The sequence below is a fragment of the Ambystoma mexicanum genome, chromosome 9 (assembly GCF_040938575.1).
Source record: "Ambystoma mexicanum isolate Mex_15411 chromosome 9, UKY_AmexF1_1, whole genome shotgun sequence".
Lineage (NCBI taxonomy): Eukaryota > Metazoa > Chordata > Amphibia > Caudata > Ambystomatidae > Ambystoma > Ambystoma mexicanum.
Window position 1 is genome coordinate 1,382,261,164 of NC_090931.1, and position 144,179 is coordinate 1,382,405,342.

Below are 144,179 nucleotides of genomic sequence, written 5' to 3' on the forward strand. Positions count from 1 at the left end.
TGTTTAAAATCAGGTCTCTGGGACTTGGAAAGCAGAGCCGACCACTGGAACGAAAGAACCGAAGACAAGCTGTACGAAGAGGACTGCTGCAACTCCTGGACGACCAGTGAAGCCCTGCTGCAGGTCCGAATTGCCTGATACTCCATCAACAGAGAAGCCCTTCAAGGTTAAAGTCTTCCCTTGAGTTTGGTGGGAACAACCAACGCGCAAGCCACCTGGACACCGTCCCCATCTGGTCGAATTTTCATCAGAGTGATGCTGAAAACCGGATAGCCCGAGAGAAAGAAACCAGCTTGGGGACTTTAAGGCACTCACAGCTTAAACCGACGTCTTGCTAAAGCTTTTGGCCTCATCCCTGGGCAGTGCAGGAACCTCCCGACATCCTCCTTATTGTTCCCATGACTGAAGCTCAGGAACAGCGAGACCTGCTCAAACTGCCAGGAACAACTGCCTCAGCTACAGCTCTTCTTCATTAACAAGGTACTGTGCAAATGCGGTCCGGAAATTTTTTTGGTCATCGAGAAAGTGCGTGAAACTTTCCTCCACTATGAAGGCTTGTCCTTCCCTGAACATTCGTCAAACTTTTCACCTAGCCAAATTCTTCTAATCTCTGTGGCAAAGACTTAACCGTTATCTACCAGAACTGTGATATCCTATACAAAAGACTCTGAACCATTGACTTTGGCCCAGGCCAATTGAGAAGAATTGCTGGTTGCATTTAACTGAAACCCTTTGCCCTGCCTATGAACGTATTTGGGCTGTCTATTCTAATAACCTTGTCCTTTTACTCCTTTAATAAGTATCTAAAGTGCCATTTTGCTCCCACTTCTTTGCAGCTAAACTTGTTTGTTTACTTACCGATTGTATTTTTGTGGTTTATTAGTGTGTGATATTGAGCTTCTTATGCTAGTGTAATGTTTTCTAACTGACTGAGTAAATAAATGTTCATTCTTTTACCAAGAAACCTTGAGTACGTGTATATTTGAATCACTGTATCTGGGGGTCCTTTGTGTAACTTATTCTACTGCTCACTTAAACTCTTGAGATAAATCTGGCTGCTCAGCCATCGCTATCACTTTACTGTGTAGTACAGGCTTGTACCAAAGATGAAATTGTGTTACACTTATAGTCCTAATTGTCTGTAGTCTTCCTGAAGGGTACTGCAGGTGATTCTGCCTAACATGCATCTTATTTGGTTGATTATGGGCACAGTGTTTAGCAGCATGGTCAGTGTCCAGACACCCCATTGAGGGCACCCCCATGGCCCTGTGAGCAGACTGCTTGCATATGCATGTACACCCCCCAAACACTCTCCCATGGCCCAGAGAGCAGACTCACCCAGCAGCCAGCCACGTTGTACAGCATCTCCTTCCATATAGCAGGGTAGCAAGGTGTTCCGCGACTACCAACTCCACATGGGTGCAGTCAAGGGCACCAATGACATTGGGCATGCCTGTCAGTGCACGGAATGCTATTTTGGTGTCATTTGCCTCCTGTGGTGTCCATGGTAGGGATTTGTAGGCCCTTGCATGCTTTAGGAGTGCATCCAGCACTTGGTTTAGTACAACGTAGAAACATGGTTGCGAGATGCCATGCAGCTGGCCCACTGTGTGCTGGTAGGTACCTGTGGCCAGGAAGTGGAGCACAGATACCACCTTCAGCAGAGGGGGGATGGCTGTGTGGATGTTGATCAGGCTGACCAAGTCTTCATGTATTAGTTCCACTATGGTGGTGAAGGTGTCCCTGTCCAGGCGGTACAGAGTGTGGATCTGTGCTGGGGTTAAGTTGAATGGATTGGCCCTTATATGAGGGATTGGTGGCTGCCTGCGGGGAACCATTGCCTGCACTGGTGGGATTTTCTGGGCCAGTCTCGCCCTCCTTCTCCTCCTGCATCTCCTCTGTGTTGCCTGTTGTACTGCCTGCTCAAGGAGTAGCAGTGCAGGCATGTCCTCCAGGTCCAGTATGGTGAGTGCAAGTGGTATCATTTTGGTATTGGAAGGGGTGTGGTGCGTGGGTGTGCTCCTTTTTTGAAGGGCCAGGCTCTATTGCCTACACCTGTACTGATTGTGTGCACCTGTGGCAGTTGGGAACTGAGCAGTTTCCTATTAACGGGTGATCCGCGATGCCGGTATTGCCGGCATCATGGTGGCCCTTCTTACAGGCATCTGGATGCAGGTATGTGCATGACCGTGCGACTCGTAATGTCCTCCTTGCGGCATGCCGGTATTACGGGCACGGCACACACGCGCACACACGCATTCTGCTACTGTGGTGCACAGCCACAGCGGGTCCCTGTCGATGCCGGTAGGACCGGCATTGCAGGTGGTGATGGGCCGGTCCAATAGCGATGCTGGTAATGCCTTACCGGTATCGTTATTACCGGACCACCAACCGTGCAATGAGGCCCAATGTTTAGTTTGAGATGAAGTCCTACATTCACTTAAATGTGTGCTTTACATTTCATGAGTTGGTAAAGATCCATCTGTTTTGATCATTGCAATGCATTAGTTTCTGTTCATTGTTAAGGGCATGTTTTACTGCCAAAGCGTGTCCGGCAAGTAACATTTACCTTGCCATAATAATAGTTCCTTATTAACACCAGGCAGCGAAAGCATGACTTATCTGATTCTGTGGTATGTTGATCTATCCAGTGATTGTCCACAGTGTGCATCTAAACTATGTATCAAATACCTTTGAAATGTTCAAGAATCGGTCAGCACTTCGGTGAAGAAGAGCCAGCCATTGAGCGGGACATATGCTAAGGTTTCGCAGTTCCTTTGAGTCACACTATCGGATTCCTGTGCACAGGGAGTGGAAAGTTCCTCACTTCATTACATGTAATTGTGACTCACTCATGGAGAAGAGACACCCACACAAACATTTCAGGGCTCTCCTTCTCCAAAGAGGAGCTCCTTCTAAAAAGATTTACAGCCCTTTACAGAGTACGGCCACACCCTCAGGCATGCTTCCACATATGAAGGTACCTATGTGTAGTAGAACTCCTGAAACAGGGTCAGAATGTATTTGAGGCAATACCTTTGTGATCCAGGGATAACTTTAACCTCATTCCTTTGCCCGCCCCATCCCATCAATGCACATGATGTGCCGCTCGGACACTGCAAGAAGTTTTTTTACATTTTTTAGTTATGAGTGTTTTTTCTTTCCTTTGCACGGTGGTCCTGGTCATCAGAATGTTAGTTTCCTTTCCCTTCCTGGCTGAGCAGTGACATGATGATATTCCGATTGGTTAGCTGGTTGATCATGGTGATACATTTTTCTCTGCAAAGAGAAGCGCTACCTGTTTATGGTTATGTAATTTAGGAGGACGTCTATCTGACTGACAAGCAAGAGAACCAATCAGAGATATGCATTCTTCAGAAGTTGATAGTTAAGGCTGACCAGAGCTCTCGTCAGAAGAATTGTGGGAAAATGATGACGGGAGCCCAATGAAAACAGAGGTTCTTCTAAGATGTGCATGATGTATGTCACAGGACTCAGGGAATTCCCTTTCAATACTTCTGGGGCTACCTCACCTTAACTGTCCACTGAGCCCCTTAACATACAACTAAAGTCCCCTGATAAACTGCAACTGCTTGGTAGACTGAAAATATGTCAGCCTTTAAAGAAGAAGAAATCCTTAGGGTTAACTTGATAGAGCCTGTGGCGAGCTCTGGCATAGACTAATTGATGTTACTTCATAAGTTGGGGGGCATTTGCCTAGAAGCTCATTTACCTACATGGTTCACGGACCCTGAGTTTCTTGCTGGTACAGGGTGAGGGTTTTCTTGAGTGTCTAGGGTTTTCTTGAGTGTCTTGCTGGTACAGGGTGAGGGTTTTCTTGAGTGTCTTGCTGGTACATGGTGAGGATTTTCATCCTGATGTTACAGTCTCTTTTCCATTGTATCCATTGTGTCAGAGCAGATCTCTATGCATTGCTTTAATGTCTGAGCTCCAATTAATTCAGGGTGGGAATCTATTGGCTTTTCTATGTTTCCCTGCTCCTATCTATGGTGGTGTTGGGCTCACGCTGTTCCTCTAGCGCTGCTCTTGATGGTAATTGTGATGGCATTCTAGAGTGCCATACAACTGTTCTTTGTGGTGGTACTGTTGGGTGTCCTGACCCACGTTTGGACTATTATGCTGCAACATTTGGTGCTGTGGGCTTAGGAAATCCAAGAGGGCGGAAAAGCCCACATTTGCGCCAGAATCCTAGAGAACCATGCAGATTTGCGCACAGCAAAGTGGTCCCCTGACCTGCCACCCACCAGTGCAAGCATGATGGGCCAGGAGTGCCATGAGTGGAAATTGTGCCAAAGGAAAAACAGCAGTGCCTGTTAGCTTAAAAGCGCTTTAAAATCACCTTTGTTTCCCTGAATGCAAGCTCAAAATGCCTATTTTAAACATCACAAGATATCCAAAAATCTCAATGAACACCAGCAGACATTTGGCAGAATGTATTCTTGTGTGCACAAAATCTGGAAAGATGAAGAGCCCAAAACATGTTTATAACAAAACTGGCTGAGTTGTGGATGTCAGGAGCTTAAGTTAAATGGACAGAAAGCCACTAAAATCGAAATGTTTAAAATAAATGAGTGACCTACGTTTGAGTGTAACATAGGTTGCAACTGTTAAATGTCATAGTTTTGAACTTAGAATCAGCATTCTAGCTGCATGTGCAAAAAATTGTCAGTTTCGATTTGAATGTAGAAAACTGGGAACTAAAGTAACATTTATTTTATTTTATTTTTTTTATTTGATTTAGTTGTTAGTACAACTTTACAAATTTTCATTTTTACAGATGAACAAATAAAATCAACATCTACTTACAACATATAAAAATAACTATATAAAATTACAAATAAGTATTTTTTCCCTATTTTCTGGTACACAAGGTGCAACTTTTAGGAAATTCTTTTTGCACAAGGAAATGCTATGTCAAGCAATTGTATAGCAGCAATGCTGATCGATATTTTTCTTGCACTGAAAATTTCACACCATATTTCATTATAGGATCGACTAACATGTTGCCATGTCATTTCTTTCATCAGTTTGAGTCGATGTGGAACAAAGGCATTACATTGGATAACAATATGAGCAAGCATTTCTGTTTGAGATTTATCATTACAAAACCGACAATGGCTCTGCTTCTTTGTGACCACACCACGTCTTACCAAAATTTCATTGACTGGCCATAGATTAAAACGCAAACGCAAAATTTTTGATCTTAAATATATAGCTGGACATTTAATGAGATATTCAGCCATACTACCAAATTCCTTGTGACCAAAGAGAGGTCTATTAAAATATTTTAGTCTTCGGCACTTTTCTTGAGTGGTTGACCAATCGGTCTGGTACATTTTAGTCTTAGCTCGATTCGGATTTGTAATCAAAAGATCAATTGATATGTGTGCGTCAACAAGGGCATTCATTACATGTGTTCTCCATCTTTGTGGAAATGAGTGAGTGGAGAAAAAAAGGTAATTTGCCAAGATGGCAAGGCTATCTCGCTTACTTATCCCCATAAGACATTTTCTTAGAAGGCTGCACATTTTCCATGTAACTTGAGCATGAATGGACAACAGGCCAAGTTCAAATCTCAGTAACATGTTAGGTGTGCACTTGGGCAGTCCAAGTACACGTTTCCAAAATTGTGCTTCAATGCCATTCCAGAATTTATAGGTTCGTGGGAGCAGAGATTCCAAACCATATATGAGAACAGGTATTACCTTTTGCTGGTATAATTTCATGATCGGAATGCAAGTAAATTTGCCAAATCTTGCATGAATTATTCTGGCCTGTGAAATTAATCCTGTTAATTTGATTTGAATTGTTGTCTCAAATGCATTTTCTGAGGCGAAGTAGTTGAAATATACTCCTAGATATTTATATTCGTTCACGATCTGCAATTTTTTATTACATATCGACCATGTATATTTGGTCCATAGAGGCGACTTTGGTTTCCCAAGAATAATAATTTGCGTCTTGTGTTCATTCACTGTGAGATTATTTTTTGCTACATAAAGATCGAGGACATTTAATAAATGTTGGAGCCCACTGGGAGTTTGGGAAATGAGGACTAGATCGTCAGCATAAAGAAGCCAAGCAACAGCTTGATTTCCCAACTTTGGGGGATCAGAGTGTGCCACCGCAAGGTCATCCGCCAAGTCAAGCAAAAATAGATTGAAAAGAGTAGAGGCGAGTATGCATCCTTGCTTGAGTCCTCTCTCAGTTGGGATAGATTTAGATAACAGGCCCTCTAGATTAAGTTTCACCTGGACAGAAGTGTTAGAATGTAGCAAACTCACAATTTTTAACAGTCTCCCTGGGCAACCATAATACGCCAGTTTCCTCAAAAGACTCACTCGGTCAACGGAATCAAATGCCATGCGAAAGTCCACAAATGCAACATATAAGGGTTGCTTTCGCATGGCATAGGATTGTTTAATTGCATTAAGAATGGTCAGATTAATGGCTGTTCCGAGTCCTGCTACAAACCCCGATTGAAACGGGTATCTTCGCTTATACTGGAGAGACCAATTGTTCAGGTCACGTAATATTAGCCTGCAGAAGATTTTTCCTGGTACATCCAATAAGGCGATAGGTCAATAGCTCAAAGGATTTTGCCTATCTCCTTTTTTATAGATAGGGACAATGATAGAATGTGTCCAGGAACTTGGAATTTTTTGAAGGTATATGATTAATTGAAAAAGTGAGTACAGAATTGGTGCCCACATATCGATATGTTTCTTTAAGACCGCGTTCGAGAGTCCATCAGGACCCGGAGCCCGCGACATGCTTGTTTTATTAATATAATGAAAAATGTCATCTTGATCAAATTTTAAAGTAAAGGGTGACACTATCATGTCCGAGGGCTCACTTAAGGTTGGAGCAACATATATGGATGAAAAATGGTTGCACCAATCGTTTTCCGACACTCCATTTATATGAGATGATACTTGCGATACGTTGGTAACTGAGTTTAGGAATTGCCAAATTTGTGCTGTATTTTTGTTCTTAATTTGGTCTAACATAGCTTCGCCTTCTTTTTGTTGTTTTGTTATTTTGTATTCTTTTATCCAATTTCTATATGCAGTTTGATGGCTCTTAATGTGTGAATCTTTAAAAGTGGAGATAATTTGAGAGCTTGTCGCTTTTGTGTTTTAAACAGAGCTTTCCTAGTGCGAATTGCAGTATCATATGGTTGAGCAGACTTTAGTTTGATGTTTTGTTTTGTAGCATATAATTGCATAAGATCAAAAGGGCCCAATCTATATGATTCTACTGACATTTGAGAGATTTCTGCATCAGATCTTATATGGTCACGATAGCATGTTAAGGACTCGTGAGACCATTTTAATTGGTTTAGAGAATTATTAGTTTCATATTGGCCCATAAGAGATTGACTTTCTACAATCGGTACTGGGGACAGCATGATCTTAAATGTTAATGGACAGTGGTCACTATATTGCGATGACTTGATGGCAAAATCAGTAGTGTGCGCGAATAGATTTCTGGAAACAAAAATAAAATCAATAGTTGCTGACTGTTTTTGGCTATGCCATGTCGGTAATGGAGGAGAGTCCGCTGCACTTGTGCCATTCAGCATAATTAAATTCCATGACTTCATGAATTTGTTCCATAATCTTATACGCTCAAGATCTTTTGAGGTTTCTTTGTTGAGAAGATGCAAATTCAAGTCACCCACAATAACAAAATGTACAATTTCTCGCACAAGCATAACATTTTCCAGGACAGCTGTTATATCTTTCAAAAATTTGGCAGTTGTAATGCCCATTGGATTCCAATAAACATTAATACAAGCAATTTTAAGAGAACTGACCGAAATATAGGAGCATTGGATGAACGGATTGCTAAAAGGCAATGGAGAGAGATGGATATTTGCTAGAGAATTTGATGCAATAAGCAGACCTGACATAGGTCTACCTCTCAAAGCACGCAATGCTGGTTCAAGTAATATATCGTAATTGTTCCAAGTTGGTGCAATGGACAGCCAAGTCTCTTGTAGAAAAACCAAATCATAATCGCCCAGTATGCTTTCAGCGTTATTAATAAAATGAGAGAAACCTCGAGTGTTCCAACTTAGCACCGACAAACCAACCTGCTCCCTATTTCGATCTAGTTATACTCTAGTAATGACATTTTGGTTCTTGTACATAGGTGTATTAGTTTCATTTCTATGTTAAGGGATGTATGATTGGAATCTATGGGTAGATTTCAAGCAAGATTTGATGGGTCTTTCCTCTTTGTTATTACGTGAGAGTGCAAATCCTAAATCAAACAGTTCGTCCCGGGCAGCCCAAATGATGTTATGAATAATTAGAGACCGACACCATATAAGGACTGTTGTCAGATCCTCACTGCGGGGGAATTCAATCTGATCAATATCATTAGAGTCAATCTCCCGCAAGGATTTCACATCCGAGAAAAGTCTAAGAATACTTTGTCGATTCATGTTGTATGATGTAGTTAAATCTTCTTGTGCTGTTAAGAGCAAGGAGTGTCTGTTTTCTACTTTTGTTTGCTGTCTTCTACCAGACTTCGTTGATTTATCAGAAGTAGGCTTTGGGTCTGCCACTGCTTGGTTATCAAATTGATGTAGGTTTGGTTGTTTTTTGAGTCTTTCATCTTTCGGATAGTTTTGCATTTGAGCTTTGGAATTTAGCATCCATAGGCGTGCGATAGACTCTTTAATTTCATTTAGATCTGATTGTGACATGTTATTATTAGCAAACCCCTCCCGTGTTGTTTTCTCATCGGCATATGACAATGAGTCAGCAAACAATACTCGTTTTACTGATGGCTTTATTGATTCACTAGGCATCGTTAATGATACAAGATCCGGAGAATTAAGAGTTGAACATTTTGCTGGACCATTAGTTATGATCGGAAAAACTGGAGGGTCAAATTTACGTGTCTCCAGATATAAATCAATTTCCTCCCTTAGTGCTTTTCTTGATGATGCAACTACTTCTGTCGCTTTTGTAATTGGGACACTCACTGCATTTGTTTTTTCAACAGTGGTTCTCAAAGGCACACAAGCGTGTTTATTTTGAATTCTAAAAGATAAGCTTTCAGCCACTGCGTTAAGATCAATGCCAGAACTGATGAGTGGGACAGAGATTAGTGCACTATGATCTTTGTTTTTGATTGAGGTTTGTTGTCCCTCAGCCAATGTGATCAATCATTCAATGGAGGATGATCCATAATCATTCCCGCTGACTGAGTGCTAGTGATGTTTTTTAGCTTCTTAGATTTTGCTAGAACAACATATTTTTTAGTTATGAGGCTCTCTGCTGTTGTTGATCTAGAATTCGCCCTTGTGATATTATTGACAAATTGTTTAATAGATGGAGAGGCTGTTACTTTTACAGTTTTCATATGTTTTTTTTACAGCCATTTGCTTAGAGCTCTTCTTTTTTGAGACATTCTCACTCACTTTGTCAAAAACAGAGTAGGTCATTTTATGTTTTTAAGCACATTCCAGTTTTTTATTATTTTCTTTTTGTGCTGAAGAACGTTCAATGGAGGGCAATATGACAAGTTCTTGAGGTGCCATTTTTTCTACTATGATACCTGGCACAAAGGGAACCGCTGTCTTGGAAATGTGTGGGACACTGGATTTATGTGATTCAAGACAGATTTGAGAGTCCATAATGATTTCTACGATTTGACAATCTGGGTCTTCTATGGTTTGAGTGCTTATACAGGTCCCAGTCACACTTTCTTTTAATGTACAACTCGGCTTCTGGGCCAGAGACTCGGCTATTTTTTGTTGTAAATGGGTGACATTATTTATTTTTGCATTAATGTCATCATGTAAAAAAGACATCTCTGATAACAGTTTGGTTTGATTATTTTCAAGAGTTTTAACATTAGCAGTGAGGCACTTTAAGGTGCTATCCACTGATTCAAAGAGCTTCACAAGAGCCACTAATTCTATGTTCATGACTTCCAAAGTCAGATTTTCAGATTTGGGATTACTAGAAGATCTTTCAAGACTCCTAACGATATTACTCGATTTTCGTGGAGTTGGTGGTATAAATGATACCTCCAAAGTCGATATGTCACAATCAGGACGATGGAACATATCTGGAGATTGTGATAATTTAGAGCCCTCTGCTCTAGCCGAGCAATCCGAGTTGTTATTCTCTAGAGCATTTGTTAATTCACTTGGTTTTTCAAAAGTTGCAGCAGCTCGAGGTTGCACAACACCAGACGAAGCATTTTTCAAAAGCATACTGTCTGACATAGAGGCAGGCGTTTTAGAGGTTTCCAGTGTCTCTTTTAAGTTTAAGTTGTCATCTGATGTGAGCACCAGCTCACCCCCACTGCCTATTTCAGAGTTAGTTGGCACAATATTAATAATATCATTAACATGAGCAGCAGTTACCATCTGATTAGTAAGGAGAGCTGGGGTAGTCGTTCCACACTGCGCCCCAAAGCCATATTTCCGAATGTCAACATTATCCATCGGTAGTCTTTTCATTTTTTCCTTTGATTTGCATTTGATTCGAGCAAAGTGTTGTACAGGCGTAGAACAGATATTTCCTGCAGGACTTGATGGAAGTCTTTCGACCGCCGACGCGATCAGCAAAGGCTGGATTTCTGACATTATTTGTAGCCCTGTGTTCGTGGGCATATCAGTTGTAAGATGATAGATTTTGTTTCTTTTGGTGGTCATGTTTTAAAAATAACGCTACAAGCCACAAGTTTTGTGGCCAAAACAGACTGTGTAATAAAATGCTCTACCGTTTGAGAATAGATTTAAAGGAAAGGAAAAAGGCCCCGTGGTGCCCTGGACGCCGCGGCGAAGCGGCAAAGCGGGGACTCCACGGGGACTCGCTCGGGTGCGCGCTCGTGGTGCGCGCGGCTCGAGGCTTATATAGGCCCGCCTCCAACAGGGACCAGCACAAAGACTAGATAAATATAAACAAGCTATAATTAATATAGTTCACCTTGTATATAAGGTAAAGAAAGTTTTCTTGGGAGTTGGTTTCACCTGCTGGCCGTTGTAGTCCACAGATGTTTTGTAGATCCAATATTAGGAGCAGAGCAGAGCAGACTGCAGCAGAGTGTAGCGGCAAAGCGGGGACTCCAAATGGGACTCGCTCGGGTGCGCGCGCGCGGTGCGCGCGGCTCGAGGCTTATATCGGCCTGCCTCCAACAGGGACCAGCACAAAGCCTGCTGGGCGTTGTAGTCCACAGAAGTTTTGTAGATCCAATATTAGGAGCAGAGCAGACTGCAGCAGAGTGTAGCGGCAAAGCGGGGACTCCACGGGGACTATTCTTTCTGATGCTGCCTGAATCAGGACGTGTGTGGCGTTTCCTAAAGGGAGGCCTTATAGTCCTTTCATTATCTATCAGACACTTAAAGTCCTAAGTAACATTTAGCTGAAGCCTGGCTTGAAGAGAGTGAATTCTGCCCTGCAACTACCCCCGACAGGAGTGAAACCTGCTCAGCCACTCTTCCCAGGCCTGGCTGCATTCTGCTGCCCCTGCCAAAAGGAGATGACACCTCTCTGATTGGATTAGGGAAGGAGCACCTGGGGACTACAGGAAACTAAACAAAGCACTGTCCCTGGCTCAGGCAAATGTTATAATGGGGGGGTCGTAAAATGGCTTCCTCTTGGGAGAAACTGGGAGGGGCAATGCCTGTGAGAGCAAGCTGAGCTTGGGGGAAGTGGATAAACCAGAAATTCCACCATGTGCTTTGGAAAACCACACCCCTTTGGGGCCAGAGAATGATTTTAAAAAGATGGATAATTCACAGTGCGGACTTGTAAAAATTATATAAATAACATCATCATTCTTGTGATTTTTCTGTGCACATTTTAAGAGGTGTTAGGACCCTGTGGTATGTTCTTGGGGATAGTAGTGGGAAAAAAGGTTGTTACTCCAAATGTATGCAGTTTAAAAATCTGACACTTTATCATCTGAAACCCATATCCCTGGTGCACATTTGTGTAAAATCTGGAAAGGTTTAGAGGTCGTTATCTGGATGAAAAGGGGAGAATTCTGTCATAAGTGGACACAACATCGTACAAAGACAGGGATCGGATGGTTTGGTGCTACAGAAAATATGTTAACTGGACTTATAATATTAGAAAAATGGTACATAGATAAATAAGTATTTGGATCAGAAATAGATTTGTGTGCAATTTGACAAGGAGAGGCTCCTCTGACCATAAACCTACCTCATCACTCTGACTCACAACACAGTTCCCCCAATCAAGGAAGAGAGGAGGAACTGGCCAATGATAAGTTGAGAGGGTTGGCCATGCAGAATGAGCCGACCCACCCACTTTCAAAACACATAAAAGGAACCCTGGAACCCATACAGGGAGTTTCACTTTCCACTTTCTTGCGGGACGCTTTGCCGGGAGACTCCAGACTTCAAATCCATCAATCTCCAGAGACCAGAGATCCAGAGAGACCAGAGATCCAGAGAGACGAGAAGTGTGCAGTGCTGAGAGCAGACCCAGAGACCGGATTGCTAAGAAGAACCGCTAGCAGAAGTCCAGCCAATCCTGACACGACCCGTGACGAAGTCGCATTCCTGTCCAAAATCTAGTGTGAGTACCCAACTAGCACTGTGCCAAAACCAATCTCTTAGTTTAAAATAATCTAATCCAAACTATTTTAGCCTATTAGAACTGCCTCCTAGAATCGTGTCATTCTGTCATCTTTAAAACTGAAAACTGTCATCTGTCATTCTGAGCTTTAAAATTTCAAATCCGAAAAACTACCTTTACTAAATCGGCCCTATCTCTGGAACCGTTTCGAGCTAAGATTCTAAGCTTTCCAACAAGCCTAGGACTGACTTCCTACTCCTTATAGTGCCTCCGTAATTGCACTTGACGCACGCGACTAAATTTGCCACGATTTGACATTTTGCTTAATTTCAGCCACGTGTAAAAATATTTGTACTTGCTTTCCTTGCTGAAATTCATGTGCAACCTGACAATCATTCATAGAGCATTGCTAAAGTGATCCTGAATTCATTTAAGTCTCTCTCACTCACCCTAAACCTCCTATAGGGAATAATGAAAAGCCTTTTTAGCATATTTTTCACTTAATTGCAACCACATCAAAGTATCTTGCCTGTGTTTAAAACTCCTACCTGTTTTCCTCTAAGCTTGCTAGGGGGGAACTGAATTATATTTGATTGCATTCCTGAGAACTGTGTGATTTACTTCCATCTCTTTACCTTGCATAAAGGGGGGGGGGGGGTGAATTGTCAAAGAAAAGTGATTACATTGTCTTTTGTTGAAGTCATATCAAGTTTATTTCCTGTACTGCATTTTCATTCATCATTGCATTGTCCTTGAAGCCATAAGAGCATTCTCAGCTACTTCATCCTCTCTATATCACTTCTAAGCCATCAAGAGTGTACCACTGTAACATTATCCATTGTTGATCACTATCATCTTCACAAGTGTGCTATCAAACATTAATTTATTATAAAAGTGTGATAGATATATATTGTTTAATTTTCAAATAAACCTTTTAAATTTGCAAAACAAACCTACTTCTTGGCTCAGCAGGGTCAGGGGGATTCTGAGAGAGGGGTGTTATATAAGGGTTGTCATCCAGAGTAAACAAACTGGACATAAAAATACATCAATAAGGGCTTCCATCAGCATCCCAGACTAGGCATTGACTTAGCTGTAGTGTTGAATTGAAGTCGCTTACAAAGTGGGGGCTCGTAGCCAGAGATTCTGGATTAGATTTACCACTTGTGCAGCTTAATACGTTGTGCCAACTGACCGGATACACATATCCGGTTAGATCACCACGCTGTTTTACACTGTGAAAGCACTCCTCAAAGGAACGCTCTAAGGAAACGGTCTGTTTTGCAAAATAAAATACAAACTTCTGTAAATCAGGAAGGAACTCAAATTCCAGAATGACGACACTGGTAGACATCAAAATAGCCAGAGAGCACTTCTTACATAGGCTATTTGTGAGAGGTGAATGGACTGAGCAGGGCCAGGATGCGTGGTTGCAGGCAATCACACAACAGGTCAGTGCAACTGGATTAGAAATCTGGAGATATCAGGGTCCCTTACATGTGGCCCTGAGCGAACTATACATGGCTCCTAAAGCTAAAGATGAACACGAAAAGATGGTTAGGATAGCGGCATATTTGTATCTATATATGGGAGCCATGCAGGACAAATGTGCTGAAGGCCAAGATTTGGCAAGTAGGCAACTGTTGGCATTAGAGAAGGCCCAATCTGATCTGGTCTCTTCTGTGCAGAGGAGCCAGGAGTCAGAAAATGATAGTAGGCAGTATATCATTAAAATAAAAAGGACATGGATATACTGCAACAGGAAAAGACAGATCAGGATACCAGAATTCTGGCTTTGCAGAAGGAGCACCAAGACAGTTTGGACTCCTTACTGCAGAGACAGAAAAAGCTGGGGCAACAGATCAATTTCAACAGGGCATTCACAGAGCAGGTAGCCACCCTGCAAATCCAACTAGACAGAGAGAAAGAGGAAAGCAATAAATTGATTTTGAAAGACCTGGATACCCAGGCAGAGTTTGATGAACAACGCCAGAAAGATGGTGCCTTTCAAAGGCAGAGGGACGACCTGGCGTCACAACTTCAGACTCTTGGTCAGGAAAGGGATACCTTAGGCCAGGAAGTCTGCCATTTAAGAAGAAAAATTTAAGAAAATCACTTAGCCCTCCAGGGGCTGGGTGACCTCCAAAAAGAGCATCAGGGCTTGATAGATCACACCAGGAGGGTGGAGGAGGCTCTGGCAAGAAAGGAGCAGGCCAGTAGGGATGGGACTCAGGAGGTAACCCTCCTGCAGCAGAGACTGGCCCAGTACTCCAGAACCAATCAGGAGGCACAGAGAGAAAATGAGGCTCTCTGTCAGCACAATGATAGGCTCCAGCAACAGGTAGCCATGCAAGAGAGACTGATAGAGTCTAGTAAGGCCTTAACTGAGGAACTGAAAGTGCAGGCTCTTGCATTGCAACAGGGAGCAGGGGCTGACAGAGATGAAGTTCACTGGGAAAGGGAAACACCTGAGCATAACCTCAGAAGCCCTAGTACCAGAGGCCTTCATCTCTCTCAGTCCCTGGACTCTGCCACCCCATGTCTCCTGATGCGCATGAGCACAGGGCCACAGGAATGGCAGATTACTATCCAGCCAAAAGTATGGGGCTCATAGGCCAGTACCACCCAGGAATGGATGGGCGGGCACCCGTGTATGGGCACCTAAGTACAGTGCAATTTAGTGGGGAACCCCAGGAAATTAGGCCCCCTAAGGGCATCCTAAAAACCTCTGCCCAGTTAGGTCACTGGGGGGGTACCCATCAAATCCTCGTAGCAAGGAGGGATCTGAAGACTCCTCTGAGCGTCACAGGACACAGGAGACCAGGTCCCCACATTCTGCCAGCTATTCCCAGGCTCGCAGAATCCGGGAAAACCTGGAAGATCAGACGGGCACCTCTGGGAGCAGTGCTTCTGAATCAGAGGATGAATGGACCAGGGTTACCCGAACCAAAAAGGCCAATAAGGTGAAAAGGGCCTTGCTTAAGGACCCCTTAAAACAGATTAAGGCAATCAGGAGTGTCATCACGCCTTATCATAAGAACGCCAAATATTCTGTTTGGGAACACTTGGAGCTCTATGAGCAAATGATGGCGACTTTCCATTTGAAGGACAGCAGTAGCTGCATCCAGTACGTCAAATGGACATTCTCCCCTGAATACTCCAGTTTCTTTGCGGGGCTGGAGTACCAAAACCATTCAAGATGGTGCACATATAGGGCGGCAATCTTGAAACATTTTTCTTTACATAGAAATCCCCAAGAGGCTTGCAAGGCAGCCTACAATTTGCAATGTGGGGAGGATCAGGCCCCACAAGAATTCGTGCAAGAATTGAACGTGCCTTTGCGCAGACCACCAGAAGGGTGTGCACGGACAGCAGAGAATTCATCAACACATTTTTGCATGCTCTTCCCAAGTACATAATGACCCAGCTTGTGAGAGATTTTCATGAGAAAATATCTTTGACTGGGTCATTGACCAAGCCACCCGGATCTATGAGGTGCAGAAGCCCATAGAAAATAAAAGTAATGCGCAGAAAAACCCCAAAACCAACAGCACCCCTGCTGCTGCCAAGGTGGCAGAGGTAAAGGTTGCCCCCGTTTTAGATTTGGAGATGGGGGGGCCTAAAAACCTGCCTGCACCAAATAATTCACAGCTCAGAAGGCCCTCGGGCCAGTCACAGACAGGGAGTCGAGGAGGTAGTCCCACAAATGGGGTCCCTTGCTCCCCTGATTATGTAAGTCCCCGCTACAAGGGAAACCGACCCATCCTGGGTTATGTGTGGACTCCTCCAGCCCAAGGGGGGGGGGATCCAGTCAAGCACCTAACCCAGAGAACTTCCCTCCAAACTTCCCACAGGAGGGCAGAAATTCACCAAACCCTGAGCCAAACTTTTTCCCCAGGTATCCACAAGATTTCCAGCCCCAAACTCATCCATCCTTCTTTCCCCAATTCCCTGAGCCCAGACCACCTAATCTGGGAGAGGGGACGCCAAGGGTGGATGGGTACCCCAATCTTCCCAACCCAGGGTATTACCAGAGAAGGGATAGCTACCCTTCCTGGGATCAGCCCAGGGGAGAAAACAGAACCCTGTATCAACCAGAGCGGGTTTCCCAACTTGAACGCCAGGTCCAAAATATGGCACGGGATCTGGGTCACATACTGAGGGCTCAACAGAACCCTCAGATGAGCATGCCACCGCAGAATGCCCCAAACTCTGGACCTGGTGCTCCAGAACAATGACGGGGGCAGCACCCCGATAACCCACCGGTTCCCAGGGAGGAGGCACAAGGGGAAGAGGGCTGTAAAGCCTTGGAGGAAGCTTCCTTCCCAACTTGTAAACAGCCCCTGGAAAACCAGGAACCGGAAACAAAATCTCCTGCCCCTGAACGCCTGCCTCCCAAGGAGCAGAGGAGGGGTAGGAGAAATAAAGGACCCAAACAGACCCACTTTGTGGAGGAGGTACAGGTCTTCCAATTTGAGGGAGAGGGATCCTCAGAGGATCCTTTGAAAAGTTTCTTCTCCTTCAGAGATGGGGGAACTCCTCCCAAGGAAAAATGGGTCCCAAGAAATTCCAATCCAGACTGGGTAGATGTGGGGATTGAGCTGTCGCCGCCCATCATTCTATCCCAGAACCAACAAAACCAAAAACCCCTGGTTCAAACCCATCCTGGTGACTGCCTCCCAAAAGGCAGGGGAGGCCCAGAACCGGAACCAGGGGAACCTAAAACCGAATCAACAGACTGGGTAGATGTGGGGATTGAGCTGTCGCCGCCCATCATTCTATCCCAGAACCAACAATACCAAAATCCCATGGGTCAAACCCATCCTGATGACTGCCTCCAAAAAGGGGGGGGGGGCGGCCCAGAACCAGAAACCATTTCCAGTTGCCAACTTTTTCTTTCAGATTCCCCAGGCTCTCCACAGAATTCTGCCAAAATCTCTTCGCTAGCAATGTCCAAAACCAGAAAATTAGCCCACCAGTTGTCCAAAAATGTGCATTATCTGTGCCCCCTTGAGGAGAAGGAGGGAAGATACTATGCCCCGGTACAAGTACAAGGGCAGGGTACAATTGTGGCACTGGTGGACACTGGATCCCAAGCTACCCTTCTGCCCAAAAGGGCCTTTTATGAACTAAATGCAGGAAGGGGGGAGAATTACCGTATTCCTCTCACCTCTCTTCCTGGACAACTGCAGAACTTTGACGGGAAGGAAATTCCTGTCGAGGGGACTGCAGATTTGGACATCGAAATTGGGCGACACAAGGTGAAACACCCGGTCATAGTAGTGACTCCAGAGGGCACCCCTTGTTTACTAGGGAATTACCTCCTGAGAAGGTTGTCACCCTAATAGATTGTGTAAACAAGGTCCTCTGGACCGAGACTAGCCGACTAATAAAAATAAAATTAAAACAGAGTGTCAACCATGTTAGTTTAAACGGCACCTGCCACATGGTAGAACAAAAATCAGACCAAGTAGAATTTCACTTTCAGAACAACCAAATTCCAGACGTGACAGTAATAGCAGTAGGACAACAGACTGGTGGTGGATGGTCCTCTCTATTTATGAAAATCAACTTTCCTTCCAGTTTAAGGTGGTATTCCACACTGGAAGGAAACACTCTGAAATTCTTTACCAATCCACAATCAGACACTCCCACTCCTATAGTCCAGAAAGATGTGAAATCAGCTCAGAGCCTGGCTGATATTCAGCAAATTGGAGATCAGTTGTTCATCCCTGTTCAGTTAAATGATGGGAAGAACTCTGTTCTCGCTCGAGTGTGTGTGAACAACGGTAAGAGCTTCATCAGCAAAGCTATGTTCCGCCAACTCCCAAAAGATCCAGCCATTCCCACATTCAAACTGATAGACAAATGGGAAATGGATCTGGAAACACCCAATTCCAAACATCTCCTGCCAAGCAGGTGTATGCTCAAAATCTCCATTGGCAACAAGAGCGTGGTCCATAATTGTTGGGTCATGCGAGACGTCACTGCCGCCTTTTACTTAGGCAGTGACATTTTCAATCGCTTCGCCATTAGTTTGCACCTAATAAACTTCAAAGCTTGGTCCCGATTAGCGGATAATCCCATGGGCTTTGATGATCAAGAAAAAACATTTAGGTCAGCTCAATTGCTACCTTATGCAGTTGAAATTCAGCTTAAAGAGGAAGTCACCATCCCAGAAAGGACCCGACAATTCTCCCTGGAAGTGAAAGTTAAAAGAGGACAAAAATTGAAAAACCCTGATGCTTATATTCATCTAAATGCTTCTCTCCAACTGCAAGGGTTAGGGGTAAACCCAACACCAATAGTCAACATAGAACATGACACCATTCCAATAGAGGTGGATAACAGCAACTTACAGAGTATTACTCTAGCCGCAGGCACCATTATTGGAATGGCGGTTGATGACCGACATTTCTCCATTGATTTAGGAAATTAACTTTTATGACAAATCCCCAAGGACTGTTTTGACAGTGACAATGATGACAATACAACACCAGACAGGATTTTCACTCGGCATGGGGGGAACTTCCTGGTGTACACTTCTTGCCTTATGGTAAGGAAGATGTGACTTGTGACTTCAGGAGGGATGAGGTGATTTTCCAGGTCCATGAGGGCTGCCTTTCCCACCTGAAGCCTCCAGTCCAAATCAGCACTCTGACCAGGGACTTCTCCACCCAGCTAGAGGAGGCCACTGAGATAGCCAAACCAGAAGTCTTTCCAGGCTTCAGGCAGATGGTGGAAGAGAGAGTCAACCTAGCTGATGCCTGTGTGACTCTGGAACAGAAGCAAAGGTTTAAACAAGTTTTCTTGGATTTCCAAGATCTCTTTGCGGTAGACTCATATGACTGTGGTCGCACCGTCATCCACACAACAACAATTCCCCAGTGTTTGTGAAGCAATATCGCTTGCCTCTCGCATCCAGGGAGTCCCTTACTGAAATAATTAAGAACCTTGAGTCCCGGGGAATAATCTGTCCAGTACACAGCACCTTCAATGATCCGGTGCTGGGAATGTTGAAGCCAAACGGCCAGTGGAGACTCTGCGCCGACTTTAGGGAGCTCAACAAACGGGTCCATACTTCCTGATGGCCTCTGCCCTACATTGACCAAGGGCTAGCCCAGATCCAGGGGTCACAGGTATTCACATTAATAGACCTGACCAATGGATACTGGACCGTGCCTGTCAGTAGGGAGGACCAATACAAACTGGCTTTTACCTTTGAGGGCCAGCAGTACACATGGACCCGGACTCCCTTCGGATACCTCAACTCCGGCAATGAATTCAACATTTTCCTACATAAGGCCATGCCCGACCTGGGTGCGAGGGGTAACCTGGCTTATGTAGATGATGTCCTCATCAAAAGTTCACCTGTGGAAGAACACAGTTGAGGGCCGCCGGAGCAAAACTTTCCTTTCAGAAAGCACAGTGGTGTAGAACCCGTGTTAATTTCTTGGGGCATGAGATTACTCCCCAGGGTCTCTGTCCCCAAGAAAAGAAAGTGGAAGCACTACAGAAACGGAAGGATCCCACAACTCTGCGGGAAATAAGGAGCCTCCTTGGACTGACTAATTACAGCAGAAAGTTCATTGAGGGCTACGCAGAGATCACCAGACCATTGATTCATCTCTAGAAGGGGGGGTCAAGTGGGAATGGGGTCCAGAACAATCCGAGGCAGTAAGACAACTCAAGAGAATCCTTTCACAAGCGCCTTGCTTAGCTTACCCTGTCAGAAACAAGGAGTTCTTCCTGGAGACAGGGTTTTCTAATACATGCTTGACGGCAGTATTATACCAAAAGCATGACAAGGTCAATAAAGTAATCTCCTATGCGAGCAAAACTTTATCCTCTGTGGATGAAAAATTCAACGATTGTGAGAAGGCACTCCTGGCAACGGTGTGGGCATTGAAGAATTACCGGCCGTTTATCCAGGGGGAACACATCATAGTGGAGACTCTACACCAGCCTCTGCAATATCTCCAAAGTGACAGAATCCGGGCCGGAAATGCGAGTAATTCCTGAATTACTTCCTGGATTCTGTCAATGCAAGGCTTTCCTGTGGAGGTGAGATATGGCCAAAACAAGAAGAGTCCCCTCGCGCAAGGTCTGGCTGACTTGCATGACTGTGCCAGAGAAAACTGTCTTGAGGACGACAGTCTAAAAATCAAGGACAACATGGAGGCATAACTTAATTCCCCACACAAAGTCTTTGAAGAAGACAAGTGTGAGGGAATGCCCACTCTCTATGTGGATTGATGCTCGTACCATGTTGACAACAACGGGGAGAAAGAACTGGTGGCCGGCGTAGGGAATGCATGGGTGAAGGAGTCCCCAGAACCCTCCGCTGGGTACAAAATTGGTCGCCAAAGTAGTCAGGTAGCAGAGTTGATGGCTGTGCATCAAGCCATCCTCACTGCTGTCCAACATCAACTCCACGAACTGGTCATAATCACAGATTCTGATTATTTACGGAACGGGTTCGTGGAGCACCTGGTTAACTGGAAAACCAGAGGCATGCTATGTGCTAATAACAAACCTTTGAAACATGGGAAGTTAATTCAAAACATTGATGATCTGGTCACCTCGAATGGGATGACCATCTACTGGAAAAAGATCAAGGATCATTCCAAAGTAGAGGGACCAGACAAAAATGGAAATTACTTAGCTGATCAGCTGGCCAAAACCGGGGCCATCCAAGGGGATCTAATAGAAATATAGTCCCTGTTGGGGGAAATCCAGGTCACTGCTATCACTAGGTCCCAGACAAATGCTCACAATGATCTTTCAACTGCACAATGGAGTAAGGAGACCCCTGATGCTGCTGATTTGATTACAGCTCAGAAGGGGGACCCAATAATTGGTAAGTTTTACCAACACATTGAGGACCCTGAGAACTTTCCCCTGACGGATACCGATTACATTGGGAAAGAGGACCTAAGAGTGTTGATGAAATGTCCAAAAAGGTTCCAAATCCAAGACGGTTTGTTGGTAAGGAAATCCCAAGCTGGCCATGATCAGTGGGTGGTCCCTACCTCATTCCGAATCCTAATTTTAAGTCACGCCCATGATGCGACCACGGCCGGTCATAGGGGGTTTCACACAACCCTTGAGATCTTAAGAGAGGTTGCATACTGGCCACACATGGGGCAGGACCTCGACCAATACTTGAAGGGGTGTCTTGTGTGTGCACAATTTCAGCCAACATCCCTCACACACCGGGCGCCTCTCCAAAAGAGGGGAATGACACTGCCATGGTCAGATTTGCAAATCGACTTCGTAGGCCCTGTAATTCTCTCGTCTAGAGGAAACAAGTACATGTTGACTGTCACATGCTTGTTTACCAAGTGGGTGGAATGTCTCCCGGCCCCAAACTGCAAGGCAGAAACAGCAGCTGCCCTGATGATTAACCACATCTTTTCCCGTTTTGGTCTACCTCAAAGGATTGAGTCAGACAGAGGTAGCCACTTCACCAGTGAAGTAATGACAAAGATGTGGGAGATACTGGGGGTCAAAAGAAAGCTACATATTGCTTACCGGCCAGCTTCTTCTGGAGCAGTGGAGAGATACAAACGAACCATTGTGAGCTTCTTAAAAAGGTTTGTGGCAGATTCTGGGCCAAGTTGGGATATCTGTTTACATCTGGTCCTAATGGCCATCAGATCTACATCTTCATCTGCAACTAAAATGTCACCATTTGAGTTGATGACCGGACGCAAGATGGTGCTTCCCCAGCATTTGCTCTACAGGACCCAAGAGCAGACTCTGATAAATGCCTCCACAACTCATGAGTATGTGTAGAATTTAAGGAAACACCTCCAACATGCTTTTGCCTATGCTCAGCGGAATCTAGAAAGATCAGCTGATAGCATGAAGACCCACTACGACCTGAACACCACCAGGAAGGAATATAAGGTGGGAGACCGGGTTTATCTATACAATTTCCAAAGAAACCAGGCCAAACAGCAAACATTTTTGCCTACGTGGAAGGGACCGTTTGAAATTATAGACAAAATCTCCCCTGTAGCCTATAAGATCCGCATCCCCAAGGGTAATCTGGCGGAAGGGGAAGACAAGTGGGTCCATATTAATCAGCTAAAGTGTTGCCATCCCAGGCACACTCTGCAACAACTGGAGGAATCCTCTGGAATCCCAGAGGGGGCCGCTCCAGAGTAATTCATTTCCAACCCTAAAATATCCCACATATTGTCGCTAAAATATGATGATTCTGGAAAGAAAATATTTCCTGTTATATCTTGTTTTTAAAACAAGACTGAAAAATGTAACCGGATGTATAAAATGTATGTGTTCGCCACACCATTAATAGTGGTGGAGAAATGTCTACGAATAGGTATTGCCGCTTTTGCTTTATCATCCTAGGAGAGATGAAACCACGGAGACTGACCAAGGAGAACGACCCGGAGTCTGGGAGCAAAGATCCGAGGGGCCTATGGTACCGCCCAATATTCCCATCAGGACAGGCGAGGAGAACCGATCGATCCAACCGGATGGAGGAAAAGATGCTGAACTGTGCCATTTACGGAATTGGAAGAAGATGATGCGGACATACCAGCGCGTGGATCAAAACATCCTTTGCACCCGACTCCCCCTCGACTCGAAATCAAAGTGCAGTCGGGCGGGGGGGTTTGTTGGGTGTCCTGACCCACGTTTGGACTATTATGCTGCAACATTTGGTGCTGTGGGCTTAGGAAATCCAAGAGGGAGGAAAATCCAACATTTGCGCCAGAATCCTAGGGAACCAAGCAGTTTTGCGCACAGCAAAGTGGTCCCCTGACCTGCCACCGACCAGTGCAAGCATGATGGGCCAGGAGTGCCATGGGTGAGATGTGTGCCAAAGGAAAAACAGCAGAGCCAGTTGGCTAAAAAAAAAAAAACGCCTTAAAATCACCTTTGTTTCCCTGAATGCAAGCTCAAAATGCCTATTTTAAACATCACAAGATATTCAAAAATCTCAATGAACACCAGCAGACATTTGGCAGAATGTATTCTTGTGTGCATACAAAATCTGGAAAGATGAAGAGCCCAAAACAATGTTTATGACAAAACTGGCTGAGCTGTGGATGTCAGCAGCTTAAGTTAAATGGACAGAAAGCCACTAAAATCAAAATGTTTAAAATAAATGAGTGACCTACTTTTGAGTGTAACATAGGTTGCAACTGTTAAATGTCATAGTTTTGAATTTAGAATTAGCATTCTAGCTGCATATGCAAAAAATTGTCTGTTTTGATTTGAATGTAGAAAACTGGGAACTAAAGTGACATTTAGCTGAAGCCTGGCTTGAAGAGAGTCAATTCTGCCCGGCAACTACCCCCGACAGGAGTGAAACCTGCTCAGCCACTCTTCCCAGGCCTGGCTGCATTCTGCTGCCCCTGCAAAAACAGAGATGACACTTCTCTGATTGGATTAGGGGAGGAGCACCTGGGGACTACAGGAAACTAAACATAGCACTGTCCCTGGCTCAGGCAAATGTTATATTGGGGGGGTCGTAAAATGGCTTCATCCTGGGAGAAACTGGGAGGGGCAGTGCCTGTGAGAGCAAGCTGAGCTTGGGGGAAGTGGATAAACCAGAAATTCCACCATGTGCTTTGGAAAACCACACCCCTTTAGGGCCAGAGCATGATTTTAAAAAGATGGATAATTCACAGTGCGGACTTGTAAAAATTATAGAAATAACATCATCATTCTTGTGATTTTTCCGTGCACATTTTAAGAGGTGTTAGGACCCTGTGGTATGTTCTTGGGGATAGTAGCGGGAAAAAAGGTTGTTACTCCAAATGTATGCAGTTTAAAAATCTGACACTTTATCATCTGAAACCCATATCCGTGGTGCACATTTGTGTAAAATCTGGAAAGGTTTAGAGGTCCTTATCTGGATGAAAAGGGGAGAATTCTGTCATAAGTGGACACAACATCGTACAAAGACAGGGATTGGATGGTTTGGTGCTACAGAAAATATGTTAACTGGACCTATAATATTAGAAAAATGGTACATAGATAAATATGTATTTGGATCACAAATAGATTTGTGTGCAATTTGACAAGGGTAGGATCCTCTGACCATAAACCAACCTCATCACTCTGACTCACAACCCAGTTCCCCCAATCAAGGAAGAGAGGAGGAACTGGCCAATGATAAGTTGAGAGGGTTGGTCATGCAGAATGAGCCAACCCACCCACTTTCAAAACACATAAAAGGAACACTGGAACCCAGGTAGGGAAATTCACTTTCCACTTTCTTGTGGGACCCTTTGCCGGGAGACTCCAGACTTAAAATCCATCAATCTCCAGAGACCAGAGATCCAGAGAGACCAGAGATCCAAAGAGACCAGAGATCCAGAGAGACCAGAACTGTGCAGTGCTGAGAGCAGACCCAGAAACCAGATCGCTTTGAAGAACCGCTAGCAGAAGTCCAGCCAATCCTGACACGATCCGTGACGAATTCGCATTCCTGTCTAAAATCTAGTGTGAGTACCCAGCTAGCACTGTGCCAAAACCAATCTCTTAGTTTAAAATAATCTAATCCAAACTATTTTAGCCTATTAGAACTGCCTCCTAGAATCGTGTCATTCTGTCATCTTTAAAACTGAAAACTGTCATCTGAGCTTTAAAATTTCAAATCTGAAAAACTACCTTTACTAAATCGGCCGTATCTCCGGAACCGTTTGTGCTAGGAACTGTCATCTTAAAGCTAAGATTCTAAGCTTTCCAACGAGCCTAGGACTTCCTAGTCCTTATAGTGCCTCCGTAATTGCACTCGACGAACGCGACTAAATTTGCTGTGATTTGACATTTTGCTTAATTTCAGCCACGTGTAAAAATATTTGTCCTTGCTTTCCTTGCTGAAATTTGTGTGCAACCTGACAATCATTCATGGAACATTGCTAAAGTGATCCTGAATTAATTTAAGTCTCTCTCACTCACACTGAACCTTCTATAGGGAATTAAAAGCCTTTTTAGCATATTTTTCACTTAATTGCAAAAACATCAAAGTATCTTGCCTGTGTTTAAAATTCCTACCTGTTTTCCTCTAAGCTTGCTAGGGGGGAACTGAATTATATTTGATTGCATTCCTGAGAACTGTGTGGTGCTTCCCTTCCATCTCTTTACCTTGCATAAAGGGGGAGGGTTGAATTGTCAAAGAAAAGTGATAACATTGTCTTTTGTTGAAGTCATATCAAGTTTATTTCCTCTACTGCATTTTCATTCATCATTGCATTGTCCTTGAAGCCATAAAAGCATTCTCAGCTACTTTATCCTTTCTATATCACTTCCAAGCCATCAAAAAGAGGTTACCACTGTAACATTATCCATTGTTGATCACTATCATCTTCACAAGTGTGCTATCAAACATTAATTTATTATAAAAGTGTGATAGAAATATATTGTTTAATTTTCAAATTAACATTTTAAATTTGCAAAACAAACCTACTTCTTGGCTCAGCAGGGTCAGGGGGATCCTGAGAGAGGGGTGTCATATAAGGGTTGTCATCCAGAGTAAACGAACTGGACATAGAAAATACATCAATAAGGGCTTCCATCAGCATCCCAGACTAGGCATTGACTTAGCTGTAGTGTTGAATTGAAGTCGCTTACAGTACATTCCTGCTAAGGCAAATATGCCCACCTGGCCTACAACACAGGGTCAAGTAAATTACCATGTATGCCCTGTCTTCAGCATTCAAGCCAATGTCTGCACATGGCTGATCTACAACGCATATGCAGATGGCAGGGCATGGCCGGATACCCGTGGGAATGCAAAGTTTCCCACGTGTCGTGAAAGCCAGAAGCGAGACAAACACACTCCAGAACACAGTCAATATTTGCTGATAGACATATTCAAGAGTCCAGGCAAATGTGTCCAAATGGCTCGCATCTGGAGCCAAGTCAAGGCTGCCACATGACTCTTAAGAGCATAGTTATGAATACACAAACTGCCCTATCTCTACAGCAGAGATGACTTCTCCACAAGACTCGTCTTCAGTCTCAATATCTCCTCATGGTGGATCTCCAAAGACATGCCTATTGGCCTTTCCTGCGCTATGCACTTTGCTCCGGAATCAGGGCCATTGCCCACCACAAGGACAGGTGCATCCCCTTTGGTCACTGTCCCCTTCTTCACCCAGCAGCAGGGCAATTGGAGCACTTACTAAAACATTGCTTAATTCAAAATCTAGAGTCGTAGGACCTCACGTGGCTTTCAACTTCATACCTGTTTTACAAGACTCCATAGCCAGGGACTTTGATCCCTCCCTGAGACAAAAGTCCTGTGTACTTGTTTCCTCCGCTTGCGGGCTTTTGCACTACGTAACTACCCACCACTTCATTGTATTTTCACCCATGGCTCCTTCTGCCCCTACTACTCGCTCATACATGTTATCGTCCCTACTTCTCGTCAGTGCCCCTTAACTTCCAGTTATCCTTCCCCCAAAGGACCTTTCAACTGTATATCGACCTGTACGGCTCCTGACCACATCACCCAAAGTATGACCTTCCCAATTGTTCCTGATATTGGCATCAAGCCAGCCAAAGGTTATTCCTCAAAACCATACAAACCTGTCTTGAGCAGATTGGAGATATTACGCCTCCTAATAGATCATTATCAGCGTAGACAATTATGAACTATTCAGTGTCTTTGCATGTCTTGCACCACCATCCCCCGTACTCCCTTTGCTGCTAGCCTCTCACTTATTCACCAACCTTTCCACTATCATCCCATGCATGTGAACCATCGTGGGTGTGTCTTCTTGACTGTTTTCTTGACTTCCAAACATCAACTAACATGATTGCTAATTCTTACTTATTGGGCTTTGGTCATTCATGGCCTCATTTTGCCCTGCTTTGGTTCATGAACATGCCTATGCAAGATAATTAATGTGAGTGCTTAACTAACTATTATAAAGGAGTATGAATGATTCCCTATACACATGTCTCGGAGGATAGCTCAGGAGCACCGTGCTCGCCTTGGAAACAAACCAACACGGAGCAACGCAAGTTCGAGCCTCGCGTCGCACTTAGAAACCTCTGGGTATTTAGCACATTATAAATAACCAATCAATTCATGTCATGTATGCTTACGGATAGTGTTGATAACTATTGTGTTGCCCATTAGTTTCAAAGCATCAGAAGAAATATGTCATGTTGAAATGTGTGAAATAGCCTCACCAGTTTTTACTGTCTGGAGAATAGCAGACGTTGTCTATTTAGTTATTTTTGATATGATCAAACCAGAAAATATATGTATGTAAATCTGTGGGGAACACCTACCCAAACCTAATTTTGGAAAAGGGTAGTATAATTACAGTTCGAGTTATTTAATGGATGCCTTGAATTTTTGATGCGCCTGGGGAGCAAATGTTAAGAGACACGTGTGGTCACTGAACGGCTCTGAATTTGCATGATGTTGACGGAAGCGCACACATGTATCCTGCACTGTTTCTTTAGCTCGGAAATGGGAAGCCTTGGGAAAGTCTATTGGTGGCCATTTTGTTAGCAGAGGAGATATTGCTTCGAACATCCAACACTTCTTGTTGGCACTGTGGGAATCTTTTTGAGCAATGAGCCAAGAGCAGACTTTGCCCACTTTCCTCCTCTTAACCAATCAGAACGTTTGCTGTGCGGTCAATAAATAAATGTTAACTTAATGGTCCATAGAAGACCAACGATAAAACATGCCCCAGCAAAAAGAAAAATAATCCTCTCAAAAGTTAAAACAACATGGGAAACCCAAAAACGAAAAGACATTGTACCAATTTTACTTTATTTTACTACAAAGTGCTCGGAGGAGTAGGGGTAATAGTCCCTCCCTAACTTATATCCCCTGGCTTTCTTGTAAACCATTACTTGGGAGCAGGCAATTATCTCATAATGATGGCCTCCCTGAAGCTCTTCAAGGCGCTGTTAAAACATTAGATTGGTCATGTCTCCACTGTTTCCATTGGAGACAGGGCAGTCTCTAATCCTCATTATTGACTATTGTCTGAACAAGAGTATTGAAACGCTGTCATGACCTCTGCCAAAATCCTTATTCTCTTCAGAGCACGGGTTTGTCAGGAAAGACAGTCAAGCAAGGGATAGGGATCATAGCAAGAGACAGGGGTCGTCCCTTTTACTCCTCCTGTGGGTGCTGTTTGCAAAGGTCATCTAGTTTGTAGATAGACCTGTGGTTGGAGAGAGATGGAAGCCTGCCCAGCCCTGTCATCATTTTAACACCTGTCTGTCTCTGGGTAAGCAGCCAAGGACAGGGCACATATGGTTGCTAAAGTTATGGACAGGAGGCTTTCCTCTCCCTTCACCAGCCAGTCCTGAAAGGGTCAACACCTGCTCTGTGGTCCCTGTGACTTTTTAGCTTATGATGATATTTGTGAGAAGAAAGACGCTGCACCTGAAAATAGTCTCAAGCTTTGCACCATAAAATAAACTGACCAATGAACCCACATCACGACCACTCTAATACCTTGTCATTTGTATTTGTATTTGTATTTTATTTATAGGGTGCTTTGCCCAATCACTGTAACAATAATTATTTAGAAACAACAGTACAAAATAACAATGGGGGACATGAAGAGCACAGCACCAGAATTAAGCACCACTGGGGAGCATCTGAAGCAAAAGAGTTTTTAGCAGAGTCAGGAAAACATGCAAGGAAGAGGAGCAGCAAATATGATGGGGAGGGGTGTCCCAGTGTTCGGTTGTAAGGAGCGTGAATGAACGAAAGCGAGAGGAGGCACATGGTGGTTTAGGGATAGAGAGAAGAAAGAGACACTGAGAGCAAAGGGAAGATCTAAGGGTGTACAAGAAGACCAGAGAAGAGAGATAGAGAGGAGCAACATCTTGTGGTTAGGCTGCAGGCCGATACGTGCGGTGACAGCATGCCCAGACAGAAGAACCACAGGACCCAGGTGGTGAGAGATCCGAGTAGCACCTTTATTGCCTTCTTACATGTACCTCGCATGCTACGGCCAAGATCAACTCTTTATCCCGCCAAGATTGCCAGCCCTCACCACCCAGGCTGGTCACTATCTCCAACTGCCCAACCGTCACAGTTAAAACGCTGAGCACAACACACACTCAACATTCCATGCATGACATAATATTGGCCCCGCACTCACCACTCCATAGATGGTACCCTGTTAGCATCGACTGCACAGTACTCACCATTAATCACCTCCATTCCTAAAGGACAACATGGAGAAGGATACAGCCAGTTGTGGTCTAAACACCTGATACATCCCTGACCTTAGACAGGTTAACCAACATCCTCATGGCACTCACACATTTAGCAGTTACTTATGCACTCAAACTAACTAGGACACAAGAAGGCGGCACCACCACCACTCCACCATACACATAACACGTTTGCAGATCATCGTACCCAATAATTCACCACTGACAGAACACTAATCGTTATCCAAACAACAATAACCAGGTATGTATCACACATAGATACCCAGGAGCTACGCCTCTCAAAGAATCAATCTACACATTCCAATTAATCTTCTAACTAATTCCGAAAAATAACTATGGCAGAATGATCCCTGGTCCTATGCGAATGTCCGTTATTGACCTCCAGAACTAAAAGAAGTATCTTGAGTAAAATGAAACCCTGTACCCGCCACTCAGAGAGGAGCACAGACATAGTAGCCTCAACTCCAAGTTACTAACCCACATGATCATCAGATACATTTAGGACTCACACACCAGGAGCATGCCATCCCAACTGCGGCTCACCCAGAGCACCAGAATGCAGATAGACAAATAAGGTAACTACACTCCGTTGAACACAGGCACGGTTCCCTCCTACCTACCTCGGCTGGTCCAGAATCCGAAGATCACTACGCCTTGCAAATGACTCCAAATGCTCACAACAACACTAGAGAGAGAGAGGCCGCAGGTCACTGGCTCCATGGTGTCGCACCACACATACTTGACACCTCAACCAGCTTAATATCGGTGCCAACAACGGCTAACAATATCCACAACTACCAATGGCATACAGCCAACATAGTAAGCCCAAACAGTGAAATGCAAAATGCACAAAGCATATACTCGGCTCCTCGCATCATGCACCAATCATACACACTGTATGGCTACTTCCTTAGCACTATACCCAATACTGAACACAAAAGCCCAAACAGTGAAATGCAAAATGCACAAAGCATATACTCGGCTCCTCGCATCATGCACCAATCATACACACTGTATGGCTACTTCCTTAGCACTATACCCAATACTGAACACAGAAAGCCCTAACAGTGAAATGCAAAATGCACAAAGCATATACTCGGCTCCTCGCATCATGCACCAATCATACACACTGTATGGCTACTTCCTTAGCACTATACCCAATACTGAACACAAAAGCCCTAACAGTGAAATGCAAAATGCACAAAGCATACACTCGGCTCCTCGCATCATGCACCAATCATACACACTGTAAGGCTACTTCCTTAGCACTATACCCAATACTGAACACAAAAGCCCTAACAGTGAAATGCAAAATGCACAAAGCATATACTCGGCTCCTCGCATCATGCACCAATCATAGACACTGTATGGCTACTTCCTTAGCACTATACCCAATACTGAACACAGAAAGCCCTAACAGTGAAATGCAAAATGCACAAAGCATATACTCGGCTCCTCGCATCATGCACCAATCATACACACTGTATGGCTACTTCCTTAGCACTATACCCAATACTGAACACAAAAGCCCTAACAGTGAAATGCAAAATGCACAAAGCATACACTCGGCTCCTCGCATCATGCACCAATCATACACACTGTAAGGCTACTTCCTTAGCACTATACCCAATACTGAACACAAAAGCCCTAACAGTGAAATGCAAAATGCACAAAGCATATACTCGGCTCCTCGCATCATGCACCAATCATACACACGGTATGGCTACTCCCTTAGCACTATACCCAATACTGGACACAGAAAGCCCTAACAGTGAAATGCAAAATGCACAAAGCATATACTCGGCTCCTCGCATCATGCACCAATCATGCACACGGTATGGCTACTCCCTTAGCACTATACCCAATACTGGACACAGAAAGCCCTAACAGTGAAATGCAAAATGCACAAAGCATATACTCGGTTCCTCGCATCATGCACCAATCATAGACACTGTATGGCTACTTCCTTAGCACTATACCCAATACTGAACACAGCAAGCCTTAACAGTAAAATGCAAAATGCACAAAGCATATACTCGGCTCCTCGCATCATGCACCAATCATACACACTGTATGGCAAAGCATATACTCGGCTCCTCGCATCATGCACCAATCATACACACTGTATGGCTACTTCCTTAGCACTATACCCAATACTGAACACAGAAAGCCCTAACAGTGAAATGCAAAATGCACAAAGCATATACTCGGCTCCTCGCATCATGCACCAATCATACACACTGTATGGCTACTTCCTTAGCACTATACCCAATACTGAACACAGAAAGCCCTAACAGTGAAATGCAAAATGCACAAAGCATATACTCGGCTCCTCGCATCATGCACCAATCATACACACTGTATGGCTACTTCCTTAGCACTATACCCAATACTGAACACAGAAAGCCCTAACAGTGAAATGCAAAATGCACAAAGCATATACTCGGCTCCTCGCATCATGCACCAATCATACACACTGTATGGCTACTTCCTTAGCACTATACCCAATACTGAACACAGAAAGCCCTAACAGTGAAATGCAAAATGCACAAAGCATATACTCGGTTCCTCGCATCATGCACCAATCATACACACTGTATGGCTACTACCTTAGCACTATACCCAATACTGAACACAAAAGCCCTAACAGTGAAATGCAAAATGCACAAAGCATATACTCGGCTCCTCGCATCATGCACCAATCATACACACGGTATGGCTACTCCCTTAGCACTATACCCAATACTGAACACAGAAAGCCCTAACAGTGAAATGCAAAATGCACAAAGCATATACTCGGCTCCTCGCATCATGCACCAATCATACACACTGTATGGCTACTTCCTTAGCACTATACCCAATACTGAACACAGAAAGCCCTAACAGTGAAATGCAAAATGCACAAAGCATATACTCGGCTCCTCGCATCATGCACCAATCATACACACTGTATGGCTACTTCCTTAGCACTATACCCAATACTGAACACAGAAAGCCCTAACAGTGAAATGCAAAATGCACAAAGCATATACTCGGCTCCTCGCATCATGCACCAATCATACACACTGTATGGCTACTTCCTTAGCACTATACCCAATACTGAACACAGAAAGCCCTAACAGTGAAATGCAAAATGCACAAAGCATATACTCGGTTCCTCGCATCATGCACCAATCATACACACTGTATGGCTACTTCCTTAGCACTATACCCAATACTGAACACAAAAGCCCTAACAGTGAAATGCAAAATGCACAAAGCATATACTCGGCTCCTCGCATCATGCACCAATCATACACACGGTATGGCTACTCCCTTAGCACTATACCCAATACTGAACACAGCAAGCCTTAACAGTAAAATGCAAAATGCACAAAGTCCATACTCGCCCCTTGCATCATGCCACCATTCATAAACACTTTGGGCCCGATTCATAGAATTTTTTGCACGTTTCAAAGTGAGTTTGCACGGCTGAAAAGTGACTTTGCACTGCCGACAAAAACCCTGATTCATGGAACTGTGCAAAGTATATATTTGCAGTGCAGAGTCAGTGCAAAGTCCGTTTTGCAGTACAAAATGAACTTTTGCGCTGACTTTGCACGGCAGAAATACACTTTGCACAGTTCCATGAATTAGGGTTTGTATCGTCAGGGCAAAGTCGCTTTTCAGCAGTGCAAAGTCACTTTGCACTTTGCAAAAAATTCCATCAATCAAGCCTTTAGTGTCCCCTGCGTGCAATTTACATTTTGTTTAGAACGAGGATGATTGTTTGCCACCAGGGGAGCACCAATGTTAGCACTTGCCTGTTGTTGGGTCGCCTTCATGACGTTTTAAGCATTTACCAAACACGTTTAAAAGTAAAATCAGGTGAAATCCGCTTAATTTGTTCACTTTAACTCTATTGTAAAAAATGTAAATGCAGACTGAAAATGAGGCTTCGCAGATTGTATTTACAATGCCTTCCTATGCAATCTGCCAGCTTTTATCAGGCGCTAAAAATAACCGAATTCTACAAGAATCCATTGATTTAATACCTGCATTATTACAACCTCAAGCTAGCGTTAAAGCATGGGCCCTTGGAAGTCGGAGAAGAAAAGCTTGGCGGAAATGATTATTATGTCTGCTGCTCCTTCTCCACCTCTAAATTGCACTAAAAAGCCCCTGGAGTGTAAAAGTATGGTGTAAATACCAAACGCCTGACACTTTCATTTTGCATTTTACATCTTTTAGTACTTATGAAACACATAGGGCCTCATTACGACCCTGGCGGTAAGGGGTTTACGCCAGCGTTAGCTGCGCCGACCCCTTACCGCCAATTACGAGGTCCCTTAGCGCCATGGAGCTATTAACACCTGCTTTTAGCAGGTGTTAAAATCCATGGCGCTAAGGGACCATGGAGTTAATTACGCCACCGTAATTTACGGTGGCGTAATTAACGCCTTCCCCACTCCCATTATGCCCTATGGGGCAAAAATGGGAATGGGGAAGGGTAAATGGGGATTGGGGACTTACCGCCCCGCCAAGGTCGGAATGGGGCGGTAAGTCCGCCAACCACCATGGCGTAAACATAGTTTACGCCATGGTGGTAAAGTCACGGCCCAGGCGGTAACTTACCGCCTGGGTCGTAATGAGGCCCATAATCTTTGTGGGGGTCATTTTCTATCCTGTGGCGCAGTCATGTAGGAGTTACAATGAGAGATAATTGTCTTACGTCAGTCTTTTAGAGCTAAGTTACCGCTCCACGTAATTTAAAAGGTTGTGCAGGTGGAGTGGTAAATTGGAGGGAACCTTTCTTTACTCCTTGTTCTTCCCTTTCTGCCTTCAAACCCTCTCGGTTTTACGCCTGTAAGAGATTTTCAAGCAGGCATTATACAGATGGACACCACTTCGTAGCCCATTATACATTTTTTCGGGCGGCATTTACAACTTTTAAATGTGAAAAGTAAACGTTATTTTTGATCGTGTTTACTCTCTATTTTTACTCTCAATCCGTTTTGCAAAAGTCGAAAAATTGGATGTAGGGGACCCAGGAGATTGTATGTGCTATCCAGTGGTGGAAATGGAAAAAATGTGGTGGGGGATCCCCCAAGTGCCGGGGTTGGGGAGGAGTTGGGGGGGCAGAGGGGGCAGGGTCTAGAGGGGGCGGGGTTGGTAGTGGCCATCCGATCAGATAAATACTTTTAAAAAAGAAAGAAAAAAAAGAGCACACAACGGCAACATTGCCTTTTACCGCCGGCCAGGGCTTTAAGTGGGACGGGGCCTGCCAAGGCTCATCCCCGGCAGGCTCCAAAATTTCGATTTGAGGCGGGCCCTGTGGGGCCCACTAATCTCCCCTGCCAGCCCCGGCCACTACACGAAAAGGATTATTTTCTGAAGCCTGAAGCTCTCGCTCGTGTGCGAAAGCTTCAGGCTCCAGAAAAAAATGCCTTTCAGCCATGATGGTGGCGCCGCACCTGCGAGGCATCCCTTTAAGCAGGAGACGCCCGTGGTTCGGCGCCACCATTATGGAGAAAATGTGAGGCCGCTGGAAGCTGAGGCCGTTTTCCTGAAGACTGAAACTTGCGAGTCTTCAGGAAAACTGCCTCAGCTTCCAGCAGCCTCACCCTTTCAGCCTTAATGGTGACACTGCCCCTACCCAGCTGGCAAGGGGCAGCACCACCATTAAGGCTGAATAGGCGAGGCCCTGTCCCCTGCCAGGCAAGCCTATAGAAAATAAATGCCGAGATCAACACCCTCTCCCCTATGGGGAGAGGGTGTTGATTACTACAAAAGGCTGCCTGGCAGGGGTGCCAGTAGCCCATTGAGCCGGGGCTCTTGGGGGAGGGAGTGGCCTAATGGGCAAGCAGGACGCTTTTTTTTTTTCTTTTTCTTTTTTACAGCGCAGTTCATGGGCTTGGGCGGCTGACACTGGCTGGATCCCGAGATCTGGCTACACATCTGGTGCCGGATCTCAGATCCGCCGAGAGCCGGCGGAATGACCAGCACTAGTGCTATCCCTGGCGGCCCCTTGCATACAATTACCACTTTTTTGTAGGAAGTAAGGCTGTGATGTTTTAAAGACTGAGCCTGTCAAACAAATATAAACATGGGGTAAGTCTTTAAATGTGTGGCAAACAGAGTTCAGATCTGGTACTGCTTGGCGGTTTATTTCGGGAGTAGCATCCGCTGCATGTGTTGGAGATGCCTGAAATGTGTGTGGTATGATGAGGGTAACAGCAACCACATTTTCGGCTTTCCTATGGCTACCAACACTTCAAGTAGTCACCCGTAAGTCACTGGGTTTTGTACAGCGAATGTCATTATTAGTCAAATCCAACCTGCCTTCCAATCACTGTTTTCCAAAATAAGGAATGCATCCCTTCTTTCCATGTTGCAATTCATTTACTGAACGTGTGGCACGCCATGTGTTTCAGAACTTGGAGAAGCAGATGACAGCGGCAGAAAAGGGCTGGGGTGAATTGCCATACATGAAGAAGCACAGTATTCCAATGAGCATAACAACCATTGTGTGTTTCAACTTCCAAGCGCCATATCTGTGGTGTGCAAGTTAAGGTGATGGAGGTGATAGAGAACAGGACCTATAGCTGCGTGTGTCCACATTAGAGAGCATGGCATGGACTCCCTGATACAAACACTGTTACTTAATCCATTTACAGGGGAGAGGTGAAGGAACAAGCTCACTTTTAAAAGGCAGCAACAACGGCACCCACGCCTTTTGAGATATCAAAAGTACAACACAAAGGGCCTCATTACAAATCTCCTGCAGGCGGGAGGTGATCTTCCCGCCAGGTCTGACCTGGCGGGTTTAACACCGCCCGCCTGCAGGCGGACGATGAAACACTGGCAGCATTACGAGATGCTGCCGGTGTTTCCATGATCCCCATTCCCATTGGGTCCCATAAGACTCAATGGGAATGGGGATTAACACCATTCCACCTCCGTGATTCCTGGAAAACCGGGGTTGTAATGCCCCGGTAATTCCGGGAATCACGGAGGCGGAATGGTAATACGAGTCTGGCGGTAACCAGGCGGTTTTACCGCTGCGGTTACCGCCGGACTCGTAATGAGGCCCAAAATCTTGTTCTCTGTGCACTCTGTTTGCAAGACATCACACACGTGAATGTTTCTGTGCAATGCCTCAACCGGTGACAGCACCACAGGGACTCTCCCATTAAATCTGCAGATGTCAGATATCCAGTGAATTAGGTTCCATCTGTTGCAATGTATATTCTTGCATTTTTCATGTAAAACGATGCACGTTGCAGGCCCAGTTAAAGCAGTTAAAGCCACAGAATATATCTTCCTACCTATCAAATAACATGAAACCTTTCTCTGCAACTAACTAGATGACACATATCTGGTTCAGCCACTAAAAACTGACTCAGTCACTTACAAAAGGCTGCATACAATTGTCTACTGCCTACCAAGAAATAGAATACGTTTTCTCTGCAACTGATATCTTGTATTTCAAAAGTAAACCACAATTCTCCCAATACACTTAGTTCCATGCACTTGCTACTTTTTATTTTTGTTTCCCTTTTGTTTCCCTTCTTTACTTCCTGTGAGATTTTCCTCAGAGAATTTTCAAGAGGAATACTGTACGAGGACACTTACAATTCTGTCAAATACGGGAAAAGTTGTAGGGGTGGTCCCAAAATATTTGAAATCCGAATAGACATTAATGGAAAAATGTTTTGCTTGCGGCTACAGCCCAAACCGCTGGAGGTATTTGCAACAAACGTGCGCGAGGAGCGGAGGCCTGGCCCCGAAAGCATGTTTTTGGTGTTAATTAGTCCAGTAGATGTTTTTAAAATGCCCAAAATGGAGATCAACAATTAGTGATATCTCCGTCCAGTCTGCAGACTCACTTCCTGGTTTGGTCCGCAAATGTGTTTGAGCCAATCATGGAGCCACGTAATGTTCACGAACATCGTGCTCGCCCACTGAGAGGTCAATTAAAAGCGTGAGGTGCACTAAAAAATATGAAACCGATGCCATGAATTTGCTAACTACCCCCGTAGTCCAGGAGCATCGCGTTAAAACATATTAAAAAACTGTGGACGTGAGGGGTGACGAGGATTGGTTGGAATATGTCTAGAATAAGCAAATAATGTGTGTGTTTACTTTCTATGATCTGTAGGGGTATTTTGTGAGCCCCAATGACACTGAACTGCCTCAGTTATTCTTATATTAGGATCATGGGTGGCAAGCCAAAAACAAGACCTGGTGCACACTAGGGCACAATTTCTCTACCTTAGTGGTTTTTCATTGGTGGTATCTCATTGGTGGTTTGGTGTAGAGATTCAGAACAGACTTACCAGGTCCCCTGAAAGCTACACTATGGGCAATGTGTTCTTATAAAGAATGGTATCTCATCTATGGGTGTGACCACCAAGTAATGTCTCATTCTATGTCTCCCTATCTTGATGTCAACTTTAGTGACACCCAACAATGGTATTTCTTCCCATGGAAATTATGCATGGGCCTTCACTATGACTCATTATCATCATGTCCTGTGGGGATCTACCCTCATTGATGCTTTGCATTACTTTCTAGGACATCACAGTTGCCTGGACACCTGTGTCAATCATTGCTAATGCATTGCACCTCTGTTCGATAGAAGAAAATGGGCATATCTGTCCTTGCATTCTTCTAGTATACATAGGAAATGTGAATCGTTACCGTTTTCAGGGCTTCCTTTTCCTAGGCCTGCCTGACTTCTTGATAGGCAAAGGGGCAAAGCATATGAAATGACACTTTCCCCCCTTTTTGCTCACTGGAGCCCATTATAGTAAGCAGTCTTGAATTCTACTGAATGGGGATCATAGGTCACATCAAAATATGAGAAGGACCTTTTTAGATTTTGTAGGAATTGGTGAGGAGATTAATTTGACTGGGCTGACAAACTACAAGCAGCCTTTTTGCCTGTTGAATGGAATGATATGGTGAGAATTGCATTCTAATTGCTTTCTCAAAATCCTCCCAAGACACATTCTGTTGCTCATTTAGGCCACAAAAAACACTGCCAAATGCAGAATTAAGTGTAAGATGGAAATATCTGCCATATTGTCCCCTAGGAATTCCAGGCATTTGAAACATTTCAGTTACATCCTCGAGGTGACCCTCGATACAACTATCTGACGCTTTTCTGAACAGTTTAATGAAAGCCTTAATGGATTTCATTACCTTCAGTGTGCTATGCTGTATACCTCCCAGTGTAGTGCTTTGTGCAGTGATTGGAGAGCTGCCAGTTCTTGCTGGCTGAATAACAGCTAGCCCATCACCCAAATTGTGAGTGCATCTAGTCTCAGTGAAAGTACTCCCTTTTGACTGAATTCCCTTCTTACCGCCCTACACTGGGCCTGCTAATAATGAGTTTGACGGTAAAGGGCAGAATTCTCTCTTCTCAATTGAACAAGTTCTCCTTGCAATTCAGTAACTTGCATTTTGTAATGATCAGCTGTTTGAACTCTCATCATTTTTCATCCCTAAGCCTAAAGATTCCATCTTCTAATGCTTGGAACTCCTCCTTTTCACTGACAGCCTTAATGAGCATTTCGATTTCCGCAATTGCTAATAATAATGTAATTCTTATATAGCGCTGCACACCCAGAGAGCTGAAATAATAGAAGACATTATTATCCCACAGAGTGGTACTCAATTTATGGACCTCAAAAGGATGAAAGGCTGGGTTGTCCCTGGGCAATGTGGTAATGCGGCGGTAACGCTATTACAGCTAAATTTTTACTGGACTGCCCAACTCGTGATGAGTCTCTGAGTTGCCAATAAGGCAAAAGACCAATACTGGAAGCGCCGGGCCAAGAACAGGACAGTTTGAGGGGATATTGTTGGCCAATATGGGCCCATTTGATGAGTTAGCGAACTCTGCAGATAAATGGTTTAGTCCATTACTGGCCCAAAGTGATTGAAAATGCACAAATGTCCTTGAAAAAGATTGACAGGTGCTCCTCAGCCATAACATGTCATGAAACCCTGCCTCCAAACATATGACCTGCACAGCCAGTGTCAACTCTCCTTCTCGGGCGTCTGTTCGCTTGCAGATCCGTCTTGATAGATAACCTGTGGTCGCACTGCGCGATGCCGCACGATTTGTACACTCGCTTGGTACAAGGGTATAAATCTGCATGAAGGTGATAGCGTTTGCCCATTTTCCACCGGCGTTGTCATTTTTACAATGGAATTTCCTTTTCGGCGCCCTTGTAATTGCAAATGGCGGTGTAATCTGATGAACAGCGAGTAGAAAACACCCCGACTCCACTGTTCGGGAGGGCAAATGCATCGTAAAAAGATAATGAAGAGATCACTTCACACCTCATCAACCCAACAGAAGAGCACGGATATTTATGCACCCTTCACGGCACTGCGCTGTGCGAGAGATGTTTAGGGCAGTTCTTAAGAGAGCGCATACACTAATAGAGCAGCCCCAGGTGTTCTTAGCCCAGGCTGCAGGGTGGGCAGCGGGCACAGTGGCAGGGCTCTGATGGACCTGTGTGCAAGACATACATATAGGCCACCAGCTGCACCAATAGAAATTCATGTTTTATTTGTTTTGATTTATAGCTGTTTGCTATAGTGGATACTTAGGACTTTGCACTGCCGACACAAACCCTAATTAATGTAACTGTGCAAAGTGTATTTTTACCGGGCAATGTCTGGGCAAAGTCATTTTGTACTGCAAAAATGACTATGTGCTGACTTTGCCAGCAGTGCAAAGTCAGTTTTCAGAAGTGCAAATTCACTTTGAACCGGGCAAATATTCCATGAGTGGAGCAGGAGAAAGAGGACAGTCGAATGAAAGAAAATGATAACAGGGGGTTTACAGTGTAGCAATCATAGTACAGAGATGTATGCTAGCTAGTAATATATGTTCATATGAAGTGACTATTGAGGCCCATTTAGCCTTGCCAATGTATCCTCCAATGTATCCATGCCAATGTATCCTTGAATGTATCCTTTCCAATATATCCTCCAATGTATGTTTGCCAATGTATCCTCCAATGTATCCATGCCAATGCATCCTCGAATGTATGTTTGCCAATATATCCTCCAATGTATCCTTGCCAATATATCCTCCAATGTATGTTTGCCAATGTATCCTCATATTTACCCATTGCAATGTATCATCGGATGTATCCAGGCAAACGTATCCTCCAAAGTATCCTTGCCAATGTATCCTATGATGTGTTCCTGCCAATGTATCCTCCAAAGTATCCTTGACAATGTATCCTCAGATGTATCCTTGCCAATATATCCTCCAATGTATGTTTGCCAGTGTATCCTCCAATGTATCCTTGCCAATGTATCCTCAGATTTCCCCATTGCAATGTATCCTCTGATGTATCCAGGCCAACATATCCTCCAAAGTATCTTTGCCAATATATTCTATGATGTGTTGCTACCAATGTATCCTCCAAAGTATCCTTACCAAAGTATCATCAGATGTATCCTTGCCAATGTATTCTCTGGTGTATTCTTGCCAATGTATCCTTTGAAGTATCTTTTCCAATATATCCTCCAAAGTATCCTTGCCAATACATCCTCAAATGTATTCTTGCCAATGTATCCTGTGGTGTATCTTTGCCAATGTATCTTCCAAAGTATGGTTGCCAATGTCGCCTCCAAAATATGCTTTCCAATTATGGCAAAGTGCTTTAATGAGGCAGGAGAACAGAAAATCATTGCAGGGTGCAGGGGAGAATAAGAGAGGAAAGGAGGGTAGTGTCAGCAGGGGAGTAACTATTAGGGAGGCAGCTTGAGTCAGGGATGTTCGTAATTTAAGGAGCCATTTCTTTATATGTCTCGTCAATATGAATCTCTGTTGTATGAGCAAAATAATTTTGCACATTGTTTACATAGTGTTGCACCTACATGTATACTAGGGACAGACGTAATGCAGGATTTAGATGTATTTTGTGGGAAATGAAATATGTTGCGATAGACATATTGGAAGATTAGCAATATGTCTACTTCGGATAGACTTATGAAGATTAGCCTTGCATCACATCTAGATAGAAGTGTGAAGATCAGCCATGCGTCATTCATATTTAGATAGATTTGCGAAGAATAGCCATGCGTCTAGTATAGATAGAATTTGTGATCAGCCATGCATCTCTTTTAGAAAGAATTATGAGGATCTGTCATGTGTCACATCTAGATAGAATTTGTGAAGATTAACAATGCCAAATGATAACAACCCCTGTCTGGACTGCTAGTATAGGACAAGGTAACCACTATTCTTCTACTTCCATGTTTTATTTTCTAAAAGCAATTAATCCAAAATTGTATACAAACATTGTTACACTGAGGGTTAGCAGCACAGGAACATTACATACAACCATATGCAACATCAAACATATATATTCATTAAAAGGCCTCGATAAAAACCATATAAAGTGCACTGTGTTACAATAACTATAAATACTGACAGTTAACACCTACTCATCAACATCTTGTGCAGTAGACAAATTGTTTTGGATCATCATACAGACCCTCCTGTCTATTACTTACCCAACATGTTTCGTTCTAACACTCATTAGGAACACTCTATAGAACTTCTTCAGGGGCCAGTGCTCCTTCTAAACCTTTCACAACAAATTACATTACAGTGTGACCAATGTGTGACCTCCTATGCTACTGCGCGCGGTCACGGGTGTGTTTCTAGTGATTGGGTACATATCCCTCTCTTTCCTATACATTAACGGGTTCCTTATTCACCCTTTGCATTTAATCTTGCTCCAGGACAGCTTTTTATTATTAGGTGCTAGTCTTGTGAAGTGGGACCTCTTGCTGATCCTTGCCCCAATGTGGAACAGTGTATTGTTTCTTACTGTTCGACTTCCAACACTTTGTGTGGACAAACAAATTACAAATAACGCGGGTTACACTCCGTCAGTGTCCCACCCAAATTGTTCATTCCGAAATTTACAAACCACCTGTCAAGCATATGCCATTGAGTTATCTTACAATTTCAGATATAGAAAATACCCACATTTTGCTCACATTGTTACAGATATTGATAAGGTCGGGTGGGGGGGCGGCGCATGGGGAACCTGCAGCACACTATTCCTTGCTTGTTTTGGTTCAGGATGCCAAACTCCTCTTGCCAGCTGGACAACACCGTACAACAGTTTCAAGGGTTCTCTATGATATGATTGGTTATTTATAACGCGCTTAATACCCAGAGGTTTCTAAGCACGGACCCGTGGATCGAACCTGTGTTGCTCCGTGTTGCACGTTGTCCCTGAGCTATCCTCCCGAGACAATGGGAGTATCTGTTCTGATGGTGTTGTCTTGTTGTCTGCTTTCAGGACTACACATAGCAAAACAACACAGTTGGGACACAAGCACCCTCGTCGTCTACTGCTGATGTTGCCCTTGAGAGGGCAATAGTTTATTATTCTGATTTCAACAAGAATGAAGAGGTTAACGTGACGTGGAGATTTGGGGAATTTAGCCAAGAGTAAAAAAGTATACTTTATGCCTCTTAACCAATATTAAGGCCTCTTAAACTTGAGCACAACCATTGCTCCAATCCTTTCCAGCAAAGCTTCAGCAAAGCTTCAACATTTCTCAAGCGGGCGAACATCATTCCGCTGATGTAAACATAATTAAGCCCCATCCAGATCGTCATTAGTTATCTCACCTCTGGCAGATATACCATGTGCTCATTAACATATTTAATTGTGTTTATTCAATGCTTTTCTATAATTGCAATGAACTGGAGGGCCATCCGGTGCAGCGCGAGGTGCCCTCCGCCACAACTCATTAAGACTGAAACCACCTAGGGGTTGTTTGAGATTGCGGAGCGCTCGCCTGTCGTTCTGCAGAAGTTCGCTGTGCTTCCAAATAGCCTTGCTGGAAATGGTCGCCGGAATGATTAGTAAATGCCGCACAATGAGAGGGTCACGCGTGTAAAGACATTCGCCGGCGATTCGTTACAATGCAAATCACATCGCCTGCATGGCCGGAGTGGTCTAGAGTCTCCTTTGCCACGCTTTTGCACCTGGCGCCCCGGGCTCTATTTTAGAGCTATCAAAAGTCCTAAAGTCTCGTAATGCAAGATAACAAAAAGAGAAGATATTTAATAGGTGTTAAGGTCATTTAAGGATTATCGGTATCGGCACCTGGACAGGGTAGTGTCAGCCAAACAGAAGGCTCAGAATCTGTGCATTAACTAATGATATCGGCCTGCATTCTGAGACAGGCCAATCTCCAGCTCATTTGCCTTCCCTGCTTCAGACTTCTTTCTGCTGTTGTTCCCCTGCTTATGCTTCGCAGTTGAGCTGCCACCCGTACCACATCTCTCAATCTCACAGCTCCAGATGTGTATTTTGTTGGTGTGCAGAAGCATGTAATGTTTTAACTTGCTGATAGCTTAATAGCTTGTTTTAGCGCTGATTATACCAGTGTGCTAATGCATTTAATCCCTTACTTTGCACAGGATGTTAACTTGGGCTTGGGAACGAGACAATGAAACAAAATTGTGGTTGTTTGTATGGGCATGGGCATGGGATAGGCATTTGCTAATCACTAGCATAATGGCCATAACAGCGCAACAGATTGAAAATAGAGTGATTATCTGGGCATATCAGCGCAGCACCTGGCAAATGACTACCCAATACCTGAAGCCAAAACTGTTGGCTTTGTCATTGCTTGTTTTTAATAGGACTTCAGTGCATGGAAGAGATATAAATCAAGCGGCTGAAGGCATGCTTAGTTAAGACGTTTGTATTACTCCAGTAGCCATTTGCAGCTTTAATTAAACCATTAACTCCCAGCAGACTGCTGAGAAATAACAGTCAAACACTAAAGTGTGATGGCATCTTTTGATAGAACTAGCTCAAAGAGATCCCAGGAGGATGTGTTTTGGGCAGGCAGGTGCAGGTAGTGGATGGGAATGGCCATAAGGATTAGCTTTGTCAAGCCCAGTCAATGGGTGGGTAAATGACCAAACAACACCCACAAACTGTGTGTCCCTCCTAAGATGTCATCTCCCTCTGACCTGTACGCCAATATATATGGCTTATAGGTGGTGCTTACGTGCCACCTAATAGCCCAAACTCAAAAACCAAGGGACCAGGCCACAGCCAGATAGCCCTATACTAACTTTACCGATGACATCCGTGTTAATACACAGTTGAGGCTGCCGCAAATAACACATGTGCATTGCAGCTCAGACATGTGAGTAAGTGAAGGATTAAAAGGTGCAGAGTCTATGCTAGAGTACCCTCTACCTTTCTCATACCTCTCAGTCTTATGACCTGTATCCATTCTAGGATATATGTACCTACCTCGTGGCCTCAAAATGCTTAATTCAAAGCATACACTCCAGGCTAAGTATGCTCCTTGTGATGTTTCTTCCGAGTTATGGGTCTATGCTGAGATGCGTGTAACATTTTAGTTTGGACTATTAGCTCGTACTTTAGTGCCACCTATAGGCCGAAACTATTGGATTAGAGTACAGATAGGGATAAATAGCATATGAGGAGGGACACACATCTTGGAGGTGTTGTTTGGATATGTGCCCCAAATCTTTGAGCACACTTTAATGAAGCCTTACCATCAAACAGTGCACGCAAAGTGCCTGCCAGTGTTTTTTCAAAGCAACCTTCTGAGAGTACATTGGAGCTCTAATGCGTTACTGGTGTAATAATGTGTTAACCAGGTCTGACTTCAGCCACTCGATTTATAAGCATTATGCTTGTGCTTTACTGAAGTCCTGTTAAAAATAACCATTGGCAATGCCAACAGTTTTGGCTTGTGCATAAGTTTGAGGCTACTGCCTTTCCCATTCCTACACAACATTCCAAACTGTTGGTATTGTCAATGCTTGTTTACCAGGCTACTGACCTGTCTCCTTAATCAGTAATCCACATCATACACCTCTCTTGTGGTTGCTATCGTTAACAGGTGGCCTGTACCTATGCTAGAAAACGAGTGCCCTTCTCTGAACTGCTAATATTGCCCTTGAGATGCCAAACGTGTATTATTCTGATTTCAGCAACAATGGAAAGCTTAGCAGGGCACAATGGGCCTCATTATGACTGGCGGTAGCCGTGCCGGAAAAAAGATAATCCCCATTCCCGTTCGAGTCCCATTGGAATCAATGGGAATGGGGAGGACGGTTGCACCGACACTGTGTGCAACGGTGCCGGTGCATCCGTCAAGGTCTGCAAGCGGGTGCCGTTCCGTCCGCCAGGTCAGACCTGGTGGGCTGAACGGCACCCACTCGCAGACTCGTAGTTTGCCGGTCCGGAAAAAACATTAGCGGTACCGTTGTTTCTGGACCGGCAAACTCTAATGAGGCCCAATGATTTGAATCTCCAATTCCTTCACTTCTTTGGGTTGAGAGGTACCCAAATGTGCCAGTGCCCTGTGCCCCAAATCTCGCTTAAGATGTCCCTGGACCCTTGCATATCTCTTATCATACCCTTGCGTATGGATTATCCTAATCAATCACTGGCGGCAATTCTACATTCCGTGGGGTTATTTTATATTAAGGTGCAGGATCATATCTTATCTAACAGCATTTTTATTCAAGAATGTAGAGTCAAGGAAGCAATTTAAAATAGCAGAGTATACAGGCCACGCTCAGAAATGGCTCACATGCATGCAGCATTATATGATTGTGTTGGCCCGCTTTACCTTTAGGCTCAACTCCAGTAAAGTATATAATCTGTGAAAAGTTAATGTTCAATGTCCTTGCTGGTCACATTTCCACACAAGCCATGTCAGCTTGATCTGCCGTAGTTGTGTTATTTATTTATTTATTCATTCATGCATTTATTTATTTATAACATTTGTGTAACATCCACACCCAGGAGGTATCACAGCATTTGTACAGAGATAAGGCAGAGCTAAGGCACAAGACATTGGGCCTCATTCCGAGCCATGCCGGTAAGTATTGTAATTTTCCGGCATGGCGTAAAGTCCGACACCGTGCTGGTTGTAGGTCGAAAATTACAACCCATTCTGAGCTCTCGTACACGCGCTTTCCGCCATGCCGGAAAAGGACCGTGCGACCTGCCGCAAAACCCCCCGAAAAACCCCTACCGGCATGCAGCGACACGTAAAGTACAATTCCGCCCTGTAAGCAAGTATAACGGTGACCGTAAATTATGGTGACCGTAATTTACGTTGACCGTAAATTACGGTAACTGAAAAAAAAAGGAACCGGAAATTACGACATCGCACAGGAACGGGAAGGAGAGCGGCGGCCATCTTTAAAAACACAATCCATTGCCATCCGCAGCTGCCAGCAGCCCTGTGAGGGAAACAAAGTTGGGAACCGGACCAGGCACCGCAGGACATGCCGAAAGCACCAAAAAGGGTGGCGGATCGCATCCGCAAGCAGAGATTCTGCCCCGATGAACTCCAGGCCATGGTAGACCACCTGGCAGAGCATGCTGATGTAGTCTTCAGTGGCGACATGCGGAGGGAATCGACCCTCCGCAAGAAGACCATCTGGGCGGAACTGGCACAGAGGGTGAGCGCTGTTGGCAACACCCCCCCGCACCCCCCCGGACTGCCACAAGCTGTGGGACGACCTGCGGGTGCGGGGCCTCCTATCCAGCAACCGCAGCCAGGCCCTGCAGACGGGAGGTGGGCCAAGCACCGCAGTACAACTCGAGCCCTGGGAGGAGACCTGTGCGGAGCTCATTGGCACGGAATCCATTGAGGGCGTGGGAGCCATGGAGTGCGGGGCAACGACTTCTGGAGAAGGAGGTGAGTGTCGACAGTGTACACTGCCAATGTCCATTGCATGATGTAAACTGACCCAGGGGCCATCGAAGGCACCCTCTCGTGTTGCCCTCCTCCCATCCAACAAATGCTGAGGCAAGTGCCGCCTAATGCTGGGCCAAGTGCGAGAACATAACGCACATCTACCATAGTGCATTGACTTGCACAGGCCATCATGCACATTGTCCAGCGTGGTAGGCATAGTAGCAGCCAAAATATACATGAACAGGGCACAATGAATCACTCCCAGACATATGTATATGTCATCACCATGCACATGTACCACTGCTATAGCTACCCCCCAAACAGAACAAACCGTAAATGACCGAAATGTCCATGCAACCATGTATGCAAATAGAACATTGCACATACACTAATGTTGTCCCTCTCTCCTACCCCCACAGGCACAGACCATGACAGACAGAGCCCCAAGGAAGCTGCCCAAGCACCACCGCGGGTACTGGCAGGGCCAGGCCGAAGCCAGCAGCCAAAAAAACCACCCCCCAGCCTAGGGAAAGGCCACTTGAAGCTGGCAGACCAGCAACCCACACAGCATCGGCGGCAGAAACTGTGCAAACCCCTAGCTCAGCACAGTCGAGCGTCTCAGGGGAGGCTGCTGCTACCGCACCGGATGAGTGGGAGCCCAGCCCGCCACCCATCCAGGGGCCCATGTTGGAGGATGACCAGGACAGCATGCACATGCCAGAGCCATGCCCCGTGACCCTTGCGTCATGCAGTGATTCCGGGGATGCACAATCACCTGTGCACAGTGTTGAACTTGACCCGCAGGGGTATGACGTCGTTCCCCCAAGTCCACCCATACCACCCCCTGCAGGGCATGCTGGTGCCAGTGGATCCTCAGGTGGTCCCCCTTCCCATGACCAGCACCAAGTGCGCCAGTTGAGCGATCTCATTGAGAACTATATTGAGGACAATCGCCAGGCCCGGGCTGAACTACATGAGGAACTAAATCAAATGCGGCAGTCCCTCACTGACTGCACCACCAGATTGTGCGACTCCCTGATGGACAACACGTCCCGGCTATGCCATGTCTTGAATCGCATAGCAAATGCCCTTGAGGCAGGCCAAAACAATACCGTGGAGGGCACATCCGCGACAAGTGAGGCCACGCAATGCAGCCCGGAGAGACGCACTCGGCGTTCCTTGCGTCACCGGGATTTGTGTAACGCTCACCTGATTCCCACGGAGGCGCGGGTCTGAAGATGGACTGGGAGGGCCCCTCTATTCTGGCTTCTCTGGCTCGCAGGAATACCCTCCTGTACGTGGAAAAGGAGTATTACCAACTGGCGGAAATAATGTTCAAGCCTCCCACTCCCATCCAACCCTCCACGAAACCTCTTCCACGGTTCCCCGTGAAGCCTCACCTTAGGGTTTGGAATGGTGAGCTCTCCGTCCTGCTTCAGATGCAGGGGCGCGTTGAAACCCAGTTACTTCACTGGATTGAGGGTTGATGGAGTTCAGGTAAGCTTGACTGTTCAGGTAAGGCGCTGTAATAGTTCTGTTCAAAAGTTCAAGCTCTTTAATTATGTCCGTTGTCTTATTGCAGCAAGCGCTAATGCTCATGTCCTTTTCCCCTTAGGGGCCGGGGTTCGGATGCCGGAGAAATGGCGCCGACCCGAAGTGAAGCGTGCCGCTTCAGTAAATGGCAGGTAAGTTCCGGATGAGCGCTCAGGTAATGTCTTTACAAACGCTCAACAATGACTTTGTCTTTTTTCCCCCATAGGGGCCGGGGTCCGGAGATGCCAGGAAGCGGCAGGACCCGAAATGCAGAGGGAAATATCCAACAGGCAAGTCTTAAAAGGAAACTGAGCTTTCCTTATTCCTTTTCTCCCTCTCACCTTTGTTCTTGTCTTTTTTCCTCTAGGCACCGGAACGTAGCTGAATCCGGAAGATCGCTGCTGAAGATGGAAGCGCCTTGCCAAGGTGAGTGAAGTGCAGCGCTGCAGCGATCGAAACGAAATGCTTTAAAAAAGATGTCTTCCTTTTCAGGATCGTCGGTGAAGTGACTCCGGAATGCAGATTTAGCAGGTAAGGGCTTTTCTTTCTTCTTCTAATCTCTCCTTTCTCCCCTTTCTCCCCTTGCAGGTGTTCCAGGGTGCTGGCAGGCGTGGCTGAAGTCAGGATGCAGGAGCAGACACGGTGAGCGTCCAGCTGCTAGGTGCAGAACAACGCGAAGCACGTGTGGCTGATCGGGTGTGGTTTAAATAGCCTTGGAAGAAGTTCCTGGTATGTATCCTTCCACCAATCAGGTATGTATCCTTCCCCGACCACACCCAGGTGGTGAAGTAGTCCCACAGGTAAAGTAGTCCCATTCAGGCCTCAAGAGGGCCTAGATGAAGCAGCATGGTCTGCATCAGGTAAGTGTGCACCCAAGCACTTAAACACATATCCTCTCTTATGAGCCTGGCGCCTAAGGCGCCAGGACTGGGGGCCCCTATGAGCCTGGCGCCTAAGGCGCCAGGACTGAGTCCAAAGGGCCCCGACTTGGGCCCGCTGGGACTTCCCAGGGGAAAATGATGTCTGCCTCTGGGGTTGCTGGGCCCGGCCTGGCTCCTTAGAGGCAGGCATCATGACAGTACCCCCCCTCAAGGCCCCTCCCAAGGTCTTTTCCTCTGGGGGTTTTGGTTTGTGCGGGAATCTCCGATGGAATCTTTGTACCAGTCGTGGTGCATGAATAAAGTCACTGGGTTCCCAAGATCTTTCCTGAGGTCCATATCCTTTCCAGTCAACAAGATAGAAAAGTTTTGACTTAACTATCTTGGAATCTAAAATGTCTTTCACTTCGAATTCAAATTCTCCATCAATTTGGACAGGATCCGGAGGCTTAGACAGTCTGGTTCCAGGTTGCACTGGTTTCAGAAGAGATGTGTGAAAAACGGGATGAATCCGCATGTTAGATGGTAAATCGAGTTTAAAGGCCACCGGGTTGACTATAGCCTTGATGGGGTAAGGTCCAATGAATCTGGGATTAAAAGTTCGCGGGGCCCTGAGGGGTAAATGTTTAGTTGCTAGCCATACCTGATCTCCTACTTGGTAAGGAGGAGTCTTACTTCGGTGCACATCAGCGTTTTCTTTATACCTTTTCTTGGCTTGTTGTAAGTGCGTAGTAGCATCTTTGAAGGCTCGGGTGATAGTGGAATGTAGGTGATTTACCGCAGGCATTTCCAGGATCAGAGGTGGATCAAGGTCAGAAGTCCGAGGATGGTGACCATACAAAGTATAAAAAGGAGTCTGTCCGGTTCCAGAATGCACTGAATTATTGTATGCATATTCTGCAATCCAAAGGATGTCTTTCCAATTTAACTCAGATTGGTGTAACATACACCGAAGATATTGTTCGAGAGTCTGATTGGTTCTCTCGGTTTGTCCGTCGGTCTGGGGGTGGTGGCTGGTGGATAACCGCACATCTATTTGTGCCAGTTGGCAACATTTCTTCCAAAAATGGGAGATGAATTGACTTCCACGATCTGAGACTAGTATAGAGGGGAAACCATGTATGCGCACTATACTCTCCAAAAATTCCTTGGCCAAGGTGGAAGCTGACGGCAATCCTTTTAGAGGGATGAAATGGGCCATCTTGGAGAACAGATCCACTATGACGAGAATAGTGTTGTAACCTCCACAAGGAGGCAGGTCAGTTATAAAGTCCATTGACAAGGTGTGCCAAGGTGCTGGTGGAATGTCCAGAGGTTGAAGTAAACCGGCAGGCCTTTTCCTTTTGACTCTTATTTTGGGCGCAAATTCCGCAAGACAACACAAAAGACTTTATGTCTTTTCTCCAAGAAGGCCACCAGAAGTGGCGTTTGATCTTTTCTTCTGTTTTCGCGATACCAGGGTGTCCTTCCATTAATGATTTGTGATGACGGGTGATGACAAGTTCCTGTAATTCTTTACTTGGCAGAAACAACCACTCCTGGAAATAGGGTAAATCATCCTTAACGGTGTAGTGAGGACCCTTTTGACTCCATTCCTGTAAGGCTGAAGAGTCTAAAAGTTGTTTTACTTGAGTTTGGATGTCCTCAATAGTTTGCAATGAAGTTAAGCCCAAAATGTTTTGTTCAGGTATGATTGGCACAGGTTCTATACTCGAATTGGGTTCCTCCATGCCAATCCGGGATAAGGCGTCTGCTTTACCATTCTTGCAGCCAGGGCGATAGGTAATTACAAAATCAAATTCCGCAAAGAATAAAGCCCATCGGAGTTGTCGTGAAGATTGAGCTTTGGCCGTCTTTAGATACTGCAAATTTCTGTGGTCCGTAATTACGGTGATGGTATGTCTAGCCCCAAGAAGATAGTGACGCCAAGCCTTGAAAGCCGATTTAATAGCCAGTAGTTCTTTGTCGGTAATTGCGTAATTGATTTCAGGTGGAGAGAATTTTCTCGACCAAAAGGCTACAGGGTGTAATTGGTTAGTTTCTGGGTCTCTTTGCGACAGGACAGCTCCCATGGCCGAACTGGATGCATCGGTTTCCACAATGTAAGGGAGATCTGGGTGCGGGTGCTTCAATACAGGTGCAGAGGTGAATTTGGTTTTCAGGTCCTGAAAGGCTTGTTCGGCCTCATGAGTCCATTCGAAGCGTTTATTTTTCTTTAAGAGAGCTGTGATGGGTTGAACTGTTAGAGAAAATTCCGGGATGAACCTTCGATAGAAATTGGCAAAGCCAAGCATGCTTTGCACTCCCTTCACTGAGCTAGGAGATGGCCATTTGAGAATGGCGTCCACCTTCCGCGAGTCCATTCGGATTCCTTGGGGCGTCAGGATGAATCCGAGAAACTCCACTTCTGTGGTATGAAAAACGCATTTTTCAAGCTTGGCAAATAACTTGTGCTGGCGCAATTTCTCAAGAACTGCCCTAACATGTTTTCTGTGATCCGATTCTGAGGAAGAGTACACCAGGATGTCGTCAATATAAACGATGACACAAACATCAATAAGTTCCCGAAGAACATCATTCATGAAGTACTGAAAGGCGGCAGGTGCGTTGCACAAACCGAAGGGCATTACTTGATACTCGAAGAGCCCAAATTTGGTGCGGAATGCAGTCTTCCACTCGTCGCCCTCTTTTACACGCACCAGGTGGTAAGCTCCTCGGAGATCTAGCTTGGTGTACACACTAGCATCTTTTACTTGGTCGATGAGTTCAGGTATCAGGGGCAAAGGGTACCGATTCTTAATCGTTATCTGATTCAGGGCGCGGTAGTCAATACAGGTCCTGAGGTCTCCTTCCTTCTTAGGTACGAAGAACAAAGCGGAAGAGACTGGAGACTTTGACGGGCGAATGAATCCATTGGCCAGGTATTGATCCAAGTACTGACGCAAATGCAGGTTCTCAGGTTCAGTAAGAGCATAAATCCTGCTACAAAGTAGTGGCGCATCGGGTACCAAGTCGATTTGGCAATCGTAAGATCGATGGGGAGGCAAAGTGTTAGCCTGCTCTTTCTGAAAAACGTCTTGGAATTCTTGGTATTCGGATGGTAGCTGTACAGGGGTGGCAGTTGCAGAGGCTAGACCCATAACTGGATTCCTTGGATAACAGGTTGGTTCACAATCAGGAAAAGTTATCTTCTTTGCTCGCCAGTCTATTCTTGGATTATGTGTTTCTAACCAAGGGATTCCAAGAAGTACTTGAAATTGTGGGGCCTTGATCACATCAAACACGATTGCTTCCCGGTGTCCATCTTGACCCACCAGTGTGATTTCAACAGTGGAATGCGTTACAGGCCCTGAGGCTATTTCGGTTCCATCAACTGTGGTAATTACATCTTGGGTTACTTTTGGACGGAGAGGAAGCTTAATCCTGGAAGCCAATTCATGGTCTATGTAATTTCCAATAGCTCCACTGTCTATGTATGCTTTTATGGCATGCAACTGCTGAGGCTGTTTTGGATTCACTAGCGCCATTGGCATGACAAAATGCGAGGTCAAAGAGTTTGTTTTCAAGCTCGGCAAGCGGACCCCTACGCTTGTCAGGCTAGGTCGTTTCCCGAACCAGATGTCAATAACTCGTTATCAGTGGCTCCAACCACCTTCTTGGGTGGTTTTACTGGACAACTTTGGAGAAAGTGACCGGAAGTCCCACAATACAGACAAAGTTGCATTTGTCGCCTTCTCTCTCGTTCTTTCTGCGTTAATTGTCCTTTAACACTGCCTATTTGCATCGGTTCGGAAATGTCAGTACTCTTGGAGTTAACGTGGGTCTTGATGGGTACTCTGGTTTCGTACTTGAGCCGATCTGCTTTTCTATTTTGAAGTCTGTGATCAAGTTGAACCACTAAGTCTATGTAGTCTGTGCAGGCCTGGGGTGGATCTACTATCTAAGCTATAACATCTTTAAGCTCTCCGCGCAGGCCTCGATGAAACAAGGTGATCCTTTTATTTTCAGGCCATCCGGTTTCCACAATCAGTCTATTAAAGGTGGCGATATAGGACAAAAGATCCTGATTACCTTGCCGTAAGGATAACAGTTCATTGTCAAGGGCCTGTCCCTGCGAGTGTCGAGCGAACAATCTTTCCATGCTGGCCTGGAAGCCCTGGAAATCCCGGAGAATGGGATCATCCTGATTTACCAATGGAATAGACCAATCGGCAGCACAGCCACTGAGGTAAGATAGTACAAAGGCTACTTTGGTCTGGTCGTTGGGAAAGGCCCCGGGCCTGCATAAAAAGTGTAAACGGCATTGGTTCATAAAAACGGCATATTTCTTGGGATCCCCCGCAAAACGTTCAGGCGGGGCCAAAGGCATGTGTCCAGGTAGATTGATTTGTGCCGGGTTAGTCGAACCCATTGATGTAGAAGTACCCCCGGAATCGGGTAAAGGAGTGTGCCCTGCCTGGCCCTGCAACAACCTTTTGGCCAGATCATCAGTTCTTTCCTTGGATATGATTAATTCTCTTCTAAGAGCGTTAGTCTCCTGGCGGGCTGAGTGCACTTCTGACCGTACTTCCCCTAAAAGCTGGGCCAGCTGATCTGTCTCGGAAGTCTCCATAGCACCTGGGTGGGAAATTGTGGTAAGGCTTCGCGTTCTGTAATGCTCACCTGATTCCCACGGAGCAGCGGCTCTGAAGATGGACTGGAAGGGCCCCTCTATTCTGGCTTCTCTGGCTCGCAGGAATACCCTCCTGTACGTGGAAAGGGAGTATTACCAACTGGCGGAAATAATGTTCAAGCCTCCCACTCCCATCCAACCCTCCACGAAACCTCTTCCACGGTTCCCCGTGAAGCCTCACCTTAGGGTTTGGAATGGTGAGCTCTCCGTCCTGCTTCAGATGCAGGGGCGCGTTGAAACCCAGTTACTTCACTGGATTGAAAGGTTGATGGAGTTCAGGTAAGCTTGACTGTTCAGGTAAGGCGCTGTAATAGTTCTGTTCAAAAGTTCAAGCTCTTTAATTATGTCCGTTGTCTTATTGCAGCAAGCGCTAATGCTCATGTCCTTTTCCCCTTAGGGGCCGGGGTTCGGATGCCGGAGAAATGGCGCAGACCCAAAGTGAAGCGTGCCGCTTCAGTAAATGGCAGGTAAGTTCCGGATGAGCGCTCAGGTAATGTCTTTACAAACGCTCAACAATGACTTTGTCTTTTTTCCCCATAGGGGCCGTGGTCCGGAGATGCCAGGAAGAGGCAGGACCCGAAATGCAGAGGGAAATATCCAACAGGCAAGTCTTAAAAGGAAACTGAGCTTTCCTTATTCCTTTTCTCCCTCTCACCTTTGTTCTTGTCTTTTTTCCTCTAGGCACCGGAACGTAGCTGAATCCGGAAGATCGCTGCTGAAGATGGAAGCAACTTGCAAAGGTGAGTGAAGTGCAGCGCTGCAGCGATCGAAACGAAATGCTTTAAAAAAGATGTCTTCCTTTTCAGGATCGTCGGTGAAGTGACTCCGGAATGCAGATTTAGCAGGTAAGGGCTTTTCTTCACCTAATCTCCCCTTTCTCCCCTTTCTCCCCTTACAGGTGTTCCAGGGTGCTGGCAGGCGTGGCTGAAGTCAGGATGCAGGAGCAGACACAGTGAGCGTCCAGCTGCTAGGTGCAGAACAACGCGAAGCACGTGTGGCTGATCGGGTGTGGTTTAAATAGCCTTGGAAGAAGTTCCTGGTATGTATCCTTCCACCAATCAGGTATGTATCCTTCCCCGACCACACCCAGGTGGTGAAGTAGTCCCACAGGTAAAGTAGTCCCATTCAGGCCTCAAGAGGGCCTAGATGAAGCAGCATGGTCTGCATCAGGTAAGTGTGCACCCAAGCACTTAAACACATATCCTCTCTTATGAGCCTGGCGCCTAAGGCGCCAGGACTGGGGGCCCCTATGAGCCTGGCGCCTAAGGCGCCAGGACTGAGTCCAAAGGGCCCCGACTTGGGCCCGCTGGGACTTCCCAGGGGAAAATGATGTCTGCCTCTGGGGTTGCTGGGCCCGGCCTGGCTCCTTAGAGGCAGGCATCATGACAATTTGCCTCCCCCAGACAAGGGGGGCAAGAGACATTAGCCATTCGCCAATCCTGCCACATGTGGGCCCCACAACCTACATGGGGCGACTGCACTGGAGTTGGGTGGGAGGGGTGAGGTGGGTGATGGTTTGTTCTGGAGTTGGGGGGAGGGGGGAGGTGGGTGATGGTTTGTTCTGGAGTTGGGGGGAGGGGGGAGGTGGGTGATGGTTTGTTCTGGAGTTGGGGGGGAGGGGGAGGGGGCATGGACAGTTGCTGATGGAAGCACTATTTTGTTTTCCTTTTTTTATCACAATACACAATTGGTGTTGCAAAGTTCAACCGTTGTGGACATTCATCATTGCACATTTGTTCATTGACTACTGCCAGTGCATGGTGTACAGGTATGCACACATCCATTGCCCTGTGTGCCCATGTCATGACACCCTCTACTGACTTGTGTCCTGGAGACCTTGTCCACTGTAAGTACAGAGCATTACATGGCCCTCAAGTGCACAGCCTCAGTGGACCTTTGTTGGCACTTCACCCTCCGCCTTCACCGCATCGTTCTGTGGTTGTAGCAGTACCATGTCAGGGGTGATAGCCGCTCATGTAGGGATGCACTTTTTGTCCATCTGTACATATGGCATGGGCCCATTTGACACCAAATATCATTGGAGGGGTCAGCCACTAGTCCTGGTTCGCCGGCACATATGTGCATCACGCAAGCCTGGTAACTGCTTCATCTACAAGCATGCACGTGTATGTCCATAGCCTGGTTGCCCCATGGCCCTGTTCAGGGGGTTCATGACAGGGGTCATGTGGCTTGCTGTCAAGGGACAGCCAACAACAGCTGCATGAGGCTGGTGTGTGGACTGTCATGGTGGAGGACAGTACTCGGATGTAATGGCAGGGTTTCTATGATGGCCATCTGGACATGTCCATGGATGTATTGGGCACGGTCAGGGACACAAATATGTGTACGATGAAATGTAATGCAGTGGGGTGTTGTCTCTACATGATGGTCCTTGAACAATGGTGTGGACATCTTGAGGTACATGTTCCTTTGTTGCATGTGTCAGGAATGGCACTCTGTCAAGAGTGGCACAGGGTACCCAGGTAGGGTTTGGGTGGCTGTGCTGAGGTAAGGTAGCAGATAAGCACACACAGCAGGAAGTTCAACAAGAAAGAAGAGTAGGAAACAGTAGCTGTGAGCCAAAAGGGGCAAAAGATACAAAGGTACAAACAAACTGGATTCCCTCTTGGAGTGTATGCTGAAATGGGAAAGAGTGTTCCACGAACCTTAGGAAAATCCTGCCTTCTGCACTGATTGCTATAACAGAGGCCCACGCTGTATGCTCATGGCTGGGAACAACAGCAGTGGGTGTCTGTAACACTGAAAACGGGACAAGGGAAGGGGCAGAGGTTGCCTGCCGGAAACCAACAGGCAAGCTCTGTACAAAGGGATTACATAAGACACATGAGAAGACAAGAACAGATATATCCAGCGAAAAGGAAGTCAATGAGCAATCTAGCAGAAGGAAATGAAGGAAAGGCAGTTAGGCTGAAATAGATAACCTAAGGTGGAGTACAGCGGACTCAAGGAAGAGAACAAGGAGCAGCAGTCAGGAAAACAGAAGGCTGCAAAGTAGGAAGCAGGTCTGCAGTCAAGAGTGGCACTAGGTGCAGGCAAACTGTATTGGACTGCGGAGGACTGTAGTAGGCTGAAAGGCAGGGAGTCCAGAAGAACAGGACAGAGAGAGATTAGTAGTAGGCGACAGACAGAGAGCCCAAAAGAATAGGGCCACTAGGTAGGGAGCCCAGAGGAGCAGGGCTGTAGGCAGCGAAGAGGTGCAGGCTGCAAGGCAGGAAGCCCAGAGGACAAGGGCTGTAGGTAGAAGGCAGCGGAGCGTGATCGGCTGCAAGGCAGGGAGCCCGGAAAGGGCACTGGAACAAAACAGGATAAAGCAGCAACAGGAACAGCATACAAAGTAAAGGGTCAAGGCAAACAGGAGCGGGGAGAACTCAAGATGCAAGACACTGTGCTCCTGCAGGCAGCTGCTTATATACAGCCCTGCCCTGTTCTGAGGCAGGCTAATTGACAGCACCTGTAGCAGCACACCTGAAGATAATCTGCCTCCTCCCTCTCTGGTCCTGAGCAGGTGGAAGCAGCACTGGCCGCTATGGCTTCTGGGGATTGTGATCCCAATAACGATGAATGAGAATAGCCAGGAATTGAGGACTGCAGCCAGGTGCATTATGGTAAATGTAGTTAATTGAATAAAATAAGAAATAACCAAAGTTGAGCAAATGGAAATAAAAGACCAAGGCGTGAAAAGGAGTTGTTCAAGGAGTATTAGGAGGATAAATGAGTACCAAGTAGTCCATGATGGTTGCCAATGTGTGCGCCAGCGGCGCGGGCATGACAGTATGCTGCTGTCCTGACGTCGGATCATTGTGGTGCTGTGTACTGTGTTTATTCTTATTTTGGTGTGATGGCTGTAGTCTGTGGAGCATGGTATTCATCCTGCTATGATCCATTCTATGGTGATTCCCAACACTCCTATGGGGGTGCCATGCCGGTGACGTGTTATCGTATCCCTGCTGCCCTCCGTGAATTCCACTCCCAGGGATGGGTCTCCAATGTGGTGCAAGGCTGGGGAATGCCACATTGTGCATGTGCAGTGTGTCCTCCGATATGCGCTTACGGTTGTGGTGTCCGCCAATGAGTGGTGCTGGTGTAGTGTGCTTAGCCCTTGTCAGTTGGTGGAGATGTAGTGTGATGTGGGTGCCTTGTTCTGGCAAAGTGGGAATCTGTTCACATGTGCCGTTGCACTGGTTCTGTGGCAGGTTTGTTGTCGGGTGAACACCGTACAATGGCTTCATCGTTTCAACGCAGTTGGTTCATGCAGGCACCCACCCCGTGGCACCAGTGCACTTGCATGACACAGTCAGACGACTCAACAGCCAGCCGGACAGGTCGTCCTGCATGTTGGGCCATGTTGCGCGGTGGCGTGGTGATCAGCTGGCCCTTTGAGTCATGTGTAGTTGTTTGGTGTCGGGCCCACCCATGTGTGCGGTTCTTGGTAGCGTTGCATTCCAACTGCACATAGGGGGAGTGGTATTGTTTGCAGTTGCTGTCCGCAACGTGCATGCCAAGCTGGTCCACATACGAACTATGGGTGCTGTCAGGGGCACCATTGTCATTTGGCATGCCTCCATTTGCATTAGGTCCAGCCTTACTGTTGTGTATCACATGGGTGGTCCATGTTGGGGATTGGTGGACCCTTGTGTGCTTGGGGAGGTGTAACGTCACTTGTATATGTGGCCGCATGAAGGACGGTTGTGACATGCCACTGTGTGCTGGTGGATGCCTTTGGCATGGGTGTGGGGCACAGGCAACACCATCACTTGTGCCGGGTTGGCACTGTACATTTGTATAGTGCTCGCTTTTCTTGTGTCTGTGGCGCAATATGGTGGTGACGGTGTCACAGTCTAGGTGGTCAGGGGTGTCTATCTGGTAGGACTTCTCCTAGAGCGGCCGGATATGCTGCGTGTGCATGGGGGCTGCTGGGGTGGTAACAGAGGCTGCACTGGTGCTGCATGCAGGGCCTGTCTCCCCCCTCCTTCTATTCCCTGTGTCTCCTCAGTGGGGGGGGGCGTGGTGTTGTTGTAGGGGTTTGTGTGGTTGTGGCCTTGCTTGTTCGATTGGTGTCGTCTTGGTGTGGGAGGGGGGTGGTGTGTGGGTGTGTTCCTTTTCTGCTGTGGCAGACTCCTGGCCTCTGTCTGTGTTGCATGTGTGCACCTGTGGCTCTGGGTCCCACTGCTCAGGGTTCTTTACTCCTTCTCTGAGATGCCTGTATGTACTCCATGCCGGTAAGGTACTTTACGGGCTTGAGGAGGCCGTAATTTACGTGTGCTCCTTACTTTGAATCAGCTCCGGTTTACGCCATGCCGTTAATTTCGCCATGGTGGGGCGCGCGCGCGACCCAGGAACATAAATTACGGCATTGTAATTTACGGTGCCATAATTTACGGTCTGTGGGGTTGGAATGGCATGGAGCGGAAAACCATGCCGCTATATCATTACCGGCATGGTTTGGACCTTACCTCCATGCTCGGAATGACCCCCATTGGCAGTAATAAAGAACGACATTCATCATATTTGTTGAATAACCATGTTTTGACTAGTCTTTTGAAGATTGGGTAGGAGCGTTCATTTCTAAGTATCGTAAGTGACAACCTGTAAATATGACAAAGCCAACATATTTTGCTTTTGTGTCGCATGGAATAGGCATGTGCCAGGCACTGCCATAATGGGTTCCACATGCCCATAATCTACCAACCACAAGCAAAAGGTGTGATACCAGGACTTATAATGGCAGACTCTAGCAGATGACTATACAAGAGCAAACATGTTTGACTTCGCCAATGCTTGTTTTCAACAGAAGCAAAGTGCAAGAAACAGATGTGAGGACACACCTATTGTAGCCACAAGAAAGTAGCGCAATGCAGCCTAGATTCTGGCTAACTGCACTGATTATTTTGCACCACTGATTGGGATGTTATGTTTGTGCAAGTGTCACTAATATTCAATCCAATCAAATTCACTGGAACCACCTCTTGCTTGTACTTAATGCAAATAAAGGTATATCCGTCCATTGCATATTATTAATGAAACTGTAAGTATCAGAATGCAAAAAATTGTTGGATGAAAAGCTAGAACTGGCTAAAAATTGCCAGTTTGCTGCTCTGATGGTCACTTATCAAGTATTTCCTCCTCAAACGCAAGTGCCTTGGCATCATGGAAAAATAAACAAACTGACATAAGTATAACTTTGCGAAGGAGAAAAAGAAACAAAGAAAAATAAACATAATTCATGATATATTTTGCAGTGAACCTTTAATACGGTGTCTATAAGTTATGTTAATCGTTTTTTTTTATACTGCACCAGTGCTTACAACATGTGCACCATTCTAGCATCTATAACGAACTGTGGGCGATGAACGAGAGTGTGGATGACGAAAGGAAGAAATTCCATAGGTACATAGCAAATTGCACAGATTCAGTTGAACCACCAAGTCCGCCAGTGATTGGAGGATAACACCAACATCCAGCTTTGACCCCTGAAGAAGAAAAACAAATGTAAACGCTGCAATCAATGGGGAAATGTGTAATGCAACAGTCAACTATTTGGCATCACTGGGCATGCCAGATCATCTTTCATTCTACTCAAGCCTCTCTAATAGCTTTTTGTGGGGAATGACTCAAATAGTGAAACTTAAACTAATCACGTCAAGATTTACAGACGCCTCACTAACCAGAACCCTGCTTTTGTGACAATAAAAAATGAATGGGTGGGTGGGAAAAGACCAAAAGGTAGAGATGGAGGGTGACAGCAAAAAAAGAGGCAAGGATGGGAAGAGGAGGAAGAAAGTTTATATGAACGAAAACACGGCTGCAGAAGAGTTTGTCGAATAAGCCTAGGGGCACGCCAAAAATAAAATAAAATGTCCCGTAAAAAATGATTCACTGGTCACCACATGTAAAAGAAACAGGCCAGGCCACCAAAGTACAAACACATTGTAGAGAGGCAGTTATTGACTAGAGAACATGTTCCCCTGTGTGCCTCAGAAGAACCGAAAACTTAAGGTTAGGAAGGATACATGTCAGTCCAAACTTTGAACTCTCCTGCAAATGTAGCTGCCATAAAGAATAGTTAGTTGCGCAACACAAGTAGGAGACAAATAGGGACTAGCAGGAAGGCATAGCATGCACAAGTAGTGTGCTTTAAATAGAATAGATTAGGTAACAGGTAAGCGTTTACACAGTAGAGGCACTCATTACACTAATAGGGCAGATCATAGTGCAGGTAGGTAAGGATACTCCATACACATAGGGAGGGGCATTAATGTATGACAGACATGCATCAGGACCCGGTATCCAGGAAAGTAAAAGTGTCAGCAGACAATTAACGTGGAATTTTGGCAAATGAAGATGTAGCAACAAATATAGAAATCATTGAAAACGAAGAAACAAATCATATACTATACCTGTGTCCCCGCTCACCTAATCAGTCAAACTCAAACAGGATGCCTATGCTCTACAACAATCCCAGGCATTTAGCCAGGAGCTACAAGCACTAATGTTATGTTATGTTAAAAGGTATTGTACCATGCACTGTCAAAACTTGTGTGGTCTCTTGTCACTCTGGTGGATATGCAATGGGAGGGAGTTAAGGATTTGTTAGTGGGGTTGAGAGGGAGAAGAGCAAGAGAGCTTTGATGTGCTGTTGACAGATTCAGTTCAGAGAAACTGGTCACTGATTGTTGGTGCATTTTTGTTGGTCAGTAGCCGTCATGTGGTGTTGATGACTGGTAGTGTAGGTTTTGGTTTCATGTTGGGTGTTGTGAGGTGCATGCAGTTAGGAGTGTGGTAGAGTTTTGGTTGTGTTTATTTCAGAATTTGAGTGTGAGTATGCATAATGATGAGTTTTTTAGTATGGTTAGTTGGCAGCAATACATTTCCAACACTCAGCAATTCCATCTATGTTTGACACATTAATGTTCCCAACAATCCATCAAAGTGTGATACATTTCCTACCCCAAAAATGGTATGATATGGCATTTATAAAGCACCTATACACAAGTGTCTCAAGGAGCAGCGAGGAACGAGAGGAGGGAAGAGAGTGAAGACAGAGACAGCGATCTTACTAGGCCTGGTGACATTGAGATCACGCAAGTGTAGGGGACGGGGAGAAGGGGAGAAGTGCGGGGGTAATGGGGGAGGGTGCAGTGCATAAGATACCCTCAAAAAATATAGATAAAATAAATAAGACAATAAATAAATAAAAATTGTGCGGCCAGCTGGTGGCAAGTGCTACCAGATGGTGGCAGTGCAAGGGTAAGGGCAACCATCGGGTGTCAAGTGCTGGTAGGGGGCTGTAGGGATACAGAAACAGTCCCCGAGTGCAGGGTTGCCAGGGGGGTAGTGCAGTTGTGCAAGAGCTCAAGAAGGAAGATATTTAGGAAGAGAGAGTTGAAGGTAGTGTGGCCCAGGCCCCAGAAGGCCTTGTGGATAATGCAGAGGGTTTTGAACTTAATCCTTGCAGCCACTGGGAGCCAGTTCAGAGATTTCAGTCCTGGAGAGATACGATCCCTTAGCTTGAGGCCAAGGACAAGTCTCGCAGTCCTATTCTGAATGAGTTGCAGAGGGCCGAGAGTAGAAGCAGGCAGATTTAGAAAGAGGCTTTTGCAGTAGTCCAGCCTAGAGAGAACCAGAGCTCTGGAGACAGTGAGCTTCTAGGGGAAGGAGAGGGAAGGAAGAATACCTCTGAGGAGGTGCAGCTGGTAGAGTGACTTTTTAGAGATGTCCGAGATGTGAGGCGAGAAGGAGAGTGTGGAGCAGAAGATGACCCTGAGGTTTTTAGCTTCACAGGTGGGAGCAGGAAGAGGGCTAAGAGAGGCCGGCCAGAAAGCGACAGGAAAGGAGGGAGCAGGTGTGCCGATGAGGAGAATCTCAGTCTTACTGGCAGTAAGGCAAAGATCATTGGCGGCACAACACTCCTGGATAGCAGACAGACAGTCAGAGATGAGAGATGGAGAAGAAGTGGCGCAAGGGAGCCTGAAAATGAGTTGAGTGTCATCCACATAGCACTGAAAGGTGGGGCAGAGAGCAGCAATGCGGTGGGCAAGAAGTGCCAGGTATTGGCTGAACAGCCAGGGATAGAGGTTAGACCCATGGGGAACACCACAGTTAGAGATCGAGATAGATCAGATGAGAGGAAGGACCCAAGTTTGATCTGGGAGAGACGATCAGAGAGGAAAGAGGTCAGCCAAGCCAGGGCCTGATCAGTGATACCCAGGTTATCATGGAGACAGTTGAACAGGATGGCATGGTTGACCGTGTCAAAAGCAGAAGATAGATCAAGTAAGATGAGAACGCAGGGGGGGTTGGAATCGAGGTTAGAGAGCAGGTCTTCATGGATGTTGAGGAGAGCTGTGTCCTTGCTTTTGGCAGCTCTGAAGCCAGACTGATGGTCATGGAGACAACCAACAGATTCAGTGTGAAGATTGAGCTGGGAGATGGTCAGCATTTCCAGGAGTTTGCCCAGGAAAGGAGTGATGGAGACTGGGCGATAGTTAGCCGGGTGGGATGTGTTGGCAGAGGGTTTCTTAAGAAGAGGGTGCAAAAGGGAGTGCTTCTGGGGGATGGGAAAACCCCGGTGGAGAAGGAGTGGTTGCAGAAGTCAGCCAGAGCAGGGGCCAAGGTGTCAATGTGGTCCTTCATGGTTTTGGAAGAACAGGGGTGAGCCTGTTTTGACAGGACTTTCATAGATCGGACTTGTCTAGAAACTTTATCTGGGGTGAGCAGGGGAAAGGAAGAGAAGGAGGGAGGAGAGGTGGCCGAAGAAGGGCCAGAGGAAGAGCAGGGAGTAGAGGAGGCAGAGTGAGAGGAAGAGAGAGAGTGTAAGAGGATTCAATCCCGCACTACAGCTAAGTCAATGACTAGTCTGGGATACTGAATGGAAACCCTTATTGATATATCTTTATGTCCAGTTCATGCGTTCTGGATGACTACCCCTATATAACACCCCTCTCTTGGAATCCTCCTGACCCCACTGAGCCAAGAAGTAGTTCTGTTTTGCAAGTTTAAAAGGTTTATTTGATAATTTAAACAATATATATATATATATATATATATATATATATATATATATATCACACTTTATAATAACTTAATAATTGGATATCAAACTTAATCTGATATGATAAAGATTAACAACGGAGAATCTGGCACTAGCACACTTCTTTATAATCACTAAGGAGTTGACATGAAATGGATAAGATAGCAACAATACTTTTATGGTTTCAAATGGATGCAATGTGGAATGAAATGCAGTACAGAAAATAACTTGATAGGATTTCAGCAAAAGACAATGTAATCACTTTCTTGGACAATTCACCCCCCCCCTTTTATGCAATGCAAGGAAATGGAAGGAAGGCACACAGTTCTCAGAAATGGAATCAAATGTAATTCAGTTCACCCCAGCAGCTTAGACTACAGAAGTTTACAACACACGCAAAATGCTTTTATATGTGCTGGCAATGAAGTGAAAAATATGCTAAATTGCTTTTAATTCCCTCTAGAGGTTCAGGGTGAGTGGTATCTAGTTAATATTAGTCCAGGCTCACTCTTGCAATGATACAGGGATGGTTCTTAAGAGGCAAACAATTTTTTAGCAATGAATCTGCTGTTTTCACACGTGGAGAAATTTGCAAATCGCGGTAAAATTCGCGAATGCGCCGGGCGCGATTACAGAGGAATATCGTTTTGGGGTCCTAGGAAAGCCTAGGATCTCAGCTTCCAGATGAAAGTTACTGCAAGTCTCTAAGACAAACGGTCGCGGAGATATGAGCGATTTGGTAAAGGTCGTTTTTCAGATTTGAAATTTTAAAGTTCAAAGTGACAAGTGACAGCTTTGCAAAATGACAAGGTACAACTTCTAGGAGACAGTTCTGGTTAGATTAAAATAGATTGAATTATATTATTTTAACTAAGAGATTGGTTCTGCACAGTTCTACTAGGTACTCACAATATATTTTACCATAGAATGGGCCTCGCCACAGATCTGGTCAGGTTTTGGACTGGACTCCGGTTCAGCTCTCTGGTTCTGCTAACAGCGGTCTGGGTCAGCTCTGCTCTGCTGGTCTGGTCTGGGTCTCTGAAGGTGGATAGATTGAAGTCTCTATGTTGGCTCTCTGGAGGTTTAATGGAGGTAAAGTATGGATTTTTCCGGCAGAGCGTCCCGCAGCAGATGGAAATGAATGTCCCTATCTGTCCTGTCTGTCTGCTTTTATCTGTTTTTAAAATGGGTGTGTGTGCAGCATAACTAGACCCTACCCCTCTCCACTTGCCATTGGCCCAATTCTCCCCTCTCCCATGATTGGGGAAGGAACTGTGAGTCAGAGCGATGTCATTTTATGGCTTGCAGAGAGGACACTCCCCTGTCAAATTGCACACAATCTATATTTGATAAAAAAAGACATATTTTCACAGGTACACATTTGTTTAAAATTACATGCACCCATCACATATCACAGGAGTTATACCCTGTCCAAATCTGCTCTTCCTGGGTGCTTGCATTCAGAAATGGCAACATTTGCACTTTTTAACTGATTTTGCAATTTCGGACATTAACCCAAATGTACACACAGTTGCGCAAGGAATATGGACATTAATTGATGAAGTGTCAGATTTTTAACATGCATACATTTAGAGTAATACCCTCTTAACTGCTAGCTTGCCCCCAGATCATACCACCGGTTCTAAAAACCTCTTAAAATGTGGGCAGAAAAATCACAAGAATTATGGTATCATTTAAATAATTATGACAAGTCCGTACTATGAGTTATTCACCTTTTTCTAAAACCATATTCTGGCTACAGGGGTGTGTCTTTTCAGGTCACATGGTACAGAAACCAGTCTTTCCAGTTTCTGCCAAGCTCAGAGACCCTGCCCCTCCCAGATTCTGCCAAGAGGAAGCTTGTTTTACGACACCTGCAATAAACCATCTGCCTGGGTGAAGGGGGTTGCATTGTTCAGAGCTCCTGTATTCTGTGGGGGCTCCCCTTAATTCAATTATCAGAGAGATGGCATATCCTTAGTGTGGCCAGCAGGAAACAGCCAGGCCTGGGAAGTTACTTGTGAATCAAGTTTCACTCCTGATGGGGGTAGTTGCCAGGCAAAATTGGAATCTCTTTAAGCCAGTTTTTAGCTACATGTCATTTCTGTTCCCCAGTTTTCTGCATTCAAATAACTAACAATTTTTTACATATGCAGCTAGAATGCTGATTCTAAGGTTAAAACTATGACATTTAAACAATTGCAACCTATGTGACACTCAAAAGTAGGTCACTCATTTCTTTTAAACATTTAGATTTTTAGTGTCTTTCAGTCCACATGTACTTAAACTGCTGAAATCCACAGCTCAGCCAGTCTTGTTATAAACCTTCAAGTCACTTCAGAATATAACTTTACATTGGATCCACCTCTCAGTAAGTCCTTCTTTGGCCTGTTTTGGGTTCATTTATTCAGTTTTACAAAAAAAAGTAAAATCTGGTGTTGTTTTAAAACGCCGGTTTCTGATAGTGATGAGTACTGGTAATGCACCCATTTTTGGGATTTAAGAAATGAATTCCCCACAATTCTAGGTTGCTTTTGGCAATCAGCATTGTCATTCCCAATGGTTTCAGGCTACTGTGTGGGTAGTCCAATGGTGGTTTTAGGCAGTGCCCTTCTGTGCCCATAACATCGGCAAAAATGGGTGGCAGCCTATTCTTCATGCACTTCCCTGGGCATTTTCTGGGAAGCTCTGGCCATCATGATGTTTTCAATGCCAGTACTGCACAGTTTTTGAGGTAGGGCTCGTATGCAAGGGTAAAAACATCCCACAAGCCCCCCTCTTGCGATGGCCATTCTGTTTCACTGATGGGACTCGCAAGACCTGGGATGTTTCCTCATCTTCTTCCAATAGATGGCACAGTTCAGCATCTTTTCCTCCATCCGGTACTGATCAATCGGTTCTCCTCGCCGGTCCTGATGGGAATATTGGGCGGTATGCTGGGCCCCTTGCGTCTCTGCTCCCGGTCTCCGGGTCATCCTCCTTGGTCATTCTCCATGGTTTCATCTCTCCTAGGATGATAAAGCAAAAGCGGCAATACCTACTCATAGACGTTTTTCCACCACTGTTGAGATAGTGGGGCAGCATATGCATTTCATCATAACGAAACATTACATTCTTATTTTGAAAAAAAAAAAGACAGTATAACTAAGAGACAGTTTCATGCAAATCACAATATTTTAGAGACTAGATGTGGTATGTTTTATGATTGGAACTGAATTAGTCTGAGGCAGTACCCGCTAGGATTCCAGAGGATTCCTCCAGTTGTTGCAGAGTGTGCCTGGGATGGCAACACTTCAACTGGTTAATGTGGACCCACTTGTCTTCCCCCTCTGCCAAACCGCCTTTGGGGATGCGGATCTTGTAGGCCACAGGGGAGATTTTGTCTATGATCTCAAAGGGTCCCTTCCATGTAGGCAAAAATGTGCGCTGTTTGGCCTGGTTCCTTTGGAAATTGTATAGATAGACCCAGTCCCCCACCTGATATTCCTTCCTGGATGTCTTCAGGTCATAGTGGGTCTTCATGCTATCAGCTGATCTTTCTAGATTCCGCTGAGCATAAGCAAAAGCATGTTGAAGGTGTTTCCTTAAATTCTCCACATACTCATGAGTTGTGGAGGCATTTGTCAGTGTCTGCTCTTGGGTCCTGTAGAGCAAATGCTGAGGAAGCACCATCTTGCGCCCAGTCATCAACTCAAATGGTGACCTTTTGGTTGCAGATGAAGGGGTAGATATGAAGGCCATTAGGACCAGAGGTAATCGGATACCCCAACTTGGCCCAGAATCTGCCACAAACTTCTTTAATATGCTCACAATGGTTCGGTTATATCTCTCTACTGCCCCAGAAGAAGCTGGCCTATAAGCAATGTGTAGCTTTCTCTTGACCCCCAGTATCTCCCACATCTTTGTCATTACTTCACTGGTGAAGTGGCTACCTCTGTCTGACTCAATCCTTTGAGGTAGACCAAAACGGGAAAAGATGTGATTAATCATCAAGGCAGCTGCCGTTTCTGCCTTGCAGTTTGGGGCTGGGAGACATTCCACCCACTTGGTAAACAAGTATGTCACAGTCAACATGTACTTATTCCCCTTAGCAGAGCGAATCACAGGGCCTACAAAGTCGATTTGTAAATCTGACCATGGCAGTGACATCCCCATCTTTTGGAGAGGCGCCCGGTGTGTGAGGGATGATGGCTGAAATTGTGCACACACAAGACACCCCTTCAAGTATTGGTCGAGGTCCTGCCCCATGTGTGGCCAGTATGCAACCTCTCTTAAGATTTCCAATGTTGTGTGAAACCCCCTATGACCGGCGGTGGCCGCATCATGGGTGTGACTTAACATCAGGCTTCGGAATGAGGTAGGAACCACCCACTGATCGTGGCCAGCTTTGGATTTCCTTACCAACAAACCGTCTTGGATCCGGAACATTTTTGGACATTTCATCAACACTCTTAGGTCCTCTTTCCCAATGTAATCGGTATCCGTCAGGGGAAAGTTCTCAGGGTCCTCAAGGTGTTGGTAAAACTTACCAATTATTGGATCCCCCTTCTGAGCGGTAATCAAATCAGCATCAGGGGTCTCCTTACTCCATTGTGCAATTGAAAGGTCGTTGTGAGCATTTGTCTGGGACCTAGTGATAGCAGTGACCTGGATTTCCCCCAACAGGGACTCAATCTCAATTAGATCCCCTTGGATGGCCCCGGTTTTGGCCAGCTGATCAGCTAAGTCATTTCCAGTTTTGTCTGGTCCCTCTACTTTGGAATGACCCTTGATCTTCTTCCAATAGATGGTCATCCCATTCGATGTGACCAGATCATCAATGTTTTGGATCAACTTCCCATGTTTCAAGGGTTTGTTGTTAGCACATAACATGCCTCTGGTTTTCCAATTAACCAGGTGCTCCACGAACCCGTTCCGTACATAATCCGAATCTGTGATTATGACCAGTTCGTGGAGTTGATGCTGGACAGCAGTGAGGATGGCCTGATGCACAGCCATCAATTCTGCCACCTGACTACTTCGGGGACCAATTTTGTATCCAGCGGAGGGTTCTGGGGACTCATTCACCCATGCATTCCCTATGCCGGCCACCAATTCTTTCTCCCCGTTGTTGTCAACATGGTAAGAGCATCCATCCACATAGACAGTGGGCATTCCCTCACACTTGTCCTCTTCAAAGACTTTGTGTGGGGAATTAAGGTATGCCTCCATGTTGTCCTTGATTTTTAGACTTTCGTCCTCGAGACAGTTTTCTCTGGCACAATCATGCAAGTCAGCCAGACCTTGCGCGAGGGGACTCTTCTTGTTTTGGCCATATCTGACCTCCACAGGAAAGCCTTGCATTGACAGAATCCAGGAAGTAATTCGGGAATTACTCACATTTCCGGCCCGGATTCTGTCACTTTGGAGATATTGCAGAGGCTGGTGTGGAGTCTCCACTATGATGTGTTCCCCCTGGATAAACGGGCGGTAATTCTTCAATGCCCACACCGTTGCCAGGAGTGCCTTCTCACAATCGTTGAATTTTTCCTCCACAGAGGATAAAGTTTTGCTCGCATAGGAGATTACTTTATTGACCTTGTCATGCTTTTGGTATAATACTGCCGTCAAGCACGTATTAGAGAACCCCGTCTCCAGGAAGAACTCCTTGTTTCTGACAGGGTAAGCTAGGCAAGGCGCTTGCGAGAGGCTTCTTTTGAGTTGTTTTACCGCCTCGGCTTGTTCTGGACCCCATTCCCACTTGACCCCCCCCTTCAGGAGATGAATCAGGGGTCTGGTGATCTCTGCGTAGCCCTCAATGAACTTTCTGCTGTAATTAGTCAGTCCAAGGAGGCTCCTTAGTTCCCGCAGAGTTGTGGGGTCTTTCAGTTTCTGAAGTGCTTCCACTTTCTTTTCCTGGGGACAGAGACCCTGAGGAGTAATCTCATGCCCCAAGAAATTAACACAGGTTCTTCTACACCACTGTGCTTTCTGAAAGGAAAGTTTTGCTCCGGCGGCCCTCAACTGTGTCAGAACATAACGGATCTCCGCTATGTGTTCCTCCACAGATGAACTTTTGATGAGGACATCATCTACATAAGCCAGGTTACCCCTCGCACCCAGGTCGGGCATGGCCTTATGTAGGAAAATATTGAACTCATTACCGGAGTTAAGGTATCCGAAGGGAGTCCGGGTCCATGTGTACTGCTGGCCCCCAAAGATAAAAGCCAGTTTGTATTGGTCCTCCCTGCTGACAGGCACAGTCCAGTATCCATTGGTCATGTCTATTGCAGTGAATACCTGTGACCCCTGAATCTGGGCCAGCCCTTGGTCAATGTAGGGCAGAGGCCATCGGGAAGTATGGACCCGTTTGTTGAGCTCCCTGAGGTCGGCACAGAGTCTCCACTGGCCGTTTGGCTTCAATATTCCCAGCACCGGATTATTGAAGGTGCTGTGGACTGGACGGATTATTCCCCGGGACTCAAGGTTCTTAATTATTTCAGTAAGGGACTCCATTGATGCGAGAGGCAAGCGATATTGCTTCACAAACACAGGAGTCATGCCAGGGTCCGTGGGGATTGTTGTTGTGTGGATGTCGGTGCGACCACAGTCATATGAGTCTACCGCAAAGAGATCTTGGAAATCCAAGAAAACTTGTTTCAACTTTTGCTTTTGTTCCAGAGTCACACAGGCATCAGCTAGGTTGACTCTCTCTTCCACCATCTGCCTGAAGCCTGGAAAGACTTCTGGTTTGGCTATCTCCGCGGCCTCCTCCAGCTGGGTGGAGAAGTCCCTGGTCAGAGTGCTGATTTGGACCGGAGGCTTCAGGTGGGAAAGGCAGCCCTCATGGACCTGGAAAATCACCTCATCCCTCCTGAAGTCACAAGTCACATCTTCCTTACCATAGGGGCAGGAAGTGTACACCAGGAAGTTCCCCCCATGCCGGGTAAAAATCCTGTCTGGTGTTGTATTGTCCTCACTGTCACTGTCAACGCAGTCCTTGGGGATTGGCCCTAACACTTCATTACCTAAATCAATGGAAAAATGTCGGTCATCAACCGCCATTCCAATAATGGTGCCTGCGGCTAGAGTAATACTCTTTAAGTCGCTGTTATCCACCTCTATTAGAATGGTGTTATGTTCGATGTTGACTAATGGTGTTGGGTTTACCCCTAACCCTTGCTGTTGGAGAGAAGCATTTAGATGTATGTAAGCATCAGGGTTTTGCAAATATTGTCCTCTTTTAGCTTTCACTTCCAGGGAGAATTGTCGGGTCCTTTCTGGGATGGTGACTTCCTCTTTGATCTGAATTTCAACTGCATAAGGTAGCAATTGAGCTGACCTAAATGCTTTTTCTGGATCATCAAAGCCCATGGGATTATCCGCTAATCGGGACCAAGCTTTGAAGTTTATTAGGTCCAAACTAATGGCAAAGCGATTGAGAATGTCACCGCCTAAGTAAAAGGCGGCAGGGACGTCTCGCACGACCCAACAATTGTGGACTATGCTCTTGTTGCCAATGGAGATTTTGAGCATACACCTGCTTGGCAGGAGATGTTTGGAATTAGGTGCTTCCAGGTCCATTTCCCATTTGTCTATCCGTTTGAAGGTGGGAATGGCTGGATCTTTTGGGAGTTGGCGAAACATGACTTCGCTGATGAAGCTCTTACCGTTGTTCACACACACTCGAGCGAGAACAGAGTCCTTCCCATCATTTAACTGAACAGGGATGAACAACTGCTCTCCCATTTGCTGAATCTCAGCCAGGCTCTGAGCTGATTTCACATCTTTCTGGACTATAGGAGTGGGAGTTTCTGATTGTGGATTAGTATAGAATTTCAGAGTGTTTCCTTCCAGTGTGGAATACCACCTTAAACTGGAAGGAAGGTTGATTTTCAGAAATAGAGAGGACCCCCCATCACCAGTCTGTTGTCCTACTGCTATTACTGTCACGTCTGGAATTTGGTTGTTCTGGAAGTGAAATTCTACATGGTCAGATTTTTGTTCAACCATGTGGCAGGTGCCGTTTAAACTAACATGGTTGACACTCTGTTTTAATTTTATTGGTCGGCTAGTCTGGGTCCAGAGAACCTTGTTTATGCAATCTATTAGGGGTGACAACCTTCTCAGGAGGTCATTCCCTAGTAAACAAGGGGTGCCCTCTGGGGTCACAACTATGACCGGGTGTTTCACCTTGTGTCGCCCGATCTTAATGTCCAAGTCTGCAGTCCCCTCAACGGGAATTTCCTTCCCGTCAAAGCTCTGGAGTTGTCCCGGAAGAGAGGTGAGAGGTATTTGGTAATTCACTCCCCTTCCTGCATTTAGTTTGTCTAAGGCCCTTCTGGACAGAAGGGTAGCTTGAGATCCAGTGTCCACCAGTGCCAAAATTGTACCCTTCCCCTGTACTTGTACCGGGGCATAGTATCTTCCCTCCTTCTCCTCAAGGGGGCACAGATAATGCACATTTTTGGACAACTGGTGGGCTAACTTTCTGGTTTTGGACATCGCGAGAGAAGAGATTTGGGCAGAATTCTGTGGAGAGTCTTGGGAATCTGAAAGAAAAAGTTGGCAACTGGAGATCAGAGCCATTGTGGGTTCCCCTGGTTCCAGTTCTGGGCCGCCCCCCCCTTTTTGGAGGCAGTCACCAGGATGGGTTTGAACCAGGGGATTTTCTTGCTGTTGATTCTGGGATGAGATGGTGGGCGGCGGTAGCTCAGTCTCCACATCTCCCCAGTCTGGATTTGCATCCCTAGGGACACATTTTTCTTTGGGAGGAGTTCCCCCCTCTCTGAAGGAGAAGATCCTTTTCCCAGGATCCTCTGAGGATCCCTCTCCCTCAAATTGGAAGATTTGTACCTCCTCCTCAAACTGAGTCTGTTTGGGTCTTTTGTTTCTCCTACCACCCCTCTGCTCCTTAGGAGGCAGACTTTCAGGGGCAGGATATTTTCTTTCCAGTTCCTGGGTTTCCAGGGGCTGTTTACTAGTGAGGAAGGAAGCTTCTTCCAAGGCTTTACACCCCCCTTCCCCTTGTGCCTCCTCCCTGGGAACCGGTGAGTTATCGGGGTGCTGCCCCTGTCATTGTTCTGGAGCACCAGGTCCAGAGTTGGGTGCGTTCTGCACCGGCATGCCGATCTGAGGGTTATGCTGAGCCCTCAGTATGTGACCCAGATCCCGCGCCATGTTTTGAACCTGGCGCTCTAACTGGGAAACCCGCTCAGGCTGATACGGGGCCCTGTTTTCTCCCCTGGGCTGATCCCGGGAAGGGTAGCTATCCCTTCTTTGGTAGTACCCCTGGTTGGGAAGATTTGGATACCCCTCCACCCTTGGCCTCCCCTCTCCCGGATTCAGTGGTCTGGGCTCAGGGAATTGGGGAAAGAAGGATGGATGGTTTTGGGGCTGAAAGTCGGGTGGATATCTGGGGAAAAAGTTCTGCTCAGGGTTTGGTAAATTTCTGCCCTCCTCTGGGAAGTTTGGAGGGAAGTTCCCTGGGTTCGGTGCTCAGTTGGATCCCCCCCCTTGGGCTGGGGGAGTCCACACATAACCCAGGATTGGACTGTTACCTTTGTAGCGAGGACTTACATAGTCAGGAGAGCGAGGGACCCCATTGGGGGGACTACCTCTTTCACTCCCTGCCTGTGACTGTCCCGAGGGATTTCTGGGCTTAGGATTATTAGGTGCAGGTAGGTTTTTAGGCCCCCCCATCTCCAAATCCAAAACGGGGGTGACCTTTACCTCTGCCACCTTGGCAGCAGCAGGGGTGCTGTTGGCTTTGGGGTTTTTCTGGGCATTACTTTTGCTATCTACCGGTTTCTGCACCTCATAGATCCGGGTAGCCTGTTCAATGACCCAGTCTAAAGATCTTTTCTCGTGAAAATCCCTCACGAGCTGGGTCATTATGTCTTTGGGCAAGGCATGAAAAAATGTATTAATGAATTCTCTACTGTCTGTGCGCACCCTTCTGGTGGTCTGCGCAAAAGCACGTTTCAGTTCTTGCACAAATTCTTGTGGGGCCTGATCCTCCCCATATTGTAAATTGTAGGCTGCCTTGCGAGCCTCTTGAGGATTTCTGTGAACAGAAAAATGTTTCAAGATGGCCGCCTTATAGGTGGACCATCTTAAATGATTTTGGTCCTCCAGCCCCGCAAAGAAACTGGAGTATTCCGGGGAGAAGGTCCACTTTACATATTGAATACAGCTTTGGCTGTCCTTCAAATGGAAAGTCTCCATCATTTGCTCAAACAACTCTAAGTGCTCCCAAACAGAATACTTAGCGTTCTTATGGTAAGGCGTGATGACGCTCCTGATCGCCTTAATCTGCTTTAAGGGGTCCTTAAGCAAGGCCCTTTTTGCCTTACTGGCCCTTTTGGTTCGGGTAACCCTGGTCCATTCATCTTCTGACTCAGAGGCACTGCTCCCAGAGGTTCCCGTCAGATCTTCCAGGTTTTCCCGGATTCTGCGAGCCTGGGAATGGCTGGCAGAATGTGGGGACCTGGTCTCCTGTTTCCTGTGGTGCTCAGAGGAGTCTTCAGATCCCTCCTTGCGGCCAGGATTTGCTGGGTACCCCCCCCCCCACTGACCTAACTGGGCAGAGGTTTTCAGAATGCCCTTAATGGGCCTACTCTCCTGGGGTTCCCCATTAAATTGCACTGTGCTTGGGTGCCCATACCCGGATGCCCGCCCCTCCATTCCTGGGTGGTACTGGCCTATGAGCCCCATGCTTCTGGCTGGATAGTAATCTGCCATCCCTGTGGCCCTGAACTCATGTGCGCCAGGGGACATGGGGGTGGCAGAGTCCAGGGACCGAGAGAGATAAAGGCCTCTGGTATTAGGGCTCCTGGGGTTATGCTCAGGAGTTTCTCTTTCCCAGCGAACCTCATCTCTATCCGCCCCTGCTCCCTGTTGCAATGCAAGAGCCTGCGCCTTCAGTTCCTCAGTTAAGGCCTTACTAGGCTCTATCAGTCTCTCCTGCATCGCTACCTGTTGTTGGAGTCTATCATTGTGCTGGCAGAGAGCCTCATTCTCTCTCTGTGTTTCCTGATTGGTCCTGGAGCACTGGGCCAGTCTTTGCTGCAGGAGGGTTACCTCCTGAGCTGTGTCCCTATTGGCCTGCTCCTTTCTTGCTAGAGCATCCTCCACCCTCCTGGTGTGCTCTAACAAGTTCTGGTGTTCTTTTTGGAGGTCACCCAGTCCCTGGTGGGCCAGGTGATTTTCTTCCATTTTTCTTTTTAAATGGCAGACTTCCTGGCCTAAGGCGTCTCTTTCCTGACTAAGAGCCTGCATTTGTGCCGCCATGTCATCCCTCTGCCTTTGAAAGGCACCAGCTTTCTGGCGTTCTTCATCAAACTCTGCCTGGGTATCCAGGTCTTTCAAAATCAGCTTGTTGCTCTCTACCTTCACTCTATCTAGATGACTTTGCAGGGTGGCTACCTGCTCCGTGCATGCCCTGTTAAAGTCTAATTGTTGCTCCAGCTTTTTTTGGCTCTGCAGTAAGGAGTCCAAACTGTCTTGGTGTTCCTTCTGCAGGGCCAGAAATCTAGTATCCTGGTCAGCCTTTTCCTGTTGCAGTATATCCATGTCCTCTTTTATTTTAATGATATACTGCATACTATCATTTTCTGACTCCTGGCTCCTCTGCAGCCTCTGCTCAGAAGAGTCCAGATCAGATTGGGCCTTCTGTAATGCCAGCAGTTGCCTACTCGCCAAATCTTGGCCTTCAGCACATTTGTCCTGCATGGCTCCCATATGTAAATATAAATATGCCGCTACCCTGGCAATCTTGTTGTGCTCATCCTTGGCCTTAGAGGACATATATAGTTCACTCAGGGCCACATGTAAGGGACCCTGATCTCTCCATTTATCTGACCCTGTTTCCGTGACCTGTTGCGTGATGGCCTGCAACCAGACTGTTTGGTCCTGGTGAGTCCACTCACCTCTCACAAATAACTTATGTAAGAAGTGCTCTCTGGCTATTTTCATGTCTACTAAGGTCGTCATTCTAGAGATTGGTCTCTGTCCTGACTTACAGAAGTTTGTATTTTATTTTTGCAAAACAGACCTTTTCCTTAGAGCGTTCCTTTGAGGAGTGCTTTACAGCGTAACACAGCGTGGTGATCCGACCGGATATGTGTATCTGGTCAGCTGGCACACTGTATTAATCTGCACAAGTGATAGATCTAACCCAAACATCCCAGACGAGCCCCCAATTTGTAAGAGGATTCAATCCCGCACTACAGCTAAGTCAATGCCTAGTCTGGGATACTGAATGGAAAGCCTTATTGATATATCTTTATGTCCAGTTCATGCATTCTGGATGACTACCCCTATATAACACCCCTCTCTTGGAATCCTCCTGACCCCACTGAGCCAAGAAGTAGTTCTGTTTTGCAAGTTTAAAAGGTTTATTTGATAATTTAAACAATATATATATATCACACTTTATAATAAATTAATAGTTGAATATCACACTTAATCCGATATGATAAAGATTAACAACGGAGAATCTGGCACTAGCACACTTCTTTATAATCACTAAGGAGTTGACATGAAATGGATAAGATAGCAACAATACTTTTATGGTTTCAAATGGATGCAATGTGGAATGAAATGCAGTACAGAAAATAACTTGATAGGATTTCAGCAAAAGACAATGTAATCACTTTCTTGGACAATTCACCCCCCCCCCCTTTTATGCAATGCAAGGAAATGGAAGGAAGGCACACAGTTCTCAGAAATGCAATCAAATGTAATTCAGTTCACCCCAGCAGCTTAGACTACAGAAGTTTAAAACACAGGCCCAAAATGCTTTTATATGTGCTGGCAATGAAGTGAAAAATATGCTAAATTGCTTTTAATTCCCTCTAGAGGTTCAGGGTGAGTGGTATCTAGTTAATATTAGTCCAGGCTCACACTAGCAAGGTTCTAGGAATGATTGGCAGGTTAAACGAATTTTTGTCAAATGTGACAAGGAAGCTGCTGTTTTCACACGTGAAGAAATTTGCAAATCGCGGTAAAATGTCAAATTGCGGCAGATTTTTCCGAGTGCGCCGGGCCCGGGTTTTGGGGTCCTAGGACAGCCTAGGATCTCAGCTTCCAGATGAAAGTTACTGCAAGTCTCTAAGACAAACGGTCGCGGAGATATGAGCGATTTGGTAAAGGTCGTTTTTCAGATTTGAAATTTTAAAGTTCAAAGTGACAAGTGACAGTTTTGCAAAATGACAAGGTACAACTTCTAGGAGACAGTTCTGGTTAGATTAAAATAGATTGAATTATATTATTTTAACTTAGAGATTGGTTCTGCACAGTTCTACTAGGTACTCACAATATATTTTACCATAGAATGGGCCTCGCCACGGATCTGGTCAGGTTTTGGACTGGACTCCGGTTCAGCTCTCTGGTTCTGCTAACAGCGGTCTGGGTCAGCTCTGCTCTGCTGGTCTGGTCTGGGTCTCTGAAGGTGTCTAGATTGAAGTCTCTATGTTGGCTCTCTGGAGGTTTAATGGAGGTAAAGTAAGGATTTTTCCGGCAGAGCGTCCATCAGCAGATGGAAATGAATGTCCCTATCTGTCCTGTCTGTCTGCTTTTATCTGTTTTTAAAATGGGTGTGTGTGCAGCATCACTAGACCCTACCCCTCTCCACTTGCCATTGGCCCAATTCTCCCCTCTCCCATGATTGGGGAAGGAACTGTGAGTCAGAGCGATGTCATTTTATGGCTTGCAGAGAGGACACTCCCCTGTCAAATTGCACACCTCCCCTGTCAAATTGCACACAATCTATATTTGATAAAAAAAAGACATATTTGCACAGGTACACATTTGTTTAAAATTACATGCACCCATCACATATCACAGGAGTTATACCCTGTCCAAAACTGCTCTTCCTGGGGGCTTGCATTCAGAAATGGCAACATTTGCACTTTTTAACTGATTTTGCAATTTCGGACATTAACCCAAATGTACACACAGGTGCGCAAGGAGTATGGACATTAATTGATGAAGTGTCAGATTTTTAACATGCATACATTTAGAGTAATACCCTCTTAACTGCTAGCTTGCCCCCATATCATACCACCGGTTCTAAAAACCTCTTAAAATGTGGGCAGAAAAATCACAAGAATTATGGTATCATTTAAATAATTATGACAAGTCCGTACTATGAGTTATTCACCTTTTTCTAAAACCATATTCTGGCTACAGGGGTGTGTCTTTTCAGGTCACATGGTACAGAAACCAGTCTTTCCAGTTTCTGCCAAGCTCAGAGACCCTGTCCCTCCCAGATTCTGCCAAGAGGAAGCTTGTTTTACGACACCTGCAATAAACCATCTGCCTGGGTGAAGGGGGTTGCATTGTTCAGAGCTCCTGTATTCTGTGGGGGCTCCCCTTAATTCAATTATCAGAGAGATGGCATATCCTTAGTGTGACCAGCAGGAAACAGCCAGGCCTGGGAAGTTACTTGTGAATCAAGTTTCACTCCTGATGGGGGTAGTTGCCAGGCAAAATTGGAATCTCTTTAAGCCAGTTTTTAGCTACATGTCATTTCTGTTCCCCAGTTTTCTGCATTCAAATAACTAACAATTTTTTACATATGCAGCTAGAATGCTGATTCTAAGTTTAAAACTATGACATTTAAACAATTGCAACCTATGTGACACTCAAAAGTAGGTCACTCATTTCTTTTAAACATTTAGATTTTTAGTGTCTTTCAGTCCACATTTACTTAAACTGCTGAAATCCACAGCTCAGCCAGTCTTGTTATAAACCTTCAAGTCACTTCAGAATATAACTTTACATTGGATCCACCTCTCAGTAAGTCTTTCTTTGGCCTGTTTTGGGTTCATTTATTCAGTTTTACAAAAACAAGTAAAATCTGGTGTTGTTTTAAAACGCCGGCTTTCTGATAGTGGTGAGTACTGGTAATGCACCCATTTTTGGGATTTAAGAAATGAATTCCCCACAATTCTAGGTTGCTTTTGGCAATCAGCATTGTCATTCCCAATGGTTTCAGGCTACTGTGTGGGTAGTCCAATGGTGGTTTTAGGCAGTGCCCTTCTGTGCCCATAACATCGGCAAAAATGGGTGGCAGCCTATTCTTCATGCACTTCCCTGGGCATTTTCTGGGAAGCTCTGGCCATCATGATGTTTTCAATGCCAGTACTGCACAGTTTTTGAGGTAGGGCTCGGATGCATGGGTAAAAACATCCCACAAGAGGAAAGGTAGTCCTGAGTTTTTGTGATGAAATGAGAAGCCAGGGCCGTGCAGAGGGCCTTGGAGGGGACAGGATAGGTAGAGACTGCACAGGATTGTCCAGCTCCTTGCTTAAAGAGTTCAGCTGAGTTGTTAGATGTAGACTTGGATGTGGGCTCTCTTCTTGGTGCGGACAGAGAGCCGGTATTACCTTTGAAGCAGGCAGCAAGCCAGTTTGTCAGAGGATGTACCGGAAGCACGCCATTTCCTCTCAGCCATCCTGCACTTCAATTTAAGGGTGCCGAGGTCTGAGTTGTACAAGGAGTTGCACTTGGTTTTGGGCTTCAAGCGGATCCTCATGACATGTGCAAGAACCTCAAGAGTATCAGAGATAGCAGAGTGGAGCATTGAGGAGTGCTGTGTCAGGGTGTGAGTCAGCCAAAGGGGGAGGATGGGTGAGAAAGTGGACGTGAAACCCTCAACTGACACAAGCTTCATGGGTCTGATAACCGAGAAGGTAGGTGGCAGTGCTGGAGTTGGCATGGATTGAGGGTTGGAGAGAGTGAGCTGGGAGGAAAGGAGAAACGGATTGCTCCTGGAGAGAGTGGTGGTGAGAGGGATAGAAAGGGGAAGGTCTGTAGAGATCAGAACATCCAGAGTTTGCCCTGTAGAGTGAGTCTGGCCAGAGGGGAGGATAGAGAGTCGAGAGAGTTGCAGAGGTCACAAAAGAGTCCAGAGGAAGGACAGGAAGCATCCAGGTGAATGTTAAGGTCTCCAAGAAGGAGGAGTTGAGTGGTTGGGACCAGGAGGTAAGAGAAGAGGTCAGCCCACTCAGAGTGGATGGAGGAAATCTGACTTGGTGTCCGATAGATGGTAGCCACAGAAAGGGAATGGCGAGGAGAGAGAGAGAGCCTGCAGACGAGGCATTCGAAAGAAGATTAGGCCTGCTTAGGAATGACAGAGGCAGGAATCCACTCAGGGAAGATCAGGGTTAAACCCCCCTGGAGCAATTGAACCTGGGCACTGAGAGGATGTTGTAGCCGTCAGGGAGGAGAGTGTCAAAGCTCGTGACAGAGCTGGCCGTGAACCATGTCTCAGTAAGACTGAGGACATTGAGGTCAAGTTCTTCCAGGAGACAGCAGATGTCAGAGGAGGAGGAGGAAAAAATTGGAGGAGGAATACATTGTCAGCAACTAGTAGACATAAACAAAGTTAGAGAAGCCCTACAATATCTTAAAGAGAACAATGAATACAACAAAGAAAGAAACATTGAAGAAACCTTGAGAGAAACCACTGAAATAATTCAGGATTCCTCATCAACTGGCCAATTTCAACTTCTAGATCCTACTACATCATCTAATATTTTAGACCAGTATATAATTCACCCACTGCACTCCAAAGGCAGCATAGATGATGCACTAGAAACATATCAAATGTGGCAAGCCAAAGTAACTCCAATCAGGATATGGGAAAGAATTGTAGAAGCACATGCCTTTCCTCTATTCTTTCCTACTGGAAAAGGTGAAAGGTATGATGAAAAATGCACGCAAATAACATCATCAGAATACTGCTCTTTACTAATGTATTCTGAAGACCCCAGATTCAGACAAAACATTGAATATATATTCCAGCTCCTGTTTAAAAGTGATCTAGCAACTCTATGTTACAGAGTTGCACACACATTGAAAACACGTTCCAATTTTTTAAACATGTCTGCTACGCAGCCACTGGTGAAAGAGAAAGATGAAGTTTTACAGTCAAGCATCACAAATCTCTTGGCAAACATGCATGGTACGAATGAAAGCTGGCTCCGACATCATGCAGATGTACGGTGTATGCTACGCAACCTTGGCCCACCCACATTGTTTGTCAATTTAAGTTGTGCAGAGTATGCATGGGAACTTGCACGAGTTCCTACGCATAGCAAATCAAAACAAAGCAGGGATGGACATGAAAACACCAGGAAACCTTTGCTCTCTTGACCCTGTAAATGTGTCAAGGTACTTCCATCACTGCTTTATTGCCATGCTGCACTTCATTTGTAATAAAACAATTCCTCCCCTCGGAGAACTGCAACACTTCTTTTGGAGAAAAGAATATCAATACAGAGGAGCACCACATATCCACATGATTTTGTGGATTAAATATGTTCCTAAATTTGGTCAGGACAGTGATGCCACTGTTTTGCAGTTCATTCACAAATATGTCACTTGAGAAATCCCTTCAGAAAGCGCACATAGTGAGCTACATGCACACATTTTGCGGTTTCAAAGACATAAATGTGGCATGTATTATCGATGCAGATATAAAAACAAAGGCAAATACTACACCAAAGGCTGCTTTGGTTTCCCTAGACCAGTTTCAGCAAAAGGACAAGTAAACAGCTTCATATTTTCTGTTAGACACAGTGTGAAAGGCAAATCGCCTATTTATTTGTTTTATTTATTTATTCATTTCTAAAGCACACAAATCCCAGAGGCAGCCAGGCACTGTAAAGGACTGAAAGGATATGGTTACAGATTTAAAAATCTTAAATGACAGGCATTTTGTTGCATATCACACATTGAACAATATATTTACCTCAGTTTCAATACAAAATTCACACATGAAATGTTTTTTTACATATTATTGCATTTCCTCATCCTGTCATACACTAGGCTAAAGAGCTAGGTGGCTATTGCAGGAGGTTGGATCTGAAGAGTAACATTTTTAGTTTTTTTCTGAATGACCAAAATTAGGTGTTGCTTCTCAGTTGGTGAGGGAGGGCATTGCGCAATTTAGGAGCTAATGCTGGGAAGCTTGAGCCTCCTGCTTTTTGTCTTCTAAACCTAGGGGTGGTGAGCAGGTTAGTGTAGGCAGAGTGGGTTGGTCTAATGGAGTTGACTTTACAGATGAGGTTACTAAGGTATTTAGGTGCCTTGTTCGCAATGCATTTGTGTCTGATCATCAAGATTTTAAATTTTATCCTGTCGTGGACAGGGAGCCAGTGCATGTATCTTCTAGTTGTTGAGATATGATTGTAACTTGGGATATTTAATGCAGCTCTTATAGCGTTATTTTGTACTGTTTGTAGTTTTTTTCTATGTTTCTAGTACTTGTTCCAGCAAAGAGAAAATTACAGTAGTCAATCCTGGAAAGTATCAAGGCCCTAGCCAAGGTGATGGTGTTTTCAGCGGAAAGAAAGGGGCAGTCTGTTTAATGTGAGGGAATAGTCAATGTAGACCCCAATGGTTTTTATTTTGTTGGTCACCGAAATGGTATTGCCATCGATGATGAAGGATTTGTAGAGCTGAGGGAGGTTGCTGAGTTTCTATATTTTGTTTAGATTTTTGGAGTCTGTATCATAACATCCGGAGATTGGCATGAGTATTTGAGTATCGTCTGCATAATTTGTGTACATGATACCCATTTTATCAAGTTTGTCAAACAGGAGCTTGGTGAATGTGTTGTAGAGTGTGGGTGAAACACACAAGCCTTGCAGTACGCTGCTGGTCACCGGGACAGTGTGGGCTGCTGAGGTGTCTGAAAATACCCTCATGGTCTGGTTTGAAAGAAATTATTTGATCCATTTGATGGACTCTGGGGAGAATTGGGCAGCCGTCTCCAGGGGTTGGCACAGGATATCATGATTGGCCAAATCAAATGCTGCTGAGAGATCAAGCAGTAGAAGGATGCATAGTTCTTCTTTATCTCTATATTGGTCCATTTGCGTTTTCAAGTCTAGAAATGCCGTTTCAGTACCATGGCCGGTCTGAAACCTGATTTTCTTAGACCCAGAAGATGATTGTCTTCCAAGTATATTTGCATCTGCAGATGAACTGCGCGATCCAGTATTTTAAGTAAAAAGGGGACTGTGGTGATAGGGTGAAAACTCGTTGGAATATTAGGATCTAGGGTGTGTTTTTTGAGCAAGGGTAGAACCCAGGCTGTTTTTAGATCATTTGGGAGTGTATTGGAGGTGAATGAACACGTACTGCATTAAAAGAAGCAAAGCATCAAAGTAAATCAATGATTACAATGCAGTCATTGCCCTCCTGTGGAATGCAATAATAGATATGCAGTACATTGCAGACAATTCCACAGCAGTTGCATGATATGTCACAGCCTACTTAACTAAAGCTGAGAAAACAGAACTGAAAGGCCTCTGGGATGACATATCATCTGACAAAACACTGTCACAAAAATTATAGAGCTTTGGCATAAAAATGCTCACCCATAGAGAATGTGGTTGCTACGAAGCCGCAGACAGTTTAACCAGTACAGCCTTATATGGAAAATCTGAAAATATAGTCTGGCTAAACATTGGTCCTGTTGCATCCAGAAAAAAAGAGTTCTCAAATCACACCAAGACATAGAAACAATAGCCAAAAACAATCCCAACAGCCAGGACATTTTGAAAAACTATGTATTGGACACATAATATCCAAACAGGAGTACTGCTTTGGAAATCATGTGCCTATACCACATAGTTCAAAATTTGTCATGCAAAAATAATATTAAACCAGATGAGAAAAATGGTAAATACATAGTCAAAAGTTGTGAGGGCAGCCTGGTTAAACTTAGCAAACGCAGCCTGATTAATCATATGAGGCTATCATGTAAAACACCTCACTATAGAGAACTTTACTACATGTCCCTACTGCAACTTTTTAAACCATGAAGAAAAGAAGATTTCTTGGACACCCATACCTCCTATGAAGATGCTTTCAATGTGAGTGAAAGCACTATAACAGATATACATTTCAAGCAGTACAAAAACATGTTGGACAATGAACACCAACAAGAGAAAGAACTTCAAGCACAATTAGAGGTAGACACTCCTGAGAGCAGTCAACCTTCTCTTACAAGAAGCCAAGAACCACTTGGAGAGCCACTCATAGTAAATGAGGCAGAATTAGACATGACTGAAATGGAAAACACCCTGTGTCAGTATGAGGAATCTGAAGGAAAGTTTGCTCTATTGAAATCACAACTGAATGATGAACAGTGTGGCATTTTCCTGAAAGTAACTAAAGAAATGGTGTGCAGCATGAAACTAAAACGTGTAGCTGTCAAAACTATACACCTGTATTCCTGTATGTAAGTGGAGAAGCTGGTTCAGGCAAAACATTCTTGATAAAAATCATCAGCAAGTTCCTCCAACAATTGACAAACAACAGGCTTTCAGCTGTTGTAACTACCCCCACAGTTTTAGCTGCCTAACACATAGGTGGTGTTACTTTACATTGATTGCTACTCCCTCCAGTAGAGCACCGAAATCAATTAGACTACTACAAACTTTCAGCAGAAGCTGCTATTGAGCTACACAGAATTCGGAAACAAATGAAAATGGTCCTAATAGATGAGACTCTTTGGAGAAAAAACACGTTATTGTTTTCTGAGATCTTCTTCAATTAACACCAGTGAAGGGTGAACCTATTTTTAAAACCTTAGGGCACAAACTGTGGCGTAACGCAATTGGCAGCATAGGAAATGTAAATCTCTGGCAACATTTCCAATGCATAGAACTAACTCAAAACATGCGTCAGTCTGCAGACCTCACCTATGCTTACATTTTGAAAAGCATTTGAATTGGTGTGCTTTTTAGCAGACTTATCCATGAGCTATACAGGCATAACACATCTGCTACTGATGTCATGGAACAATTAGCACACAAAAATGTAAAATGTATGTCCTTAATGCCAACCCTAGCAAGCTGTGCACAATTCAATGAAACAATGTTAAAAAAATATGCAACCAATAGTACAAATTAACTACACAGACAAATTGGACGTGCACGGTATGAAAGTGCCTATGTGTCAACAGCTGGTTTGGAGAAAATGTTAATAATGTGTTTAAGCTATAGAGTAATGCTAAAGCGTAACCTTGACGTGGATCAAGGTTTAGTTAATGGAGCGCTTGGTACAGTGGTTGTCTTCCAGATATACCCAGGTGACAACAACATTCAGTTTGTCAACATCCACTTTGACAAACTTTCAGAAGTTAAAAGGATAGGATGCTCAACATCCCGATTCCTTCTTTTCAAATACATGTATGTATGCAGAGAACAGTTTTCTCTGTCTCTTGCATATGCAGTCACAATTCATAAACTGCAAGATCTAACCCTGGATATGGCATTGATTGAAATTGGAAGCACAGTACTTGAAGAAGAGATTTGCTACTGTTAAGCTCACCTGGTATCCACAGAGACGCCACCCAGCTGGGTTACTCGCTGGTATGCTTCTCAGCTTTGCCCTGATGTGGTCTGCGGGGAAGGTTCTGCCTGAAAATACAGGAGGACTGTGTTCAAGATTGACCGACTGGGGTAAGTATCCTCCCTCCACCCCCGTATGCTTTCAGTCCCTCTGGCGCCCTCGTCTCACCTTGTGGTAGAATAAGGCGTGCTCTCTGCCCTGCCTTCTTTGCAGGGGCGCGTTGTCTTTCATGGGCGAGTGTGGTCCAGTTACTTCACTGACGCCGGCCCGTTTGATATTGTTCAGGTAGGTCTTATTGCTGTTCTTTAGTTTTGTTGCTATCCTGCATGCCTTTCTTTGTTTAAAATGTCTCTTTTTTTCTCCCTAAGGTATGTGGAGCTTCAGCGCGGCAAACTGGCTTGGTTGAGCCCCGCTGGTAAATGATGGTGCATTAAGAGCGCTATGATGCGGTAAGTAAGCGCTATGCGCAGCGCTGCAAAGTCTTGCCTTTACTAACCTGTGTTTTCCTTCCTTGTAGGTCGCGGTGTTCTTTAGCACGAGTGGAATGTCCGGATTGGTGCCAGCCGAGAGGCGACCAGCCAGGTAAGCCTTTTGAGCAGTTCGTAATTAGTAAATGTCTCTACAGCTTTCTTTAATGTTGCCTCTATCTTCCTCTTTCAGGTCGTTCTGTCCGGGAGGCGTGCAGATTCGAGGAAGCTGTTCTCAGTAGCTGCGAGTGTTTAAAGATGAAGACTGCAGGTAAAATGCTGCTGCTAATGATTTGTCTCCTTGCAGGTTCTGCTTCTCCGCGGTTCGAGGGAATAGCTGGACACGGTGAGCATCACGTTGCAAGCTGGAAAGTAACACGAAGCATGTTCTGCAATCAGGGTGTGGTTTATATAGCCCAGGTAAAGTAGTATCAGGGAAAGTATTTCCAGGCCTGCCACACCCAAAACACTAGACCACATAGCTTGGTTCTTAGGAACCAAGCTATGTGGATGCCTCCATGTTGGCTGACAATACAATAAAGTAATTCCCAAGCACATTGTTGTTCATGGTGTATGAGCCTGGTGCCATAGGTGCCAGGACTGGCCCCATGAGCGCTTTTGAAGAGGATGCCAGGCTCTAGAGGCCCGAGTCCTGACTTCACCTGGCCGATGTGTTTGCCAGAGGAGGTTTTGGGCGAGGGTCGTGACAGCTACATAGCATTGTGACGCCTACTTACACTTGAAGGACTATTTCTAGTCAATTTTGATGCAACCAATGTCAAGCCTGACATTCTTTGCATCATAGAGTACAACAGACTACGTGCACTCTACACACCCATCTAAAAATGGACCCTGTTCCTCAAAAAGGAAAACTTGGTAAAGGAAAACTAGTGCAAACACAACTTATAGGTGATCTCCTAACAGTAGCACTAAATAAATTGAAAACAGCTGCTACTCCATCAATTAGCACAACCACAGAGGATGTAGTGAAAAGGCAAATGCATATCCACTGTACAAACAAAGAGAAGTACCTCTTCCAAAAAAGCAAGTGGAGTTCCATCATATGATTCAGACACATAACTGTCTGGTCCATTCATATTTTCCAACACAACTGGTGTAAGTTGCTATGCAAATGTAGCAATCAGTATTCTATTCCAATTGCCACCAATTGTTCAAAACAATTACTTGAACACTACAGACCAGTTGTGTTTGAAAATGCTACACCTTCATGGAAATGCAACCAACAATCCTGACAACACTTACAGTGTCTCGGGAACAAGGCAGGGATTGGACTACTGTGTGGGAATGGTGAAGTTCACTATAAACAGACAAGAAGATCCACAAGAATTTCTAATGTACTTACTACAAGTACTGGAAAGCAAAAACATACCTGTAAATACAATCTTCCAGATTGCATACGTGTGGAAACATACATGCACTCTGCAGCCATGTGGTGCAGGAACAAGTCCCTAATGAGCACTTTGTGTATGTATCTATACGTAACTGTGAATCCATTCCATTTCAGCAGCTGGTGCAAAATGAAAATCATGGCATATTATGTACTACATGCAATTAAGGCAATTGTTCCACCTTGCAGATAGACTCACATAGCCAATACATAATAGTAATGTTTTTACGATGCAACACAGATGGTACAAAAAACAACTGCAAGCTTACTACCTTCACACACGTGCAAGTATCACTTGACAAGAAAACCTTCACAACAGTAGGCATAATCTACCACATGGATGCCACAACCACTGCAGGTCACTTTACTGCATACATAAAAAAGAAATGTGGGTGGGTTGAATACAATGATACTTCCATTACTATGAAGCAGAGACTACCAGCAAATCTTGCAAATGCCTACTTAATATTCCTGAAACCAAAATGTACTCACTGACCTACAAAAGTAGCATAGCCTACTGACCAATACCCACCAACAGGTATGTAACTGCAAATGAAAAATAACCTTCTGCCCTGTGAAACTGGAACAATTTAGCATACACCATCTGGCCCGTGAGTACATCAGTTGCGCTGCTATACAGTTTTTCCCCATTGACGCAATGATTATAGCAACAGAAGCAACAACTGTGGAAAACACGCACTAATACTGTTTCACTAATAGTACTTAAAAAGAAAAGTACTAAGTATGAGGGTCTACAAACTGTCGCCACTGACCTGTTAAACTACCAACAGTTATAAGGCAACAGCTGTATAACTATGCCCATAACACTGTAATAAATATGCAAATGCATCTAACTGCTCCCTTAATACTGCAATGGCTCTTGGCAATAGTGCAAAATGGAAATCTGCCAACACAAATGAAGCTGCTTGAAAACATACTCTGCAAAACTGTACAACTGTAAACAGTTAGAATACGCCAACAGGTATCTAACTGCAACCATAATACTGCAATATTACTTCCCATTATTACACAATTTAAAATCCACCAGCCAAAATAAAAGTTCTTCTGAGAAAGCCCTTCAAGAACTATTAAGTATCAACAACCAGAATATGCCAACTGGTATCTTAGTACACCCACAGTAATACAATGTTACTTGCAGCAGTCAAACTGCTATAAACGCCCTTCATCAATCAAACTTCTACAAAACATACCCTCAACAACTGTCAAACTACTAACAGTTAGAATACGCCAACAGGCATCTAACTGCCCCCCCACCAATACTGCAATATTAGTTCTCAATAGTATAGTACTTAGAAAAGACTAACAGCAATCAAATAGCATAAAGGGATACTGTTAAAAAGAGAAAACAGATAAACAGTTAGAATACGCCAACTGGTATCTAACTGCAACCATAGCACCACGGCTTCCGAAAAGCAAAACGCATACACCATTTTAACTCTTTCTACTGCAACAGTGCTTATAACAGCAAGACCACAGCGATCTTCACCTTAAACATTCCTGTAAGTACTGCACACTTCAATGAAACAGAGTGTGCCACATAACATCAAATGAATGTAGAAGGTATTTTTAATCCTGCATGGATTTATTTTTCCCACAGACCCAAAGATTATGCAAACAAACACAGGAACTGAGCACATTGCACAGTAAATTTGTTTGAAGCATAGTACTTGTAATGTACTAATTATGAGGGTTGACAAGGTACACACATGTCTGAAATTGTGTACAATAGGAATTATGAAGTACCTTCCCTAACATGTTATGTTTTATTTTATCACAGACAATCAAACAAAGATGTCTCCTGCATTTCCACATCCACCAAAGAAAATATTTGCCCGAAGCGCAACAATATACAAATACTCTATTGTCATTTCGATGGTATTCTATCACTGTTTTACAAAAATGTGTCCAGTGCCTCAACAATATCTACAGTGAGTATACACTTTTTGGCGCCATGCTTCTTTGTAATGGGCAAATTGCATTTCTATACACATGTTTGTTTAATGCTTGTGCCAGTGTGCACAATCTTGGGTGCATGGCCACATTATGTTTCGGTGGTTGTGGCCAGTCCGTAGACTCTTGGGTGTATGGACTATGGCCTATGGCCTGGCCACAACCACCGCAGCATAATACAGCCATGCACCCAATAATTTGTCCAGAGTCCACAACCCACACACATAATCCAGACACCCGAGTCCCTATCCACTTCTCTACACATACAGTTACTCTTCTTGCTACTAGTGGGCAGACTGTCATGCACTCAAGACTACAGAGGCAGGCCACAAACATCGCAGAATAATGCACCCAAGCACCCAAGAACCTGGCCACTGCACACAACCCACAAACACAATACAGGCGCCCGAGACCCTGTCCACTACTATACACATACTATTACAGTGCTTGCACCCAATGAGCAGACACTAATGCACCCAGAAGTCTAGGGGCAGGCCACAACCACCACAACATAACACAACCATAAACCCAAGAATCTGGCCAGTGGCCACAACTCACACACGAGGCAGGCGCAGAGAGCATGTCCACTTCTGTACACATACCTTCTGTACACATACTATTACAATTCTTGCATCCAGTGGGCAGACTCTCACACACCCAAGAATCTCAGGGCAGTCCAATAAGGCAACTGTCACATGCCCTGTCCACTTCTCTATGCATACTATTGCAGTACTTGCAACTAGTATGCAAGACTCTTGTGTGCATGGCCTTAGGCCATGCACCCAAGACTCCGGTGACATGCCACAACTGCCACAGCATAATACAGCCATGCACCCAAGAATCTGCCCAGTGGTCACAACCCACACATGTAAGCCAGCCCCCTGAGGCCCTGTCTACTTCTGTACACATACTATTACAGTACTTGCACCCAGTACACAGACTCTCATACACCCAAGAATCTCGGGGCAGTCCAATAAGGCAACTGCCACATGCCCTGTCCACTTCTGTACACATACTATTACAGTACTTGCAGCCAGTGGGAAAACTCTTGGATGCACCCAAGAGTCTAGTAGCTGGCCACAACCACCACAACATAATACAGCCATGCACCCAAAAATCTGCCCATTAGCCACAACCCACACATGTAAGCCAGCCCCCTGAGGCCCTGTCTACTTCGGTACGCATACTATTACAGTACTTGCAACCAGTGGGCAGACTGATGGGCAGGCTCTTCGGTGCATGGCCAATGGCCATGCACTCAAGAGTCTAGGGGCTTGTCACAACCACCACAGCATAATATACCCTATATAAACATCCTCATATCATCTACATTCCACTCCCCTACACTAATGAAGCCTGCCTGCCTGCAGTCACCAGATGAGCTGTTCGCCTGAGGACCTGCCGCCGTGTCCGCGGACTGCTGCGGAAACAACACTGTCTTCTTCCACCTAAACAAATACATCATATAAACCATCTTTCACTCCCGGACCCTTTCCAGCCCCTCTTCCCAACACCAAATGCCCCAAAACATGTTTTCCAGCCCTGTTTGCTGCCGCATTATACACGGTTATCCGCGGATAAAACATGGTGGGCGTTTCAGGAAAATGTGATGTACATCACGCTTCCGTCTAGCCAATAATTGGGCATGTTGGATGTCCGCAGACTGCTGAACCAATCAGAGTCCTGTTCGCGGAACGAACAGGCAAATGGGTGTGCAAAGCGAACCCAGATATCACACATTTTTTGGCACCTACATTTTGCCTGTTTTTTTAAAACATTACTGGACGGATTTACAACAAATTTACAAAAGCACGCTTGTGGGACCTGCTGCAGATTTGTTGAAAATCTGTCCAGCGGTTTGGGCTGTAGGCGAGAGCAACTTTTCTGCCATTGCGTCTATGGAAAAAAAAGATAGGCGGACCCCCAAATAACTTGCCCCCCCCTTGTCAAAACCTCACCAAACTTACAAAAATAGTTCAGAGCGGGCCATATACTTGTTTTGCAAAGTTTGGTAAGGATTCGTCCAGAGGGAGCGAAGTTATAGGTCGCCCAAAAAGTGCTCTTCCTATGAGTTGAGCAACTTAACCATAACTACACGGAGGCTCCATGTAATATATATTTAAGAATAGAAAACGTCACACCTACACTCAGAGTTTTATTAGGAGAACGACCAGGCTTCTCCTTTGGTTTTTAGAATGTGGTAGTTACTGGTACAGCATCTGTAAATCCGAGGGTCTCTGCAGTATTGAGTTGTTCACAGAACTGGCACTTAAGCATGGAGAATTTCCGAAATACCGCATGTGGCATTTCAGAAAATGTGCATGTGCCATTAGTGCTGATTTCCTTGCATCGTAAATTCATGCGGGCAACATTTCCATTGAGCAGTTGCTCATGGTTTGCACTTGAATCAGCTGTGGGCATACGGGCAATGTAATACACCACTGCACTGCTGCAGAGCACGTTTTAGTTGGTCCCAGTTGCAGCTCGAAAATGGCTACTGGTCTCTCATTGTGTCTATTGTTTTTTGGCTTATTTTAATTGTTTTATTTAGCCATTAGAACTTCACAAGCTTTTCCACTAGACTAAGCTAGTGTTTTATGCACAAATGCCTGACTAGATCTAGTAGAAATCATTTGCCACTGGCAGCTAATATTTTCTGTACAGTCATGAATCATTGTGTTATTGTGGTGGCGCACTCGGGCCACTCGCCTGAAGGCTCAGCGCCACGCTCTCCCCCCCCACCCTTTTATAAGTAACTTTTCCTTCCTCATCCTTGGACTGCGGTGCAGGGCCATTTCTCTTCCCTTAAAAATTAGTATTTGACATATGTGCGTGATTCTGCACCAACTACGCATTTGATTGAGAAGCTTCTAGAATGGGTTCCACGCGGCACCAAAGGCCTCCTCATCCAATGCCATCATAATGAATTCCATTCGTTTAATGGCAGCCATACGTCTTTCTTACTTCCGTGCCGTAATGTGTGGAAGGGACTCGGATTGCTTGCTGACCTTTCTTGATCGAAAGAGCCCTGTCTGTTTGACTGTAAAATAAATAGTACATAATTTATATTGCCGAAAATAGAATTGCCTTCCTAGTGAAATAGGTATTGAGCAGTGTTAAGGCCATGTGCTAGAGTCAGACTTTAGCATGTTACTGAGAGCTGCAATAGTTGTTTATGAAACAAACGAGTTTGCTAACGCATAATATTTATTTGGGGGTGTATTTATTTGAAGAACAGGAATGTCAGTTTCGATCAGAAATGACTTTCAGTAACACCTTAATAAATGGTGGAGGAATTCCCCCAAAGGGTGCCGGTACAATAGCACATAGGCGAGAACAAGTGGTGAGACAGTTTATGACAGCATACAACGAAGTGGGACATTGTACATGGAGAAAAATATGTATAATAAACAAGAGTCTTACAAAGATAACATTAACCTAAGTGGACACATGCTTAAATTAACGAAGAGTACTAAATAAATATACAACATTACATTACTAAGCATCAGTGGAGGAAGTGGTGTTGTTAGGTAGGGAAGAGGATTACCTCCCTGTTGCCAAGGACGAGATACCTCGTCCTTTGCACTTAAGTGGTTAATGAAAGGAAAACGTTAGAAGGCTTTGAATGGCAACATATCGAAATCACCAAAAAATGCCTTGCCACTGGGGGGGAAAACCCATGGCAATTAAAGGGTTAAGAAGAAAGTGATGCTTAATACAAGTTTTGACAATATCCACCTTTGGTCTGGCTTTGACTGTGATGGGAAGCGGATCACAGTTAATTGCGATGAGCAGGTAGAAAGAGCGGAAGAGAGAAGGTGAACGGGGGCATGGTACAGTGCAGTGGATTGCAGAGGAGGAGCCGAACGAACAAGGTAGTGAGAAAATAGAGAGACCATCAGACAGATTCCAACCAGCTAGACCATTGATAGCCTTGTAGACTAGAGAAGGAATTTGAAAGGATAGTGGTTTTGCATGGAAGGTCAACCAGCATTATGACGGTCGGAAGAAGTGGGGGCTGATCTGGGTAGGTTGTAGAGAGTACAGATAGTGATGTTGAGGGCTTTGTCTAGTGTTAGGAAAGAGTATAGTGGAAGGCCAAAGAGAACGCTTCAGGAGTGAAGTTTGCTGAGCACTGCAGTGGAGATTAAAGTTTTCGTAGAGTGGTTAGTAAGGAATCGACACATTTTCCAAATGTTGAGCTGCTTAATATGAGCAGCAGAGGCAGTGGCACGGAGCAATTGTCACGGTCAGAATTCGCTATTTGAAGGGGACCATAAGAAAGTGAGCCTTGGGTAAGAGAGCAAGAAGTTCAGATGGGAGGGAGATAGGAGAGGGAAAGAGTATGGATGGCATTGAAAGCTGGGAGAAAGATGATTGCCATTTTTGAAGAGTTCAAAATGAGCTAGCAGAGATCCATTCAGTGATGAATTGCAGTGAGAGAGTTAGTGATCTGAGATAGCTGGGTTGAAGGAGGGAAAGAAGAACATTATGTGAGTGTGATAAGGAAAGGTTTGATAGTGAATGCCAATGGGTGAGATAAGTCTTCCTAGGGCAAATGTAAAGAGAGTGAAAAGCAGCGAGCCAAGAATTGATCCATGGGGGACACTGACATAAAGAGGTATTGGTAAGAGGATTGTGAGTTCCAAGGGACTGTAAACAAATGACTTTCAAAGTAGGAGGTGATCCAGACAAGACCAGATTTACAAAACTCAAGGTCCTGAAGAGTGAGTAGGAGATAGGGGTGGTCGACAGTTTTGAAAGTGGCATAGCAGTACAAAAAGAATAGTATAGAAGAAAGCTTGGAAGGTTGTGCAGCAGAGTGAAAGTTGGAGGCATGCCTGAGTCCAGTCCTGGTGGAATGTTTGCTATGGATGCCAGATTGCAGTGCATCTCCCAAACCAACATCCTAAATGTACTTAATGATACGGTTGACAACATCCCATTCAAGAACCTCTGAATAATAGGGAAGATGCAGAACTGGGTGATAGTTTGCTGGGGTGTTGGGGTCAGCAGATGACCTTCAATAAGGGGTAGGACAGTTGCAGATTTGAAGGAGGCAGGGATGAGTCCAGAGAGAGAGAGGTTAAAGAGTTCAGAGACATATAGACAAGTGATTCAGTCTAAGTCTTTGCTAATTTGGGGAGCAAAGACATCAATAGTAGCATAGTATTGGTTGGCATTGTGAAGGGTGGATGCTAATTCAGTAGGAGAGGTAGGGGAGAAGTAGTCCAGAGTAATAGAAGTAGGGGAGAGAGATGATGGATAGAGAGGAGGGTTGTAAATGTTTCATGAACTGTAGAGATGTTAGAGGAAAAGTAGTGTGCAAAGTCGTTAACAGAACGGGAAAGGGTGATGGATACTGCCTTGCTAGGAATGAGCAACAAGCAGAGGGTAGATGAATGTTTGCAGGGCTGATTTCAAAGGGAGGGGATTAGGTTAGTGAAGTAGAAGGATTTGACAAAGTCCAGTGTAGAGGTGAGGGTCTCAAGGGGATTTTTGTAGGCAAGAAGTGATTTGTGCCAGCATTGTATGTCATGGCGCATGTTCGTTTTGCAGGTCTGAATTGCACAGGTGTCTCAGACAAAATCAAAAAGCATGCTTAATGAAAGAGGCACAAATAGGGGCAAGAGACATGAGAGATATCTGCACATCATCAAGATAAGGGGCACTAAAGTCCTGCCTGAATTTCATCTTAGTCTTTGAAGAGGGGAGAGGAGGAGTAGATGGTGGAGGTACGATATGTTAAAGTGAACAATGAGCTAATCAGAGGGAAAGGGACTGAATTAGAAAAAACAAGGTCTTTAGAGTTACGACCAACCACAGTCGGATTACTGTTTGTGGAGTGTGTTGAGGCAGTGGTCAGATAGGACGGAGTTAAGTTCAAGGTGAGTGGCTTCAAAGGGCATGCAAAGTTAAAGTCTCCAGGCATGACAAGTGGGATGTCCCTAGGAAGTGACTCAAGGAGAAGGTTCACATCAGAAGAGTAAAGAGGACAAGAGGATTGATAGAGAGCCGGAAGAGTGATAGGAGTTGGAGGGAGGAGTTGAATAGTGACATGTTGAAAAGAAGATGAGGTGATGTCATACAGCAGTAGGGAGAAGTGTTGAGGGCCTTACCTAGGGCCTAACAGGTCGGAAAGATTGGGAGAAGGTAGCAAAAGTATTGTGGAGAGCTGCTAGTGTAGTAGAGACAAGAGGGGAGATCCAGGTTTCTATGATAGCAAGAAGTGGATGTTTAGGGTGATAAGAGTTGAAGTTGAAAAAAAATAATTTGAAAAAGAAAAAAAACATTTGAAAAAAAAACACCTACAATGGCATAATTCATCAAAGCAAGGTAACATATGTTACCTTGCTTTGATGATTGATTTGCATGCATGATGTGTGCATCATAAATTATAATGCATGCATCATTCACATGCTGCTGCAGCAAGCAAAGTTGAGGGGCCGGGCCGCCGCCAGGCTGTCGGCTGGAGTGGCTGTGCTGTTATATTCGTGATAAATATGTAGTAGCGATATTAGTGATAAATTACCAAATTTAGAGTTGAATAAGCATCCATTTTCAGACTATGGGCCTCATCGTGAGTTGGGCGGTAACGCCGGCGCTATTAGCGCCGGCGCTAATAGCCCTACCGCTAAACCCCCGGCGCTATTACCCACCGGATCACGGGTTTTGCGGAAGGGTTATTGCCCATTCCCCATTGGGCACATTCGGGAATTCCTCATTCCCCATTGGGCCCAATGGGGAAAATTCAGGCTATTACTGCCGGCGGATTTCCTGCCGGCAGTAATCGCGCCAAAAATTGGCAATTTTGCCGCAGATTTCCTCCCAGCTCAGAGCTGGGGGGAAATCTGCCAAAGCCATGATCTGACAGACCCTTAAATGCGGTGGTAATAGCGCTACTGCCACATTAAAGGGTTGCCGCCAGTCTCGTGATGAGGCCCTATGTATTTTTCCTTTTACAAGTTGCAGTAATAGCATGTTTTTTTTCTGCTGTTGACTCTGTTACGATCATCACAAGACATTCTATCTCGGCGTCCTCGTTCACTTGACACATTCCTTGTGCCCAAAAGCTTCTATATAGTTTATAAATATTTGACCATAGCACATCAAGTGGCCATTGACTTCATTGTGCCACAATTAATGCTTTGTTGTAATGTGTCTATCTTTCCCATCTCTGTGGCATGCTGTTCAGGATTTTTGTTTGCATGTATGAGGTAACGAGTGCTCAGAGTATGGGATGTCCTATGAGTGTGCTGCTTTTCCTCTTTTCCAACCTCTGAAGCCTAAAACTAGATGCAGGCAAGCTTGACATGCGGCCAACTTTGCACCAGACTTGCAGATTAACTTAACTGGTCTGCTGTTAAATCTCAGTTACCAGTTTATTGGTATCCACTACAGAATAATTGCTCATTTTCCTATAGCCGATATGATAGCGCTCGCTGCTGCGATGTGTGTGTGATCTGCAGGTTTGAATCCCAGCAAAGCCATCTCAGCCTTTCATCCTTCTTAGGTCGATAAATGAGTAGCAACACAGGTTGGGTGATATTGTATGCATATTTTTTCTACAAAAAAGAGCTTAAGCGTAAGTGCTATACAATAACATAATATCATTTGGCCTTGGACGTCTGCTTGCATTCACAGTAATTTGACAATTTGGATCTATACACACAGATATTAATTCTACATATGGTGATCCGTTCTTGTATGAAATGTATATCACATAAGTGAAATCATAACCATTATTTTAGTGTACTTAGGAACAATGCTCTTTGATGCCACTTCCTGTTTTGTCAAGGGGTAAAAGGTTGTGTTTCATCGCTTCCCAGGGTGTCACTTTGGTGTGGGGTCAAATGACAATCACTTCCAGTCATTTCATGAGAGGTCAAGGGTCATGAGGCGAGGGATGGGCCACTTTTTTTGGGTGTCTGGGCCTATTTCTTGTCCCAGTCCGACCATTGGCTGGTACCATGAATACATGTCGTTTGGCGCATTTGTGGGTGTGCGAGGAATGCCCACTTTTTTTGCATGTTTTTCACCATTTCCTGTGTTCTGCCCCCTTTCCAGCCCTCTGCGCAAGCCATGCCCACGTGCTGCGTGGAGTCTCGCACGGAGTGCTCGACGGCTTGCAGAGACGTGCCGAGCCTGCGCGAACTCCTCGCAAGTCCAGGAAAAGTCCTGTGTATTGGATTCCATGAATCGACGAGCAGTGTTTCACACGCAGTTTGACGCGCAAGTACCAGATTTTGCGGGTAAATAATTCCATGAATCAGGCCCATAATGTGCAGATGTTTGAATTACTTATTATTTATTACTATGACCATCTTATGTTATCCTTGTTTGTCACATCTTGTCAAATGTCTCTGAATGCCGAGAAAGTAGGCCCCTTGGTGTTTGCGCAAAATATCCAATAATAGAAAACAAAAATAGAGCTCTAATGCAAAAACAATAGTGCAGCAGTTAGCCTTACGTCACCGGAGTAATACGTGACATTTTCATGGCGTGTGCCAGTGGACTCTTTGAAGGTAGAACTATTTTTTATTTAAAGTGACCCTCAAATTAATTTAAAAGCTTCGTTCTGATAACCCCATTGCTTTCTCCGTCTGCCCAAAACACTCATCACTCCTGACCCAGAAGCAACAAATATCAGAGCGTGGGAGAGGGGGAGGAGGGTCAGCTCCTTGCCCGTTTACCCCTCAATCTACTTTTGTGTATGGGGTTGATGGGGTGCCCACTGAGGATATATTGGCCTCTGGGAACCATTCTAAGTCCTGAGTAAAAAACATTAGCTATAATATTGCTTTACTCATTGGAATCTGGTGGACCCACATTCATAAAATGTGCATTTCCCAATGTTTTACAGTGGACAGCGCCTCTGGAAGCCATATCCGCGATTCAGCAACATTGTAAGTAGACTGAAAAGTTATCATAGGAATATTGATGCTGTCTGAAGGTTCCACCAGGACGCGCCTCTAAATCAGATTGCAATAGTAAAATAATGCAAAAGGAAACGTCCAAAACGCAAATTCAAGTTGCATGTTCATACACATTATTCTGATAACTAAAACGCAGACAAGACATGTAATCATCCCAACCTAAATAATGTCCTCCAGAAGAAAGTGTCTAGCCCCCATCAGTGCTGCTAGATAGACAGAACACATTATGCTGAGTTTCAATTAAAGGCTAGATCCCTTAAACTACTTTGTCATGGTATTATTTTGGTTGGTCAATTTGAGCAGGCACAATTAGATTTTTATTTTTTTATTTTTGATATAGTTAAAAAGTAAACTGTTCACAATTAATAATTATCTTAGTAACAAACATGGCCTTAACATCATAACATTACAAACATGTACATAGATGTGTTTACTATAATTATAATTGTTATTTTATAATGTGCTTAATAACAGATATTGGGCCTCATTACACGGATGGCGGAGAACCATGGCGCTATTAGCGCCATGGTTCATGCCGGCAAAATACCGGCACCGCCTTGGCGGAAAGGGGAATTACCGCCCCATTCCAAGGTTGGCGGGGCGGTAATTTCCCCTTCCACCATTGCCCTTCCCCATTCCCATTTTTGCCCCATAGAGCATAATGGGAATGGGGAAGGCGCTAATTACGGTACTGCAAATTTGCGGGTTGGTTTTTAACGCCTACAAAAAGCAGGCGTTAAATCCCCCAGCCCGCAAAGGGACCTCGTAGTAAGGCGGTAAGGATTTACCGGTACCGGTATTTTACCGGTACCGATAAATCCTTACCGCCATCCGTGTAATGAGGCCCATTGTTTTTTATGTATGGCATCGGGACGAAAACCTGTTGTGCAGTGTTGTCTTGCTTCCAGGACAAATGCGTTGCTCCTGAGCTATCCCCCCTCACCCTCTCACCATAGCCATGGCATATTAAACAAAATATATGCTCAAGTTTTTGATGCTCCTGACATCATCGCTGCCACTGAGGGTATCAAATCTATGGGCCTCATTACAAGTATGGCGGTAAGGCAACAACCTACCGTACCGTACCACCATAGTACGAGTTCTGCTCGGCGGTGCCTTTGCAGCCACTAGTTCTGACCTGGTGGCCGTACCGGCACCCGCGAGCAGTACCGGATTGTAGCACCGGTACCGTTACTAATGGTACCAGTGCTACCACCTTCCCAATTCCCATTGAGCCCTATGGGACTCAATGGGAATGGGGAAGAATTTTTACTGGTGCCCAGAAAAGGGCAATTACCAGGTCTTGCAAGGTCGTAATCACCCAGTAATTGTCCTTTTCTGGGCACCGGAAAAAAATGAATACCGGTAGCAGCCGTGCCTGTACTACAGGCACGGCTACCACCAGTCTCGTAATGAGGCCCTATGTCACCTTCTGACTATATTCAGCTTGTTACTCTTAAGCGGATAATTCCCTCCATTGCATCTCTTGTGTCCTCAGCTGTTGATGGTTCATTTGTATACCTGTTTTGTTTCTCCTGTGCTTAAACATGCTTTGGTTATCCCTTTACTTAAAAAACCCTCTCTTGATCCTATGCTCTTTTCACATATTCGTCCTATTTCTCTTCTTCCTTTTTAAAACAATGAAATTATTTGAATCTTTGGTTACCCCTCTTCTCCCTTCTTTCTTGATGGATTCTGGTTTTCTGGATCATTTCCAATCCAGTTTCTATCTGAGTTGTGGAGTTGTGGAACCAAGTCCATGTTGGTATCCGCTGTGGATGACATGGCTCTGTTGGTGGAGCAGGGCAGTGTTGGAGCCCTGATCTTGTTAGATCTGTCCGCAGCTTTTGACACCATTGATCATGCCATTCTGATCAAGAGGCTGTCCACAGTGGGTATCGCTTGCCCCGTCCTTGACTGGTTTTGTTCTTTTCTTTCAGATCATTCTCAATCTCTTTATCTTTCTCCTTTCACTTCTTCTTCCATCACTTGCGATGTCCTTCTGGGTTCTGCTCTTTCTATCAGGAATGCCTGACACTGTGGGCGTAACTGCAGGGCTGTCCACTCGGTTGTTCACCCCACTCGAACCCAGAGAGTCTTCCAATTCCCCTTCCTCCTCACCTGATGAAGATGAGCAGTCCAACTTCTTTCCGCGGGATCGGCGAGTGTAAGTCCTCCTCTCCTTGTGAAGATAAGGTCGACCTCGGGAGGAAGCCACCGCGACCCCTTGGGAACGAATCAGCGGGGACTCCCCCCCGCGGCAGACAAGTGAAGCAAGGGGAAAAGCCTTATGGCACAAAAACCCCTTTGGAGTGAAGAATCCGAAGTAGCGGAAACGTGCGGAGCGATCCAAGGCCAGCTGGAATGAGGGGGATCCGCAATCCGGCGGGTAGGGCGAATCCAAGGTGAGTAGAGAGCACGGAGCGGAAGAGAAGCCAAGGAGGGGGGAACCGGAGAAAGGGAAATCAAAGCAAGGTAGGAGGAGAAGGTAGGGGAGCGAGAATCCAGAACGCCCAAGTCAGACAAATGAGCGGGCGAATGCAAGAGAGCGAGGAGAAGAGCTACAGGGAGAGGGAGGTAAGCAGGGGAAGAATACTGAACAGGAGCGGATCACCGCCAAGAGAGAAAACTGTAGAGCGTAGCAACGAAAGAGGAGTCACAAGTTGAAACGCGCCGAGCCGCCGAGCGTAAACAGGGAAGTACCCTCGGCGGCGGCCATGATGGAAAGAACTAGACCGCTAACGGTGCTTGGGGACCCAACGTAACGGCACAGTAGAAAGGCCGCCATGTTTCCACCTCTTCCATAGCCGCCAGGAACCCGCGGTCGTGACAGTATGCCCCCTTCGAAGTCGGGTTCCCCCCGGCTTGCTGGGATATAATCTGTGGAACTGGCGTAGCAAACGGGGAGCATGTACATGGGTTTGAGGCTCCCAGGTATCTTCAGATGAAGGATAACCTTTCCAATGAATAAGATATTCGAGACGGCCTCTGCGGTAACGAGAGTCCTGGATGTGGGAGACCTCGTATTCCTCCGAGGTGGGAGCAGGCAATGTGTGGAGTTTGGGGTTCATCTGTCTTCTGTTCCCTGATACGAAGGGACGTAACTGGGAGGTGTGAAAGGTCGGATGAATGCGACTAAGAGTCTTAGGTAGTCTAAGACGATAGGCTACCGGGTTGATCTTGGATATGACTTCAAAAGGACCAATAAACCGGGGAGATAGCTTAGAAGGACGTACCCAACGGGGCAGAAACTTGGTGGATAACATGACCTTGGATCCTTTATTCCAATTTGGTACGGGTCTCCGGTGTTTATCGGCTTGTAATTTGTTACGGGTGTTGGCCTTCAGAAGACTTTGGTTGGCAGTGTGATGGGCTTCCTTTAACCTAGACAGGGAGGTTTCTAAGGATGGTATGGGAGTCTCTGTCCAAAAGGTGGGTACTATCGATTTGGGATGGTACCCATACGTACAGAAGAAAGGGCTGAACCCAAGTGCGCTGTGTATAGAGTTGTTATACGCGAATTCAGCTGTTGGTAAGAGAGATACCCAGTTATCCTGTTGTTGGTTAATGAAACACCTCAAATACTGCTCAAGGGTTCCGTTTAACCTTTCCGTTTGTCCGTTGGTCTGTGGGTGGAATCCCGAAGATAGAGCCCTCTCGATGCCCAGCAGCCTACATAGGGCAGTCCAGAATTTGGAGGTGTATTGACTCCCACGGTCAGACACGATTTTTATAGGGAGACCATGTAACCTGAAGATGTCTTTCATAAAGACTGTCGCCATAAGAGAGGCCGAAGGTATCTTAGGTAAGGGGGAAAAATGAGCCAACTTTGAGAAGGAGTCTACCGTTACCATGATACAGGTGCAATTTTGGGAAACCGGTAGATCTACGATAAAATCAGTAGATATGTGCTTCCAGGGGCCTGCGGGTATCAAGTCTTGTTGAAGCAGGCCAAGGGGACTACGAGTGGAATGTTTATTTTGCATACATGTCAGACAAGTTTGGATGTAGGTCTGGGTATCGGCTCGCATACCAGGCCAGTAAAAGGATCTCTGCAGTAATTCCAAGGTCCCTCGTAAACCTCTATGCCCGGCCACCTTCGCGTCGTGACACCACTGTAGAGCCTGTATTCTGAGGTCCTGAGAAGGAAGGATCAGCCTCCCTCGAGTGAAGTACAGACCGTCCCTTCTATCCACCGGAGTTTTCCCCGCTAACAAGAGCGTCTCTTCGGCCGAAAGAGATCTCTCCCTCACTTCTTCCAGGAAAGATGATACCACTGAAATGATCTTGATGTGGGGAAACATGAGCTCTTTCTCGTACCCCAGAGAGGTCTCATCCCTGCGAGACAAGGCGTCAGCAACCTGGTTTTGGGTCCCCGGGATATAAGTAATGAGAAAATGGAACTGTGCAAAGAAATGCGCCCATCGGGCTTGTCTGGTGTTATAACATTCTTGTTGACGTAGGATCTGTAGGTTCTTGTGATCCGTACGTATCAGGAATGGATGTAAGCTTCCTTGGAGAAGATGCCTCCATTCAAGACAAGCCAGCTTCATTGCTAAGAGCTCCTTTTCTATGACCGAGTAGTTTAGCTGACTAGGGTTTAGGGTCTTTGAGAAATAGGCGATGGGATGTTCTTCGCCCTGATTGGATTGTAGAAGAACGGCGCCAACCGCACCCGCGGAGGCGTCGGTCTCAAGGATAAAAGGGAGCAATTGGTCTGGCTGTCTCAGAATAGGGGCAGAGCAGAACCTTCTTTTCAGGCAGATGAAACTCTCCTCGGCTTCCTTAGACCATCGAAAGGGCCTGGAGACTTTCTTTAGTAAGGAGGTGATGGGCAGAGTGAGTCCAGAAAATTCAGGAATAAACTTCCTGTAAAAGTTGGCCAGTCCTAGGAATCTTTGAACCTCCTTGACCGACGAAGGGGAGGGCCAGCCTAGAATAGCTTCGACCTTCTTGGGATCCATGGAAATCCCTTCGCTGGACAAAATAAACCCCAGATAGGAGACGGAGGTTTTGGCGAAAGCGCACTTTTCTGGCTTAACCAATAAATGATGTAGCTGCAGCCTGTGTAACGCTTCTTTTACATGACGGGTATGCTCTTCGGGCTGTCGGGAGTATATCAGAATATCGTCCAAATAGACGATGGTGTTTTGGCCCAAGAGATCAGAAAAAATGCGGTCCATAAACCTTTGAAAGACTGAGGGAGCGTTGACCAGTCCGAACGGCATTACCTGATATTCGAACAGCCCATAGGGAGTGCGGAAGGCCGTTTTCCATTCATCACCAGTCCTGATGCGGAGCAAATGGTAAGCATTACGTAGGTCGAGTTTTGAAAAGACTACAGCACCTTGGACGGTTTCCAGGATCTCCGTGATGATGGGCATAGGGTACCGGTCCTTGATGGTAAGCTGGTTTAGTCCTCGGTAATCAATACAAGGTCTTAGGTCGCTGGAGTCCCTCTTAGGAATGAAGAATAAAGATGCTCCTGCTGGTGATCTGGAGGGTCGGATAAGCCCGTTGGCTAAGTTGTCATCTAGGTAGCGTTTCAGGACCTTCTTTTCCGACAAGGAAAGGGGATACATCCTACAAAAAGGTACTAGAGCCTGATGGACTAAGTCTATCCTACAGTCCTCAGGTCGATGAGGAGGAAGTTCCATAGGTTGTTGGTCTTGAAACACTGCGGCGTACTCCTGAAGACAGCGTGGGATACAATGGATCGTGCTCCTCTCCGGGGCACACTCCGTCTTGACGCTTTCGAACAAGGGTCCGGGAAGACACTTTTCCTGGCAGTAAGCTGAATGGAAACTTAAAAGATTTGCCGACCAATTGATGGTAGGGTTGTGTCGTCTAAGCCAACCAATCCCCAAAATGACTGGAAAATGAGCCGCACGAATGATATCGAAGCTCAGTGCTTCAGTATGTTGTTGAATGGATAGTTGTACCTCCTCGGTGGTGTGGGTAATGAGGCCAGAACACAGAGGGGTACCATCTACTCCCTCTACCTTCTGGTCTTCCTTCTTGGCTATTCTGCGAAGACCTACCTTGTCGGCCCATAGAGTATCCAGGAAGTTTCCGGCTGCTCCACAATCCACCAGGGCCAGAGTCTCCATTTCCTTTCCTCTGAACCGAAGCTGGACGGATATGACCATGAGACGTTGATCTTCCGAGGGTTGGGCAGAAGTGACTGAAAGAGTGACATAGGAACTGGGGAAAGCCCCTCGGTAGTCCGTCCTGCCAACTACCGAGGGCGTTCGTTTCCCGGACGTCTTGGAGGTACATCTGGACAGTCTCTCAAGAGGTGGGTGGAGGAGCCACAGTACAGACAAAGGCTGCCCTCTCTTCTCCTCTTTTTCTCTTCCGCTGTCAAGGGCGCTCTAGTTGCTCCTATCTGCATAGGTTCTTCCCGGATGGATGGACGAGCGGCAGGTGAGGAGGTCGATGGGTGAGTATCGGGGTAAGAGACGGAGCTACGGGTCTTTCTCTTTTCGTTTCTTCGTTCAGTCAAACGGAAATCCATCCGTACAACTGTCTTTATGAGGTCTGAGAAAGAATCGGGGCGAGGGATCCTAGCGAGTTCGTCCTTCAGCTCTTCGCGCAAACCCCTCCTGAAGATGGTGTATTGAGCTTCTTCTTGCCAGCCGGCTTCTGCGGCTAGTCTCCTGAAGGAGGATATGTAAGTAAGTAGGTCAGAACCACCCTGACGTACGTCCAAAAGGTCTTCGCTAGCCAGGTGAGCACTTTCAGTGCGAAGAAAAGTCTCCTTGAGAAGATCCTTGAACGCTACATAATTGTGTAACACCGGGTCGGACTGGGACACCAATGGGGTAGCCCAGGCTAGGGCATTACCTGTCAGGTGTGTGATCATAAATCCCACTTTGGCATGATCGGAAGAGAAGGTGTTCTGTCTGAAAGCAAAATGAATGTTACAAGCTTCTAGGAATTCTTTGACTTTCTTCTCAGAACCGTCGAATTTGCCCGACACCAAAGGCAATGGCGGTAGATCTGTGACTTGTTGTTCCCTGGCTGTAACTCTCTGTTGGAGAGCTGTATTAGCCGTTTGAAGGGCTTGAACTTCCAAGTTTAAGTTTTGTACCGCCGCGACCAATTCTTGAAGTTGCTGGGGAGTGGCCATGTCGGTATTATGGCGTTTCAAGCTATCAGGAATGCCTGACACTGTGGGCGTAACTGCAGGGCTGTCCACTCGGTTGTTCACCCCACTCGAACCCAGAGAGTCTTCCAATTCCCCTTCCTCCTCACCTGATGAAGATGAGCAGTCCAACTTCTTTCCGCGGGATCGGCGAGTGTAAGTCCTCCTCTCCTTGTGAAGATAAGGTCGACCTCGGGAGGAAGCCACCGCGACCCCTTGGGAACGAATCAGCGGGGACTCCCCCCCGCGGCAGACAAGTGAAGCAAGGGGAAAAGCCTTACGGCACAAAAACCCCTTTGGAGTGAAGAATCCGAAGTAGCGGAAACGTGCGGAGCGATCCAAGGCCAGCTGGAATGAGGGGGATCCGCAATCCGGCGGGTAGGGCGAATCCAAGGTGAGTAGAGAGCACGGAGCGGAAGAGAAGCCAAGGAGGGGGGAACCGGAGAAAGGGAAATCAAAGCAAGGTAGGAGGAGAAGGTAGGGGAGCGAGAATCCAGAACGCCCAAGTCAGACAAATGAGCGGGCGAATGCAAGAGAGCGAGGAGAAGAGCTACAGGGAGAGGGAGGTAAGCAGGGGAAGAATACTGAACAGGAGCGGATCACCGCCAAGAGAGAAAACTGCAGAGCGTAGCAACGAAAGAGGAGTCACAAGTTGAAACGCGCCGAGCCGCCGAGCGTAAATAGGGAAGTACCCTCGGCGGCGGCCATGATGGAAAGAACTAGACCGCTAACGGCGCTTGGGGACCCAACGTAACGGCACAGTAGAAAGGCCGCCATGTTTCCACCTCTTCCATAGCCGCCAGGAACCCGCGGTCGTGACACTTTCTCCCCTTATTTTTATATTTACATTCAGCCTTTGGTTAAACTTATCCACTCTTTTTGTTTTCGTTGATATTCTCATGCTGATGACACTCAGATCTTGGTTTGTCTCGATATCTCCCTTCATTGTACTGCTGAGCACTCTCACTCCTGTCTCTTTTCTGTGTATACTTGGATGAGCCATAACTGGCTTCATCATGATGGCAAAAAAACAGAGGTACTGATTGTGGACCCTCCTTCTAATACTGCTCTTTAGTCATCTGATTCCTGGCTCCCTGAACTTGGCATTGAACTATCTGCTACTCTTTCTATGGAGACCCAAGTGAGATCCATCTGTCAGACGGTCCACTTTAAAATGAGGATTCTCTGTAAATGGAGTAAATCAGCGTGTACTCCACGGATATGTGAAAACAAGAACCCCTACTAGCTAGTGTTAGTAATAAGCTAAATCTAAGCTGCATGATAAACCATCTGACCCTTGGGTTTGGGGTATTTTTAATATAAGAGTAGGGAAAACCTATCGGAAAGGATTGCGTTGAGTATTGAGTATAAGTAGTTAAACTAGACAGTTTGGAATTTCTCATATTTCTGTCCAATATTGCCGCTTTTTGCTTAACTTCCCTTTTCATTATGGAGGAGTTTTCAAATTCTATAGTGTCACAACCAATATTAGTTAAAACGTCTAAAATCTTCACCATCCATGGTCTAAGCACGCTGAAAGGTGTTTCGCGTCCAGTTGGCTATAAAACTAAGAATAAATAGAGTTATCGTTGTCACAATCTCCACAAACTTTAAAGAAAAGGAAACAGTTTGAGATCATTTTACGGGTTTGGGGTGAAATATAGCCCCGGAATGCCAGAAATAAAGAGGCCAGACTGATTTGTAAATGCCCATTGATGTCTAAGGCCGGCACAGAAATGGTGATGTCAGACATGAGTACTATTGAACCAAAAACAGGAATCATTTCAAAGGAAAGAAAGTGGGCTTGAATCTCAAAAGTGTTTAGATATGCGCAATGCATTTCAGCAAGGAAAAGAAAGACATTTGGCTTACAATGCTGTTTTACTCAATCAAAGGAGAGCTGCATCAGTGTTTTGGTACATAGGGGCATCGCTTAAATGCCACCCCTGTGCTGCAGAGATTCTTAGCTGTCTCTGCAGCTGTCGAGTGGGCACCTTATGACCTTTGAACCTGCTCTATGCCACAAGTGGAGCAGGCACTGCAGATCAGGCTACTGACACAGCAGGCCACAAGCACCCTGTGCTTGTGGCATGGAGTTGCTGAAGAAGAGGAATCTGGTCAGCAGATTAACCTGTTGGTGATGGAATTACCTGCATCATTTTATGCATTAATAAAAAATAAAAAAGCCAGTGTTTCTGCAGCCTTGCCAGATGGCAATTCCAAAGCCCAAACTGAAAAGAGCCTCCCAATAGCCATGGTAAAATATATATATATAATATAGGGACAAAATGGAGCAAAGTAAATGGAAATAATAAGAGGTCGCGTCTGCAGAAGGCCCTGTCTAGCCTCTCCCCAAAACACCCAATTATGGATTCTATATGGCTGAGTTTACCATACATTTTCTTCCGCAGTCCCCGAAAGCTGTGACCGAGGGCACTGGTACACATTGGGGAATGGTCAGCCTCTTCCTATGGTGCAATTCCACACCTTTAAAAACTCTCTTCGGCACTGCAACTTCATAGTGTCACTGAAAGAGCCCTACTGTGGCTCATGATTTACATCTCAGAAAAGGAAATAGCTATATATCGGCTTTAGTACAGTGTAGAGTATATAGTATATTATAGTCTTGCATATACTGTAGTTTAATATATAGCAATGTTTACAAGTAACCATTAGTTTACAGTTGACAGTTTACAGTTGGTTTATAGTGTATAGTCAAGATTACAGAGTCTACATTCTAGAGCTGAGAACGTAAAGAGTTTAAGGTTTTTGAGCACAGATACTTTAGAATGACAGTGTTGTTTTAGGAGTTTTGATTTTAACAGTAAGGTACAGTTAAATGTGGCACATTATAACAATGTACTTATTCTCACTGATTGCTGCCTTCTGCTCTTATTGCAGGCCTGCGTTTCGCAGTCGTCCATATAAGCTGACTCAGGCTTGTAAGCAGGTCTGGTTGCCAGCACACACATCATCCCACTGATGACATGGCCATTTGGGGGAGGGGGTGCTTGGCTCCAGACCTCATCTCCATCTTGGTGACCACCTTCTCCCACAATGCCTTTCTTACTGGAAGTGAGTATGCCCCCGAACCCACTCCAGCTTACATGTCATGTACCATTCTGAATCAGGGGCCATCTCCCAAATAACAAACACCACATTATCATCGACAGTCACCATGTGAGAACAGTAGCTAGGATGCTCTCAATGTCACATATTCAGCATCACAGGATCCCACTGCACCTGCTCATGCAAAAAGCCACTGAATAACTTATTGCAGGTATGGCCAATATGTATTGTCAACTAAACCCACTACCAGGATATTTAGCTAAATAGTTAAATATTGCCTGAGCTGCTAAGTAACTTTTCAGTCTTGTGTGGATGGAGTTACCTTGAAGGCCGGGTGGACAGCTGTGAAGACAGGAAGTGGAAGGACAGCTACATTATGAGGTGGAGAGCTTGTTTGATAGTTGTTCGGATGAGTGCTTTAAGCAACGCCGCTGCTCTTACCTCAGGAGCACCATTTCATTGTAGCCATCACTTCCCCAAACTCAGAAGGGTACAAGAACAGTATACAAAGTGGACATTTTACCATCATGTTCCTCGGTCTGGATGGGCATATTCAGCTTGTTACCCTATGATGTTAGTGAGTACATTAACCCCCTTAAGGATTCTTCCAAACCAAAGGCAGCATGTTTGGATGGAAAATCCAGTTGAAACCAGGCTCCCAGGTGTGGCTGCAGAAGAGGGTGTTCTTATACCTCTTCCCACAGGCAAAGAGCCCAACGAGGAATGGAGAGTGTGGGACCCCCTTTGGATCATTGCTATCCACTCCTGGATGTCAGCTGGACCTGTGGTTCACACTCCCATCCCCCCATGTAGCACTCCCTCATCCTAACCTTTGTTGAGGTTTTTCTCCTCTTGTGCTGAGTCTCAGGAAACTGTGCTATGATAGAGTATGACCCCACCCTGTGGCTGCCTAGTTCCAACAAATATCTCCATCTCTGCCCTTTGCCAAAGGGGGATATTCCCAGCTGGAAAAACAATTAATCATCTGCCTTTTGTTCTTCCATTTCTGAGAATCAGATGTCATGATTATTTTAATTAAAAAATTGACCAGGAAGGAACCTTCTTGGTACAAGGTGCATTCCATAAGTGTCCAACACTGCAGCATTCATCAAGTTAATTCACTTATATGATTATTTTCAATGGCATTTGAAATGTGTCCCAAAGTCAACCCTCCTGCCCACTGTAACTCTAAAATGTCAGGCAGAAGTAAAACCTCAGATGTAATTGGCTGTCTTTGGTACCTGGTCCACAGCAGCAGGTAAGCTTATTGATTTTCCCAGCACCCATCCACTCGGTTCCTCAGAGTTGTAGAGGATTAATCAGGGTCCCTTCTTGATTATCCTGTCTTCACTCCTATGGAAGGATACTTTGGCCCTCATTACAAGTCAGGCGTTAAGGGGTTAACGGCGCCGTAAAGAGTGTCTGCGCTGTTAAACCCTTAACGCCTGATTCACACCTTGGAATCGGGTGGTAATTCCGCCATCCACCATGGCGGAATCCGGCATGGACCATGGTGCTAATAGCACCATGGTCCACCGCCTGACTTGTAATGAGGGCCAAACCAACAAGTGTCGAACAGGTTTGGTCTTTCCAGCACTAGTTATGCACAATTTCTAGAAGAGGATTGGTTGTTTCTAAGCCGACCACTAAGGTCCAATGGGGACATCACCCTTGAGGAGCGTCCACCCTTTGCACAGAGGTGGAAGCCCCCTCTCTATAGTTAGATGAAGTGTGAATATGTCACTTGATAACGTGAATGGCCATTTTCGTTTGGGCTCAAATCAACTGTTGTCAGTACTGAGGTAGGGGTGGTTTTCCCATCCTTCTGCACTTTATCTCACAACTAACATGGCCATAACATCCTTTCAGGTGCACTAGAGTATGCTCTAGAGTATGTTGCTTTATATTGAAGAGAACCTATCCACCAATGTGTGTGTCGGTAGTGCACTGTCACCAGGTAAGACAGAACATGTGAAATACCAAATGAGTTTTAATATGGGGCTTTGATATTTACAAAAAAATCCTCACTGGTGCTATGCATGGGTATGAGCCTTGCAGTGGTCCTGATCATTATCATACTTTCTGTAACATTTCCCAAGGCCTCGTGAGTTTCTGGCTTAAATAGACATCTGTTTAATAAACACCCATCGTCTTAATGCCAATAGGCTCTTGGAGGAAGACATCATGATAAGCTGTAGCACAGTTTCCCATGGGCGCTTTCAGGATGCATGCAAGATCGTTTCTGGGAGGTTGTCGTTTCACCCTTCAGCTGCTAGGCTGTCTAAGTTCGGTACACAGCAGAAGGCGGTATTTATCCACTATGTGGATGTCAAGAGATTTAGTTCTTAAACTCATGGACCAGAAGCAAGCCCAGACTTAATCACTGACATCAGGTTTTCAATAAAGGTCATATATGTGAACTGGGTTTGTCTGGCAAGTCACATTTTCATTCAGAATTCACCTTCACTTGTTTACAACAATTTAAGAAAAGAACACCCCATTGATGGGATTTTCCAATTATGTAAATAGCAGGTACTCAAATGTGTTCAATCATTAATATGGAACATTTAGACATTGGCTTCAGTGATAATAATGTTTGGTAACGGAAATGTAGCATAGCAATCACCCCCATGTCGGGGGGGGGGGGGGGGGGTTTACTGGGCCTTGACCGGCCCGGTATCCGTTCCTGAAAAGCGGGCAATAGCTATTTGCACCGCCAATAGTTTTTATTTTTTTCTAAGGGAGTCGGACTCTGCGTCTATTCCATGAGCCCAATCTCCCATAAATAAAAAACAGTGTGGCCACTGCCAAAGAAAATAGAAAAGGGCCGCTGTCCCATTTCTATTTCTATGGTGGGCCGATAGAGCAAGGAGCGGCAGAGCTGGGAGACTCAGCAGCTGAAAAGAGGGAAGACCTGTTGTGGAGGATAGGGGGAGAGTGGGGAGGGAAATTTGTTGAGGGTCCATGGACGTAGTTGCAAAGGCACCGGAAAAAAAATAGTGATGCATGGTGAAGCGCCTCGGGTGGCTGGTAGAATGTGGGTGGGGCACTGGCACATCTCGTCCGTGTTTCTAGCCACCACCTATTGGCTGGGCATCGTCCCCATGTGTGAATACCATTAAATTCACTACTAATAATACTAATTAACAAGAATTGCTGTTATTCATTCCGTACATATTTGTATTATAAATATAGCAATTATTAGAAATATTAACGGTAGATGATCAGTTGCATAAACATCTGTATTAATATGTAGTAATGATTACATTCAAATAGCACTAACTACAACATTAATAATTATATTATTAATGAAAATGATAACATCAATAACATATTTCACATTTTCCTAGGCCTGAGTAAAAAAAGGCAATGGTGGTATCACGAGATTGTAAAACAATAATAAAAAAAGAAAAAGAACATATTTTAAATATAGTTTGTAAAGTGGCTTCTCTGTTAACAACACTCTTCTTCACAGATGCCAAGTGTTTCTACAGAGTGATTTACCACTCGGAAAATCTATTTTAAGAACATGAATTTAAAAAGCTGTCGTCTGCGTTTTACTAGACTCCAATCTTTCCACAATGATGTCTGCAAAGCATTATATACTGCATACACGAACCGCGTTGTTAAGACACTTTTATTATGAATTTCATTAATGCTTTAATAGTTTGATATTATGTTGTCCATGACCGAAAGATGTGTTTCTTTTCAAAATATTGTTTAACCATTTGAAGCACATAAGAAACCGCCACATTTTTATGAAGGCACTGGAAGCAATTGTTACCCCTCAATTTAGGGATTGTCTATAGCACTCAAATGTCCTTGATGTATATCAATCTGGTTTTTGACCTACAAGGGGAACAGAATCAGGGCTAGTATCTGCTATTGATATTCTGACTCTGATCTTCGATCGGGGTGGGCAGGTTTGCTCATTCTCTTGGACCTCTCAGCAGCATTTGACACAATTGATCATTCTATTCTGTATCGCCTCCTAGAAGAGATCGGTATTGGTCGGTCTGTTCGGTTCTATGTCCTTCCATCGACTGAGATTTTTTTGCTGTTTTTTTTAAATCTTTTTATTTTATTCATGAATTTCATTTGTTTATCTTTACCGGGAGGCCCCCCAAACCACTCTCCACTATTGTTTTTTATGTATTCCCAACCATCATTACCCCTTTATGAGCACTTCCCCAATCCCCCTATATTTTTTCTATGAGTTTATTCCTAAACTTTTTTTGTAAAATGAAACATCTAAAAAAGGCCCTAAAGGCTCACTCCCCGTCTTAGACATGCAAATACAAATGAATATGAAACACCCCAATGGGGAATGAGACTAAGAGAACAGGTTGCAAGAGTTAAGTTTTCTTTATAAAGAATTGGCATCCAGAGAACTCTGCTGCCCCGGGAGCGCTCTGGCAAACAATAATCAGATATCGGCTTATGAAGGGAAAAAGCGTCATCACTGACATCACACTATATGGGACTAAAATTGCTTGGGATTGGGCGAATTACATTGCCATGTATATAGCTATGGGTGCTGTTTCATCTGGATTGGTTGCTCCGTTGGTGGGAGGGTGAGCATCACGTGGTCCGGCTGCCAGTGTCCAGGAGGGGTGAGGGTCAGGTCTCGGTGATGCAGGGCAGACACTAACTAAGCTAGCATAAAAAACTACCACTAGACATGTAATAAACAATGACCATCAGTATAAGCTTAAGTAAATCTTCTTTGAACCTATAAATTGCATTCATAAAATCAGAGCATCATTCATTATGACTTATATGCAATTTCCAGTCTTAGGGGTCTTGGTCAGTGTGATAACATCGATCATGGGGTGGGTCTGAGCACATCAAAGCAATCATGGGGCATGCTGGCATTTGTTTGTTTTGAGGTGCAATATACTGTGACAGAGGTCTAGTTTTAGTAGGGGTCACACTGGGGTGGGCTTCACAGCGGGGTCACACCTCTGGTACATCAAGGGAATACCTGTAGGGGCACAGGATTATAGTGGCAGTAATTTTCCAAAAGTGGGGGTAAGAGGGCACAGGCAGGTTTGTGCAGATGGATGAGCTACAAGTCATGGTTCGGTCCAGTTCACACAAACAGGACAGTGATCTCAGAGTAAGAGTGAGATGTTACATAAGTATATATGTTTCAATTGTCCCCAGCGCATCCGGGAGAAATGGAGCTGTGAAGTTTTCAGACAGAGTGAGAAAAGGTGGGAGCCATGAGCGCGGAGTGTGTGGCGCTGCAAAAGGGGAGAGAAGCCTTTTCGTATTATCGCAGTGAGGCCTAGTCCAAAGATGGAGCCGAGGGCACACAAAATGGATGCCAAGTGTCCCCCACAACAGCCCTGCTTAAGACGCAGGCAATAGAAGCGTCCCCCGCTGTTGTGCAAGCAAGTGGTCCAAATTGTGCTGAATGCGTGAGGGGGGGCCTAAACGACCCCTCACCCCCACACATTTCTCCCTTTTGTTACATCTAAAGTAACAAACAAATCCTTTTTTATTATTCTCCCTCTGATAATACTCTGCTTCTTGCACGGCTTCATCCCAGGCCGGTGTACCTCTTATTGGCATCCAAGCCGTGCAGACACCTCTTAGGCTCTGCCCTCTTCTGGCGTATTCATCAGGTGTGCAGTTCATGTATATACCCCTTCCCCATCTAGATCCACCCACACTTCCCTGTACCACTGTAGTTCCTGTGGCTCTTTAATCGTGGTGTGATATAGGTTGTCTACCCTGTCCCCATGCTGGTGATAAACAGCTGTCAGGTGATACTTTGATGGGTTTGACTCCCCAGTTTGTATTTGCGTGTCTATCATGGTTGCTACCGGTTTACCCATTGTTACCATCATCAGTGTTGAACTAGGCATAGATTTTGCACAGCATCGTATGCCCAACTGGCACACACAGAAAAATAGCAAAAGAAAAATGACCACTGGAACAAAAATGGGTATCATCATGTTGAACCACAAGGGTATCCAGTTGAACATGTTGTCGAATTAGTTGCTCGGCTCTATAACTCCTTCCTTGTGCATTCTCTCCCCCAGGTTGTGTACTACCGAGATGACTTGGGAGAGGGTCCCGTTATCCGCATCTTCAGAAAGTGCAAATGTACAGCATGCGCCTCAGATTTTTCGGCAAACACCGCCATCCATTGCTGTGAGAAGGTCTAAGACGTACCGGTTCTGCATTGTCATTAGGCGCAAGGCGGGGAGTTCCACCTTGATCACATTAAATCCTTCTTCAGTGTTGTTGGCCAGTTGGATCAGTTCCCAGCGGATGATCTGCAACCATTTGGTGTTTGCTCACGCCTGAAGTCCTGGTGCCAGGGGGGAGGCAAGGAACGTTTCAGCTGAATTAAACATTTTATATTTATCAGGAATCTCAGCGAGGATTTTGGATGATTCATTGGAGATATAGTTTGACCTCTTTTTGCGGGACAATCTGTATTGTAGCTCATCTTTAGAATGTCGTATGGGGAAAACTCTGTTGCTGTTGGTTGGGGTACTGCTGATGTGCCAGCCGAATCCCCTGCTGCCATTATGCCCGTCGAATCCTCTGCTGCCGATATGCCAGCCGAATCCCCTGCTGCCGATATGCCAGCTGAATCTCTGCCCCCTTGGATATGGCTTTCTGGGATGACCGTTAACGCTGAGCGCAGGGTGGCCAGGCTGCATGTACCCTTCCATGACGCCCGTAGATGCAGGTAAGCTTGCTTGCCACACACCCAATACATGTCCATGAGCGCTGCTGTGGCTTTTTTCATATCTGAGATGATGATCGTTTTGTTGCTTTTCCTGTTGGAACCCATTTGTACCTTCCCTTCGCCATGGAAACAAAGTTTGTGCAGTATTTCTCTCTGTGTTTTCATGGGTTTTTCAAGTGCAGTAACCCATGTGAGCTTTGCAATGTGCTGGGACCAGACAGGAGTACACATTTCTTTGACCCATTGAAAGTTTTCTTCAATTAAGCCTCATAACGCTTCTGCTTTACATGTGATTGTCTCGTCTTGCTACTTGTTTTCCGTGAACCTTGTCCCATTGATAACAAAAAATGGTTCTTTGATGAAAGTCACTCCTTGCGGCTTGCTCATGCAGGTTCTTTCGTTCTGCAGCATTTGTATTGTAACTGTGTGTGACTGGAAGGTGCTCCGAATTCTACATAATACGAGATGAATTAAGCATTAGGCATCCGACAAGGGCACTTCTTGAGGTATACATATCTTAGGTGTGCCTGAAGCGTGCAGTATGAGAGAGCAGACACAGCAGCTCTCATTTGTGGCTTGTTTTGCTGTTGCACTCATGGCCGAGTACCACTTATTTGACTGATCTGGGTGGTGGGGTCTTCAATTTCGTCTAACTCCAGGTCATGGTAAACATCGTATCTTTTCCCTCCTGCCCCCCTTTTCCACTTCTCCTCCCCCCATCCCTGTTATCTATCATTTTCACTCTCTTGTAATTTATGGGGAAGACATCTGCCCATGTCGTGTCACTGAATACGCTAGCAACTTGCCACGACTGTGTTGCTGGAGTGTCTTGTGTACTTACAGTGTTAGGATAAAAGTGCATTACAGTGCCTTGTGAGGTAGGTTTTGTGGTTGTGTACACATCAGTATTTGTCAGATCAGGCTCACTATCCCAGGAGCAGTCCCCATCATACTGATTGGTCTCAATATCTTTACTTAGTTCTATAGCTGAAAGAGAGAAAGGTGGAGTTTTGGTGGTTTGATTTTTATGCAACGTGGTAAATTAGTTGTTTACAGAACCATTATGCTTCCACATGGTTGTAACTCCAGCCCATATCAGCGTTGAGCTTTCCCGTATCAGCTTTGCCCCACTCCCACCCTCTTTCATTTCCTAATTATGAAAGCCACTGTCCAATACCAGGTCGCACAAAATAACATCACAGAAAACAATATTGCAGAAAATGTAAGTCTGTATTCAGAGCTGTACCACATTTTCATTCTACTATCTCCCCTATCACTATCTAGATTTGTGTCGTTGTTAGTGAGGGCCCTCCTTTCTGCCATTTTTCCACCTGAAGGGGCAATATAAAATTGTTAAGTACAATGCATACATACTTTTCATCTTTTCTTTCATCAATTTCTTTTCTATTGACATCACATACATTTTTTACTTTTCTGTTATTTAACTCTTCATAATCACACTTTGCACAACCCTATTCTATTTTATACATTTTCTCCTAAATGAAGGAAAAATATACTCATTTATATACCATAAAAACTTTAGTAGTGACTGCTATTTTTTCTTTATACAGTGCAGTAACAGAGAGTGAGAGACAGACAGCGAAAGTGAGAGAGAGAGAGAGAGAGAGAGAGAGAGAGAGAGAAAGAGAAATATGCTGCTTCTTATATATATATATATATATATATATATACAATTATTTATATCCTTTTTTACTTATTATGCACTTTTACTGATCATTTATTTTTTGGGTTGTCCTTTTTAATTTGTTGCATTTTGCACATCTTTATATTAGCCACTTGCAACTTTGTTGCTCTAATTTTGCTCAAATTGAGGGGTTGTACTATTGTGTGCTGTTCTCACAACTGATAGATGCACCCAATATTTCAACCCCTTCACTTTAACCGCCGTTGGCGTGCAATAAATGACCTCGTAGGGTCCATGAAATCTCGCAGAGTCCCACCTTTGCACAAAACTTCGCACATACAATGTTCGCCTGTGTAACGCTCACCTGGTATCCATGGGGACGTCACTCAGCCTGTTCTGACCTCTTACAACCTCAAACCCTTCCCTGGAGGCTATTTGACTGGAGACTGGGCCTGAAACACAGGATTGGTAGAGTTTAACTCCCTATTGTCTCTGTGTGTTGAACCCCTTCTTCCCCGGGGTCCAACCCTTCCCTTTGATCCACAGCTCACCTTGTTTTCTTGGAAAGTGTGCTCTCCGTCCTGCTTTCAGCGCAGGGGCGTGTTAATTGATGCAGGCTCGTTGCTGCCTAGTTACTTCACTGGCAAGAGTCCGACAGGTAAGTATAATGAGACTTTTGACCACTTCTCTAACTTCGTTCCTTTCCTTCCTTAGATGATGGCCAGTGTCTGGGGATGGCGGCGTGCTGCTGAGATGAGTAGCACTGAAGGTGAGTGAGAGCGTGATGCGCGATGCACCCCTTTCATATTTGTATTGAACTGAGTTATTTTCCTGTGTCTTTTTGGTGCCGCGACATTTTCAGCGTGAATGCCGGTTATGAAGAACAAATGCGATGAGTAAGCGCGGTATGCAGCGCCTCTAGATGTTTCCACGCTAACCAGGAGTGTCTTTTCCCTCTTGCAGATGGATGAGAAGTTCTGGAGAGAGAGTTCCCCCAGATCAGCTGGGATTCAGGTAAGCGTTTGAAGCTATTTAAAAATAAGCAAAGATTTGCAGAATGCTTACTAATGCCTTTTTTCTGTTCTTTTCCCTTTTCCTTAGGAAGCAGCGTGCCGGGATGGGAATGACACTGCCGAAGATGCCCGCAGAACAGAAGGAGCGATGAATGATGGGCAGAAGCGCCACAAGGTAAGGCTGTTTCTAATGGTGTTCTTGTTCTTGCAGGAACTGAGCGCAGAAGAAAGATGCAGACCTACTGGAGACCGATCCGAAAACGTTGAGTGTCCCGCTGCAGTTGCAGAAAACACAAAGCATGTTTCTCAGACTGGGCGTGGCTTAAATAGTCTCTGGGTATCCCAGGTGTCTCTGGGCTGAACCACACCCAAAAGACTAGACTGCACATTCAGTTCTGGGAACCGAAATATGTGGGGGCATCCATCTTGTCCCCATCAATGCACTACAAGTCCAATCGCCAATGTTATCCTATGGGAGTTAGTGAGTCTGGTGCCACAAGCGCCAAGTCTGACTCCAAGTGGGTCTTTGGAGGGATGGAGGGGCACCTTTAGGGCCATGTAGGTGATTGTGGCCTGGCTCCAGCCTGACATCTTGGAGGGCTGGGGACATGAGGGGCAGGAATCATGACACCCTGGCATCAATTGTCTGTTACGCTCACCTGGACCCCACAGGGGTGTCGATCGGACCCGGACAGCTGCGGTCTCCATCAACGTGATGCGTAGTACAGAGATGACTGTCTGGACTGGCCCGCCTAGTCTTGTCTGCTGGACCCGAAGAAGTATATTCCTGCAAGTGGAGACAGGTATTAGCCACCTGTGGGTTTTAGTGATGGCCTCCCAACTGTTCTCGCTCTCCCCCACTAATCACCTCCGATATCCCCTTAGTAACCCCACCTTATGTTTGTAAAAGATGAGCTCTCCATCCTGCGTGTCTTGCAGGGGCGCGTAGATACCAGTTACTTCACTGGTTTGAAGGCGTTGGGAGAATTCCGGTAAGCATTGACTCTGAAGTCCCAGGCGGGAGTGGTAAGTATCAAGTTTGAAGAGTTCAATGTGCCCAATGTTCACTCTTTTCCCCTTCCTTCCTTAAGTTGCAACTGAGTTCGTGAGAAGAAGGTCTCATAGCTGCTGCTGGCGTTCAGGTAAGAGTCTGTGTTACCCAACGCTGTCTGGTAACTATTGCATGCGTTAACGTGTTGTTTTTCTCCCTCTTTACAGATGCGGCATATGAAGATATGGAGAATAATACCGCTGGTGGTAAATCAGGTAAGTCTATGGTGGTGAGAGGTATTTGTTGATTCCCTTGGCTCACCTTGTTATTCTTGTGCCCCTAGGTGCCGGAGTTCGGCGAAGAAATGATGGAGACAGTGCCGGATCGAAAGATGCTGTGAGAACTGGTGAGTATGGCGCTGTGCTGGAGCTGGCGAAGCGACGCGTGCAGGACTGATGTACTTTCCAGGTCGGGAGATGAAATGGATCCGGAATCAGGTGAGGAATTTGAAATAAGTTTGTTTTCTAACCTTGTCCTTTTCTTCCTCTTTATTCTAGGAGCTCCGGATTCGAGGCGGGCGTGGCAGAAGACTGGATGCTGGCTGCAGGCACGCGGGCATTGCAGAAGACTAGATGCTGGTTGCAGGCACGGTGAGAGTCACGCTGCTGGATGCAGAATAACACGAAGCATGTGCTGCTGTTCGGGCGTGGTTTAAATAGCCTCCAAAGTAGTCCCAGGAAAGAAGTTCCCCAGGACCACACCCGAGTAAAAAATAGTCCCTGTAGTAAAATAGTCCCATGGATTTATTTGCAGCATGGTCTGCATGAGGCAAGTCATGTCTATGAGCCTGGCGCCTATGGTGCCAGGACTGATTTTTATTATGAGCCTGGTGCCTACGGTGCCAGGACTGAACCCAGACAGCCCCTAGCTGGGGCTGCTGGGGTTTTTGTAAATGTCTGGATGCCTGCTCCCGGGGCTGATGGGCTTGATCCGGATGCCCGGGGGTAGGCATCATGACATTGTCCCGTTGAGCTGTTCTGCGCTGACATTGTAATATCTGTCTCTGTGCTTTGTGAAAATGGTGGTGCGATCTGTCTTGCTATGCTATGCACTGCGCATGTCAGTTGGGAAATGTATTCCTTAAATTCATCCCCTAGAACTGTTGCAGCTCTATGATCATCTGATGCTCTTCTTACTGGGGAGAGTGGCGTATGAAAATGTATTCCTTAAATGCATCCCCTAGAACTGTTGCAGCTCTATGATCATCTGATGCTCTTCTTACTGGGGAGAGTGGCGTATGAATGCGCCGTCCTGTCACTGTTTCATGCAGGCTCAAATGGTGGTCCTAACTTGGCTGTGTTCGTAGTTGAAAAAGTGCTAGGGGCAAGCAAAACACCCAGTTTTTCTTGAGGGTGTTACACAATTTTGACAGTTTGCTTTTGAGCAGGGCGTTGATTTTTTCTACGATACCGTTTGCCTGCGGGTGATAAATCGAACATAATTTGTACTTTACACCCAACAATGTAGTTACTTCCTTAAAACATCATTTACAAAATGTGTGCCGTTATCTGACCTTATGACGTCACATATGCCCCACCTTGAGAAAACCTCCCGTACTAAGAATTTGGCAGCACACTTCGCATCTGGGTGAGGACATGGTCCATCTTCCACCCACCTTGAGAATGGACAAACTATTACAATCAGATATATTGCTCCATTGCATCTTTCCCCCATATCCGCGTAGTCCATGTGGAGCTCCCTGAATGGGCCCACAGAACGCGGTAGGGTTCAACTCTGAAGTTTGACAAATGTTCCTGTAAATTTGGAACAAACCAGTGCTCCTGTATTTCAGCTGCAATGTGTTTTTAGTCACATGTGTTGGGAAGTGCAGTTGTTGAAACGCTATTTCTAACAATTCCACCAGCATTACTACCTTCCCCGTGAGCTAATGTCGCCATATTAAATCTGTTGGTGATTGTTTGCATCCTCTTTTTCCCCCATAATTCTTGTTCTTCCACAGGTGCATGTTTTTGGAGCTCTATTATTTGGGCAATTGGTGTATGGCTGTATCCCTCTTCTGCTGTATCTGTTCTAGACGGTTTTACAATGCACTCTACTGCTGAGGGATGTTAAAGTAAGCTTTCTTCTTTCACGGTGGCGTCTGCTGCCGCATTCCCCAATGAGATCGCATCCGTGTCATTGGTATGTGCTTGGCACTTCACCAATGCTACCACTGACGGTTCTGCTAATGCTTCTATTAGCTCATTCAACAGGGCTGCAAGCTGTACTGGTGAACCATATGCCCTTCTAAACCCTCTACGCCACCAACGTGACAATCCTGAGTGTACTGTTGTTGTTGCATATGCTGAGTCAGAGTATATTGTCACAGCATACTTTTTGGCTGGATGCAGCGCTTCAATTAGCGCTATCAGTTCTGCTGCCTGCGCTCAATAACGTGAGGGGAGGCGTTTTTGTACAATCACTTCATACTCCTCTTCCTCCATTCTTACCACTGCCGCCCCAACATGTTTTTCACTTGTCTCGCTGTCTATTGATGCTGACCTATCTACAAAGTATATTTCTCCCTCCTCTAGTGCATATTTGCTTGCTTTAGGAATGGCATCTTCTTCTCCTTCATACGTAGCACAGTCGTGTTCCTGTATGTCTTCAACTGTGCATTGTTCAGTGATGAATATGGCTGGATTCACTGTCTTGCATCTTACTACGTGAACATTTGGGCTTGATATTATTATTTCATATGCTGTTGCCCTTTGTGTGGTGGGAGTGCTTTTGGATCTTTCTAAAATTGCAAACAGTGAATGTTCTGCCTATAATGTCAATGAGCAACCCATCACGATGGAAGCGCTTTTTTCTATGGCGAAGGTTGCGCAGCGAGAGCTTCTTCGCACGCAAGGTGGCTCTGCCTTACTGAATCTAGAGTACTGCTGTAGTAGGCCAGAGGCTTGTGGCCTAATTATGTTTTTGTGTTAGAACGGCTATCATTAAAACTCCATTGCAGTGTGAAAACAGGTAGAACTCCCGATCATAATCAGGGTTTGCTAAAACTGGTGCATGCGCAATGAGGTCCTTTAACTTGAAATACTGTGTGATCATCTCTTGTGTCCATTTTAATGGAATGTTGCCTTTCTCTGCTTCTTTTAAAGCCTATAATAGTGGGCGAGAATATGCTGCATAGTCAAGTATCCATGCGCGACAGTAATTACAAATCCCAAGGAATCTTTGCATTTCTTTCACTGTTTTAAGCATTATTTGGTAGCGTATTGCAGCTGCTCTGTCTGGTATTATTCTTTTGACATCTTTTGAAATCAGTTGTCCCAAATGGAGTACCTCTGCTAGGCAGTATTGTAACTTCCCTTTGTGCACTGTGTATCCTTTTGTGGCTAATAAATTTAGCAATGATATCAAATCTGCCCTGCGCTGCTCTTCACTCTTGCTGCAAATGAGCATGTCATCTAGGTATTGAATTATCGTGTTCTCTACATTAATGTTACCAAGATCTTCATGCAATATTCTGTTAAAAATGCTGGGGCTCTCACAGTACCCTTGTGGTATTCTACAATGCTCGTATCTGTTTCCTCCCAATGTGAATGCGGTGAGGTATTGGCAACTTGGGTCCAGTGGTATCGAGAAGAATGCATTCTTCAAGTCCACTACAGTAAAGCAAGTAGCATCTTTAGGTATGCTACATAGAATTGATGCAGGATTGGGCACTAGTGGAAATTATTTCTGTATGATGTCATTAAGTGGACATAGGTCCTGGATCATCCTCCAAGCCCCGCCCCTCGCTTTTTTGATAGGAAAAATTGCAGTGTTACATGGTGACGTGGATGGCACTATTATCCCGTGTTGCAATACTGCATTTATTGTTTCTCTTATCCCTTCCTCGGCTTCTCTTGATAATGGGTACTGTTTTACTCTAGCCAGTATTGCACCAGGTTTCAATTTTATTTTTATGGGCATGACCTCCTGTAACAGCCCTACAGCCCTATGGGGCCAGTGGTCCATAATTCTGGCAGTACCTTCTCCATATCTTCCTCAAATATTGTGGGTGGCACATTGACACTAGCCATGAGAGGGTTGTGTATTTCTCTGTGTTGGATCATGATGTCACATGGTACACTTATTTCCATTATTATTTCCCCATCAGTGTCATTGTCGGTAAACAATTCTTCATCAGTCACCTCACGTAAAGTTATGTTTGGGTCTATACACAGCACTGTTCTCCATTCGCAACCATGTGTGTCCAGTCCTATCACTGCAATACATTTGCTTGAGACCTGTACCCCTTCCAGATCAATGGAAAAAATTGTGATGGGCACAACATCTGTATTTACAATTGGGCGAAAGATGAAATCAGAGGGCACTTTCCACTCTTTTCGTGTTATCTCTGGTACTACCCGGGCAAGCACTCTGATCCCATAAATGAACATGTCCATGTTTTTGGGTACCCCCCTTACAGCAACTTCATTTGTCATGGTGCTTATCATTAACATCGCTCTCACTGGGCACACCCTGGGAGTGGAGCACACTATCCCTCGCTCAGTAAAGGATATGGTCATGTTCAATTTAGTCAGGAGGTCTCTTCCCAACAAATTTATTGGCGAGTCTTCATGATATAGTAGAGGTGCTCGCACTGTTTTCCCCCCCATCGTTATGTCAAGATCTTTTGTGTGAGGAACTTTTAAAATAGCCCCAGAGAACCCTTGCGTTTCCAAATTTTTTCCCGAGACCGAGAACCGGCCTTCTATGAGACACAATTTTTCAGCTCCCGAGTCCACCATAAAGATTAATTGTTTGTTCCCTATCTCTGCCCCCACTAGTGGTTCCTCTTCTGCACATAGTGTAGTGGATAGGATTGGACACACAAGTGCTTTCTGTGTACGTCTCCGTTCCTGGAACAGAGAATAAATTGTCCCCTACTAAGGCTGCGCCGCGAAAAGGTGCTGGCATGCCATTCGCAGATGTTGCAAAAATATTTGTGTTTGCGTTTCCCATAGTGTTCTGTCTTGCCATTTGTGGCTGCATACCTTTTTGCTGTGGTTGCTGTCTTAGTTGCATTTGTGGCTCTCTCTGTTGCCGCTCATTATAGTATTGCCCGTTCTGCCCACTCCCTCCCATTGGTAACCCATAGGGACTGCCTGGGTGTGGGTGGCCATACTGCTGGTTGTTTCCCATGTATTGTGGCCCTTGGTAATACCCCATTGGATGCATTCTGCACTCTCCTGAAAAATGTCCCCACCTCCGGCAGTTCCAACACAACCCTTGTGGTCCTCCTCTCATTCCTTGCCCTCCAAATCCTCTATTTCCTATTCCTCCAAACCCCCCTCTCTGTCCTCGGTACCCACCTTGTCCTCTTGCGGGCCTGCCTGCCATTGCGGGCCTCCGTACTGCTCTTCTCCATCCTATTGCTCTTGTCCGTTTGTATACCAAGCTGCTGCCATCCTTGCTGGTGTGTTTGCTAACCCCTCAACTCCTTACCCTTGCTTGTCAGTTGATGTTGCTGAATTCATTTCCGCGACCTTCACTAATTTCTTTTGTACAAACTTTGCTTCGTCTGCCAACCTTCTCTGTGCTATCTCTTTTTCTCTCTCTTTGATCCTCCCATAACGGTGTACAATTATGCTCTGAATCTCTGGCCAGCCCTTGGCTTCTATTCCAGCTATTTTATCCAAGGCATTCTGTACCTCCTTCGGGAGACTCTTTTTAATTATAAAGTAGAACAAGGCGGTGGATGTGTCCCACGCCGTGCCCGTTTCAGATCTTCACAGTTCTTGCACTTGGAAGATAAATTGCGTATGCTCCTCCTCCTCTCCCATAGTGCATTGCATCATTAGGTGTAAATCGGGAGTGTCTGGAAAAGTCCTCCAAAATGCATCCCATACTTGTGCCCTAACGTTATTAAATGATAACCCATCATGGCGGTAACAGTTCATAGTCACTCCCGGGAAGCCCGCCTTCACCCACACTGTGTCTGCCTGGTCACCAACTGCGGACACTAGTAAACTTTTTACATCCCTTATAGCTAATGGCACTCCAGCTGTGTTTTTTTCAAATGCATGTATCCACTTCCCCGCCCCACCCGAAAGTGGAGGGAGAAGATTCAACAGGTTATTCTTGTCCATCTGTGCCCATGGTATGTAGTGTGGTCTCCCTGCTCCCTTGTGTATCAGTGGCATTTGTAGTTCCGCCTTTCCTCCTTTCTTACTTACCGTTCCCTTCTTTGTTTTACTTACCAGCATGTTCCCTACTCTTTGTCTTAACCTCCGTTGCCACCGTGGCGCGGCCCTCTCATCCTCTTGGTCGAATGGGAACGGCAGCGGAGACCCTGCTGCTGCTGCTCCCTCTTAGTATTCATCTAGGTCACTCCATACTTCCTCTATCTCGTCTTCTGACTCCCGCGCTCCCTGTCCCACCCCTCTTTGGCTGTCTGGGGTTCCAGGGCGTATTATTCTTACAGGTTTGCCATTTAAATGGAAAAGAAACTCTCCTGATTGCCACTCCTGCCCTTTCGGTATTGGGGTTGGTGGTGGCGGGGATGGGATAGATCCCCCCAGCTACACTTGGTGGAGGCGTGAGGTCAACTGCTGCTAATGGTGGTACTTCCCCTCCCCCGGGCAACATTTGGTCCCTATCGCACAAGGCTCTTATTCACGTTATTTCCATTTGGGCATGTGCGAGCTGTCTGTCTAAGTCTCCCGTTAGCCATGCTAAATTCACTGGAGGGGCATTAGTTGGCCCGTATAACCCTCCCATTTCATACAGTGGCGGGGCGATGGCAGCCGCTGCTGCTGCCGAGGTAGTTGGTGTAGTGGGTGCTGTCACATACAGGGGCTCACTGTAGCCCACTGCAGGTCTTGTCAATAATGGGTAAATTCTAGTGAGGTCATTCTCTCTGTTAATGTGTCTTTACTTACCTCGCCGCTAGGGGTTACCTCTTCGAACATTCACCATAGGTCTAGTACTTCCCTTCTGTTTTGCAATTGCTTTCCCCTGTATTTCACTAGCAAATGTGTTGATACAAGATCTAATACACGTTTCTCAAATGACCCTCCTTCGGGCCATATTGGCGCCACCTCTTACGCCTTTTATTTCAGACACCCATTGGTCGGGATACTTTTGTATTTTCTCGCTATACAAAGGGAGGTGTTGACAGATATGCGCTAACGGTGTGTTCCCCCCCATGTTACTGTATTTCATACTCTCACCAGCGTTCACTCTTTTCCTGGGTACAGTTACACAATGTCAGTTTACCAAATTAACTCCCTTCTTTAGCACCTCTTTTCAACTTTATTTCACTTTCAACATAAAAAAATACCACTAATCTTTTTTACTTACACCCTTGTGCAGGAGTCACAAATTATTTACCAACATGAATCACAAATTATTTACCAACATTTCTCATCAGACCTTATTTTGGTGAATACACAGATACACATGTACTTACTGACAAACCAACATGAAAGACTAACACATTGAACGTGTAACATATACTACCTTTCAGTTTTACTCCCCCTTTGAATTACTTTAATTTATTATCCCTCGTTCTTATTTTTTCAGGCACTCCCCACCTCTGAGCTCCGTTAGGCTACCTCTCAAAGAATTCTGCTCACACAGAAAAAAGAATATTCTAAATTACTACTCAGAGCCTACTAAATATATGAGACTCCTACTTTTTTCTCTTTATCTCCACTTGTTCCCTGCACTGGTCGAGACAATGCTATGCGGCGCCGCCTTCTACCCCCCTTCGGAGCTAGGATCCTGTGTTCTTCTTTACCTCTTTTTTCCACAACAACCTAATGGCTATATAAAGGATAGATAAGAAAAAGCCTCAGTTACATTCACACAGGCCCTGAATCTAACCCTCAGTCTCGATTTTCCCACTATTTTATCCCTCTTATTTGTTATACCTGTTTCTCATTTTTTTTCTTTGTTCCCCTGAGAGTCTCGCAACCAGTACTCACGTGTTCAGTAGGGTGTTCGGAGAGCCACCGTTCATGGTCTATCCACAATCTGGTCCGCACCCCAGCCAAGCCGTGACCCGCCTTGGCGAGAAGTTAGTTGGGTATTTGCAAAGATGACGGGGACGCATGGAACCTTTCGTTTTGTGCACAAACTGGTCAACCGCGGAGGCAAGGCTTTTGCTGGGGCCTCCCGGATCTCGACGCTCGGCACAGGCCTCGGCGCACCTGTCCTAATCATGTCACGGGGGTCACCAAATATGAAGGCTCACTCCCCATCTTAGACATGCAAATACAAATGAATATGAAACACCCCAATGGGGAATGAGATTAAGATAACAGGTTACAAGAGTTAAGTTTTCTTTATAAAGAATTGGCATCCAGAGAACTCTGTTGCCCCGAGAGTGCTCTGGCAAACAATACAAAGATATTGGCTTATGAAGGGAAAAAGCATCATCACTGACATCACACTATATGGGACTACAAATGCTTGGGATTGGGCGAATAACATTGACACGTATATAGCTATTGATGCTGTTTCATACGGATTGGTTGCTCCATTGGCGGGAGGGTCAGCGTCTCGTGGTCCGGCTTCCAGTGTCCAGGAGGGGTGAGGGTCAGGTCTTGGTGAGGCAGGGCAGACACTAACTAAGCTAGCATAAAAAACGACCACTAGACATATAATAAACAATGACCATCAGTATAAACTTAAGTAAATATTCTTTGAACCTATAAATTGCATGCATAAAATCAGAACATCATTCATTATGACTTATATGGAGTTACCAGGCTTAGAGGTCTTGGTCAGTGTGATAACATCGATCATGGGGTGGGTCTGAGCACATCAAAGCAATCATGGGGCACACTGACATTTGCTTGTTCTAAGGTGCAATATACTGTGACAGAGGTCTAGTTTTAATAGGGGGCACACTGGGGTGGGCGTCACAGCGGGGACACACCTCTGGTACATCAAGGGAATACCTTAAGGGGCACAGGGTTAATATGGCAGTCATTTTCCAATAGTGGGGGTAAGAGGGCACAGGCAGGTTTGTGGAGATGGATGAGCTACAAGTCATGGTTCAGGCCGGTTCACAAACAGGACAGTGATCTCAGAGGAAGAGTGAGATGTTACATTAGTATATTTGTTTCAATTGTCCCTGGCGCATCTGTGAGAAATGGAGCTGTGAAGCTTTCAGACTGAGTGAGAAAAGGTGGGGGCTATGAGCGCGGAGTGTGCAGCGCTGCGAAAGGGGAGAGAAGCCTTTTCGTATTATCGCAGTGAGGCCTAGTCCAAAGATGGAGCCGAGGGCACACAAAATGGACGCCAAGTGTCCCCCACAACAGCCCTGCTTAAGACGCAGGCAATGGATGCGTCCCCCGCAATTGTGCAAGCAAGTGGTCCACATTGTGCTGAATGCGTGAGGGCGGCCTAAACGACCCCTCACTCCCACACAGTCCCTTTATTAAAGAATGGTATACAGTCTGTGTTTTGCTGGTTTAGGTCCTTTTATGCTGAATGAACACAAGTACTTTTGCTTCCACTATTTTTCTGCCCTGTCCTCTCCTACTTGTGAATTACCACAAGGGTAAGCCATTTCACCTTTGCTCTTTAAAATGTACGTTCTCCCGCTCGCTAAGCTCATACATTCCCTTGGTGCCATTTTTATGCCTTTGCTGATGACACACAGTTTATCCTTAGAATTAACCGTGAGCAGGACCCGGTGGCTTTGAACCGTAGAAACTGTCTAGCTGGTAGAGGCAGCTGGATGAATATCACTGTGGATCAGGGAATACTGGCCCTCATCATTGGGCCATTTGCCAACATCGGTTTCAATAGTTAAGAACCTAGGAGTAAAGATTGCTTCATCTATTTCTGTGTTACCAAAGGCCAGCGCTAGATGTAGCTATGGTAATTTTAAGTTAAGAGTTTTGTGGAAAATGTGCCCATTTATCAACTTGCAGAGTCTGGTAGTTTCTGCTATTAGCTCACTGATTCAAGACTACTGCAATTCCTTGCTGCTTTCCAAACAGAAATTTCTGATTAAACATCTTCAACTATTGCAAAATCCGAAGCCTGTTTAGCTGAGGGCCTTCCTAAATTTGCCTAAATATCGTCTGTGCTATGGAGCCTTCACTGGTTCCAAGTAGAGGCCAGAATTAAATGTAAGTCTCTTTGCTTAGTCCATTGTGCCTGCAATGGATCAAGTGCACTCTACCTTTGGGAGAATTGAAGGCACGCCCCTAAACGCTCACACCAGAAAAAATACAACCCGCTAGGGGAAAAGGCCCAAGAAACTCTTGCAAGGATAACACGTTTTATAGATACAAAATAGATGTGCCAGCAAAGGACTCTGCTGTCAAGGAGCGTTCTGAGCAAAAAGAGTGCAAGCAGAAACTTAAAAGGGGAAACAGTGTCATCTGTCTACAGTAAAAACCTGCACGGCTGGTTGGTGCAACCCTATACATGGTCAGCCTACTCCATAGGGGACTGCAGGCCATTGGTCCCAGTTCCATCTGTCCATCTTCCATCACGTGGGGTTGGCTGGGGTTGGCTGGGCTAATCTTCTCCAGGAAATCAAGGTTGAAGAATCAATTAGATACAATGGCCCTCATTACGAGGTTGGCGGAATGGGTTTACCGGCAACCAGGCGTCCTTACCGGGTCTCACGAGGAGACCAGGGAGCTAACAAAGGCCTGTTATAAACGGGCCCGTTGCTAGCTCCTTCCCCATTCCCATTGAGCCCTACGGGGGCTCGAATGGGGATGGACCGGGTCTGGGTTCCTCAGACGAGGAATTACCGGGTCCACCAAGGTTGGCATGGCCCAGTAAGTCCTCATTTGAGGAACCCAGGCCCGGTATGCGGTAAGGAGGCAACCATGCCGCTAAATGCGGCATGGTTACCTCCATCCTCGTAATGAGGGCCATCTACAGTGCTTCTCTATCATTATACAGTGCACCTGGCATGCGCATAGGCTGGTACAGGGGGAGTCTCAAGGTTACTCCGACCCACACACATTTCACTCATCCCAGTCACCTCTTCTGGCTTCCACCCTCGCTTTTGAACTATGATTTATCCCTCCCTGTGCCTCGCATTACAAATCATATAATTATAAAATAAAGGTAGGGTGACCATTCCCTAAGATCTTTATGGGTGATTGGATTTTGGTCAGTGGTCTGGGGTCAGCTGGTATGTCTGGAATTCAGGGGTCTTGGCACTGGGGCAGTTGTAGAGGCTATAACTCGTAGTTGGGTGTGTGGGGGTCGGAGGCCTGCCCTGGCCTTTTTGTGATAACACGTGCACCGAGGCACCTAGCACTGTCGCGTGGCCTTGCAGTGAACCTTCTGTCTCTGGATAAACGTATTGGCAACGGTTTTAGAACACACGGGGCGTTTCTGTGGAAGTTAGCAGCGCAGGTATTTCTCACCTGCGCTTGGGTCTGTTTAGATATTCCCTTCAGACTCGCAGGCTATGTGTAACCCACCGAATAATACTGCATGGCCGTGCAGGTCGCATGCTTCGATTCTGGCTACAAAATGGCATCGGCTTATATGCGCACACTAAGTCTAAACATCTACATTTTGCTTAATATTATGATAGTTTGGGGGCTCCTAGCACACCCCCCTGGTGTATCACAGGTCTTCCAAAGAGACTCGCATCACCCTAAAGCTCCTAAGGGGTGGGATGGTGGTCATTCCCTTCCCAACAGAAGTTTGTGAAAACTATGCCCTCGAGGAACTTTCGCTCGGCTAACTACTTGTTACTTTGCGTGCCCCGGGTTTCACAAACCACCTTTGACGTTAGGGTCTTTTCAGTGGCAGGCTCAATTTTATGGAAGGCACTTCCTCTCTCTTTAGGTGCAACGTTTCATCGCCTTGCTATTAGGCAGGCACTAAAACGTTTTACTTTATTAAGGAAAGGTAAAACCTTAATGTGTTTTTTAACTAATGATTTTTCCGCTTTCGGGGATTGCTTCCTTTAGCGCCAAGACACCATTGGGTTAAGTTGCACTTCACACTTTTTTTTGACATGACATAACAAAAATGCCTTTCTACATTGTGGGTTCTTCATAATTGGCCATGTTAAATGACACGGGGCCTCATTACGAGGTTGGAGGTAGCTATGGCGCTATTTGCGTCATGGCTGCCTCCAAACTCGTTCCGACTCCGCCCTGGTAAATGGAGCAATTACCGGTCCATTCCAAGGTTGGCGGGACCAGTAATTCCCCATTCACCAGGGCCCTTCCCCATTACCATTTGAGCCCCCATAGGGCTCAATGGGAATGGGGAAGGCGCTAATAACGGTACCGCAAATTGCGGTACCCTTATTAGCTCCAGAGTCCCTTTGCGGGTCCCGTCCTTAATGCCTGGAAAAACCAGGCGTTAAGGGAGGACCCGCAAAGGGAACTCGTAGTAGGGCGGTAAGAGATTACCGGCACCGGTGCCCTTACCAGTGCCGGTAATCCCTTACCGCCCGCCTCGTAATGAGGCCCACATTCCTCATAATGGGTTTGTCATACATGTAATTCTTCAAATACGTATTTGTCTTAATCACAAAGACCCTTCATATCTGCTGGTGTAACTGTCAGATTTCCTCCAAGCATTGGAGGCGAAGCATATTATTACACCTGAAATGTACTTTATAATGCACCAGCAATATAATGGCTTTAAAAGTAAATGGTAGGACACAGCATTACGCCCCTGAGGCCATAAATATAAATGCCTTTCAGCAGCCTGCCTGAAAGATTCTTCTTGGTATTTCATCCAGAAATTATAGATCAAACACTCCTTGCCAATCACATTGAATGTTCTGTGCTGTGCACTAGTGTGTGCATGGCTTATGCATTATATACGATTCAAATGCTTTTAGTGTTTGGCATTAATTAAAGGTTGCGCGGCAGCCATTTACAATGACTTTTTATGCTTAATTGGCGTTGGAAGTGAGCTCTACAGAGTAAAAGAAAGATATGCTGTCATTATTTCTCTAAGCAGTGTCTGGAGCCTGGTAATGCCTATACTGCAGGTACACTGAATGTTGTGGCGGATAGGGCAAGGATTGCATAGAATGCGATGAGTTGGTCTGTAGGATTTGTTCTTGATTACTTTTTTATATAGTAAGATGTTTGTAGCACAGTAGTGAGCTGCAAGTAGACCATGGCTTCCTCCTCACATTCTTTATGAGATGTTCATGGATAGGCAACTTACTTCCACCCACATTTTTAAAAACGATTGTCACTGAATGTTAAATTTGTTTTATTATCTTTCCCCTCCCCCACTCCACTGGAGAGAATAGCCTCTCCACACTAACCTGAACTTCCTTTTCATGATGGCAAAATGTTGGCCTCATGATTTTGCAATTGCAGTTGGTTTTGGAAGGGCCGACATCAAGAACTGTAACAATGAAGACTTGGACTTGTGTAACTACTGTTTTCTGGCCCTGGTCCAGGATAAAGGTGTGCACCTCCCTTACCCCAGATCAGGGCTAGTCCTCATTCGACCCAACGCCACCGCCCACCAGGCCAGCTGGATAGGGAGGGGCGTTGCACCTGCAAAATAAAATTGTTGTTAACAGGAGATGGGCTATGCCCTGAGTCCTTACCGTAATTCGGTATCAGGTAATATTATCCCCACCAATAATATCACCATATATATGGTCGTCAAGAACGGCCATACTTGATATTATTAGTGGGGATAATTTTTGGGGCGAATGGGAGTGGGGTTTGCAAGGGTGTCCCCCGCTCCCTTTAAAATAATATGCAAGTTGTGGGGGTGTCCCCCACAGGTTCAATGGGTTAATATTACCACAAAAATACGGGGCCATTCTTGTATGCCGATATTTTTCTGGGGATATTAACACATGGAACCCGTAATTCTTCATGAGACAGAAACAGCAAGGAATATTTTTTTATGGATTCCAACGTGGTCTTCTGTTTAGTTATAAAATACTTAAGCTTTTTATTAATGATTAATTCAACCCTTCTAAATCCCCCATGGCAAGAGGTCCTTCTAAAGGCATGCCCCGTGTCATTCCACCCTTCCCTAGAGGGGTCACAGGGAGAACCATAGGGTGAAACTGACAGAGCACAACAATTCCCTACCTGGCACCACCCACAGGAGCGAGTGGCTACAAGATGGTCTCTGTGGATGGTCCCTGCCTCTAGGTAACCTCAGATACTCTTCTTACTTACCTCACACCAGGGTACAAACACCCTCTAAACCTTATACTTAATACCATAAACATTCCCTACTGAACATTCCCCTAACAATTCCCCCTACTTAACACTAACATACTCTATACGTACTCAGAACTATAAACATGCTCTACATATGTACACACACACTGCCTATACGTATACTCTATACACTTAAATATACATTTACATATATACACAACAACATATAAAGATATATTATGTCACAAAAGGGTGACTGCTGCATTCAGCCACCCATTTTCAGTACCTTCGTAGTGCTGTCTCTGATAGTGAAGGTGTCTGAAATGGTGCAGCCTCCCCAGACTGTTGTCTGTTGGTGGTGCAAACTCCACCAAGGGGGGCATGACTGTCCTGTGCTCACCAGGCCACCAAGAGTTTATAGGTGGCCCCTATGCCTGAATGTAACCACGGGCCCTTGAAATCTTCTTGGGCAGCCCTGTGGCATGGGGGGTGCTCAATGCTCGATGCCACAGCACCTCAGCACAAACTCTGCTTTTTGGTGGCCCCCTTTCCCTGGGGGTGCTACCTGATGGCACTGCCACAAACCACATATTTGCTGTTCTTCTTGGGTGGTCCAGTGCCCTGGAGGGTAAACCTTGATCACTGTCACACTTGCACCACCAATTTAACTTCAGGCGGCATCCCTGTTGCTAAGAGAGCGTTGTCATGCTCAATGCTGCACACCAGAGCTGCCTTCCTCCTTGCTGTGCAGGGATGCAGAGGGTGGGCTGCATACTCACTGTACTTCAGACGACATGCCAGAGCCATTCTCTTCACCTGGGCTGCTCACCACTCCACCTCGAGCTTTACCACTCTTTCACCTCCTGCTCTGACTGGCATACCTGGCCCAGCACGATATTTCTGCAGGGCCTGCCTTGCTAGCCACGAGGCAGCCCAGCAAGGGTCATGGCTGGGTTGCCTGGCTCAGGCCGCCCCCAGTAGTGGCCAAGAGTGAGCAGCTGTTTGATCTTTGTCACGGACAGCACCGCACATACTGCCTCAGACCTTTTGAGGTCAGGCCAATCCGGTATGGCCCATGGGTGGGCTGACCGATGGCATGACCCTGTATGTGCCCCATCTGCTCTGGCCATGCAGTCTGGGGCCACAGTAAATACGTTGGGCCTGCACCACATGCAGCTCATCCAGAAGTTGTCTATGGGCCATGGGAGGCCACAGCCACCCTGGGTGAGAGGTCAACATTCCACATTTTCATGTAGTAGCGCCAGACCTCTCTAAGCAAGGGGATGGCAAAGCCAAGGCCCTGTGATGCTGTTGGCAGACTCTGCCAAGGTTTCTGCCAGAACTGGAGGGCATTCCTCCTACCTGTTTTGTACATCTTAACTTTGACACTCGTCCTTCCTCTGGCTTTAACTGACTTATCCCCTCTCTTACAAATTCCTTTCCTTTCATCTTTTCTTTTTGACTCCTGAAGCAATCAGGCCCTCTTCTCCTGCCCTCTTGGTTTGCATTTCTTCTCATTCCTCCCTCCTCTTCTTCTCTCTGGACCTCCTTCCCCTGACTAGGTGTTTCTTCACTGCGTCCTCTTGCTTCTCTGCCTCCTTATTTTCATTCAAGCCCTCCATTTCAACTATGTTAAGTCTTGGCTGTCTAATTCTCTCCCCTCTACCTGTATGGCTTTCCTCTGATCTTCTTTGCTCTGATTAGCTCTCCATTCTCCACCACCTCCTTGCTCCACTCTGTTCATTCTTTTCTATCCTTCTTGGTTCTTTCTGTTACTCTTCTCTCCACCTCCTCCTTCTATTCCAATACATGTTCATTAACCTCCTCCAAACCTAGTGTATCTCTTAACTCCCCACCCTCCTTCTCTTCCGTTGCCTCTCTCACTTCTACTTTCTTCCTTCTTTCTACTGTGTCTTGAGTGCCTTTACTTATCCTCCCGATTGGTCTCTTGCTCTCTTTTCTGCCCTGCTTCATCATTTTAAGTCACCACTCAATTCCTTTTCTGACTCCATCCAACTACACCCAAACTTGACATAAGCCACCAGGATTGATTATACTGCATCCACTCAGCCATGTGCAGCTGTGTGCCAATATTCCTCGAGTATGGGATTGGCTCTACATAGTTTTATCAATTTCCAAAGCTGCACTGACTCATTGCCCATAGTTGTAAATGAGATAACAGACATGATTTTCTTCTTTCTCCAAGATCACTCTGTCTCCAATTTGATGGTGAGACATGATGCTTTTGGTGTGCTAGTCAGCTACAGACAGGTACAATCTTAGGTTAAACCAATTAAGAAATTCCTGTTTCTCCAAACGGCAAAGAGCCATGTTTGGTTATTTTTATGTTGAAGCCTTTGATCATGGCTACTATTCTTGTAGCAAAGGTTCTTCCAGCCATCTCTGCTGCAAAGACCTCAGTGCTGGGTGTCTGTTGATAAGTCACAGTCACTTTGGATGTCCACTGTGTTCCAGGCAGGGTTGTTTTCTATTCACTCTTGCAATGGTCATGATTACACCAATTCTGGTTTTGAGATATGAGCTCTCTAGATTGGGGCAACAAGTCTCTGGAGTTGGGCAAGTCACATAGGCTGAATAGGCTATTGTTCAACTGGGGAGCTTGGAGACCCTCCATTTAGAGACTCTGGGATTGACATAGCTGGTGGTGGTCCTTGACCCCCATGATATCCCAAGTTCCAACCTCTAACCATAAGCATGGACTTCATCACAGGTGTGACTAGCGAATTGCCAGATCCGAAGGATTACAATTCCTGTAACCGACGAATGATGATGATTTTATGCATACAATGGCATACAATGGGTCCCTCAAAGCTTCAAGATCCCCTTTGGGTGTTAGCCCCTCAGCATCAAATTATATGCAATAGGTCAATTACCACCATTTTAAATTCATTAATATTGGGGGAAGGAATGCGTCTGCATTTAGTCATGCTGAAGTTAATGCTGTAGAAAAGGCAAAAGACACAATGAAGGTCACTGAGTAAGTCTCGGTGTGGGGGTCTGACTGACCTAGAGGATTAGGGTTATATAGCGTTGTTTGGAGGCATGTGTTTTCAGTTTCTGCATGTTTAGTGGCGGGGGAACCTTTAGAACCTGCTATAGGGAATCATTACTTCTTGTCTTCTTGGGGGTTTACAGTGTTGTCATTACTTCCCCGATGCCTATGTTGCTTAGTCTAATCTATATATGTATTTCCTGGTTGCAAAACAGTTACTACATGAATGTCTTACTAGATCTTGACATAGATTAACATGCATTTTAGTATTTGGGTGCATTGAGCCAAAATTGCGTAGTGCACTGAAGAGACGGCAATCAGGTAAGTTTAAGTAAGCCCCTTTAGTGAAGCCCATGGAGCCACAGCTATGCTGCCAGCTCCAATACAACCAACAGTCACAGTTTTCAAAACAAACATTTTACATAACCTAATGTATTCTATAGTGGATCCCTGGTGGATTGTGATACATAGTGGAATGTGGTGTAAAAGCACATTTGAGATTGACATCAGGACATAACATCACCCCCGCCCCACCCCACCGAATCTTAACAAATTAACTTTGTACATAAAATTTTACTGGTGCATAATGATGGGGAACCATATGATTAAGCAAAGAACTTTAATCTTTGTGGGGTTCCCTTTGAAAGGTTTCCCCACCTTGTAAATCATAGTAATATTTGTGGTTAACCACAACCGTAACAACAGTTAATGAGCTATTGAATGAAATTGTTCAAATGGTTTGGCATTTTCCATACCCTGCAACTCATCCTGGTTCCAGCCGGAACACTGGCCCCACCCTCCTGTCCAGGACTTTGTTCAATTCTAAGTCTATGTCCACTCCTAATACCTCATTCCCCTCATTACTCCTTATACAGGAACAGTCTGCCTTTGGACCATACTTCACCACCCTCAACAATCATTGCCTATTCTTTTGCAGCAGAGATTTTCTTCATCCCTTAAAGCTTGCTCTCCAAACACTTTGGCCCCATACATGAAGTCTTTTGCCCCATGTGAGCTATCAAACACTCTTTTATAATGCTCTTGTTCCTTTTGGATTACTTTCATAACCTCCTCCTAATCCCACCCACACAGGTTTTGCCACCCTCATCCAACCAGGGCATACTTTGGTCCCCGGCTCACGTCCTTTCATTTAAACAAATGGAGAGATTTGCGTTACTGAATGTGGTGTGGTGCAATAACCTCAAACCAATTGCCTCAGTACGACTTTCCATGGCAAAACCGCTTTTATCGCCAAATGAATCCCTCCCTTAAAAAATCTATTCACCCTCTCCACTAAGACATTTTCCCTGGGGCTATATAGAGCTTTCTTTACAATTTTGATACTGTACTCGAACCAAAATGTCCTCATCATTTCAGACATGAATTTCACTCCATTATCAGTTACTATTGTGCTTTGAAATCCCTCTCTGAAGGAAACTAGAAATCTGATTAGTTCACTTGTGGTACCTCTCTCACACCTGTCCACTCCACCCATATGGAGTAGTCATCCACCATTACACATACAAATTTAGTGTCTTCTCCCAGATCCTGAATGGGACCCATTACATTCACTGCCACATGTTGCGTAGGTTGGGGTGCTACTTCTTCTGGAATCAACAGGGGTCTCCCGCACAACATTCCTTTATCACTCAATGCACACTTTACGCAGTCACTCACTTCCCTTCCAATTAAATGGTAACAGTACCTGATGATATGCTGCAGAAATATCAATTACTGTAAATTCCTTAGCATCCTTAAGAAGTGCTCAACTTTCCGAGATCACTGGCAGAGGATGTTGATCTACTAGAATGTTTTTATTCAAATCTCTGAGATCTACAAAGGGCATCAATTTTCCATTTGACTTGGCCACCAGTACTACTGGCGATAACCACTCTGTTCCTTCTACGGTTTCAATAACCCCCTTTTGTAACAACATGTCCAATTCTTCCTTGAGTTTTTCTCGCAAGTGATGGGGTACGGTGCGTACTTTGTGCACTATTGGATTGGCATCAGCCTTTATTTTTAGGCATTGTTCTAAGTCTTTGAGTTCTCCCAGCTCCTCCAAGAAAACCTCTGGAAATTCATTTTCCCACCTGTCTTGGATCTCTGCAATTGCTATTGGCTCATGTGAATTTGCCTGAATGCAAATGCCGAAGTTTGCTTGCTCGTCCCATCCTAAAAGAGACAATCCTTTGTTCTGTTACGAACTCCTCTCTTGTGCAGTTACGGCCTTTATATTCTATTTCAGCATTGAATTTTCCCGAAATTTCAATTGCAACTTCTCTATAACCATGTGGTCGAATTTCATTCTCTCATAAGACTTGTATTCTTACACCAACAACATTCATGAAGGTTTCTCCAGAAATAATTGTCCAAGGGGACGTGCTGTCCATCTTCATCATTAATGATTTCACATCGATGCTAAACACGTCTGAAGGCCCTTTCTTTCCTCCTCCAAAGGCTGAAATTTCAAATACATGTCGGACATTCCCATTCTTGTTCTCCATCAAAGACAGTTGTGCCACCTCTTGGTTTGGCTTGGTTTGGCTGCTCGATGGTATTCACTGTGCTTTCCTTGCACACTTTGGCAAAGTGCCCCTTGCGTTTGCATTTTATGCATGATGCTTTAATTGCTGGACAGAATAAGCTTGAGAATACATGTCCAGTGTAACCACAAATGAAGCAGCATAAATCTTTCCTCCCTTCATTGGTCCTCCTGTTTCTGAGCGCAGAGATCTCACTCCCTCCTTGTTAAACTCTCATGTCTTTCATGTAGTGAGCGGTCTGTTCGATGCTGCGGGTAAGTTCTACCGCTAGTTCAAGTGATAAATCCTTTGCCAACAGCTTTTCTTGAATTTTGATGTTGTTTGTGCACCTCACGAATTGATCTCTAATTGGGGAATTTGTCAATTGTCTAACTAAGTGTGCCTAAAGCAGCCACAAAGCCCTCCACTGGCTTTGCAAACTCGTGTCTCCTCTCAAAAAACATATGTCTCTCAAATGCTATATTCTTTTTTGGTTCATAGTGTTCTTGTAACATTCTCAATGCTTTTGTAAAGTCATCCAAATCACCTGCACCTTCCGTCGTGGGTTCTGACAGGCCTTCAAATGCACAGTGCCCTTCAATTTCCAAGTTGTGTAGCAGAAAGGTGTGTTTTCTTTCAGGGAAGAATGTGTCCCCCCCATAGTGAGTAGGTAAGTGTCTAAAATTCTCTTCCACCTTTCCCACCTTATTGGAGGGTTTCCTGGCTCAGCTAGGAAAGGTGGTGGTGGGGAAATGCTGCTGTGGCCATTGTTATGTTTCTGGTTGCGCTCTTCCTTTTGTGCAGTTTTTGCCCCAACACTTTTTTTTTTTTTTTTTTTTTTTTAAATTCCCTACAGCTCTTTATTGTAGCTGGATGTTGCCGCTTTTTCTGTTAGTGTGAATTCAATGATTTACTGATCATTGTGCACAGTTTGGTTTATCTCTTCCTGTTTGTGTATTCACTGTAGGCGCCTTTTGTTTCTCTGTGGAACTCTTTTGTTCCTTTGGTAACGTTATTTTCTACTTACATGAACGTGCGCAGCACACGCCAGGGTCCTTTACTCGGATCGGGCCGTGTGCGTTGCATGCTCTGTTCCCCTATCTTTAATTGATTTTGCTTTTGGATCCCCCACTTGGGATTTCTGGTCCTAACAGTCTTGCATTTTCTCTGGCGCTCTGTTGCGCACCCCACTTATGGAATTCAGGCTCTGGCAGTGTTACATTTCTCCCGGCACTCTGCTTAACTGAACTTTCTTCATTCCTCCTATATCGTGGGCATTGACCGGCAGCACTCCGTGGGCTTTGGTTTCTCGATACTCGTTGCCATTCAAGAAATGGCAATCAGGTACGTTTAAGTAAGCTCAGATATTGAAGCCCACGGTGCAACAGCTATGCTGCCAGCTCTGACACAACCAACAGTCAGAGTCAAAACAAACATTCTGCATGACCTAATGTATTCTATAGTGGATCCCTGGTGGATCGTGATACATAGTGGAATGTGGTGTAGAAGCACATTTGAGATTGACATCAGGACGTAACATGCACATAGGGGCGCATAATAGTGTGTCATGGTTAGCTCTGACTACTTCCTTTCCAACTAGTATCTTCTGCACCAGTTTTAAGTAATTCAAAACAAGGCTGTCAGACTCATACTCAGGCTGAGGTCTAGCGACCACTAAATACCTGCCTGAAAAGTTGTCACACTGGCTCCCAGACAATGCATGGATTTCCTTCAAAGCACTATTTTATCCAGCGGCCCATTTTCGGGCAGAGTCCCTAGGTATATCCAGCTCAATTTATTGAAGTACCACCCTACCAAGCACTGTAAGTGGGCCTTCATGCAGTCATTGGCCATCTGGTGACTGAAGAGAAAAATGTTTGGTGGCAGAGCTCTTGGCAGGCCTAGGTTAATCTCCAGAATAATGGGCCGACGACTCTGAAAGCTAAAAGTAACCACCATTCTCTCGGGGAATGCCTGAAGTCCCCTCTTTAATGCCCCCTTTCGACCTCAATGCTCTTGGGCCTGGACTACTACATATCCCTCCTTTATGCTAGTGTCCAGCCTACGTTGCTGGTCTTTGCACTTATTCTTCATCCTCGTCCTATGACCTTCGATCTGGATAATGATACCTACAACTTATCCTTCTATGTGTGTTTTACCTCTTGCTCTCCTCTGGTACCCCGGCCAGAAACGTATCCCCCCTGCATCCTAGTTCCTCACGAGCATTACCTGATCTAAATTTTCACGTGGTGGAGAATAGCACACCCTGTTGGGTGTGCTACGAAGTGACTACTTTCATAGTTTTCACGACTAAACAATAGATAAATACATTAATTCAACAATGTTGCCCTGTCAATCTTCTATATGCCACTGTAAACGTGTTTTTTTCATTTAATATTAAATTGAGTTCTCACCCCTCAACTCTTCTCTCTACCGCACACCGGAATGACATGACATGTTCACTTCCCCCTAATTAATTTTTTATCATTGTTTTGTTTTTATTATTTTTTTCTTTTCAAACGTTTGTGTTTACAAACTTGTTTTCCTCACCTTTTTCCTCACCTTAATCTTGCAAGCTTTCATTTTCGAATTTAAACCCTGATTCTGAAAGATTTAGCATCTAAGATGTGCCCATTCCCACTTCCTTTCTAAGTTAATGCACAGGAGAGACACTACTGACTATTATTTCACATTGTATGCATTGTACAGTAGTACAGTAGCAATATGTTCCCTCCCTGTACCCAATTATGTTCCACCTCAAAACAAGAAGGGAAATATATTGACACATTAGAAAAAAACAGATATTCTAAATGACTGCATGTGCTTTGTCCAAAAATGGGTATGTTTTACTGTCGGTAAAGCCCTAACCATGAGAAGCCCTCACATTTCCACATGTGGTAATGGTATTGTTGTCAATTCATGTAGGTTTCTGAGAATAAGAATATGGAACCACTGGGAGGAATGTTTATGGGCAAAGCAGGCTCCGAGTTCTGGAAGAATCAGTTGAATGAGAGACGAATCAGTTGAGTGAGAGCCTGATATGGGCTAATGTGTGGGGGTTACTGCTGTGCTGCTTAATAAAACAGCATTATTAACTTACTTGAAGTCTCTGCCATGTTCATATAATTGGCTACGAGCATCTACGACCCCCAGCTGGCTCTGCAAGGTTTCTGGAGGGGATCCTGGTCAGGATGCCCTATAATGGGCTGCTGCCCTTTCCCTTGTGTGCCGGTGTGGAAGCTGTGCTGTGGGCCATTGGATTCTGAGTGCCGAAGGACGCATTTTTGTCTTGCCCGTGTGGTGAGGTCTGTGCCTTGAAGAGGGAAAATGGGACGGTCTCTTCCCCCGACCCCCATCCAAACTCTGCCCAATGATGTCACGACCCAAGCACCAGCAGCGGGATGAGTTTGACCCCCTGTCTGCCACCCCGGATGTCAGGATCCACCGTGGCCATACCCCACCTCCACAAGCCAGATGCACCCCATCCAGAGCACGAGGTGGGAAACCAGGTGGAGCTGAGACCGACCATGTGGACCAGCTCGACTAAAACATTACAAACCAATACTGCCATCATTAGAGATGACATGAAGACCTAGCCACGACCAACAGAAACACACGTGCTGCCAGGCACCTGGATCAGACACACACCAACCCACACGAAGAAAACGCTCTGCTCCGTGCTGTGACGTAGAGGACCGCGCACACTCACAGACATGCATCGTTATTATTTTTCTCATAGGCCAACTACCACATCGCAGAAACGCAAGACGCCAGAAGAGCTTGTGTACATGTTTGCAGACGCTTCAAGCTACTGCTACTAACACCCTGAAGATAAGACCCTGTAGATGGACTGATGCATAAGGAACCAATCCGCACCCTCATGACCCTCGCCTTATGGACCTTATACCGCCACATATAAACAAGCCACAGGTAGGCCGTGGCCCAGAGCCGAAACAGCTCAGACGGAGCTACAAAGTGCTGATCATGCAGCACACCCCTGACTGAAGCCCCACAGCCAAGGTCGCGAAGTTGCAATGGACATGCCGTGCTCTCGACGACAAGGTTACACCTGCCCTGCTAAAGACTCCCGGAGCAGAAATACAAATTGAATCCCTGTAATTCTGCCTCAGCCACAGTCACTAAACATGTGACCAGGCCGACCTAATACAATGCCAAGCCCCAAGGACTGAAGAAGCTCTGGGGTCTCACGGCTAGGACCCAGCCTGCAACAAGAAGTAACAAGTTAGACACTGGCAGCGATGGGAAAGGAGCGCTCTAACAGCAAGTAGCAGGACCTGTCCATTGTCCTCCACTGACACATAGTCCCAGGCTGGGGGCCTCGTGGATGGACCAATCAGGACACGAGGGGCTAACCACTGACGGCACCACAACACAACCAATCACTAACTCTCTTCATGTAACTATTTTCATGTAGCAATTCTTAGGGACGACCCAAGCGTACTACCTGATCGCTTCTCTAACAATAACCGTTCCTTCTATACTGTCCTATACTGATCCTACCACTCGGCGAACCAACTCGGGGTAGCGTTAGGTTTGGGGGTGAGTTCTCACAGATGATGCACATTGGTGCGTCACCCAGCTAGAAAAAGGGCCTGCGAGCCCATTTCGAATGAGAAGTTCCTGGGTACCTACGCTCCATGAACCTGTCCCTGTCTGTTTTTATGCAATAAACAGTAACCCATTGCTCTTGTGCGTGCCTCCTACTCCTTTGGGACACTGAAGGTGTTGGGGCCTTCCTACCGCTGGGTGTCCTCGGACGGCTCTGCCGACCGCCAGAAATTTACACCAACATGTTAGAGTCACTGCTGAGATAGGTCACAGCAAGACCCTTTGCGTCAAGGTGGCCCGGCAACACGGCCCCCTCTGCCGTTGCCGCCTTTGGAGGACTGCAGGACCATTGTGGAACTGCGAGACGACCGGACTGCGCAATCCAGAGATTGGCCGTCGGGAGCCGACTTCAGAAATTTCCTGCCCGCGGTTTGCGAGTGTCCAGGCGCGGTCCAGACGAGGGGAGGTGGCGAACCGATTGGGACGGGTGCCCGCAGCTGAGCGGCACCGGCAGGCGAGAGCCCGATGTGAGTATGGC